The sequence below is a fragment of the Musca autumnalis genome, unplaced genomic scaffold, assembly GCF_047663935.1.
Source record: "Musca autumnalis isolate F117 unplaced genomic scaffold, ASM4766393v1 scaffold_1, whole genome shotgun sequence".
Classification (NCBI taxonomy): Eukaryota; Metazoa; Arthropoda; class Insecta; order Diptera; family Muscidae; genus Musca; species Musca autumnalis.
Window position 1 is genome coordinate 19,350,921 of NW_027411644.1, and position 142,894 is coordinate 19,493,814.

At 35.1% G+C, this 142,894-nt stretch overlaps 15 protein-coding genes across 18 annotated transcripts in view; 9 read left to right on the plus strand and 6 right to left on the minus strand.

Moving 5' to 3' along the window:
• LOC141394506 (thialysine N-epsilon-acetyltransferase) overlaps positions 1–2,896 on the plus strand; it is a 3,538-nt gene extending 642 nt beyond the window's left edge. Inside the window, exons 3-4 of the mRNA XM_073969036.1 lie at positions 391–472; positions 2,476–2,896. Coding sequence (XP_073825137.1) covers positions 391–472; positions 2,476–2,788 — 395 coding nt within the window. The 3' untranslated portion in view covers positions 2,789–2,896. The remainder of the gene's footprint in view (positions 1–390; positions 473–2,475) is intronic.
• Positions 2,897–2,929: 33 nt separating this feature from the next.
• Positions 2,930–7,067, minus strand: SIDL (SIDL trafficking protein particle complex subunit 10). Its single transcript, XM_073969022.1, has 7 exons — positions 6,933–7,067; positions 6,598–6,821; positions 6,259–6,530; positions 4,474–6,199; positions 3,776–4,408; positions 3,347–3,689; positions 2,930–3,282 (listed from the first exon to the last, which is right to left on the minus strand). The coding sequence occupies exons 1-7, from the start codon at positions 6,955–6,957 to the stop codon at positions 3,056–3,058; spliced, it is 3,450 nt and encodes a 1,149-aa protein (XP_073825123.1). The 5' UTR covers positions 6,958–7,067; the 3' UTR covers positions 2,930–3,055.
• A 7,681-nt stretch (positions 7,068–14,748) lies between these two features.
• LOC141390382 (uncharacterized) lies at positions 14,749–16,706 on the plus strand. The gene is made up of 4 exons (XM_073963292.1): positions 14,749–15,345; positions 15,421–15,789; positions 15,931–15,972; positions 16,046–16,706. The coding sequence occupies exons 3-4, from the start codon at positions 15,943–15,945 to the stop codon at positions 16,484–16,486; spliced, it is 471 nt and encodes a 156-aa protein (XP_073819393.1). The 5' UTR covers positions 14,749–15,345; positions 15,421–15,789; positions 15,931–15,942; the 3' UTR covers positions 16,487–16,706.
• Positions 16,707–26,237: 9,531 nt separating this feature from the next.
• On the plus strand, positions 26,238–29,901 carry LOC141394511 (small G protein signaling modulator 3 homolog). The gene is made up of 5 exons (XM_073969049.1): positions 26,238–26,473; positions 26,532–27,180; positions 27,235–27,710; positions 27,853–28,690; positions 28,743–29,901. Exons 1-5 carry the CDS (start codon positions 26,408–26,410, stop codon positions 29,120–29,122), a joined length of 2,409 nt encoding a protein of 802 aa, XP_073825150.1. The 5' UTR covers positions 26,238–26,407; the 3' UTR covers positions 29,123–29,901.
• A 608-nt stretch (positions 29,902–30,509) lies between these two features.
• Positions 30,510–32,403, minus strand: Polr2G (DNA-directed RNA polymerase II subunit Rpb7). The gene is made up of 5 exons (XM_073963293.1): positions 32,242–32,403; positions 31,909–32,178; positions 31,781–31,831; positions 30,755–30,892; positions 30,510–30,687 (listed from the first exon to the last, which is right to left on the minus strand). Exons 1-5 carry the CDS (start codon positions 32,251–32,253, stop codon positions 30,637–30,639), a joined length of 522 nt encoding a protein of 173 aa, XP_073819394.1. The 5' UTR covers positions 32,254–32,403; the 3' UTR covers positions 30,510–30,636.
• Positions 32,404–66,274: 33,871 nt separating this feature from the next.
• LOC141394548 (transmembrane protein 141) lies at positions 66,275–66,758 on the plus strand. Its single transcript, XM_073969115.1, has 2 exons — positions 66,275–66,486; positions 66,562–66,758. The coding sequence occupies exons 1-2, from the start codon at positions 66,372–66,374 to the stop codon at positions 66,756–66,758; spliced, it is 312 nt and encodes a 103-aa protein (XP_073825216.1). The 5' UTR covers positions 66,275–66,371.
• A 30-nt stretch (positions 66,759–66,788) lies between these two features.
• On the plus strand, positions 66,789–70,411 carry LOC141394543 (putative GTP-binding protein 6). The gene is made up of 3 exons (XM_073969101.1): positions 66,789–67,057; positions 68,898–69,515; positions 69,576–70,411. The coding sequence occupies exons 1-3, from the start codon at positions 66,789–66,791 to the stop codon at positions 70,309–70,311; spliced, it is 1,623 nt and encodes a 540-aa protein (XP_073825202.1). The 3' UTR covers positions 70,312–70,411.
• Gnpat (dihydroxyacetone phosphate acyltransferase) lies at positions 70,300–93,505 on the minus strand. Of its 3 annotated transcripts, none has more exons than XM_073969076.1 (6): positions 93,370–93,505; positions 76,065–76,581; positions 75,451–76,001; positions 74,822–75,394; positions 71,795–71,956; positions 70,300–71,733 (listed from the first exon to the last, which is right to left on the minus strand). In XM_073969076.1, exons 2-6 carry the CDS (start codon positions 76,555–76,557, stop codon positions 71,413–71,415), a joined length of 2,100 nt encoding a protein of 699 aa, XP_073825177.1. In that variant the 5' UTR covers positions 76,558–76,581; positions 93,370–93,505; the 3' UTR covers positions 70,300–71,412. The 3 variants fall into 3 exon arrangements, with proteins under 3 accessions (XP_073825177.1, XP_073825183.1, XP_073825191.1); XM_073969082.1 differs by lacking the exon at positions 93,370–93,505 and adding an exon at positions 93,026–93,367; XM_073969090.1 differs by lacking the exon at positions 93,370–93,505 and adding an exon at positions 93,186–93,352.
• A 5,078-nt stretch (positions 93,506–98,583) lies between these two features.
• Positions 98,584–100,962, plus strand: mTerf5 (mitochondrial transcription termination factor 5). Its single transcript, XM_073969183.1, has 5 exons — positions 98,584–98,868; positions 98,930–99,162; positions 99,224–100,202; positions 100,265–100,489; positions 100,550–100,962. Exons 2-5 carry the CDS (start codon positions 99,030–99,032, stop codon positions 100,869–100,871), a joined length of 1,659 nt encoding a protein of 552 aa, XP_073825284.1. The 5' UTR covers positions 98,584–98,868; positions 98,930–99,029; the 3' UTR covers positions 100,872–100,962.
• A 173-nt stretch (positions 100,963–101,135) lies between these two features.
• On the minus strand, positions 101,136–124,843 carry Trm7-32 (tRNA methyltransferase 7-32). The gene is made up of 5 exons (XM_073969219.1): positions 124,229–124,843; positions 102,325–102,593; positions 101,896–102,144; positions 101,423–101,829; positions 101,136–101,359 (listed from the first exon to the last, which is right to left on the minus strand). The coding sequence occupies exons 2-5, from the start codon at positions 102,443–102,445 to the stop codon at positions 101,195–101,197; spliced, it is 942 nt and encodes a 313-aa protein (XP_073825320.1). The 5' UTR covers positions 102,446–102,593; positions 124,229–124,843; the 3' UTR covers positions 101,136–101,194.
• On the plus strand, positions 102,748–104,018 carry Non3 (Ribosome production factor 2-like protein Non3). The gene is made up of 3 exons (XM_073969208.1): positions 102,748–102,873; positions 102,941–103,156; positions 103,232–104,018. Exons 1-3 carry the CDS (start codon positions 102,854–102,856, stop codon positions 103,938–103,940), a joined length of 945 nt encoding a protein of 314 aa, XP_073825309.1. The 5' UTR covers positions 102,748–102,853; the 3' UTR covers positions 103,941–104,018.
• LOC141394592 (COMM domain-containing protein 2) lies at positions 104,029–104,703 on the minus strand. Its single transcript, XM_073969234.1, has one exon. It carries the CDS (start codon positions 104,701–104,703, stop codon positions 104,029–104,031), a length of 675 nt encoding a protein of 224 aa, XP_073825335.1.
• On the plus strand, positions 105,819–109,368 carry Rlip (Ral interacting protein). 2 transcript variants are annotated; one of them, XM_073969148.1, is made up of 5 exons: positions 105,819–106,065; positions 106,133–106,271; positions 106,347–106,919; positions 106,986–107,294; positions 108,257–109,368. In XM_073969148.1, exons 1-5 carry the CDS (start codon positions 105,963–105,965, stop codon positions 109,137–109,139), a joined length of 2,007 nt encoding a protein of 668 aa, XP_073825249.1. In that variant the 5' UTR covers positions 105,819–105,962; the 3' UTR covers positions 109,140–109,368. The 2 variants fall into 2 exon arrangements, with proteins under 2 accessions (XP_073825249.1, XP_073825259.1); XM_073969158.1 differs by having other exon boundaries at positions 105,828–106,065; positions 106,133–106,155.
• LOC141394571 (fatty-acid amide hydrolase 2) lies at positions 119,952–121,978 on the minus strand. Its single transcript, XM_073969195.1, has one exon. The coding sequence runs from the start codon at positions 121,718–121,720 to the stop codon at positions 120,161–120,163; it is 1,560 nt and encodes a 519-aa protein (XP_073825296.1). The 5' UTR covers positions 121,721–121,978; the 3' UTR covers positions 119,952–120,160.
• Positions 124,844–128,261: 3,418 nt separating the features above from the next.
• On the plus strand, positions 128,262–131,756 carry Mdh2 (malate dehydrogenase 2). Its single transcript, XM_073969063.1, has 5 exons — positions 128,262–128,539; positions 128,639–128,802; positions 129,068–129,275; positions 130,773–130,969; positions 131,031–131,756. Exons 2-5 carry the CDS (start codon positions 128,737–128,739, stop codon positions 131,568–131,570), a joined length of 1,011 nt encoding a protein of 336 aa, XP_073825164.1. The 5' UTR covers positions 128,262–128,539; positions 128,639–128,736; the 3' UTR covers positions 131,571–131,756.
• Positions 131,757–142,894: the final 11,138 nt, after the last annotated feature.

The window sequence follows — 142,894 nt, forward strand, 5'->3', positions numbered from 1 at the left end:
TGGGCCTCTGAAGTTCCGACAATTCCCTTGTTTACTTGGAAACAAATTACAATTTATAAGAAAATTTTGTTCCTGTGCCCGAGTGTTCCTGTCCATAGGAGAAAGTATTAAATCCCCGGCCGATGGGCGGTTATTTGCATATGATAGTGTATTCCGCAAGTGGTACCCATATTATAATTGTCCGTTCAAAAATGAAGTTAAAAACAAGGAATTTCCGGAACTTCAAAGGCCCATATCTCGGGAAATATGGACTTCAACCCGAGGAACTTTACATTTTTGCAATTAGGACGAGAGATCTACCTGTGGTAAAAATTTCAGATTTTTCTGCAGCTGTTCGCTTAATAAATTTGTTCCCAATTGTTTAATATACATACATACATTTTTATGTAGATCTTTTGAGAGATTCCGGTTTGGAGGGAGGTCCACAATATTGTCATATTTATGTGCTGGATCTAAAGGAAACCGATAAAGTGTAAGTTGAAGAAAAGAATAAATTGATACAGGTAAAAAAATCATATGACAACTACCGTGGGGGGGCTAGGCTGTACCAGAACATTAACCTATGTTGAAAATATTTGGTGTAGAAGTTTTGCGACCACTGGTAATATCAAATTTCAAATGACCGCTATTTCGGTAAAAAATGTGTACCGAAAATCTCGAGGTACCATTATATGGAGGGTATACCAAAACATGGAACTATGTTGACAATTTTTAGTGAGGAAGTTTTGTTACAACCGGGAATCTCGAATTTCAAAATACAGAAAGTTCGGTCAAAAAATTTATGTATCTAAAATACCTAATATCGGGAGGTACCGTTTTATGGGGCCCATACAAAAACGTGGACCTATGTTGACAATTGCTGTTGGAAATGTTTTGTGACAACTGGGAACAATCTCAAATGTAAAATTACAGGTAGTTACGTCAAAAATGTTGCAAATATCATCAAAAAACTTCAAATCGACAGATATCTTTATTAGCGGGCTATAAATGTTTGGTGGAGAAGTTTTGACTATTGGGAACCTCAAATGTTAAATTTACTTTATGGGATCGCAAATGATTATTTCAATGCGTTTATTTTCATATATTTGACATATAAATCGCATATTTTCCTAAAACATCCGTTTTAGGCCCCAATGTAAATGCCCCACGTGGTCCTTCGAGCTGTGCAAACATTTAAATTACGAGGTTTTGAGAGGCTTGAATGCTGAACATAGGCAAACAACATTTTTATTAGCAAAATACGAAGTGTTTTTGTTGAATGTGAGTGCATCCTTTAGTATCCAAAGACTTTCGTTTAGTCCCCGTCCACACTAGAATGATTTCATTGAAAAATATCATGAAATTATGCGTCCCTAGGTCGAATTCTATAGTAGAGAAATATCACTAAATTTGTTGTAGGGGAACTCGATCTAAGAACGTCAAATTTAATGAAATTTTTCAATGAAATCACGCTTGTGTGGACCGGGACTTGTTTAGTAAAATCATGAAATTGCTGTAGTGGGGAATTCGATCAAAGAACGTTTTAGAAAGGAGTTTCTTCCCTTGGTTTTTTTAAAGAAAGATCTTTCAGAGCACTCTTTCATATCGAAAAGGTGTTTTGACATCCTTCCTAATTGAAACCGTATTCAATATCCGTCTTTCTTGTCGCAGTGGATTCTATATTCTCAAGAGAACATTCAAGAACCCTTTTTACCGAAGGGTTCTTTCTTATCGAAATGATCTTTTGGCGCCATTTCCAATAGTTCTACAAGTCCCATATTTTTATATAATGCTCTTTTAACAACCTTTCTAAGCGAGGATGATTTAATCAGGAGGGAGCATACTTTATTTTCCTAAAATTTCACAAAGGTATTTCTCGTATAACTTCATTTTAGAGCACCATTTCTTATCTAAGGATACTTCCAACGCCCTCTATAGTTTCGAAAAGATATTCTAGAACACCCTTTCTAAACGAAAAGTTAATAAAGAGTATCCGAGGAGTTACTTTTAGCACCCTTTTTATCGAAGTATACATCTAACGTTACCTATACTATCGAAAAGATATTCTAGAGAAAATGTTCCATATAACGCCCTTCTTTGTCGAAAGGTTAATCTAGGAAACCCCTCTGGTAGAAGCGTTCGGGTTTCCCAAGGACATTTTAGGCTTCCCATTTTTGTGCATACCGTCTTTAGAATAGAGTTCAAGTTGCATACCCGCGACCAACATAACCATTAAAACTCTATACAAACTTTGTCGTTGTCGGTGATTGATAAATATATGACATACCAATAAAGTTCGTCCAAGTCCTCTGGACTTCTTGTGCCTTGATGGCATGGCAACATGGCAGACTCTTGCTCATTTTTATGCACCCCGCATGACCTTTTCCATTAGAATGTTAAATACGTCACACGATAGAAACATTTGTCTGAAACATCATCATTATTTGTATTGATGTACATAATCCAAATCCCAATTTCTTTCGTCTTTTATTCCAGATCAACAATTGGCTATGCCATTTGTTTCTTTTCATATTCCACATGGCAAGGTAAATCATATTTCTTGGAAGATATTTATGTAAAGCCCGCTTATCGTGGCATTGGAGCTGGTGGCCGTATGTTTCGTGAAGTAGCTGCCAAGGCCAAAGAGTTTGGCTGTAAACGTGTTGATTTTCACGTTTTATCCTGGAATCCAGCGTCGAAATTCTATCAAAAGATGGGAGCCACAGATTTAACCGAAGCAGAACAATGGCATTTTTATCGTTTACAGGAACAACAATTGGATATTCTTTCAAAGGAGTTGAACAAATAAATAGACATGTCACATTTTATGGGAACATACATATATAATAGTATATTTAATATATTATTATAAATATATTTAATAAAAATTATAATTATTATAATAGTTTTTTTTTTACTTCCTCTTATTTTTTTCTTCTTTCAGTTCTAATTTGTAGATGATTAACAATAATACTTAATTTGTTGTGTTGTTGAGTGTTTCTTTTTCTTGTTTTTGTTTTGTTATTTTAAATAAATTAAGTTCAAGTCAAAAATGTTAGGTATTTGGGGATTAATATTATTGTTCACCAGCTGTGGCTATGACATGGATTTGCATTGATTTTGTTGAATTGTACAATTGGCCCGGAGGGAATGGATGCACTTTAGAATGAGTATCGGCTTTAGTTTTGCTACATGTAATGTATTTGGATAGACGTATGCTAGGCATGGGTAAAAATCCTGTACACAGCGGCATTACATCCAGGGAAATAGAGTGGCTCTCAACATCTTTCATGGAAATTATGCCTAAACACAAAAATTAATGTTTTTTGTTTCTAAAATAATTTTATTTAATGTTATTTGCACTTACCCGATGACCGGCCACACACTGCCCATGAATTTTGATCAGACAACACCTCGTACATTAAATCACTGTACGGATTAGCATGTATTTTGGTGATTTTCAAATTTAAATTGCACACAGACTTCAGGCGACACAACTCATTTGGTTCCAATTGGGCCTGAATTTTAAACAACGTTACATAGTCCACCAAATCGAACGCACAACCGAAATTACGCAGCAAATAAGGTTTTTCCACACTGGAATATTTTGTCATGAAATGCACTTTTATCACAGGAAACTCTGTTTCAGTTCCCAATGGCTCCACTTGTATTTCATAGAGGAAATAAACCGTCAGGGATTTGTAGATTTCCTTAAAAAAGAAACAACAAAATAAGTTAGAAATATATATGAACGCTTCTGAAACGAATTTGCATTAAAATTCACTGGATTACACACAATTTTCTGTTGTGTTGGCGGATTCAAATCGATCAAACGCACACCAGGTACATCACATCGCACCCGTGCCTCTGTCAAATACAGATGCGCCTCTAAACCCCGAACAATCACTTGCAAAAACTTCTGAGTACCACAGGTATGCAAGTGACACGAAGCCTCTATGGCCGGCTGGAATTCAATGGGTATCTGTAATTCATTACGTGACCAGGGGCAACTCAGTGTAATGTGATGTTCAAGGTGTTTGGTCAATTTGCGTCCAGGCATATCCGTCAGAACTTCCAGTGGTATATCACGTTCTTCGAATGATTTGAAATTCATCAGAGGCACATGAAGAACACTTTCAAATGTGGCATCTTCATCGGGATTTTCCTTGTTGGTATCACAATCTTCTTCCTTGACTTGATTTTGCATACGTATCCGCAAGTTTTTTGAACATTTTAGGGTTATTTTGGCATCAGGAGGGAATATAAAACTACCACCGGCAACATGTAGGCGAATGGGTTGTTCTATTCCAGCTATGAGTGTTTTAAAATGTAGTACAGCTGTTGCTGGTTTTGTTGTGATGTCGAATGGTAAAACTTTAATGGGCAAATGTTCAGAGAGGAAATCCAGTTGGGACATTCGCAAACGGAGCTAAAAGAAATATAAAACAAACATTTAAAGAAATTGATATATTAGTAAAAAAATTCTTTACATACCTGTTTAAATTCCCATTGTCCCACTCGTGTTCCCTTAGTTTGTAGCTCAATTTTATTTGCTCCGGGTTGTATAACAATATTCTCCACTGTAACGGCATTACTAAAATCCGATTGTATACTAGGCGAAAGTTTACGTTTAGTACTACTTGTCCTCCTCACCGGCTGTTTGGGTTTTGGTGTATCACATGCCACCGAAGCACAATCTAATTTATTGTCTTGTTTTCGATTCAAAAGTAAGGAGAATTTCATACGATTGTCTTTAACATAGCCAGCAGCCTTTTGGGCCATTGCATTTGGTGTGTTCACTTGATTGGGCAATGGAGCTATATAACGTTCAAAGGACAACTTAATTTCATCTACCAGAATTTCACGTGGATATAAACTCTCAAATTGCACCTCCACCCGTATTATGTCATCCTGAATGATAGGCTTTTCATTTAAAACCGCGATACTATTGATGCGAAAATGATCTTCGAGAACACAAAAATTGGCATTTTCCAAGGATGGTTGGGCGGACAACACTGAGTTGAGGGATTTCAGAGATTTTAAAAACTCATCAAAATAAAAGGAACGCACTAAAGTCTCAAGTTCGGGACAACATGAAATGGCACTGCAGGTTTTTGTGTAGGCCATGGCATCACCCATTTTGCGATAGCAATTTGCCAACTCCAACAAAGTCTGGGAACACAGGGAGGGCCAATTTTCGGCCTTCAATTCTCGCAAAAGATCGGTAAAAAATCCCACAGCCTTGTGAGGCTCATTCAAGGCACAATAGAAATTGCCCAAATCCAAACCAACCAAACGTGCCGAACGCAGACGTGATACATGTTTGTATGTGCTAATTGCCAATTCAGCCAATTCCAAATATAATTTTTGAAAGGCCTGGTTTGAGCCCAGGGCTTCTTTTAGCTGTTCGGGAGCAGATTTGCGTGGCTTACGGGCGGGGGATCGATCCCTTTGCTGTGGTGTGGGATTTAAAAACTGCTGCTGCTGATCTATCGGAGTGTCTCCAATGCCTGCCGACAACTGTACTACAATATGCAATTGGGATGAACTGGGTGTACATCCAGGCAACAGTCCACAGAGTTTACCCAACTCATATAACTTATCCTTGGCCAAATTCCAAATGGGGGCACAATGTTGAAAACATGTTACTTCTTGGGGTTCCATTGACATTTCACACACTTGTAATACCTCGAGGGCACACACAAACTCCCAGCACGCCAAGGCACCTTCTTGATATTCCAATTTAACCAATTCCACCTCCCTTAAAGTTGAAAACAGAAAACCCAAAAGCCTTTTAGCAATGCAAGGTGTATCATTGCTCTGCTGCAACAAGTAGGCTTGTCGTTCAAATAAATAATTACGGAATTCCAACAACGATACACCTTCGTTACGTATTTGTTCTCTCAGTTCAAAGCGATCCTTTCTTCTCAGGCAAATACCATGGAATGATGTTAATGGTTTGCGAAAATATTCCAACCATTTTTGTTTTTCACCAAAACTGGAGTTCGTTATGAATTGGGAAAATATGGCATCCAACTCATCGTACTGTATAAGGGCGTCTGTATGTAACTCCAGCTTTTCAAAGACCAGTGCCAAATCTTCCTGCATAAAGAAATACTGGCGGAAATCCCATCCGTCATGGTTGCGTTTTTCACGTTTCGAGCGTATAAGTTCTTCATATTTGCCAATATTGCGATTATAGCTGGCCAGCATAAGGAACCTGTAAAAGTAAACAAAATGTTAAAGAAATTAGAGCAATTTTAAACTTGATGGTTATACCTAATGCGCTGCACCAAACACCTAAAACTTTCGGTAGATTTTTGTTCAAATTTGGCCGGATTCAATACCGATATACAACGATCTTCATTCTTGGCACCAAAATCCAAACGTATTTTATCCAGTACCGTTGTTCTTTGTAGTAAATTTTTGGTCTTTCGCACATCTATAGTCTCAACCAGAAGTATCATCCAATCACTTATATCATAGCTGGCTAATAATTTTAGCCACTTATCTATTTCTTCATGAGTTGTTTTCTTATAATTATCCACATCCTGGAAAGACAATTGAAACACCCATGATTTGAATAATTGATTAATGGAATTCAATATTTTCTCTTACATTACATTCCGTCACATAAATATGCAGTATAGGATGTTCTACAATACTCCATTCACCTGTTTTGTATTTCTCTAAAAGCTTCTCATTGAATGGCTGAAACTGGGCATCGAGTCTTACATGTTTTGTGGGCCGATGCAGTGTTCGACGCCACTCGCATGTGTCCAAGGGTATAGCATTTGATATTTGTGCCTCCAATGATCGAAACAGCGGAGCTGAACCAGTATCTGCAAAAAAAACAAAAACGTTAGTCAAACAGTCAACAGCAAGAGATTGCTGAGTCTTATCGCAGAAAACATTTTGCTAAGTAGAAATTCACACTCCACGTGCAAACTTACAAGTGATAATAGGTTTAAAATTCATTTTTTTAATATTATTTTTCAATTCTCATTTTATTTTTTATTTACTACTTTACTTGACCACGACACAATTAATAATATTCAGTCACTGCGAAATGGTAGCACGAAAAAATCAGTGATTTTTTATCATGTTTAGAAGGAGGAAGAAGGGGAATATGCAATTGGCGAATAAGGTTGAAGAAGGAACGATGTTCAAATTTCAATTTACACCCATCCATGGCACAATTACCCAGGTAGTGGCATCGTAAAATTTTGGATATGTTATGTCAAAGCTTTCTTTATGTTGTTGGGGAAATTACAACAAAAATAATTTTTTTATAAAGGGATTTGACTTTTCATATTCGATCAGCTGGTGTGATACCACTACCTGGTAGTTCTGCCATGCACCCATCCCAGCAAATAGTTGATAAAAGCTCTGTTCCTTTACGTGCAAGAATCTTCAAGTTTTACAACTTTTTAATCGAGAAGCGTTCCTTTACTTCAGACACCATACAATTCATAGTCCCAATTTACATTAGGCGAGTTTACTTGCGGCAATTGTCAGTTCGGTGGAGAGAGAGGTGAGGTATATGGTAACCCTTTGCCTCTCAACACCCTCTCTCACCCACAAACTGACAATTGCCGCAAGTAAACTCGCCTAATGTAAATTGGGACATATGGGAGCAGTTTACAACTTTTATGTCAAGTTTACACTTACGCTCCAAAATCCACTGGATTTCACGAAATCCTGAAATACACCCCGGTGTTTATACTTATTTTTTTGTTGATTTCAAACATATCACAATTATCAAGGTAGATGCATATGTATGTGCAACTGATCGAACATGAATTTTCAAAACAAACTGTTGTAAATTGAATTAGTCATAAAAAAATACGACAATATACAACTTTAAAGCTTTATTTCTAAAATTATAGTAAAATTATCAATATATCGTATTAATTGTGTATTATACTAACCATGGTGTAAGAAAGAAGGTGATACAATAATAGCAACCTATGTCTTCATTTGCTGTCAAAACATATTTTTAATCAAAAATAAATAACAAATATTTCGTTCTATAAAAAATATCTGTGTACAACATCTTTGTTTAAGCTTCGCGAATAATATTTTAACGTTTTCTTCCTACTTTTGAGGATATTTCGCGCAAAAAAAAATTTGACAGCAAATGAAGACTACAACCTAACGTCAACTATTGGATCACCTTGTTAAATTCGCCTTGATAATAACAAATGAAAAAATAAAAAATGATTTTATCGTTGAGACATCATAATAATAAATTTTTGTATACAAAAGTTGTGTTCAGAACCTGCAAAATATTACTACTTGCTGTAGTTTTCCCGTTTAGTGCAACAAATGCGTTCCCGTACTCTGAAATTTAGCAAGACTTGCACTTCTATTTAAACGAAAATGGCGCTGAATAACAAACACCATCTGCTCCTGTTTTCTGCTGCACAAATTTGGCATAGTAGAAAGTAGCAGCATGTTTATTAGCACCTGAATATGTTAACTGATACGTTGATTTTGACATTTCTGCCAGTTTCCTTTCCCGTATTTTTTAAGAAATTTGTATGGGAAAGCAATTTTTTACAATTCGCTCTTTTTTTCTAACATTACCGTTAAAAAAAGTACTGGAACACAATGGAAAATATCATTGTAACAAAGTAACTTAATATTTTTTCACATTGTTTACACATTTGTATAATAACATTTTTTGTTACAGCAATTGACCATCTACCTTGTTTATTGTGATACGTGAAAAGTGTTGCAACTTTTGGTACTTTTTCAAACAAAGACAGGGTTGTATATCATGAGTACTGTGATTTCGATGTTGATTTCGCTGAAATCACGAAATGAGATGATTTCATTTTTGTATGCGAAATCATGATAAATTTTGCTTGATCCCGCTCGAAATCACGAAACGCCTTCGAAATCACGAAACGACGCCGAATGTAAACCAAACATTATACACCGTTTATATATCACCGGATTTAACAAACCGACTGGGTTTTAAATGTCAATTCCATTGCTTATATTTCAAACAAATCCTTATAAAGAAGGTTATCCCTGCAAAAAGCTCTAATATAAACAGCATATTACTCCTTTTGTCGGTTTTACCATTTTCAAAAGTAAAGGAACATACCATATGTATATTATTTTTGTTATAGTATACTGGGAATATAAGGGAATATAATAGTACGTTTATATATAACCGGATTTAGCAAACCCACTGGGTTTCAAATGTCAATTCCTTTGCGTATACGTCAAATAAATCCTCATTAAGAAGGTTAACCCTGCAAAAGGCTATAATATAAACACGGCCTTATGAATATTGTTAATACTTGCTCTGTTCCAGGGAACCTATTCTGTAACTTTTTAACAACTTTAGTCATTGTTTATTTTACAACAATTTCATTTGTTTGTTTTGTAGTTGTTACAAAAACAAAATAAATTTTAACAGCTTTTCAATCGATAAAATTTACAGAATAGGCCTACAGAACTTGCAAGAAGCTACTATTTTTTACTACGAAAACATTTTTTCCTTTATGTTATCGGAAAAATTAATAATAATTAGTAGATTCTTGCAGTTCTGGAATAGAGCAACTATTTATTGGCCTTGGAGGCTTTAGTATTAAGTCTAATTTACATATGAACATTAAATGATTTCGTTTTACGAAATCCTAGAAACAAATGAAGTGCATTTACATCTGTTTTTGCGACATTTGCTTACGCATACAATCGCACATACACACGGATACAATAAAACATACACACGCACACAATAGGACTGTACGATAACCCAAAAGTTTGTACAAATCTGCACAAACTTTTACAAAATGCTGTTCGATAACAAACTTGTAAAGTAAAAGAGAGCGAATTTGGAGACAATTGTAAGATAATTTGGAGAGTTTTGTTTACAAGTTTTTGCAAGGAAATTTTTTCTTGTAAGAATTTGCAAGTTTGATCAGCTGATTTCAATTCGAATGCTTTGTGGCGGACTTCTTGGCAAAAACATAAACAACCGTTTGGTTATTAAAATAAACAGAAATAAAAAATGGGAAAAAATATTAAATAAATTTTGGAAAACGATAATGTAAGTAAAATAACTTTTTTAACTTTAGTATTAATTCAAAATTAAAAAATATAACTTTTGCAAGTTTTTAAGCATTTATTTACACTTTTGTCATCGTTTGAGTATTTTTGTTTTTCTACAACACACACAAACAAAGACATCATAAAACAGTTGCATTTTTTGTATATGAAGAAAAAGCAGGGTTGCTTATAATAGTATGGTGTTTTCGTGCGCTGTTTAGAATAAATGACGCAGCTATCGTAATTTATTTTTTATGGTAAATGACGCAAAATGTTGCCTGTTTTAGCAAATAAATGACGAAACGGCCCTAAAACCAGGGATGCCAACTGTTCCGAGATAAAAATCGCTACAGCCACATACGCACCATAGTTCTGTAGCGATTTTTACCTTAAAACAGTTGACATTTCTACTCAAACAGTGGTTTTTGCACGTCAAAAATCACCACAAGTAGCGGGAAAACCACCAAGTTGGCACCTGTTTTTCGTGCTAATGTAAAAAGCACATAAGGCTGTTTCTACAGCGTCTGTATTTTAGTCCCGGTCCACACTAGAGTGATTTCATTGTAAAAATTGCATGAAATTATGCGTCTCTAGATCGACTTACATAGAAGAGTAAAATCATAAAATTGCTGTAGTGGGGAATTCGATTTAAGAACACCTAATTTCATGAAATTTTTTAAGGAAATTTACGCTAGTGTAGACTACAGTAATTTCATTGAAATTTTAATATGAAATTATGCGTCTCTAGATCGACGTCCATAGTAGAGTAAAATCATAAAATTGCTGTAGTGAGGAATTCGATTTAAGAACACTTAATTTCATGAAATTTTTTAATGAAATTCACGCTAGTGTGGACACGAACTTACCATTTTCTGCCACTGTTACCATTTTTAAAAGTAAAGGAACAGACAAAAAAAAAAAAAGAAAACGAATAAAATATAAAATTGTGCCGTGCAGAAAGAATTCAGATGGGCGGAAAAAGTGACAGATGTTATGCATAAATATGTAAAAAGCAGACCGTGTAGAAACGGCATAAAAAACAAGTAAAGGTCTGAGTACATGAGCTACCTCCCCTGCTTGCCTTGCCTGATTCTGATAAAAGAATAAATAAGAAAAGGACAACCCAGTTCAATGATGAACAAGAAGAGAGCATTTGTGTTGTGAATCGTACGAAAACGTAAAGGCAAGATGAGCATCTATGACCCAGTTCGAAATTTGCTCGGCCGTCTTTATTCTTTTATTTTTATTATGTCAGAAATGAAGCAGGAAAACCAGGCAATCAGGCGAGGCAGCTTATGTATCCAGGCTTTAACAGCCTGAAGACACAACAAAAACTCTCTCTTGCCTTTAAATTAACTCTCAACGAAAATTCGGCAATTTTATTTGCGAGAGAGAAACGAATGTATGTGCAGATTGCTCGGAACATTTTTTTTTGGCTTTTAACTCCTCCTTCAACCCTTAGATCACACCGCTACCACCATAAAGCCAAATAAAATGGTGCAAAAAAATTGGCAAAGATCCAAATCCAAATGTGTAGTCTGACTACGTTCGTCTGTAATGCTTCTGTTTCTTTTTATCTTATTAAACGGACGACACCTTGGTTAATTCAATTAATTATTCCTCACTGATGTTGTAGACCTTGTCTACATTACTCGATTGATCCGATTGGACTTATTTTATTTACGACTTTTCGTTGTTTAATATGAAAATATAAGGTGTGTCTTTTTACGTGATAATTTGTAATAATTATTACGAAATGTTACTAAATGCTGTCTTTTTACACAAAAGTTCAGTAAAAGAGAGCGAAGTGAGAGAAAAATTTTGACAGTTGTTTACTGAGAAATTGCTAAAAGTTGCTGAAAGTATTTTTCCCAGCAACATTTAGCAAGTTCGATCAGCTGTTTTTAATCATCTGCTGCTGCTCAATGTTTATCTGATTTTTGTGGAAAAATACTATAAATATTACGATTCAGCAATATTTATTGATTATTTTATTAATATATTAATTATTTTTTATATTTATTATTTATTTTGCTTAAAATTACTTTTTCTTTCATGAATTGGCGCCAATGTTTTTGTTTTGGTTATCGACTGTTATCTTGCTAAAGTTGACTAAATGCTGTCTTTTTACTTTTTTCTCTATTTTCGTATCAAAGAGTAAAATCTCTCTTACTCTCTGAAAAGAAGTTACTGAATAATTATTACTAAAAAAGTAAAAAGACACAACTATAGTTAAATTATTTAGAACGCATATATCATGCTAGCTCTGTTCCAGAACTAAAAAGTTTTTACAATTTTTACCACTTTTACACATTTTGCGTTCCCGTACACATAATTTATATGAAAATCGTTTACGACTTTTACAACTTTTACTACTTTTACCACTTTTTAAAGTACGGGAACAGGCCAGATGTTTGCAATTCTTCATCTTGTTCAAGAAACCGTAATACATATGGTCTGTTCCTTTACTTTTAAAAATGGTAACAGTGGCAAAAAATGGTAAAAGTGGTAAACTGGTCTCATATAAATTGTATGCTTTTTAAAGTAAAGGAACACTTTGCAGGTTAAAAATGGTAAGAAATGGTAACCTCAGGCACGTAAAGGAACAGAGCTATAGCGGAATCTATCCTTGTTAACGAAAATGTGGTTTGCTTGACAAATGCTTATACGCCATTTGTAATTTCTACTTTTAAGGTTAGGTTCAATTAATCCGAACGGATGTTATCCATTTATTGTTTGCGTTGGTTAAAACGATAAAATTCAGCAAAATCTTGTTAGGCACCCAGCCAATTGATAAGCACACATCGATTTGGCACACAGCCTTTTGTTAAAAAAATTTAGGAACATATCCTTTGTCATCAGAAATTCACAAAAATCTTGTTAAGCACGCAGCCATTTGATAATTTTATGTTTAATTTTTTCACTTCCTTACCCCGTAGGTTTTTATTACTGTCAGAGGACGTCTGCTCTGGAAGCCGTCCGAATACGAACTTGTCGGAACATTTTTGAAAGCAAGCTCAGGAAAGTGTGCAGAAATTCTTAAAAAAAATCTTGCTGAAAATCAGTTGAATTTCTAAGGGAAATTTTTAGAAATCAGTTAGTTTTCTGATCAAACTTTAGAAAACCTAGTAAAAGAATCTAATATCAGAGCCCTCGGCAAAAATTGTTTAGTGGGTATTGTAATGACCCCCCACTGTCAATAGCTGTGTCTGGTTACCCTAAAATTTGTAACAATTTGTACCAATTGTTGCTGGAAGTCGTCTGTTAACACAAAAAAACCAGCAAAAGAGAACGATTCGACAGAGACATTTTGACAGTTCTTTCACTGAGAGCTTGCAAATTCTTGCTGGACAAATTTCTTCTAGCAAGCACTTGCAAGCTCTTCTTCTTCCTGAAAACAATCAATCAGCCGTTTTTAGTTTTTTGTTGATTTATGTTTGTGAACATTAAAAACTATTTTATTGTGTAAATAACATAGTCTAATTGCATTGTTTTATGGAGAACAAATTTGTAAAGTGATAAAATACTTTTTTGTTTCATTTTCTTTTTTATTTTTAATAAAATACAACGTGTTGCTTCCTTTGTTGGCGGACAAATTGTTCTGTTTTGGCAAGTCAGCAGATTGCTTGCTGGTTTTTGCTGGGAAGGTGTCTGTTTACTTTTTACAATTTTCTAGCAAAAGAGAATAAAAACCCCTTACTCTCTGAGAAAGTTCTTGCTGGACAATTCTTGCTGGGAAAGTAACCAGACAGACTTAATGTTTATCAGCTGTTTCGTAAAACGTCATGTGAAAAAATAGAAACAAACTTGTTTTCTTTATTACTAATAATAAACTTATTTCCTATTAAAGAATTACTACGAACTTAATGTTGTAGGCCTTAACTTGCCTCATTAACTTAATACTATGGAAATGGCAAAAAGTTTATTTGGCAGAGATCATGAAGGCTATTCATCAAAGATCAACATTCCGTATGTTTAATAATGACATCGAAAATTAAATAAAAAACCATCTCTACAATTTTTATTTCCCAGAAAAAGCTGCAAACTCTTAATTCTGAAGATGATATTGGCGAAGAACTACCTACAATGATGGAAGAATTGAGTGTGGTAGATGGTCTGCGGCCGCAGGCAGGGGGTCCATTCTCGGCACTTACTCCCTCTATGTGGCCTCAGGAAATATTGGCAAAACCTGAGTCGGATAATGGTAGTGGACCCAACGATCAGCCGGACTATAGGTTTGATGAATTCGGGTTTCGTGTCGAAGAGGAAGATGCACAACATCGTTTGCAGTGGATTGCTCATTTAGAGTTTTCACACAATAAAGAGGCCAATGAATTGACGTGGGAAAATGTGGGTGTAATGTTGCCACGTACTGAAAAACTGAGGAATATGGTGAGAGAAGGTATACCGCATTCTCTGAGACCACAAATGTGGATGCGCCTATCTGGAGCATTGTCCAAGAAACAGAAAAGTGAAACTAGTTATCAAGAGATAATAAAGGCCTCGGCAAATGATCAGCTAATGACTTCCAAGCATAATGGAATGCGAAATTTTTAATGGTTTATTTTTGGGTCAGGAAGAGTTTTCCCCTGAACAAAAACGTTACTTGATAATTAAAGCACTTGGTGGTAGGGGATCCTACTTAGTGCCATCAGCGATTTTTGGGTTCGGTGATCCCGTCATACGACACCGTCTTAAGTTGGTATCCACAACAAGAAATGGGATTTAGTATAAGTACCGCGAATGCATTAAGAACATTTTTCGCGGGAAAAACTAATAAATAAAAATGTTCGTCCTGAATTTCGACGCGTTGCGTGTAACAACTGTAGTGGGATTCTGTAACTCATTTTTGCTGTTACCGACAAAAATCGGTAAAATTAAATGGCAAAATTATGACTAAAAACATAAAGAAAAGTTGGCATCACTGTTTGTGTCGGTAGAGGCTAGCGACTACTTTTTATTCATCGTTAACTTACCGAAAAATTTCGTTAATTATCGAAATTATAAGCATTTTAATTTTATCGATAATTATCGATAACAGCAAATATGAGTTACAGAATCCCACTACTGGTGACACAAAAATAATGCAATATGCATTTTTATTAACTGGATTATTTTATAATTGGACCATATTGATCGGTACCCAAGGTCATCCGGCAGATAGGATAAGGTATCCAGTTCGCGCCCTCAATCATATGCTTGGCATAATATATAATGCGGAAGGTATTGGCGCGAACATACAATACAATGTGTGCGATTCTGAAAAACGCCACAATCAATTGTATCTTCCTTTAGAAGCAGGTATTGTTATAATTGAATTTGTTTTGAAGTGAACATATGATACCAACTTAATAATAATAATTAAATTCTCAACAGGTAAAAGGGGGGACCTTACCCTGCTAAGAGTAGAGGACAACAGGAGGAGGATGAAACTGTGGGGCTTGGACGTACCACCGTACTTTGGAAAATACCTTGCGACCGAGCAACCAATGATTTTGAAAATAATGTCATTTCATTGTGACAAGAAAAATAATTTTCATTTCACAATCACAGCCGAATTAGATTGGAAGCAGCCTGAAAAATAATTTTCATTTCACAATCACAGCCGAATTGGATTGGAAGCAGTCTGAAAAATAATTTTCATTTCACAATCACAGCCGAATTGGATTGGAAGCAGCCTGAAAAACAGCAGCGGGATTTTAATCAAAGGAAGCAAATCAAAGCGAAGCAAATCAAATCAGCGCAGTAAGTATGTGTTCCAAACTTCATATTAAAGCGATTTATCGATGGGTGTCCGTCCGTCCATCCATTAAAAATTGTAATTGTAAATTTGTAATTTTACACGATTATTTTTCATACATTTCCTAAATTCATTTTCATTTTCAGGAAGAAACCACCATGTACCGAAAACGACAAATGCCGAGAAATGTAAGTATATATTTTATTATTTTTTTTATTTTATTTTTTATTTAAATATATTTGTTTTTTTCTTTTTTTTTAGGGAACCATACAGGAAATAAAAACACTCATAAAAACGTGCATAAATGGCAGCCAGTCCCAGTCGACCACCAGAAACACCACGGAACAAGATTTCGAGTGTGGATGTCGCCTATGTGCTCCAACAGTGAAGGTGGAGCGCCGTATTAAGAGAGAGAGAAGGGAAGAACGAGAGGTGGGGGTGGTGGTGGCTTCCATCGATTTGACAGGGGAGGACGACGTGGAAGAGCTGCTGCCACAGGAAGAGCACCTATGGCAGGTGGAGAAGCAGCTGTTGGAGCAGCAACAGCAAGAGTTTGTGCAACAGATGCAGGAAAAACAGCATCAAATTGAACAATTACAAATGCAACTGCAACAACTGCAACTGCAACAACATCAACAAATGCAACAGCAACAAAATCACGTGGATTTGCCAGCAGAAATGGCAAATGTAAATTTGCAATAGGATTAAAATTAATATTATTATAATTATTCATGCTATTATTACTTTACTTACCATTATTACATGCTATTATTACTTTACTTCCCATTATTACATGCTATTATTACTTTACTTACCTTTCATGCTATTATTATTACTTCATTACTTACTATTATTACTTCATGTTCATGCTATTATTACTTACTTATTAATCAACTATAATAAAAATTTTTGAATAGAAAAATTAAAATATTTTATTTAAAAGGGATAAGGAAGATAAGGAATCTTAATAGAAAAAAAAATTAGCCGCGGCGAATAATAATTGAAAAAAATTCGCCGCTAATGACTTCCATTTTTTCCTTTATGTTATCGGAAAAAATAATAAAAACATAGTAGATTCTTGCTGTTCTGGAATAGAGCAACTATTTATTGTTGTTGTTGTAGCAGCATATTATGCTGGGTTGGCAGCCGCTGGCCGAAACACTTTTGGTTTCGGGTCAATCCGGTACGTAAGAACCCGCTGCCGTGGGATTGCGCAACTATTTATTGGCCTTGGAGGCTTTAGTAATCTAATTTAATTTAGTCTAATTTACATATGAACATTAAATGATTTCGTTTTAAGAAATCCTAGAAACAAATGAAGTGTATTTACATCTGTTTTTTGCGACATTTGCTTACGCACACAATCGCACATACACACGGATACAATCCCTGCAAGCAAAAACTATCGCGGAAGTGACTTAGGCGTGTCGCCCAGGGCGATTAAAACAGTCGCGGCGATAGTCGCAGAAGTCACCCTGAAGTGACCTCCGTTGTGAAGAAATGAACCACGCCGGCGTGTCGCCTTGGAAGTCACTCCAGCGACACTTCTAGAAGATCATTTCCGCGATAGTTCTAGAAATTAAAAAAAAAAACATTTTTTTTTCCATTTATTTTTATTTAATTTTTTTTTTATTTTTATTTATTTTTTTATTTTTATTTATTATTAAATTAATTTTGTCATTTTAAAAATGTGATATTTTGTTGCCTTACTTGGGAAGCGAACCCGGACCTTCAGAGTGCAAAGCGAGTATGCTTACCACTGCACCACCGCCTCATATAATCGTCAGATAGAAAATGTTCTTTATTTGTTCAAATGTGTTGAATCATTAAAAAAAGTAAACAATCGCCTTGGAAGTCACTCCGAAGTGTCGGCATACGCGATAAAACGTGCTCACAATAAGGCTATAGAAATTGTTTGTGTAATTCACCAACGATCTTCCTTGGCGTGTCTCCGGAGTGACTTCCTAGGCGAGGGAGTGCGAAATTCACTTCCAATTGCTAGCAGGGATAAAACATACACACGCACACAATAATTTTAATTCAGAACAAGTAAAAAAGCATTAAGTTCGGCCGGGCCGAACTTTTCATACCCTCCACCATAAAATATTCATTCCTGTCCCCAACTTTAAGTGAGTACGTTAAAATGTCAGATAATGCACATAAAATGCTTCATTCGGGAGGCCCTTTTTTATGGTGCCTATATCTAACTGTTGACAATTTTTGGTGGGCTAGAAATTGGGAGGTACTGTTATATAGGGGTTATAATAAAACATGGGCCTATGTTGACAGTTTTTGAGGAGTTAATGTCAAATTACTCCTAATTCGGTTAAAAAATTTAGCTAGAATCCTCAAAATATCGTAAATAACGTGGGAACTTCAAATGTCATTAACAGCTAGTTCGGAGGTATCTGGGCTATACGAAAATATGAACTTAAATGAACAATTTTTGTTGCAGAATTTTTGTTGACTTTTAAATTTCAAATTACAGAAAGTTCGTCCACAAAAATAAAGCTAAGGTACGGAAAATCGGGAGGTTTGTTTTGGGGCTATACCAAAACATGGACCTACGTTCGGTTAAACATTTTAAGTAAAATGCTTAAAGTACCGAAAATGGGGAGGTATCGTTATTTTGGGGCTATGTTGAAAATTGTTGATGCAGATGTGTGGTGACCACTACAACCTTCAAATGTCAAGTTACAGTTAGTTCGGTTCAAAATTTAGCTAAAATTGCTAAATTACTGAAAATTGGGAGGTACCGTTACATGGGAGCTATATCCGAACATGGACCTATGTTGACAATTTTTGATGGAGAGGTTTTGTGACCACTAAGAACTTCAAATGTCAAATTACTGCTAGTTCGGTTTAATATTGTAGCTAAAATCATCAAATTACTGAAAATCGGGATGTACCGTTATATGGGGGCTTTCTTGACAATTTTTGGTGGAGAGGTGTGGTGACCACTAAGAATTTCAAATGTCAAATGTTCAAATTACAGATAATTCGGTTAAAACTTGTTGGTAAAATTCTCAAAATACCTGAAATCGGGCGGTAACTTTATATGGGGGCTATTCCAAAACATGGACCTATGTCCACTAGTTATATAAGTTTATTGACATTTAAGAACCCTAAATGTCAATTGATAGCTAAATCGGTCTGAAAATGTAGATAAAAACGTCAATATGCCGTAAATCGGGGGTACCGTTATATGGGGGCTATACCAAAACGTGGACCTAGGTCCACAACTTTTGTTATATAAGTTTAGTTACACTAAAGAACCCTAAATGTCAAATTATAGCTATATCGGTCTGAAAACGTGGACCTATGTCCACAAGTTTTGTCACATAAGTTTATTGACATTTAAGAACTTCAAATGTCAAATTATAGCTTCATCGGTCTGAAAATGTAGCTAAAAACGTCAAAATACCGTAAATCGGGGGGTACCGTTATATGGGGGCTATACCAAAACGTGGACTTATGTCCACAACTTTTGTTATATAAGTTTATTGATACTTAAGAACCCTAAATGTCAAATTATAGCAAAATCGGTCTGAAAATGTAGCTAAAACCGTCAAAATACCGTAAATCGGGGGTACAGTTATATGGGGGCTATACCAAAACGTGGACCTATGTGCACAACTTTCGTCATATAAGTTTATTGACATTTAAGAACCCTAAATGTCAAATTATAGCTACATCGGTCTGAAAATGTGGCTAAAAACTTCAAAATACCGTAAATCGGGGCTACCGTTGTATGGGGCTATACCAAAACGTGGACCTATGTCCACAAATTTTGTTATATAAGTTTATTGACACTTAAGAACCCTAAATGTCAAATTATAGCTAATTCGGTCTGTAAATGTAGCTACAAACGTCAAAATACCGCAAATCGGGGGGTACCGTTATATGGGGGCTATACCAAAACGTGGACCTATGTCCACAAGTTTTGTTAAATAAGTTTAATGACATTTAAGAACCCTAAATGTCAAAATATAGCTAAGTCGGTCTGAAAATGTAGCTAAAACCGTCAAAATACCGTAAATCGGGGGGTACCGTTATATGGGGGCTATACCAAAACGTGAAAATTGGGAGGTACCGTTACATGGGAGCTATATCCGAACATGGACCTATGTTGACAATTTTTGATGGAGAGGTTTTGTGACCACTAAGAACTTCAAATGTCAAATTACTGCTAGTTCGGTTTAATATTGTAGCTAAAATCATCAAATTACTGAAAATCGGGATGTACCGTTATATGGGGGCTTTCTTGACAATTTTTGGTGGAGAGGTGTGGTGACCACTAAGAATTTCAAATGTCAAATGTTCAAATTACAGATAATTCGGTTAAAACTTGTTGGTAAAATTCTCAAAATACCTGAAATCGGGCGGTAACTTTATATGGGGGCTATTCCAAAACATGGACCTATGTCCACTAGTTATATAAGTTTATTGACATTTAAGAACCCTAAATGTCAATTGATAGCTAAATCGGTCTGAAAATGTAGATAAAAACGTCAATATGCCGTAAATCGGGGGTACCGTTATATGGGGGCTATACCAAAACGTGGACCTAGGTCCACAACTTTTGTTATATAAGTTTAGTTACACTAAAGAACCCTAAATGTCAAATTATAGCTATATCGGTCTGAAAACGTGGACCTATGTCCACAAGTTTTGTCACATAAGTTTATTGACATTTAAGAACTTCAAATGTCAAATTATAGCTTCATCGGTCTGAAAATGTAGCTAAAAACGTCAAAATACCGTAAATCGGGGGGTACCGTTATATGGGGGCTATACCAAAACGTGGACTTATGTCCACAACTTTTGTTATATAAGTTTATTGATACTTAAGAACCCTAAATGTCAAATTATAGCAAAATCGGTCTGAAAATGTAGCTAAAACCGTCAAAATACCGTAAATCGGGGGTACAGTTATATGGGGGCTATACCAAAACGTGGACCTATGTGCACAACTTTCGTCATATAAGTTTATTGACATTTAAGAACCCTAAATGTCAAATTATAGCTACATCGGTCTGAAAATGTGGCTAAAAACTTCAAAATACCGTAAATCGGGGCTACCGTTGTATGGGGCTATACCAAAACGTGGACCTATGTCCACAAATTTTGTTATATAAGTTTATTGACACTTAAGAACCCTAAATGTCAAATTATAGCTAATTCGGTCTGTAAATGTAGCTACAAACGTCAAAATACCGCAAATCGGGGGGTACCGTTATATGGGGGCTATACCAAAACGTGGACCTATGTCCACAAGTTTTGTTAAATAAGTTTAATGACATTTAAGAACCCTAAATGTCAAAATATAGCTAAGTCGGTCTGAAAATGTAGCTAAAACCGTCAAAATACCGTAAATCGGGGGGTACCGTTATATGGGGGCTATACCAAAACGTGGACCTATGTCCACAACTTCTAATATATAAGTTTATTTACACTTAAGAACCCTAAATGTCAAATTATAGCTACATCGGTCTGATAATGTAGCTAAAAACGTCAAAATACCGTATATCGGGGGGTACCGTTATATGGGGGCTATACCAAAACATGGACCTATGTCCACAACTTTTGTTATATAAGTTTACTGATACTTAAGAACCCTAAATGTCAAATTATAGCTAAATGGGTTAAAAAATGTAGCTAAAAACGTCAAAATACCGCAAATCGGGGGGTACCGTTATATGGGGGCTATACCAAAACGTGGACCTATGTGCACAAGTTTTGTTACATATGTTTATTGACACTGAAGAACCCTAAATGTCAAATTATAGCCAAATCAGTCTGAAAATGTAGCTAAAAACGTCAAAATACCGTAAATCGGGGGGTACCGTTATATGGGGGCTATACCAAAACGTGGACCGATATAGCCCATCATCGAACTTGACCTGCCTGCAAACAAAATACGCATTTTCCCAAAATTTCAGCGTCCTATCTCCATTATTGTGGATGCTAGAGTGATTACCACAGACGGACGGACGGACGGACGTGCTCAGATCGACTTAAAATTTTACCCTGATCAAGAATATATATACTTTATAGGGTCGCAAATGAGTATTTCAATGCGTTACAAACGGAAAAACAAACTTAATATACCCTCCATACTATGGTGGAGGGTATAAAAATAAGAATTTCACAACAGCTGTGTTCCTTTACTTACCTGAGGTTACCATTTTTACCATTTGTTACCATATCTAACCTGCAAAGCGTTCCTTAACCCCGAAAAGCGCAAAACTGGAAGCAATTTTTAAGAGAGTGAGAGTGGAGAGAGAGCGAAAATGGCTTTCTCTTCTACCACAGGCTACCAGCAAAATTTCTGCAGGTAAAAAATGGCAGAACTGATTTTTCGACTTTTTTTTAACGATTATTTCACAATGAAAATAAAAATGGACGCAAAACAGAAGAAAAAGTCGAACGCTGTAAAACTAAATTAAAAACTGTGAAATAAAAGACGAACATTGATTTTTTTATGTTTCTTTTCGACATTAAGTCAGTCTGGTTACTTTCCCAGCAAGAACTTTCTCAGAGAGTAAGGAGTTTTTATTCTCTTTTGCTAGAAAATTATAAAAAGTAGACAGACACCTTCCCAATCAATCAAATTGTTACAAATTTTAGGGTAACCAGACATACCTATTGCTGCCAGACCTACAATTTTTCCGGTCCTTTACTTTTCTGGTAAAAATGTTCATGAGAGAGCAATTTTGAGCAATTTTGACACTTTTCTCTTTTACCACCCTTACCATTAAAAAAGTAAAGGAACAAAGCTAACACTAATGTTTACCAACTAACTTGACTTAATTCAAAATTAAAAAAATATAACTTTTGCAAGTTTTTAACCATTTATTTACACTTTTGTCATCGTTTGAGTAGTTTTGTTTTTCTACAACACACACAAACAAAGACATCATAAAACAGTTGCATTTTTTGGTAGTTTATGACGAAAAAGCAGGGTTGCTTATAATAGTATGGTGTTTTCGTGCGCTGTTTAGAATAAATGACGCAGCTATCGTAATTTATTTTTTATGGTAAATGACGCAAAATGTTGCCTGTTTTAGCAAATAAAAGACGAAACGGCCCTAAAACCTGTTTTTCGTGCTAATAGGTATGTTCGTTTACTCAACAATTTGTACAAATTTGTAAAAGTCCAGTAACTTCTTGTAATCGACTAAGGTCTTTTGCATTGTACTGTAGAGTAAACGAACAACATCCAGTAAAAATTCGTACAAATTTTGAGTAAACGAACACACATAATGTAAAAAGCACATAAGGCTGTTTCTACACCGTCTGTATTTTACATAGCGACTGTCACTTTTTACAGATCATAAGTTTGTACACATGGTATGAAACATATGGTCTGTTCCTTTACTTTTAAAAATGGTAACAGTGGCAGAAAATGGTAAAAGTGGTAAACTGCTCTCATATAAATTGTATGTTATTAAAGTCCAATTTACATATGCACATTAAATGATTTCGTTTTACGAAATCCTAGAATCAAATGAAGTGTATTTACATCTGTTTTTTTGCGTCATTTGCTTACGCACACAATCGCACATACACACTTATACAATAACACAAACACACGCACACAATATATTTATTCAGAGAAATAGGAATTTTACAACACAAATGTGTATCAAATAACTTAAATTAATTCTAAAAACAAAAAAACATAATTTTTACAAGTTTTCTAAACATTTATTTTCACTTTTGTCATCGTTTGAGTATTTTTGTTTTTCTACAACACACACGAACAAACAAAGACATCATAAAACAGTTGCATTTTTTGGTAGTTTCCCTGCCAGCAATTGGAAGTGAGTTTCGCACTCCCTCGCCTAAGAGGGCACTCCGGAGACACGCCTAGGAAGATAGTTGGTGAATTACACAAACAATTTCTTTAGCTTTATTGCGATTACGTTATATCGCGTATGACGACACTTCGGAGTAACTTCTGAGTGACTTCCAAGGCGATTGTTTACATTTATTTAATAATTCCACACATTTGAACAAATATAGAACATTTTTTATCTGATGATTATATGAGGCGGTGGTGCAGTGGTAAGCATACTCGCCTTGCACTCTGAAGGTCCGGGTTCGCTTCCCAAGTCAGGCAACAAAACATCACATTTTTAAAATGACAAAATTAATGTAGGCGAAAATTGCAAAGAATAATTTCTCTAACAGAGAAGAAAAATAAATAAAAATAAAAAAATTAAAAAAATAAATAAATTAAAGTAAAAAAAAAATAAAAATAAATAGAAAAAAAATATTTTTTTTTAATTTCTAGAACTATCGCGGAAATGATCTTCCAGAAGTGTCGCTGGAGTGACTTCCAAGACGACACGCCGGCGTGGTTCATTTCTTCACAACGGAGGTCACTTCAGGGTGACTTCTGCGACAATCGCCGCGACTGTTTTCATCGCTTTGGGCGACACGCCTAATGTCCAATTTACATTAGCAACTTTTTCGTCATTTAGAGCTGTTTCGTCATTTATTTGCTAAAACAGGCAACATTTTGCGTCATTTACCATACAAAAATAAATGACGATAGCTGCGTCATTTATTCTAAACAACGCACGAAAACACCATACTATTATATGCAACCCAGCTTTTTCGCCATAAACTACCAAAAAATGCAACTGTTTTACGATGTCTTTGTTTGTTTGTGTGTGTTGTAGAAAAACAAAAATACTCAAACGATGACAAAAGTGAAAATAAATGTTTAAAAAACTTGCGAAAATTATGTTTTTTTGTTTTTAGAATGAATTTAAGTTATTTGATACACATTTGTGTTGTGAAATTCCTATTTCTCTGAATAAATATATTGTGTGCGTGTGTTTGTGTTATTGTATAAGTGTGTATGTGCGTTTGTGTGCGTAAGCAAATGACGCAAAAAGCAGATGTAAATACACTTCATTTGATTCTAGGATTTCGTAAAACGAAATCATTTAATGTGCATATGTAAATTGGACTTAAGTCACTTCCGCGATAGTTTTTGCTTGCAGGGTTATGGCGAAAAAGCTGGGTTGCATATAATAGTATTGTGTTTTCGTGCGTTGTTTAGAATAAATGACGCAGCTATCGTCATTTATTTTTGTATGGTAAATGACGCAAAATGTTGCCTGTTTTAGCAAATAAATGACGAAACAGCTCCAAATGACGAAAACGTTGCTAATGTAAATTGGACATAAAAGTAAGGGAACACTTTACAGGTTAAAAATGGTAAGAAATGGTAATCTCAGGCACGTAAAGGAACAGAGCAATAGAGAAGTTTCAATGCATCAAAGTAATATGGCAATACACATGTACATTTTATGAATAGAACGCGCTCTATTCTCGGCTGTACAACAAAAAGGAAAACAGCTGTTTGGTTTGTACGCAATATAAATAACGAAAAAAAGAAAACGAATAAAAAATAAAATTGTGCCGTGCAGAAAGAATTACATATGGGCGAAAAAAGTGACAGATGTTATGCATAAATATGTAAAAAGCAGTCCGTGTAGAAACGGCGTAAAAAACAAGTAAAGCTGGAAACACATACAAAGTTTGGGTAAAGTTTTGTGTCGTTTTGGCCTTTTTTACACTGTTGGGCATGATGCCGAAAAATTCAAATTCATTTGAAATATATGCCGACAAACAGATAAACGCTGGACTTTGGTGTCGTTGTCGCCCTGTTTTTGTTGTTTTTTTCTCGATGCCCAACGCAAAACTTTAATCAAACGTTGTATCTGTTTTCAGCTTAAAGGTCTGAGTACATGAGCTACCTCCCCTGCTTTCCTTGCTTGATTCTGATAAAAGAATAAAAAAGAAAAGGACAACCCAGTTCAATGATGAACAAGAAGAGAGCATTTGTATGTCGAAGGTCACACTAGAGTGGTTTCATTGAAAGTTTTAGGGATTCTTAAATCGAGTTCCCCACTACAGCAACTTCATGATTTTACTCTAGTATGGACATCGACCTAGGAACCCTGGATTTCATGAAATTGTTTCAAAGAAACCATCTAGTGTGACCAAGGACTTTGGTGAATCGTACGAAAACGTAAAGGCAAGATGAGCATCTATGACCCAGTTCGAAATTCTTTATGTCAGAAATGAAGCAGGAACGGAAGGCAATCAGGCGAGGCAGCTTACATATGTACCCAGGCCTTAACAGCGTGAAGACACAACAAAAACTCTCTCTTGCCTTTAAATCAACTCTCAACGAAAATTCGGCAATTTTATTACTCGGAAAATTTTTGAAAGCAAGCTCAGGAAAGTGTGCAGAAATTCTTAAAATAAAATCTTGCTGAAAATCAATTTTCTGACCAAACTTTAGAAAACCTAGTAAAAGAATCTAATATCAGAGCCCTCGGCAAAAATTGTTTAGTGGGTATTGTAATGACCCCCCACTGTCAATGTTTATCAGCTGTTTCGTAAAACGTCATGTGTGTGTTTACTAGTTCACATAGCTCTTTTCAGTGAAATTAAGTTAATTGTGATTGTCCCGTTGTCATGTTGAAAAAATAGAAACAAACTTGTTTTCTTTATTACTAATAATTAACTTATTTCCTATTAAAGAATTACTACAAACTTAATGTTGTAGGCCTTAACTTGCCTCATTAACTTAATACTATGGAAATGGCAAAAAGTTTATTTGGCAGAGATCATGAAGGCTATTCATCAAAAGATCAACATTCCGTATGTTTAATAATGACATCGAAAATTAAATAAAAAACCTCTAACATTTTTTTCCCAGAAAAAGCTGCAAACTCTTAATTCTGAGGATGATATTGGCGAAGAACTGCCTTCAATGATGGAAGAACTGAGTGTGGTTGATGGTCTGCGGCCGCAGGCAGGGGGTCCATTCTCGGCTCTTACTCCCTCTATGTGGCCTCAAGAGATATTGGCAAAACCTGAGTCGGATAATGGTAGTGGGCCCAACGATCAGCCGGACTATAGGTTTGATGAATTCGGGTTTCGTGTCGAAGAGGAAGATGGACCAGAACAAAACTCCAACAAATTATTGAGCATACCATTTGTGGAAGATGCACAACATCGTTTGCAGTGGATTGCTCATTTAGAGTTTTCACACAATAAAGAGGCCAATGAATTGACGTGGGAAAATGTGGGTGTAATGTTGCCACGTACTGAAAAACTGAGGAATATGGTGAGAGAAGGTATACCGCATTCTCTGAGACCACAAATGTGGATGCGCCTTTCTGGAGCATTGTCCAAGAAACAGAAAAGTGAAACTAGTTATCAAGAGATAATAAAGGCCTCGGCAAATGATCAGCTAATGACTTCCAAACAGATCGAGAAAGATTTGCTGCGTATATTGCCCACAAATGCATGCTTTAGCAATCCCAATAGTACGGGAATTCCACGGCTAAGGCGTATACTGAGAGGTATGATTATAATACATTGTTATGGTATCGTATTTATTGGTTATTTCTCACTAGGCATTGCATGGCTTTATCCCGATATTGGTTACTGCCAAGGTACAGGTGTTATTGTCGCTTGTCTGCTTCTCTTTATGGAGGAGGAAAATGCTTTTTGGATGATGGCCACTATTGTTGAAGACCTCTTGCCAGCCTCCTACTATTCATCTACATTGTTGGGTATACAGGCAGATCAAAGGGTTATGCAAACACTAATTGCCAACTATTTGTCGGCAGTAGATGATAGTCTTAAAAAGCATGACATTGAGCTTTCTTTGATTACGCTGCATTGGTTTCTTACGCTATTTGCAAATGTTGTCCATATGAAAATATTGGTACGCATTTGGGATTGGTTTTTCTATGAGGGCAGTATTGTGCTTTTCCAGCTTACACTGGGTATGCTAAAGATGAAGGAAAATGATTTACATAATTTGGAAAATTCAGCTCAAATATTTAACTCGCTTTCGGATATACCAGGCATGATTGATGATGTTGAAGTAAGTAGAAAAAATAAAGAGATTTAAAAAAACTGGTGGAGGTGATATTGTGCGATAGTGATTATTTTATACTAAATACAGGGATGTTAACGTTTCATTGATTTTGTTAGGAAATGCTAATGTATTTGCTTTTCATTTCCAGGTATTATTTAAACTTGCCCTGGAAGTTGGTGGTTCCTTGAGCCAAACAGTAATTGATACACATCGACGTCGTCACCTGGCTTATTTAATGGCAGACCAGGGTGGCCTTGTGGGCAATCCCAATCTTGTGCCCAACTTACCAAAGCAGCATTTAGCACGACGACAAGTGCGCAAATCAAAATCCATACTCGAGACCTTGCTATTCCGCGCTGAAAACGGTACCGAAGAAGTGAAAAATAAAAATATTAGACAAACTGAAATATTGGTGGATTTGCGAGAGGCAATACTTAAAGTTGCCCGTCACTTTATAGCCATCGAACCCAAATTAGCAAATCACATCCAGTTAACAGCTGATTATAGCACCCAGTCGCATGCTAAAGATCACGAAAACTTCATTAACGTGGCCAGAACCCGTAAACGTAGAGCCAAAGCCTTGCATGATTTCGAAAGACATGATGATGATGAATTGGGTTTTCGGAAAAATGATATCATAACAATTATAAGTCAGAAAGATGAACACTGTTGGGTTGGCGAGTTGAATGGCTTACGTGGTTGGTTTCCGGCGAAATTTGTTGAACTTTTGGATGAACGTAGCAAACAATATACATCGGCGGGAGATGATGCCATATCAGAGACTGTTACCGATTTGGTGAGGGGTACTTTGGCACCGGCTGTTAAGGCCTTTCTGGAACATGGCATGAAAAGGCCAACGTTCCTGGGCGGCCCCATACATCCATGGCTTTTTATTGAAGAGGCTGCATCGAGGGAGGTGGAAAAAGACTTTGAATCGGTATACAGCCGTTTGGTGTTGTGTAAAACATATCGATTGGATGAGGATGGTAAGGAATAATTCGAAATATTAGAATTGAAGCTAAACATATTTTCTCTTAGGCAAAGTCTTAACACCCGAAGAACTTCTCTATCGCTGTGTCCAATCTATCAACCAGTCCCACGATGAGGCCCATGCCCAAATGGATGTGAAACTACGTTCGTTAATATGTTTGGGTCTCAATGAACAAGTATTGCACTTGTGGTTAGAAGTTCTTTGTTCTTGCCAAGATATTGTACAAAAATGGTATCACACTTGGTCTTTTATCTACTCACCCGGCTGGGTACAAATCAAATGTGAACTACGTATATTGGCACAATTTGCTTTCAATTTAAATCCCGATTGGGAATTACCACCAAAGAGAGGTAAAGAATCACAACCCTTAAAGGATGGTGTACGGGATATGTTGGTAAAGCATCATTTATTCTCCTGGGATTTGTGAGAGTTTGCTGGGCATTTTTATGTGCTCGTTAAGTAAACGTTTCTCTTGTGTAAGAAATAATTTTAATTTATTTTAAAAAGTTTTCAAATAATCTATATATCTCGAACGAAAGAATGACATTCCCGAATTTGTTGTAACCTTTTTTTTCTTAATTGTTTATTATATTGTTTTAATTAGTTTAAACGGTATTTTACGATTTAAGAATCACAGATCTTGCTTTCAATAGTCGTAACATTTTTTATTTTTTTTTTTCGTATAATTTTTTATATATTGCATATATCTAAATATATAAACATTATCTTACATATTATGTGATAAATATATTTATACGTTTAGTCATGTGCAATATTTTTTAAATTAAATTTGTTTTGTTGAATTTGATTTTAATTTGTTAAAATTACATAACAATTGTGCATTTATGTTAAATTATATATTTTTAATTATAAAACTATACTTAAATAAATATAAATAATAGCATTGTAATCCATGTTGCAGCTTATATACCTACAACGTAACAAAATATTTAGGTAACCTTATATATGAAAATCTTCAAATATGTTTGTAATTTACTCTTAATATAAATATGTATGCAGATTTTGAAATCTTCACTTAAGTGCTTCAAACATACTTATATACTTACATACATATATCTTTCTATTTTCCAACATTTATTATTTATTTTTAATACTATATAAATGTATGTATATGACCTTTAACAAAAAATATATATACTTCAGAAATTATGTTTAAAAAATATATATACCATATAAGCATTAAAATTAAAACATGGTTTATGGGGAAAACAGTTATTCGTAGATATATTGGTATAAGAACTCAAGCTAACTAGGGCTTGAATTCGAAGAAAGCTTTTTCAGTAATTGGGGGAATTTATATTAATGGTATTTGGGATCTTTAATATCTGATGAACACGTTGGAGCTCCTAAGTTCTTGAATGAATATATATATTGAAACTGCGAAAAAACCGAACTAAGTCGGCTATGACATCAGTGAATATTCTCAATAAGGAAGCCAATATTTTACCCTTATAATATAGAAGAATCTTATGTACGCAGTGCTATCGTCAGAAGCATACCTGCATGGAGACTCTCCCATGGTTTTTAATGTTCTTTAGAACAGGGCCCAAAAGTAGAATGCCAACCTGTTGAGCATTCACCGATTTAGACAGTAGACCAAAACAGAGTAATGCCTTCTCAGACAAAAGAACTACAGAAAACCAGAAAAAATAACAGTGACTTTGCCTAGCTAAGATCATGGCGTACCGAATTATTTTCTATCAATAAATCGTAGCATACGGAATGCGTGAATTTGGCATCGGAAAATAATACCTAACACATCCCACAATGACCACGGAATAAAAACTGCACACTTTTAAATAGAAATCATTTTTTATTAAAACTATTATACATTTTCTAAAATATGTATGAAATATCCATTCCAAATATATGTATGTAAATATGTGTCGACGTATTTTCTTATAAATATGCAGCATAAAATTAACTGCCCACCAGACCCAAATAGTCATCCATTAATGTACCAATTGCAAACTAGAAAGAAGATATTAAAGTGATTTATAGTTAAATTGTTTTTGGGAATATTTGATTTTGAACTTACAATACCAGTGGCATCGACACGAGTACCGACAATTTTTAAACGAATTTTATCTTCACCCGATATGACAACATCTTCATCTTTCGATTTGTAACATGGAGGATTGCCATTGGGACAAAATTGCATATCGGCAGGTATGGACTGGAAAGAGAAAGGAGGGCACGATTAAACAATTATTTAAAAAAAAATAATGCTTAAATTGAGAGCTGTGATATACTAAACACGGATATTAAAAATTACAACTCAGCTAAATTGGCAGAAGCGTTAAATACTTGGAACTGCTTTTCCTTTAAGAGCTGGCTCCTGACGGAAAAATGTCCGTAAACTAAAGTCTTCAATAAGTAGATGGCCTTCGGCCTATGGACTGAGACCAAATTTGCTACCAAATACTATTTCTTTTGCCTAAGATTAAACTCGAACTAGAATCTTATTTGGGGTTTAAGGCTTTCTTCTGAGAAATTTCGAGGGACATAAGTTATATATTATGTGTGTTCGTTTACTCAAAATTTTTACAAATTGTTACTGGATGTTGTTCGTTTACTCTACAGTATAATGCAAAAGAGCTTAGTCTATTGCAAGAAGTTACTAGACTTGTACGAGTTTGTACAAATTAGTGAGTAAACGAACACACCTATTGTTGAAATCATAATAAAATGTCTACCTTTGCAAAAATAAGGCTATATAAGTTTGATACAATTATTACATACGGGACTATGAAATTCCAAATCTCAAACACTCAAGTAACTACTGAACTTAGCATAAATTGAATACTTTCCCATCTGGCGGAAAAATCCAAAATGTTTGCCAGTCTTAAAAATACAATTAAAAAAATCCGATTTTTGCGCCAACTGGGAGGTATTCAATTTGTTCCTAAACTTGTTCTTACATTTCAATCGTTACTTAAACATTGGACACCAAAACATTACCTGTTAATCACAACGTTTATATAAATAAATAGTAGGTATATTTCTCATGGACTACCAAGAATCCCTAAACATGTAAATCAAAAATCCCAAATGAAAAACTTACATGATGCGATATAAAACACGACAATGGTCCAATTTCGGCAAACATTCCAACCTGTTATGGAAAAGAAAATACACAAAATTATTCATTGCTTCTGCGACATCAACCGGCTTTACAACTTATTCCCTTACCTTATTGATTTGCTTAACAACAGCATCAAGCACCTCTCCCTTAAATGGCCGGAAAACAATTGCCTTATATTTCACCGGATATACGACAAAACCCTGCCCGGGTAATATAACACCAGAACCAATTTGATCAATTGTTGTTACAGCTATAACAAACCCATATTTTCCAGTACATGTTCCCTCAACTTCTGTGTACAGTTTTTGCTTGACAGTTTCTAAGAGTTGCGGACCAAAGTAACGAGGATGTAGCAGAATTTCATGCTCTAGAGAAATCTACAAAGGTAATATTCAATATGATTATTGCCTGAGATTGAGTGGATGAACCGCTCTACTTACATGATAAAACATTGTGCCAAACTTTATATTTAATTGCCGATTTCCAACAGCGTTTTTATAAACAAAATTGGTCCTCCGTGGCCCTCACTGGCGGAATTAGTTCAACAAAGCAATTTCATAAAATGAACTGTCGGAACTTTGCTTAACTCGATAATGTGGTTCCTATAGTTCATCTAGAGTTCAATAAAAATACGACAATAAAGGCTTGGTGGGAAAAACAAAAACAAAATACATTGCTCTGTTCCAGAACCTGCAAGAAGCTACTATTTTTTACTACGATAACATTTTTTCCTTTATGTTATCGAAATAAATAGTAAAAATTAGTAGATTCTTGCAGTACTGGAACAGACCACATGTATTTCAAATTGAAAACATAGTCCCAATTTACATTAGGCGAGTTTACTTGCGGCAATTGTCAGTTTGTAGGTGAGAGAGGGTGCTGAGAGGCAAAGGGTTACCATATGCCTCGCCTCTCTCTCCTACAAAATGACAATTGCCGCAAGAAAACTCGCCCAATGTAAATTGGGACAAAACAAGCATGGTATAAGTAAAGAGGTAGATTTAAATGAAAAAAATCTATAGAACCCTTGTTTTTCTTGAATTCCTAAAACTTCAAAATAACAAGTGGGTTTGTTTACAATGCATTTGTTGAGCATTTTATAAAAAACGCGAAAAATGTATGAAGTGTTAAGTTTTCTCCACATAATCGAGTTGTGAATATGATAAACTGATTGCTTCAATGCAAATCTCACCAATTTCTTCCATACAAATGGTCTAAAAACAATTTTAAAAATCATTGAATTCATGGTATAAGTAAAGAGGTAGATTTAAATGAAAAAAATCTATAGAACCCTTGTTTTTCCTGAATTCCTAAAACTTCAAAATTAAGCAACAAGTGGGTTTGTTTACAATGCATTTGTTGAGCATTTTATAAAAAAACGAAAAATGAATGAAGTGTTAAGTTTTCTCCACATAATCCAGTTGTGAATGTGATAAAATGATTGTTTCAATGCAAATCTGACGAATTTCTTCCACATAAATGGTCTAAAAACAATATTAAAAATCATTGAATTCGATTGTTTTTAAAATAGTTTGGCATATTATTCAAACACCACACACACATACACAGTTTGTTTATATTGTTTTGAAGTTTCAGGCATACTCGAATGAAAAAATTTAAATTGACGTAAAGCTTTGGCTAACCTTTCGTATTAAACCATGAAAACAAGTACATGTATTTTGTTTTTGGTTTTTTTTTGAACGCACACGCAATTAATTAGGTAAAGCCATGATGGTCCCGGCACATACGGTAGAGCTGGCAAAAAATCGATGGCACTATCAATAATATCGATTATTTTTTAAAAATACAATATCGATAGAAAGTTTTGTCAATCGATGTTATCGGATTAAAAACCCCTAACCTAAAATTCATTTAAATTAATAGAAATTCGCGGCTTTTCGGTTTTGTTGATGTAAGAAAGTACGTTGGTTTAATCCGATGTACACATTTTTCGAAAAAGTAAAATTTTTTTTATTATATAAAATCAATTGTTTTTTTACTTTTTGATTTCTGCGAACTATTTGTGCAAAATATCAACAAAAGCGTAGACATTTCCGAAATTTTCATTTACAAATTAATGGTGGTGGCATATTAACGATAATATCGATTTTTTTAAACTATTATATCGAAAATATCTAATGTTGGGAATATCGATGGTTTGCCAGCTCTAACATACGGTCTAGCGTTGTATAGTTCATGAACGAACTAGTTCAATTGAACGATTCATTGAAAAGAGCGTGTGAACTAGGTGAGTCGATATAGTTCATTATAGTTCAATAGCTCACTGAGCGCAGACCGAATAATCCACAAAGAACGATCAACGAACGAACTATTCACAATTTATTTTATTTATTTATTTCAATTTTCATATGCCCAGTCTTTCGACCTTAAGGCTGTATACTACAGTATATTGTTCAATTTCATATTATATAAAATAGCTTAAATATAACAAGGGTGGAATATTAAAACTACTCAAAAAAAATAATTACTATGTATAAAAAAGGGACAGTAATTATAAAATAAAAACTTGAAATAAAAAAACATTTTGATTAATTGAATTTTGATACTCCAAGAATGGAAAGGATTTTAAACTACGCCAAAAGAAATACAGCAATATACATAAATATGTATAAATAATATTACAATTATTTTGATTAATGAGAATTTCAAAAACAAATATTCTATGAAAAGATCATTAAACAACAGCTTCTTCCAGAACTAAAAAGTTTTTACACATTTTGAACATTTTCCCCCGAAATGCGTTCCCGTACACCAAAAAATTTGCAAAATGTTCACTTCTCCTTGAACAAAAATGGCGCTGAATGGCGGACATTACAGAAATGTGTTGTTCCATGGGATTAGCACGATCAAAGTACTGAAAGTACAAACATAAATACAAATTTAGCAATGATCGAAATGTAACAAATTTCAATTATACACCTATTTTTTACTCGCCCAAATTTGTCGTGTAGAAAGTTTTTAAAGAGAGCGTCATTCAGCGCCATTTCTGTTTAAAGAGAAGTGAACATTTTACAACTTTTTTGTGTACGGGAACGGTTTTTGGAGTAAAATGTGTGAAAGTCGTAAAAATTGTAAAAACTTTTTAGTTCTGGAACACAGCTATTGATGACATATTAATTTCAAAGTTCATTTGATAGATTAATTGTCAAATTGCCTGTCTGACAATTATTTTCTTTCAGTTCAAATTACCAAGCATAATGAAGAGTTTTCCCCTGAACAAAAACGTTACTTGATAATTAAAGCACTTGGTGGTAGGGGATCCTACTTAGTGCATCAGCGGTTTTTGGGTTCGGTGATCCCGTCATACGACACCGTCTTAAGTTGGTATCCACAACAAGAAATGGGGTTTAGTATAAGTACCGCAAATGCATTAAGAACATTTTTCGCGGGAAAAACTAATAAATAAAAAATGTGCGTCCTGAATTTTATTTTATAACTGGACCATATTGATCGGTACCCAAGGTCCTCCGGTGGATATGATAAGGTATTCAGTTCGCGTCCTCAATCATATGCTTGGCATAATATATAATGCGGAAGGTATTGGCGCGATCATACAATACAATGTGTGCGATTCTGAAAAACGCCACAAACAATTGTATCGTCCTTTAGAAGCAGGTATTTTTATAATTGAATTTGTTTTGAAGTGAACATATTGATACCAAGTTACACTTCTGTTACACATGCCAGTGAATTGGTGCCAATTGAGTACATGTATTATACTCGAAAATGCCGAAAAAGTGGCACGAAGTTTTCTTGTGTGTTTACACATGCCAGTGCAAGTTCAATTTCAAAATTATTTTAAGCCGCATTAACACACAAAAGTGCATTATATTTCAGATTTAAAACACAATTCACAACATATTTTATTACTTTTTATTTTATTTCGTTTTAAACAGATTGTTTTCAATCATAAACATAATGAATCTGGTATTGCCGCCTTTTCAATATTGTATAATCCCAGAGGGGAAATTATTTATCACTAATATATTGCAGCTACCAAGACGTACCAAGACGTAAAGTGAACGAGCTTGTTCTTCTAGCCAAAGATGTTGGCCTCGAAATTAATACAAATAAGAAGCATGCAATGCGCATAAATTATTCAAATGACAACCACATACAAATTAACAACGCAACAATACAATATGTGAAATCGTTTTGCTATTTAGGATGCTTCATGGATATTGACGGAGGAGTGGAAGAAGATGTCAACAGTAAGCTAAATAAAGCCAGATCTGCGTTTGGTCGCCTTAGCAAAACATGGAGGTCACAACATCTCTCGCTCCAAACAAAACTGCGAAACCTGGCTCTTTTCAAACGGAATAATTCAAAAACTACAAGCCTTCATAAATAGTGTTGGGCAATCTCGTTCATTGAGCGGATCGATCTTTTTCATTCCGTTCACCAAAAAGATCCGGGTCGTTTACTTCGTTCGTTGGCTCTTTTTCGTTCAACAATACATTTGACTGTGTTATTTTCTTTTGAAGTCGTTCGTTCTCTGTTGCATATGACTCCGTCGCTCTTTTCACCGAATCGTTCTTTTGAAAATGTTCGTTCACGAATGACACAACTGTTGTGTTACTTGCTTGTTTGTGTGCTAATGGGGGTGGTTTTGTTTCTGAACGTAGTGGTGGTGGTTTTGATATGAAAGAACCAGATGAACGAATGATGCAAAAGAAAGATATGACCGATATGTGCTACTGAATGAGGTGAGTTACTGAGCGAGAGTAGCTCTCTGAATCATTGTTTGTTTTGTGTGGAAATTTGTGCTGCTTGCGCTAACGCAGCGTTTGTTTAGAGTTTGACTGCAAAACCAATGCTGTTAATTTTGTAAGCAGCAATGACTCGTCCATCGGGGATCTAATGAACGATATAAAAGAATGAGCTGGATACGAATCCGTTCGTTCTTTTCACGGAATCGTTCCTTTGAGCCGGTTCGTTCATGAACGACACAACTCTATTCATAAACAGATGCTTAAGAAGAATTTGCGGCATCTTTTGGCCAAACAGAATATCTAATCTTGAATTGTGGAACAAAACCAATGAAGAACCAATAAAACGCCAGATTACAAGAAGAAAATGGAAGTGGATAGGCCACACACTTCGAAAAGATGCTGGTAGCATCTCCAGATGTGCCCTAGATTGGAACCCCCAAGGCACTAGACGTCCAGGAAGGCCCAGAAACACGTGGCGCAGAACAGTTTCTATGGCATGAAAAATCTAGTGCCAGTGGAGTCGACAATTCAAAAAATGTAATTGTGGTAGTAAAAAATTGTGTATGTATTGAATTTTTCGAACTGTCACTGGCATGTGTAAAGGTTGAGTTAATAATAATAATTAAATTCTCAACAGGTATAAGGGGGCACCTTACCCTGCCAAGAGTAGGGGACAACAGGAGGAGGATGAAACTGTGGGGCTTGGACGTACCACATCTAATATGCACAATATCCAAAAGATCTTGTCTATGGAAATGATAGAAATGTTAACTTTCGCAGCATTAGAATGACACTACCGCGTCGAATCCCACTAAAATCCTTTATTCGTGATTACGCTTATGAATCATTTAATGTTAGCACTTACAAGGCCATTTATAATGTGAGACTTGCGAGAACATTAAGAAATACTGTGGCTGAAGGTGCTGAAGGAGGAGAGTTAACTATTGAATTCATAGAGGCCATGATTAAATTAATTAGGTTGCAATCCAATGACAACCTTAGTTTACGTCAAAAAAGGCATCACATGATATTATTTGGACATTTGGTCAGCTTGATTGTATTAAAAAACACGAAACTATTAATACGTTAAGATCGTGGGAGAATTTGTTAGATGCCCAAATGCATGATGACATATGTACGCATGATGACAATCCGCAACAATATCCGCATTTTAACAGTTTTGTTTAACAATATCTATAATGCGGGCGTATATCCCAATGACTGGCTTTTGTCAACATTTATCGCCATACCGAAAAAAATATTGCACGAAGATGTAACGATTTCAGGTCAAAAAGCCGAATGTCTCATGCACTTAAAATGTTCCTTTGAATCATACATACAAAGATCTATCCGAAATGCGACAAATATATGGGAGCAACACAATTTGGGTTTAAAGAAGGAATGGGTACAAGAGAAGCACTCTTAAGTATACAAGTATTACTTCAAAAATGCAGGGATATGCAAAAAGACGTATTTTTATGTTTTGTGGACTACGAAAAAGCTTTTGACACAGTCCAACATGACATGACAGCTTATCGAAATTCTTAAATCAATAGGAATTGATGGAAAGGACTTAAGATGTATACAAAACTTATATTGGCATCAGGTTGCAAATTTAAAAACTGATGGAGAGACGACAGATAAAATTCCCATATCAAAAGGAGTAAGACAAGGCTGCATTTTATCACCACTATTATTTAACATCTACATCACCACTATTATTTAACATCTCGGTCAATAAAGAAAAAAGTGGTGTCAGAATTAACGGAGAACTAATTAACAACATACGCTATGCCGACGATACCACACTAATATCAAACAGTATGTCTGGCTTACAAAAGTTAATAGATAAGCTAACTCAATGTAGTGAAGAATATGGCTTGAGAATAAACACGAAAAAGACCAAATATATGATTGTCAGCAGGAAAAACTCACACATAACCAACACATCATTGTTGATAAACAACGCTGAAATTGAACGCGTAAACAAATTTAAATATCTTGGAGCATTGCTTAATGAAGAACATCAACTAAAATGCTGCATAGAACAGGCCAGAAGTGCTTTCTTCAAATACAATAAAGTCCTAACAAGCCATGATATAGCCCTTCCTACAAAACTGCGCTTTATTAAATGCTACGTTTGGTCCGTGTTGCTGTACGCTACTGAAACATGGACAATAAAATCTGTGGATGAGAAAAAACTAGAGGTTTTTGAAATATGGTTATATCGAAGAACACTCAAGATTCCATGGACTGATCGTACAACAAACGAAGATAATTTAAGAAGAATGAATGCTGATAGACAACTTCTGAAAATTATCCGAAGAAGAAAAACAGGGTACCTTGGCCACCTAATGAGGAACAACAAATACAAAATTCCACAAGTGATTCTCAAAGGAACTGTTGAGGGTAATCGAACCAGAGGGAGACGAGAAACTACATGGTTACGGAATATAAAAGACTGGACACATATCTCTGATGAAAGAAATCTATTACGAGTAAATGCTGCAAAATGTAGACTACTCACCATTACAGAATGAATATTAAAAATTATGTATTGTAATGAATAAACAAAAAAAATGTATGATCGCTAATATCCGAACACGGATTTGCAAATAAAGAAGTGCTACACAGCCTTCAACACCTTCACCAGATACTATGACTTGGGTGAAAGCTCGTTTTGATGCGTGTTTGGATGTGACAAAAACGAATGAGGATGCCAATCACCTATTCTGGGTGGAAAGGAGGTTCCCAATATAAGTAATGGGTACTTTACACGAAATGTTTTTTGCATATAAATTTTTTATGAGAGAAGTGACAACTCATATGTAAAAAACATATCGTGTAAAGTACCTATTACTTATATTGGGAACCTCCTTTCCACCCAGAATAGGTAATTGGCATCCTCATTCGTGTTTGTCACTTCTTAGTTCTCCGTTAATTCTGACACCAGTTTTTTCTTTATTGACCGACTCTCTGAATATCCTTTCTGCGTAGATGTTAAATAATAGTGGTGATAAAATGCAGCCTTGTCTTACTCCTTTTGATACGGGAATTTTATCTGTCGTTTCTCCATCAATTTTTAAATTTGCAACCTGGTGCCAATATAAGGTTAGTCAACTTAATTATTGCAAAACCAAAATTATTAAAAAAATTTAAATAAAACATCATTTTATTGATATAAATAAATATAATTTTTGATATTTTTGTTAACAGTATAATTCTTGCAGATGTTTATTAATATAATTAAATAAAAAACAGCTAAATTTCACTAAACATTTTCTTAAAATTTACAAAAATGAAAACAACTCATTATTTACACTGTCAACTAAAGAATTGCAAAATTCACAACATTTCAGTCTTTTACGGTATTTTTCGAAAAGTTGGTTATAATATTTCGTATGCCCACATTTGGCATCAAAAACAGCTTGTAAACGTATCTGAATTTAATAAATAAGTTTCGTAATGTCATATTCCAATGGTATTTTTTGCCATTCTTCTTTATTGCATTTTATTTAGTCCCCCATGTTAGTGGGCGGCCTATTCCCGAGTTTTTCCTTCAGGTGTACCCATGAATTGTCGGTGAGGCTAATATCTAGACATTGGAACGGGGTGTAAATGACTTTTGTACAGTTGTATAACAACCAAGTCCTACATAAATTAGATTTATGCTTAGGGGCGTTGTCTTGGTAGTACTTATATTGCAATTTGTTTGAATTTTCAGGGCCAACAGACCTAAATATCTTGACGCTTTTGCTTATATCATATTTAAAACATCTAAATAAACTTCCTCTATCAATGTTTCCTCCAAAGTCTGGATGTTATCAACGTCACTGCTTGGTATACAACCCCATACCATAAATAACAGTTTTCAGAACTTTACGGTATGTATTAGATTTTTGTTTTCCATGGCTGTAAAGGGGTTTTCGCAATACTTTTTGAGACCCATCGTGATAGTACAGCATAATTTTAGTCTCATCAGAAAATATAACGACATGCCGATACAAAAGATGGTGTGAAAAGTTGTCTGTAACAAGTCTGAATAGTTTCTATATATTGTACTGGGAGGGCTATGGTTTTTACCTAGTCACTCGTGATGAGTGCTTGTTATTATGTAGCACTTTTCTGACTTTTCCATGTGACACACTCCAAAATCACTTTTAATTAAAAAAAAAATCAAATTTCTCGTGCTGCTTTGGGCTCTTTTGTCAATTTCTTTAATCATTCTCCTGGCAATTCGCGTGGTTACTATTTTGAGTCTGCCTTGTAACGCCTTCAGTTTGAGCCTGGCTTCTTTCTCGGTGCGGTATATAATGCTGTATACACTTCTCAGCTTACGAGAGGTGATTTTAGGGGTTTCTCTTTCGGATTTACCATTATTATAATTGGAATAGACCAAATGTAGCATATTTTCTGAAACCGTTTACCTGACTTTCTCTTTTTCCTGAATATACCGTCTATGTTACACACACAAACATTAATTTATGATCAAAAAGTATGGATCTACATATCCACATACCATAAAAGTCTTAAAAATCCTTAAATGCAAAAAATCGCGGGGAAACCCCACGATTTTATTGCACATTAATTCATTTTGCAATTATTTAGTTGACACCACAAAAACCAGGTGCCTATCCTTTTTGCCCGTTGTTTTTGTTATTTCCAAACAATTTCTGGATTTATTGGCTTGATGTTGTCATTAACAGGCAAATCAACAGATATTTACAAAAAGCCCAACATTATTGAAAGAATTTCTTGTAGTAATTCCTAATTAAACATCTAAATTTTTAAAAATTCATCGTTTGCAATAATATAGTTGACTAACTGTAAGTTTTGTATACATATATCTTAACTCCTTTCCATCAATTTCTATTGATTTAAGAATTTCGATAAGCTTGTCATATTGGACTGTGTCAAAAGCTTTTTCGTAGTCCACAAAATATAAAAATACGTCTTTTTGCATATCCCTGCATTTTTGAATTAATACTTGTATACTTAAGAGTGCTTCTCTTGTACCCATTCATTCTTTAAACCCAAATTGTGTTGCTCCCATATATTTCTCGCATTTCGGATAGATTCTTGTATGTATGATTCGAAGGAAAATTTTAAGTGCATGAGACATTCGGCTTATTAACCTGAAATCGTTACATCTTCGTGCATTATTTTTTTCGGTATGGCGATAAATGTTGACAAAAACCAGTCATTGGGATATACGCCTGCATTATAGATATTATTAAAGAAAACTGTTAAAATGCGGATATTGTTGCGGATTGTGTAGCACACATTCTTCTTATTCTTTCGAAGAATTGTTCAATATTAAATGCGTTGTAAGCTTTTCCAAGTATATGTCATCATGCGTTTGGGCATCTAATAAATTCTCCCACGATCGTAACGTATTAATAGTTTCGTGTTTTTTAATATAACCAAGCCGATTAAATGTCCAAATAATATCTGTAATGTGATGCCTTTTTTGACGTAAACTAAGGTTGTCATTGGATTGCAACCTAATTAATTTAATCATGTCCTCTATGAATTCAATAGTTAACTCTCCTCCTTCAGCACCTTCAGCCACAGTATTTCTTAATGTTCTCGCAAGTCTCACATTATAAATGGCCTTGTAAGTGCTAACATTAAATGATTCATAAGCGTAATAAATAAAGGATTTTAGTGGGATTCGACGCGGTACTGTCATTCTAATGCTGCGAAAGTTAACATTTCCATAGACAAGATCTTTTGGATATTGTGCATATTAGATGTGGTACGTCCAAGCCCCACAGTTTCATCCTCCTCCTGTTGTCCCCTACTCTTGGCAGGGTAAGGTGCCCCCTTATACCTGTTGAGAATTTAATTATTATTATTAACTTGGTATCAATATGTTCACTTCAAAACAAATTCAATTATAACAATACCTGCTTCTAAAGGACGATACAATTGTTTGTGGCGTTTTTCAGAATCGCACACATTGTATTGTATGTTCGCGCCAATACCTTCCGCATTATATATTATGCCATGCATATGATTGAGGGCGCGAACTGGATACCTTAGCCTATCTTCCGGAGGACCTTGGGTACCGATCAATATGGTCCAATTATCAAATAATCCACTTAATAAAAATACATATTGCATTTTTTTGTGTCACCAGTTGTTACACGCAACGCGTCGAAATTCAGGACGCACATTTTTTGTTTATTACTTTTTCCCGCGAAAAATGTTCTTAATGCATTTGCGGTACTTATACTAAACCCCATTTCTTGTTGTGGATACCAACTTAAGACGGTGTCGTATGACGGGATCACCGAACCCAAAAACCGCTGATACACTAAGTAGGATCCCCTACCACCAAGTGCTTTAATTATCAAGTAACGTTTTTGTTCAGGGGAAAACTCTTCCTGACCCAATAATAAACCATTTAAAATTTCGCGTTCCATTATGCTTGGTAATTTGAACTAAAAGAAAATAATTGTCATGCAGGTCATTTGCTAACATTAAATGATTCATAAGCGTAATCACGAATAAAGGATTTTAGTGGAATTCGACGCGGTACTGTCATTCTAATGCTGCGAAAGTTAACATTTCTAACATTTCCATAGACAAGATCTTTTGGATATTGTGCATATTAGATGTGGTACGTCCAAGCCCCACAGTTTCATCCTCCTCCTGTTGTCCCCTACTCTTGGCAGGGTAAGGTGCCCCCTTATACCTGTTGAGAATTTAATTATTATTATTAACTTGGTATCAATATGTTCACTTCAAAACAAATTCAATTATAACAATACCTGCTTCTAAAGGACGATACAATTGTTTGTGGCGTTTTTCAGAATCGCACACATTGTATTGTATGTTCGCGCCAATACCTTCCGCATTATATATTATGCCAAGCATATGATTGAGGACGCGAACTGGATACCTTATCCTATCCGCCGGAGTACCTTGGGTACCGATCAATATGGTCCAATTATAAAATAATCCACTTAATAAAAATGCATATTGCATTATTTTTGTGTCACCAGTTGTTACACGCAACGCGTCGAAATTCAGGACGCACATTTTTTGTTTAATACTTTTTCCCGCGAAAAATGTTCTTAATGCATTTGCGGTACTTATACTAAACCCCATTTCTTGTTGTGGATACCAACTTAAGACGGTGTCGTATGACGGGATCACCGAACCCAAAAACCGCTGATGCACTAAGTAGGATCCCCTACCACCAAGTGCTTTAATTATCAAGTAACGTTTTTGTTCAGGGGAAAACTCTTCCTGACCCAATAATAAACCATTTAAAATTTCGCGTTCCATTATGCTTGGTAATTTGAACTAAAAGAAAATAATTGTCATGCAGGTCATTTGACAATTAATCTATCAAATGAACTTTGAAATAAATATGTCATCAATGTCATCATAATAAACTCAAAAACAACCGTATACAGAGGAGGACTTTAAAACTGCATTGTATTTGTGCAATAATATCCTGGTAGCACCTACCGTACAGAACTTTAATGCGGGATCTGTATTTATGTAAAGGAGGGCCCTTTGAAAAGCAGCATATGATTCAACAACTTACTAAAAAAAAGTACAAAAAAGTTTTGATAGGTTAAACTTTAATTATGACGAAAATAAAGAAAAAGTTGAAGAAATATGACAGAAAATAAAAAAAAGCTGAAAGTAAAAATAAAAACAACAAATTAATTTATGACTCATTTACAGCTAATAATAGACTTGAAAATTTATAATTGTATGTATTATATTATTTTAAAATCCATGCTTATATATTCATATCAGTATTTTCAGTTCCAGTATTTCAGTTCTTGTCATAAAAGAATTCTAGTCGAAAAATATGAATTTGTAATTGGTTTTTGTGTTTTTATTTTTATATCATTTTATTCATTGGTTTTGTTGTTATTTGTATGCTTTTGTTGGATTTTATTATAAATTGTCACTGCATTTTTATGATTTTTATGTTTTGTTTGTTTTTGTACATAATAAATTCTAAATTCAATCACACCAATCACATTAATCGTATTTCATTTCTTACAAAACGCGAGTGACGGAGCAAAAACATAACTTAAAATTATACATACATAAGCTGTGTTCCTTTACTTACCTGAGGTTACAATTTTTCCCATTTGTTACCATTTTTAACCTGTAAAGCGTTCCTTAACCCCGAAAAGTGGCAAAACTGGAAGCAATTTTTAAGAGAGTAAGAGTGGAGAGAGAGCGAAAATGGATTTCTCTTCTACCACAGGCTACCAGCAAAATTTCTGCAGGTAAAAAATGGGCGAACTGATTTTTCGACTTTTGTTTGACGATTATTTCACAAATAGACGATAAACAGAAGAAAAAGTCGAAAGCTGACAAAACTAAATTAAAAACCATGGCCCAATTATAGGTCCTCCAGCAAAATCAGATGTTTTCGATTTGAGCTGTCAAAATTCGTATTTGTCATTTGAATTCGCTGTGAGGTACAGAAATGTAAACTGTACAGAAACAGGTAGATGTATCTCGAAAACAGAAAACAAATAAACCTAATGTTATACGGCTCTGCGAAAAATGGCCCCAGGAAGTATGGCCCCAAAAGGCATTGTGAAAAATGGCCCCAAATTTGGGGTGAAACTGTATAATGAATTTTGACCCCAATATACGTCGAACAATTTCCCCCCAAAATAATGCAATATTGCCCCAACAATAAAATGAAAAATTGCCCCAAGTTTGGGGTAATTTTGCCTAATGAAGTTTTACCCCAAAATAAAAAATGCACTTTCGCCCCAAAAATTTTATAATTTTTATTGGTAATATAAAAACAAACAATCATAGTATCGTTTACATTTTCTATGCAGTAAGGACAAATAAAATGTTTCGATTTACCCAATGTTGAACAACACTTTAACTGTTTGCAAGGAAGCATCACAAAAATTTAAAAATTGTCCTTCCATAATACATATTCACACAATTTCTTCTAACTTTCTGATAAAAATCTAAATATATCGACAAAATTAAAACAGACACAATTGAAGTAACTTGTATGATATTGCAAACTATAATCTATTTTAATATATAATAATTAAGCGGGGGAAAGATTGTATGATTAATAAATCGGAGAAGCCACTAGAGAAAATTAAAAAACCGCGCGATTTTTTAAGTTTCTCTAGTGGCTTCTTCAGTTTATTAATCATAAAATCATTCCCCCGCATAGTTATTTCACATAAAAACAGATTTTATAAACTCTGTGAAATCGATTTTTATTTGTAATACTTGTGAAGGAGCATAGGTGAAATTGTTTTAAAAATCGCGCGATTTTTAAAACAATCTCACCAATGCTCATTCACAAATTTGAAATCAATTTTTAAAACAAAAAACAGATATTATGAACTGTTTGAAATCGATTTTTATTTGTGATACTTGTGAAGGAGTATTGGTGAGATTGTTTTAAAAATCGCGCGATTTTTAAAGCAATCGCACCAATACTCCTTCACAAGTATCACAAATAAAAATCGATTTCAAACAGTTCATAATATCTGTTTTTTATTATAATATTTTAGTTATCTTATAAACATACTAACATCATATAATAATTAAGCGGGGGAAAGATTGTATGATTAATAAATCGGAGAAGCCACTAGAGAAACTTAAAAAATCGCGCGATTTTTTAATTTTCTCTAGTGGCTTCTCCGATTTATTAATCATACAATCTTTCCCCCGCATAGTTATTTCACATAAAAACAGATTTTATAAACTGTGTGAAATCGATTTTTATTTGTAATACTTGTGAAGGAGCATAGGTGAAATTGTTTTAAAAATCGCGCGATTTTTTAAACAATCTCACCAATGCTCGTTCACAAATTTGAAATCAATTTTTAAAACAAAAACAGATATTATGAACTGTTTGAAATCTATTTTTATCTGTAATACTTGTGAAGGAGTATTGGTGAGATTGTTTTAAAAATCGCGATGCTCCTTCACAAGTATTACAAATAAAAATCGATTTCAAACCGCTCATAATATCTGTTCTTTATTATAATATTTCAGTTATCTTATAAACATACTAACATCAAATGCTCTCCAATACGCACACTTCTTACGACTTCCACAGAATATCTAAGAATAAATGGTTTGCAAAGTTGATATATTTTACAAGGGAGTAAAACGTAAATTGCTATTGTATAATTATAAATATAAAACAAATTTTTGTAAAATTTAAATTTCATTTTTGAAAAATATCTCAGAAACGCAAAAGGCCCCAAACATCGACAGAAAATAATTTTGGGGCCATTTTGCATTTTTTATGTTTGGGGTCATATTTCATTTTTATTGAAATGCAATTATGCCCCAATTTTTTGGTGCAAAAATACCCCAAAAATTTGTGAAAAACTGCCCCAAATTGCGTGTTGTTGTAATGTACACAATTTTTTGGGGTCATTTTGCACTTTTGCTTTGGGGCAGTTTTGCATTGGGGCCATTTTTCGCGGAGCCATGTTATACATGTAAAAAGTCAGCATTTGTTGTGTTTTGTATGAGAATTTAATTTACAATAACTTATTTTAGCATTTCAAGTTCGATCAGCTGATATTTTCTATTTCGTCAAACAAAAATAACTACGGGAACAACTTTTTCTCGGAAATGTTTTGTATGTATCTACCTGAATTGATAGAAAAGAAATTCGCCTCAAAAATTTTTTCGCCTCTGTTTATAAATTTTGACATTTAAAATCTTTGTTTTTCTTTGAATTCGCTTGATGGAGGACCTATAATTGGGCCATGTTAAAAACTGTGAAATAAAAGACGAAAATTGATTTTTTTATGTTTCTTTTTGACATTGCTGCCAGATCAATGGTGGGCTTTCATACACGCCAGCGTTGATTGTCAACACTCACTCATTCTTACGCTCTTCGAATCAGTTGCTGCTGAGAAGCCGAAGAATGAACACACGTATGGGGTGCGCGCGTGATTTTCTTGTGTACACACAACGAAATCTACAATTATTTTTCAGGGAATTAATTATGTTGTTAAAAATGTATACAGTCAGGGACAAAAGTTTACATACACCCCCTAAATCCCGGGTATTAGGGTTAGTAGTGATTTTTATGAAATTCCTAGTATGCAGTTTTATTTCGTCTCACTAATAAACAATATTTAATAGAACAAAAGTATATTCCATAATACAAATAACGGTAAATTTTACAAAAACCTAAAAATGATGGGGACAAAAGTTTACATACACCCCAAGGAAATATGTGTATTGCCGTGCTATTTATGGAATTAACAGCAAAATTTATACATTTTATTGTTTTGGCGAATGCCTCTGGGTGTTTGAGATATATTTTAGAGAAAATAAAATAATTTTTGGGGGTCAAATGCCGTTATTTAAGGTCAAACTTCTTGTATAGCTTGTTAAAACCGATCCTTGCTTAATTATTTGCGTTTTTAGGTAATGCACTTTAAAAAACCACAAAATTAGTGTCAGATTACAAATTTTGAGACCCTAGAAAGCTTTGGAGTTGTTCTTGTGCAAAATATTGCTTCTTGGACGTCGATAAATGCCCGCTTTTCATCAGATTTCTCAGGAAGTTAATAGATTCCGCGGAATTCTTGGTGCAAATTACATATAGAAGGCCTTGAATTGCCTTGTAATATGGTCTGATAGAATCCTCTGGCATCAATTGAATCCGAAATGTGAAATATTCTGTTACAAACCTGTTCCCGAAGCTTCCAAAGAATCAAAATGTAAGCACTACTAAAAAAGCATGAAATTTGTACTGTGAACAACGTCGTTTTCGTTCTATGATCATTACCGTCACTATAGGGGCGAAAAGTTTCGTATAGTTGTACATTTCTGAGTTAATTGATGCCAGAGGATTGTATCAGACCATATTACAAGGCAATTCAAGGCCTTCTATATGAAATTTGCACTAAGAATTCCGCGGAATTTATTAACTTCCTGAGAAATCTGATGAAAAGCGGGCATTTATCGACGTCCAAGAAGTAATATTTTGCACAAGAACAACTCCAACGCTTTCTAGGGTCTCAAAATTTGTAATCTGACACTAATTTTGTGTTTTTTTTTTTAAAGTGCATTACCTAAAAACGCAAAGAATTAAGCAAGGTTCAGCTTTAACAAGCTATACAAGAAGTTTGACCTTAAATAACGGCATTTGACCCCCAAAAATTATTTTCTTTTCTCTAAAATATATCTCAGACACCCAGAGGCGTTCGCCAAAATAATAAAATGTATAAATTTTGCTGTGAATTCCATAAATTGCACGGTAATACCCATACTCCCTTGGGGTGTATGTAAACTTTTGTCCCCATCATTTTTAGGTTTTTGTAAAATTTACCGTTATCTGTATTATGGAATATACTTTTGTTCTATTAAATATTGTTTATTAGTGAGAAGAAATGAAACTGCATACTTGCAATTTCATAAAAATCACTACTAACCCTAATACCCGAGATTTAGGGGGTGTATGTAAACTTTTGTCCCTGACTGTATAACAACATAAAAAAATTTTTGTTATTTTACAAAAAGTATAACACGTTTTAAGAAAACATTTTTGCGCATATTATCATGAATTAAATACGTATAATGTTATGGAAAAAATGATATTATGATGACAAAAATATAATAGTTTAAATATTTTTTTTTATTTTTTTTCCTAAACAATATAAACATGTGTTTAAAACAATAATATTATTTTCTTATTTAATTTTTTAAATGTTTACAGATGATTAAGACAGCGACCACAAAATGCTTGCACTTAATTTCTTTCAGCGCATTTTCATTCTCTCTCGTACTCATACTCTCAATTTCATTTTGCCCATCTATGTGCCAGATATACCATTTTTCCGTTCCTTTACTTTTCTGGTAAAAATGTTCATGAGAGAGCAATTTTGAGCAACTTTGACACTTTTCTCTTTTACCACCCTTACCATTAAAAAAGTAAAGGAACAAAGCTATACTTTCTTCTTCGTTAACTTTTCAGCTTTCAAAGTCAACGGCACTCAAAGGAAGCGATAAAAACAAAATGAACATGCCAGCATTGCAACTAAAAGCTTACCTACGGCTCCGTCAAACACAGTGAATCACAGTCAAAAGTATCCACTTCAGTTTCTTTCATTAAAACCGCGATTGCTAAGAATTGGTTAATGATAGCGATTTCATTCCTTTTTTATTTTTATATTAGTGTCTTAACTTAAATATAATAAAATAAAATTAACGAAATTCCGATAATTTAGATAAAAAATAAAAATGGTTAAACAACATCGATTTCTACCTCACAGTGAAAAGTATGCATTCAAAAATTTCATGAAACAAAAAGGATTTTTTAGGGTTTCAGCCCTTGGTATGGCATCCTTCGTTATCCTTTACAGCTTTTAGCCTTCTTGGCAAAATTTAACTAAATTTTCGGTGCACGATATCTGAATTTTCCCCATCCCTCCTGCAAGGCATTTTTCAGGGTTCCTATACTTTAGATGTTACGATTTTTTTATATGTATTTGTCTCCAAAATACTACATAAATTATCTTTAGGATTCAAATCCGGGGAACGGGGAGGAGTTTGAATCACTTTTGGACAGTTACATAGCATCCATTTTGGAAAAATATGTGATTTGTGTTTGGGCTCATATATTGATAAAATTGGAATGTTGTCCCAAGTCCCATTTTTTCAACGCCTAAATTTCAATATATCCTTTCAGAATGTTTAAATAATACATCTTATCCTTAATTCCTTCGATAAAGACACGATTTCCTACACCGGAAGCACTCATACAACGGCATACCACAACAGAGTCTCATCAGTGCTTTACTGTTGAAATTGTGTCTTTAGGTTCCAAGGCGGTATTTGCCTTATGACATACCTTTATTGGTCCACAAACAAACGTACAAACAAATTTCAATTTTATATTAGATAACAATCTAGACAATAAATTATGATTATAATTAATAGTAAGTAATTCATATAAAACAACAATTTTAAAGTACAATGTGCAATACAATAAATACAATACTAGGATACTGGGGTCTCCAATCTGAAATGAAATATCAAACAATAGTTTAATGGCATTTCTTTGCAAATCCCACTTTCCATACTTACCCAGCCAAATTGGATAGGTTTATTATAAGCAGCCATCCAAACAACCACCATCCCAACAACCACCATCCAGACGAAGAAGAGAAGAAAACTATAAAATAATTTCTTGATCTGGTGGTCTTAATGGCGACTTCGGAGCTTATTTATATGTATTAAAGTTAGATGTGGTATTTTCATCAGAGCGCATGGGCATGGGCAGCCTGGCGCAATACTGGGCGTACCTTTTTCTCATCAACCAATAAGGTATGTCAAACGAAAGTGATGCCTTTCTTTTACTAAAATTATTTTTGTGAATTAATTCACATGCCTTTACAATGTTTTCATCCATTTCAATAATTTCTTGTTTAGTTCTTCTTCTTCGTCTTTTTGGTGGATTTGATGATTTTGAGCACACTTCAATGGCAGCACCATCACCTTCCATGTCGGGTGATGGTTCATCAAAATAAGATGATGATGACGGTGCAACAATACTGTCCCACATTTCCATGGTAGGTGTTGTTGGTGCTGCTGAGTTTGGTGGTGGTGATAACGCTGGTGAGGTTATTGTTGTTGGGCTGCTGAGTTTGGTGGTGGTGATAACGCTGGTGAGGTTATTGTTGTTGTTGGTGGTGGTGATAACGCTGGTGAGGTTGTTGTTGTTGGTGCTGCTGAGTTTGGTGGTGGTGATGACGCTGTTGAGGTTATTGTTGTTGTTGGTGGTGATGACGCTGGTGAGGTTATTATTGGTGTTGGTGGTGGGATACTGGGGTCTCCAATCTGAAATGAAATATCAAACAATAGTTTAATGGTATTTCTTTGCAAATCCCAGTTTCCATACTTACCCAGCCAAATTGGATAGGTTTATTATAAGCAGCCATCCAAACAACCACCATCCCAACAACCACCATCCAGACGAAGAAGAGAAGAAAACTATAAAATAATTTCTTGATCGGTTGGTCTTAATGCGACTTCGGAGCATATTTATATGTATTAAAGTTAGACGTGGTATTTTCATCAGAGCGCATGGGCATGGGCAGCCTGGCGCAATACTGGGCGTACCTCTTTCTCATCAACCAATAAGGTATGTACAGTATGCAAAGTTCATATTCGTACACACCTAAAAAATTAATAAAATCGTTATTAATTCCATACTTTATGTGCAAATATGAAATAATTGATAGGAATTACCATAACGAAGAAAGATTTAAGAATAACAAAACAAATTTTTAATTTATTTCTTCATTTAGGTGTAGATGGCGCCTATGTGGGCGGCAAAGTTCGTATTCGTACACCTATAAGCACTATATATTTGGAGTTTTCAAGGATTTTCAAAGCGAAATACCGCATATTTTTGTTATTTTCTTCTTTTGGAATGCCTCTGCTATAGAAATATGTAAAAATAACGGTAATTTTATTAAAATTTTTGCATGAAAAAATGTCGGACGAATATTTGAAATACTTAAGAAAAATGTGCTAGATATGATTAACTATTGCAATTTATTCCCGAATTTTGGACGAAAATAGCTAATTGCGGTCCTTCTGTAACAATATTCGAGGTCTAATATGAAAATAAATTTGGTCGGCGTTTGGGAATGCAAAGGAACGTAATCCGGGCTTAGGTAAAGTAAACACATTTTTGGTATATACTTGGTGAAAATCGCAAGTTTCATTTTATATTTGACATTAAATGTATTGAAGTTTTAGAATACGGTTTCTAAAATCATTTTATGTCAAGACATATGGGAAATTACGAGGAATAATAAATTTTTCAGGAAGAACATTTCCCCAGAAATAATGAATTTCTTCAAAAGGTTACCCCACGTTCTTTCCTGGAAAATTTACTTCATTCTTTTGACATTTCTGTACTCATTTTGGATCCTTCGGTAAAGAAATATAATTTTCAAGATGTAAAAACCATTATTTTCGCAATTTTGGAAGCTATAACCCTCGTTCAAAGTAAGCGTAGAATTTCAGTCGTACGCAGACCGTATGAAAACTTGTACAGTTTCATTTTTCTTCATAATTTCTCACAGTTTTCGACATAAAATGATTTTCGAAACAGTATTCTGAAACTTCAATACATTTTATGTCAAATATAAAACCAAACTTGCGATTTTTACCAAGTAAAATCCAAAAATGGGTTTACTTTACCTAGGCCCGGATTACGTTTCTTCGCATTTCAAAACGCTGACAACATTTTTTTTCATATTAGACCTCGAATATTGTTACAGAAGGACTGCTATTAGCTATTTTCGTCAAAAATTCGGGAATAAATTGCAATAGTTAATCATATCTAGCACATTTTTCTTAAGTATTTCAAATAATCTTCCGATTTATCATTCATACAAAATTTTTAATAAAATTACCGTTATTTTTACATATTTCTATACCAGAGCCATTCCAAAAGAAGAAAAGAACAAAAATTTGCGGTATTTTGCTTTGAAATTCCTTAAAAACTCCAAATATATAGTGCTTATAGGTGTACGAATACGAACTTTGCCACCCACACAGGCGCCATCTACACCTAAATGACGGAATAAATTAAAAATTTGTTTTTTTATTCTTAAATCTTTCTTCGTTATGGTAATTCCTATCAATTATTTCATATTTGCACATAAAATATGGTATTAATAACGATTTTGTTCATTTTTTAGGGGTGTACGAATATGAACTTTGCATACTGTATGTCAAACGAAAGTGCTGCCTTTCTTTTACTAAAATTATTTTTGTGAATTAATTCACATGCCTTTACAATGTTTTCATCCATTTCAATCATTTCTTGTTTAGTTCTTCTTCTTCGTCTTTTTGGTGGATTTGATGGATTTGAGCATACTTCAATGGCAGCACCATCACCTTCCATGTTGGGTGATGGTTCATCAATATAAGAATTTGAGCACACTTCAATGGCAGCACCATCACCTTCCATGTTGGGTAATGGTTCATCAAAATAAGATGATGATGACAGTACAACAATACTGTCCCACATTTCCATGGTAGGTGATGGTGCTGCTGCTGAGTTTGGTGGTGATGACGCTGGTGAGGTTATTGTTGTTGGTGATAACGCTGGTGAGGTTATTGTTGTTGGTGATAACGCTGGTGAGGTTATTGTTGTTGGTGGTGGTGATGACGCTGGTAAGGTTATAGTTGTTGGTGCTGCTGCTGCTGAGATTTGTGGTGGTGATGACGCTGGTGAGTGCGGTCTATACGTTGGACCGAGAATTGCTAAAGACCAAAACACCGCATATTACCACTGTTGAAGCTTGGTATCCAAATAGCCCTATGGGATTTGCCGATTCCACCAGGAAGAAATTGCAGGCATTTTGTGAAGGTGTCCATGAAAAACATAGGAAATGCGTCTTAAGCTTTGACGCGACGATGTGAACAGCGCACCAATCACTTCACAGTACGGGTTTGTCTTAACTGGGTTAAATAGTAAGTGGAGTATCTTTATTGGGACAGAGGCCCATGAAACTTACAACCGATGGTATTTAGAGCAAATGCTATCACAGATCTATAAAGTAAGTAAGTAAGTACCGTATGTGATGCCGATTCTGTTCATCAAAGTGTAGTGCCACTTTACTCAAATGCAAACATGCATTACGATCACCGGTTGTGGATGTTTGACATTATACATCTGCTCTTAAATTTAGTCTCACGTTTTACATTGGGACAAATTACCTATGATGGATATCCGCTTAGATTCCATGATTATGTGGCGAGCTACACCACGCCTACGAATATATGTAGCTTATTTGGAAAACAACTACTACTTCTATGAGACCTTTAATATTGCAAATTATCAAGAAATTTTTAATAATAACGTTGTACGAGATCTGGACCGAATTGTGAGCGAGGACGTACGCAACAATGACTTGAAGAATATTGGAAAGTTTGTGTCTCTAACGACACAATTTATAAGAATTCTAACAGGAGGTACAGATCTGCCGTATAAACAAGAGACAAAAAAGGAATACAAAATCCTTATACTCAAACTAAGGTATCATAATTCAAATTTGTTGTATGGAACGTTAACAGCATGGGAAAAATTGTTGGCAAATCATAGAAATTTTAATGTAGATCATTTAAATACCCACTCAACGATAGAAACATTTTTCGCGGATATTAGGCAGCGGACAAAAGGTACGCCAAACAACGCGTACGATGTTCTATGCTAAGAGAAGGTTCGATGCTGCTTTGGAGGTTACACATACAAATCAACACGCTAATGATTTATTTCTAAATGAAATTGAATTTCTGCAATAACAATTCTTTCTTCAATAAATAAAAAGACAATATATAAAGACATTTTAAAAATATTTTTATTTTCAAAATTGTTTGCTTTCCTTTCCCAGACAATGAAGGGTGAGGGGGGATAACACTATGCAACACTGAAAATACAAACAACTTCTAGTATGCATTGCATTTTTTGTGCCCGTAATTTCTAGCCCTAGGTAACCGGGTAGGTAGCTACCTATTAGTTATCTTTACCTACGAGTTTGGTAATTTCTACGTGCCATTTACCGAGGCGTGTAAATTTTGAAAATATGTGGTAACATTGGTGATTTTCATTCATGATTTCGTAAAAACATTGACACATATAAGTGTTTTACACTTTTTAACACATTGGCAACATTCAACCAGGCAAAATCCTTGGTGTAAGTAACACGGCAGTTTTCGGCCCGGTAACGTTACCTATGGATTGTAATTATGAAATTTTGCTTACACGGGGGATATCTATGAACTCATAGATAACTACGCGTAGAAATTACGGGCATTGAAAGTACATATTTAGGCTACAAAAACCCTAGTAGGGTTTTGTCCTGTCAGATCCAGTTCGGATTTTATGGCCTCATCTAAACCGGGCTAAATCTACTCTTTTTTGCATTTATCAAGCCTTTATCTCAGAAACGTAGGTTAAACGTCAAATGAAATCCAGATGAGATTTCATTTGACGTTTGAGCTATGGAATTGACAGTTAAAATCGAGTGGATTTCGTAAATGTAAACCAAGCATAAGACTGTTGATTGCTTAAAGTCGATTTTTTTCAGCAGATTATAACAGTGTGGAGTAGGGTATAAAAATATGGTATCGTGCTACCATGTTTTATTATTAAGCATAGTACACACGGTCCAACAAAACTGACAGTCATCGAGGTCTATTTCGTTAATATCAAAGTCTAGCTGAATAATTACTTTCCTAATCACTAAATTATACCTTAAATGTTGTATTTCAATCATTTTTAGCTAACAAAAAGTTTTTATTTGCCAGAAAATTGCCGTAATATGCTGTTTATATTTGAGCTTTTTGCAGGGTTAACCTTCATTATCAGGATTTGTTTGCCTAATCTCATTAAATTTATGAAGATTTACCATACAAAGTTAAATCTTTTCATGACCGGATTTGTTTGAGATCCTGCACGAAATCCGGGTACTAATATAATACAACACTGTTTTTGTACTGAAAAATGCAACTCATTTTCCATTATACGAAAAGTTGCAAGCGTTTGTTTTCATTTGTTTTGTTTACATTTTATTTGTCAAAAAATGCGCAGCAATAATAATAAGAAAATTTCTAAAAAGAGGAAATTTTGAAATGAATTCCAAGAGATGTAAGTAAATAAATATTTATGTATTTGCATAACAAAATAAATAAGCACTTCTATTTTTTTCGCAGGAAAATTACAATACAAGAAAGGAACGATCGTAAATCGTTGCTGAAGAATTCTTAAATTGATGTCTGACCAATAACAACCCCTAAATATAGACACCGTCCCGATCTAGTGGAAGGTTTCCCCACCCAGGCTCGTCAGAAATAGGAGCCCGAACATACTGGACGATGGTCCCTGATTGTGATTAATAACTCCTTCAAGATATTGGGTGTAACGTTTGGCAGAATTTTTAAGTCCTTCGCGCAAGCAACACCTGTTTGCGAATTAGGAGGATGGTTCTTAAGTCGCTGGCGGGCAACATTGATGGGCAGACAAACAAACCTTGTTGACCTCTTACAAAGCAATAGGCCAAATCAATGTGGTAAGCTATGCGGCGCCAGCGTAGTAAGCAAATGTTCGCGCTACGCAGTGGAAGAATATTCAAACCTGCCAGAATGTCAATCTGAGGACTGCAAGAGGGTGCTTTCTAATGACACAAGTGGAAAACTTCATGTGAAGACGAAGATTTTACAGAACAAGATATTATCACGATCTAGTCAGGCTTCCCGTACCCAGACACGTCAGGAGATATCTTCAGAATCTTGAAAAAGAGATCCAAAGGTACAAGCGAGAACGTCAAGGCAAGCACGTGTGGTTTTAGCACATTTATAATTCGAACGATGCCGTCATTTCATATTGGACCCAAATTGATGGTACGGCACACTGCATTTGCAGCTAAACCTACTGACGTGTCTCCTGATTCTTTATGGCGGCAGCCACTCCAGGTTGAATCTGTATACATACAGAGGCACAAGGACTAGATAACTGAATAAAATAAGAATGTTCTGTAATGTAATAATAAACAAACGAACATATTTGCGTTGCTACATCAACAACTATTGAAAACATTTCAGATACCACGATGTTGAGCCCCATGTATGTTTGGACGAAATCATTTTCAGACTATTTGGAGTTGATTTAGCCATGTCCGTCTAGTTGGTGCGCACGATTTTGTTCAAATTTTCGGTATCGTAATATTTTGGGCAAATTTACTCGGGAAACTTCCACACAAAAAATGGTGCGTACGATTACTCGAAGGGAGTAACCGAATTGGTCATAAACAGACATAGATCAGATTTGAATATGGACTAAATCGGTATACATCGTGTACTTCTCACACAAAATTTGGAAAAAGTTCGTCTCAGATCGTTTTGAACAACAAGTTCTTCACGTGGGCAATTTTTTCGAGTCCAAGTCCATACTTCCAGAAGTAATGGCCCAAAAGCTCCAAAAAGCCACTACCAATTAAAATGAGTAGTGAGTAAGGTAACCCTCGAAGGCACAAACCGATTTGGTCCAAACATTGTACATCGTATTACACGGTGTGCCTTAACTAATTTTAAATGAAAGGTGCTTACACCTGTGATGATCTTGCGGATTCTGAAACTACAAGGCTCATAGATGAGAAAAATTCCAAAAACAAGTAAGAACGGCGTAAAATTTGGCATGGCCAAACTTGTTATACCCCCCACCACGATTTGTATTGAAGTAAAATGGAATAATAGTACGTTTATATATAACCGGATTTAACAAACCGGCTGGATTTCAAATGTCAATTCCATTGCTTATATTTCAAAAGGCTATAATATAAACATGGCCTAATTTAATTTCGGTAAAACCGTTCTACCGGGCTACATGAAGGCGTGGACCTATACCGAAAAATTTAGAGGGTTAAAGTTTAATACCCCCAACGAACACTAAGTAACAAATTTCAGCCATATCGATGTGATAATGAAGCTAAATCATTCAAAATACCGAAAATCGGGTGGCACCGTTCTATGGGGGCTATACATAACGTGGACTGATATAGCCCATTTGCAATACCAAACATCCTAGGAGTAACACAAACTTCTATACCAAATTACAAAGCTCTGTCTTAAAAATTACGAGCTGTATGGCTGACTTCCGTATCGTCAGTTGCTTTACAAATGACTGAAAATCTGCGAAGTATTATGTTTCTTAACTCCGTTGAACTTAGCAACTGCGAAGCTACGTGTTTCAAAACGTCAAAAATACACATATTTATCGCAAGCAAAAAGCAAACATGTATCATTTTTATTTCTTTTACATTTAGTTGCATTTTCGCATATGAATGTGCAACTGAAATATTTGACGAAATTTAAACAACACAAAGCAACTGACGACACGGAAGTCAGCCAATCTTGATTTCAACAGACGGATAGACGGACATTGTTATATCGACTTAGAATTTTACCCTGATGAAGTATATATGTATGTATATACATTATAGGGTCTTCGATGACTATTTCGATGTGTTACAAGCGGAAAATCGCTGGAGGGATTTTGAAATAAATCGCGGTCAAAGGTCACATTTTTAGGTTTATTTTAGGTTTTCAGGATTTTGCTTGTTTTTGCATTTTTCTTATCTATTAACATTGTATTTTCAGAATCTACAAAAACATCACAAAAACGAAAATTGACAAATTCGGATTCCTTTTTCGGGTACCTCCCACACAATATTTGTAAAGAGTGCAGTTTAAGGACTCGCAACATGTGCGGCCCTAATTACGACGGTACAATTTTTTCGGGGGCAAGTCCATACTTCCTGAGAAACTGGTACAAACTCAATAAACACCTAGAAGTATTGTGTTTACTGTGGGCATATCTCTGTCCGTACAGCTGTCTGATACTTTCTTAATTGTTCTCTATCTCTAGTACTTGACCACTTTAAGTAACACAATCGGGACCAATTTAAAGCCCAGAAAGTTTCTGGCCACTTTTGTTGAAATGTTCTCATCCCAAGCTAGAATATTCGTCATTGCATTTAAAATCCAAAACATGGTAAAATGCGAACAATTATTGCGAGATCTCCGTTATTTGACCACGTAGTATGCCCACCCACTTTGCATCATTGTCAGGCTTTTGTTTGAAATATCCCCTACTAAAGATAGGGATATTCGCTTTAGAATAAAAACTTGACTATTTCCTGACAGAAGTTTTTGCCTATTCCGACTCCTAAGTATTATATAAACCATCACAAAATATATAGGCTTCTTCATCTATGGGACCCCATCTCCACCCAAAAAATTGCTACCTGATCTGTAGCGTAATTAAAAGGTTTAGCTGGACAGACCTGCCAGAATGCCGCTGTGTGGTCTCTATCAGGGTGCCTCCTCAACCAGTGGATCATATTTATGAGGAAACAAAGGTTTTAGCGTTTGTCGATGCATTACCTGCATGGGTGTTAACACAAGTGATGTTAGCCAGTTAAGATCCGGACGATTATAATTATAAATTTTATTATGAATAAAAACACGTACATTTGCACTAAAATCGTTGGACAACTTTGCGCTTTTAAATTACAATTTGAATCACACACAACATAACATAAAGGAAAATATGCTATCGTAGTAAAAAATGGTAGCTTCTTGCAGGTTCTGGAACAGAGCAAATATAGGCATTGTTAAGGACACACCAGCGATTTCCAATTCCATGTAACACTATAAGGAAGGTGGACATATTTTCCGCCATTATATCCAAAGTTTCAATAGTCATCACCAGGACATAGTGTGATGTCGGGGTTTTGGTATAGCTACATACATATGCCGAAATCTGTATTTACATGTTCTGAGCGGGATTCTTTACAATATTTATCACATGACACATTTATCACATTCATGAACATTATCCAATCCACCACCATGAGCATCCAAAAACAAATGACCAGCACGACCAACCTCCTGCACATAATTTTCAAAATTCCAGTTAACACGTTTTCGCTTGTTTTTCTTTTCCAGCTCATCCGCTATACGATCTTGCATACAAGTGCGCAGGAAACTGGCAATAGGCTCACATCCAAAAGCCGACGCATTTCCGACAAATATATATTTATTTTCCAGTTTTTTAATTTAAATAAATAATTAAAGTTATGAATGTTGATTTGATGCTTTGAATGTATACACAAACAAAAATCAGCTGTCATTCATTTATATCCTCATAAAGGCATATATAAACGGTTAAGATTTACCCACTGGATCTTTAAATCCCACAGGGTTAACCTTTAATAGTATAAACGCCCTATTAAAGTACGTTGACTGTCAGTTTTGTTGGACCGTGTGTACTATGCTTTAAACTACTATGGAAAAATATAAAATTTGATAAAATATATCATGAATGAAAATCACCAATGTTACCACATGTTTCCAAAATTTACACGCCTCGGTAAATGGCACGTAAAAATTACCAAGCGCGTAGGTAAAGATAACTAATGCCCGTAATTTCTACGCGTAGTTATCTATGAGTTCATAGATATCCCCCGTGTAAGCAAAGTTTCATGATTTCAATCCATAGGTAACGTTACCGGGTCGAAAACGGCCGTGTTACTTACACTAAGGATTTTACTGGTTGATCGTTGCCAATGTGTTAAAAATTGTAAAACACTTATACATATGTGGCAATGTTTTTACGAAATCATGAATGAAAATCACCAATGTTACCACATGTTTTCAAAATTTACACGCCTCGGTAAATGGCACGTAGAAATTAGGCAAAGATAACTAATAGGTAGCTACCTACCCGGTTACCTAGGGCTAGAAATTACGGGCATAATAGGTAGCTACCTACACGGTTACCTAAGGCTAGAAATTACGGGCATAAGAACTATTTGACGTATACGCTATGAAATTTACATGTGAAATCGAGTGGATTTATAAACTAATGCCAAGTTTACACTTGTGCTCTAAAATCCACTGGATTTCACGAAATCATGAAATACACCCCGGAGTTTACACTTATTTTTTGTTGATTTCAAACATATCACAATAATCAAGGTAGATGCATATGCGCAGCTGTTTGAACATGAATTTTCAAAACAAGTTGTTGTAAATTGAATTGAATTAAACACAGCTGACTGTGTTCAGAACATGCAAAATATTACTACTTGCATTAGTTTTGAGTTAAAAATGCTTTCCCGTACTCCCAAATCTAGCAAGACTTGCACTTCTCTTTAAATAAAAATAGCGCCGAATAACACCGACTTCTCATGTTTTCTGCCATAAAATGTTGGCCTAGTAGAAACTAGCAGCATGTTCATTATCATCTAAATACGATAGCTGATACGTTGATTTTGACATTTCTGCTGCAGTTTTCGCAATTTCCGCCATTTTTCCCTTCCCGTAATTTTTAAGGGGAAACAATTTTTGAAAATTCGCTCTTTTTCTAACATAATCACTAAAATGTACGGGAACATAATGAAAAATAGCATTGTAACAAAGTAATTTAATTTTAGCTCTGTTCCAGAACTAAAAAGTTTTTGAAATTTTTACCACTTCTACACATTTTGCGTTCCCGTACACAAAATTTATATGAAAATCGTTTACGACTTTTACAACTTTTACCACTTTATAAAGTACGGGAACGGGCTAATTATTTTCACATTGTTTACAAATTTTTATGGTGCAATAATAAAGGTAGATGTATAGGCATAGTTAGCCCGTTTTACAAAAACATATGGAATTTAGAATTTAACTGTTTATGTTAAAAGTTCTAAATAGAGTAAAGTATAAAATTCACTTCAGCTCTTGCTCCACAATATTATTGCTAGAAAGGTGTTCCAAAAATAGCAAAAGTTGTACACAAACTTAGGACAGTGAAAACAAAAATGCCATTCTCTCATCTTCTACTAGAGAAGCTTGGCTGATCTAACATCGAGATTGCTGGCATCCGATTTGGAGATACGTTGACATTCCAGCTAAAACTTTTATAATATTTGTAATTTTTCCGCACCCGTATTTTAGAACAAATTTTAATTAATATTTGACTAATCGTTCTTTCGCAAGTATTACTATTAAAAAATCAACAAACAAAGACGACATAAAACAGTGGTGGATATGAAATTCTTTAGTTCGACTCAAATTGTAGGGTAATTAGCTTTATGAACATATGCTTGGTTTACATTTACGAAATCCACCCGATTTCAACTGTCAATTCCATAGCTCAAACCATGGTACAATAAAAGTAGAGGTAGTAGTACGTTTATATATAACCGGATGTAACAAACCCACTGGGTTTCAAATGTCAATTCCTTTGCGTTTACGTCAAATAAATCCTCATTAAGAAGGTTAACCTTTCAAAAGGCTATAATATAAACATGGCCTAGGCCAGGTATGAAAATCACTGAGAAATGCCACCCTGCAACCATGGCTTAAAACGTCAAATGGCATGGTACAATAATAATGGTAGATGTACCTGCATAGTCGATGGTCAGACTAGCAAGGTTTCTTGAAACCAATTTCGTTAAAGTTTCTTTTCAAGTTTCGTTAGTGTCCACACACGTTAACGTGAAATTTAAGATTTTTGCGTGTCCTCTTTATTTTACCATTTGCGTTTGTTGTGTTTCTCATGCCAATAAAAACAAAAAAATACACAAATAAACCAAAAAACAACACAAAATAATTAACATTAATAATTAAATTAATATTAATAGTTAAATTTTCACTATTTCATTAATTAACTGTTTTTATTAAATCTTTTTATGTTTGTTTTGTTGTTAGCGTTTGCTTGAGAAAATAAAAATGAAAGAAAGTGGAAGAAAAACTCTTGCAACGAAAAACAAGAAGAGGCAACATAACAAACACAGAAAACCATGTACATGGGTTTCACTACTTCATACCCCTCGCCTATAAACTTGACGTCGCCATGTTGAAATCGTGCTAGTCTGACCATCGACATAGCTATCCCGTATTACAAAAACATATGGAACTTAAAGCTTCACTTTTTATATGTTAAAAGTGCCATATAGTGTAAAAACATTTCTTTAGCTAGGCTCCAGAATATTCTTGTTGGAAAAGTGTTCCAAAAATAGCAAAAGTTCTTCCCAAACTTATGACAGTGAAAAAATGTCATTCACTTATTTTCTACTTGACAAGTTTGGCTAATCTGACATCGTGATTGCTGGTACCCGATTTGCAGATAAATGTCAGCAGAATTTTTACAAAAATTGTAATTTTTACATTCCCATACTTTTGGAACAAATTTAAATTAATATCAATATTTGATAAATTGTTCATTCGTAAGTTTTGCTAAAAAAATCAACAATTTTATTTTGCCGCGCGAATACATATTTTTTGTCCTTGTTTTCAATTTTAAGATATAGTGTTACAGCAGAAGTTTTTTGTTGGAACAATTCAGCGATACATCTACCTTTATGATTGCATAATGTCAAAAACAGTGCAAAATGTCAACCCTGCTTTTGACAGATTAGGCCATAAAAAGAAAAAACTTGTAATCAGCTGTTAGCTGTGGCCTACCTTTACATTATTCTACCATGGCTCAAACGTCAAATGAAATCTCATCTGGATTTCATTTGACGTTTAACCTATGGATTTGACATTTGAAATCGAGTGGATTTCGTAAATGTAAAGCAATACTTTACTTTTATTACTTTTACTTCATGTCAACAACAGTAAGAAATGTCAACCCTGCTTTTGACAGAATAGGCCATAAGAAAAAATGTAAACAGCTGCTAGCTGTAGTCTACCTTGTATATTATTGTACAATGCATAAAACCTTTGGTCTCATGGTAGAACAAATACAAGGTAAAGTTAATACTACAACAAATACAACTCGAACAACAACCACAAAGGAATTTGTTTTTGTTTGTAACGTTACTGCCAGTTGTATTTGTAAACAAAACAAGGAAATGTCTATAAATTATTAGAATTTAAAAAACTAATAATTTTTCACATTTGGTTAAATATTTTGGAAAGCATGAATGAAAATTCGTTACATTTCCAATTTTTATGGTTCCACATCATTCCACTAAATGCATAAATTCTCGCAGAAAGTAGAATTCTTGCAGAAAAGTTTGGGGTCGCTGGAAATTCATAGAAAAAGGAGAAGCTGTTTCAATGTTTTGTTTTAGAAATCAAAGAAGCACATGTTTATTAGGGCTTTATTTTTTTAAATTTTAACAAAATACCTCACATATTAACAAACGTTGTATCGCCTCTACAAGCGGTGATTTACTGCGCGGCTTATCGTTCGAACTTGGAGGAGGTTACATATCATTGATATGAAGAAGTCTTTCTGGGAAATGGTTTTTTCCGAATGATATATTTTTTTTCTCAAAAAATATATGTCCCTAATGTACATCGAAATAGAAATGAATGTATAAAACGTCATATGAAATTTGACACTAACACTACAACCCAGTTCAGTCAGCTGGGTATTGCTGCTACCTTTTCTTGTTCTACCATGCTTTGGTCTGTTCCTTTACTTTTGAATTGTATGGTGTCTGAAGTAAAGGAACGCTTTTCGAGTAAAAAGTGTAAAACTTGAAGATTCTTGCACGTAAAGGAACAGGGCTCTTAATGGCCCCGGCACATACGGTCCGTTGCGAGTCGCGTCACGCGTTGAAAACAACAACCACATGAAAAATGTGTAAGTGATGCCAAGTTTGTCTTTTCTGTGTTTGTTGTAACGCCTTAAGTGCGACCGCTCATAAATACAACAATGGCATCGTGCGTTAAAACGTCAACCACACAAGAAAGTGTAAGTGATGCCAAGTTTTCTTTCGAAGTTTTCGTGTGGTTGTTGTTTCAACGCGTAGAGTGCCTCTCAACGGACCGATTATGGTTGTTCCAGATTCACTGAGTGAACTGGATTACTGGGGCTGGATTCTTGTTCTATGAAAATTTGAAATCAAAAATATTTCCTTTATAATTTTTTTCATTTGACAGTTGTCTCCTTTATAAAAGTTTTCATGGTTTAATTATAAAGGTTAGCTAAAGCTTCCTGTCAATTTTTTTTTTCTTTCGACTGTTCCTAAAACGTCAAAACAATATACAAAATGTATGTGTGTGTGATGTTTGAATAATATGCCAACAATTTTAAAAACAATCGAATTCAATGATTTTCAAAATTGTTTTTAGAGCATTTGTATGGAAGAAATCCATCAGCTTATTATTGAAACAAACATTTTATCATATCCACAACTCGATTATATGAAGAAACCTTGGCCCTTCATACATTTTTCGCGTTTTTTATAAAATGCTCAAAATTGGTATTTTGTAAACAAACCCACTTGTTGCCCTTTTGTTTACTAATTCTAAGTTTACATTTACGAAATCCACTCGATTTCAACTGTCAATTCCATTGCTCAAACGTCAAATGAAATCCAATCGATTTCAGATGAGTTTTCATTTGACGTATACGCAAAGGAATTGACAGCTGAAATCGAGTGGATTTCGTAAATGTAAACATAGTATAATTTTGAAGTTTTATGACTTCAGGAAAAACTAGAGCTTCGTTCCAGAACTAAAAAGTTTTTACACATTTTGAACATTTTTCCCCGAAATGCGTTCCCGTACACCAAAACAGTTGCAAAATGTTCACATCTCTTTGAACAAAAATGGCGCTGAATGGCTTTCTCTTTAGAAACTTTTTACACGACAAATTTGAGCGAGCAAAAATGTGCAACCTGTTTGCCGGCTTCCGATTGGCTGACAAGCCGACTTTGACATTTGTTCCAGATTTTTTGACGTTTCTGCCATTTTTCCGTTCCCGTACAGTTTGGAAAAATGTGTGCGTTGAACTCATTTTTGGCAGTTTTCTCTTTTGAACATTTTACCATTAAAAAAGTACTGGAACGAAGCTTAGGGTTCTAAAGATTTTTTTCATTTAAATCTACCTCTTTACTTATACCATGAAAGTTTTCATTTCATATTTTCATAGAAACAGAATTGAGTCCCTGGATTGTGAACTAGCAATTTGTTTCAATTGAACAAAAGCTCTGTTCCAGAACTAAAAAGTTTTTACAATTTTTACTACTTTTACACATTTTGCGTTCCCGTACACAAAATTTATATGAAAATCGTTTACGACTTTTACAACTTTTACGACTTTTACCACTTTATAAAGTACGGGAACAGGCCAAAAATAATACTTTACGTTTACGTACGTCTAACAGATCGTAACAGCTGTCAAAATAACAAAATAGGAACAGCTGTTTAATAACCCAACATACATTGCATTGAAACAAGTGATTTATACTTAATTAAATGCATTTTTAATTAATTTCGCCAACAATTTGCATTTTTACAGACACAGCATGAATGACATTAGACGCTTGAAGGATCAACAGCGTGATAAACATCCTGGGTTTGATGCATATATGGAATGTATGACTAGATCGCTGTTTACCGGTCTTGCTTCGTTTTGTCTCGGTGAGTATTGTTTGTTGTGAAATTACAAAACGAGAGAAAGTGAAATAAAATTGCATAATTTTCTTGTTTTTAAAGGATTTTCGGGTTTCTATTTTGCACAAAAGATCATACAGAAGAAAATACGTTATCCACAACAATACAATATTCTAGCCTCCACTTTGGCAGCTACTGTGATCGCGTACGAGGTGACAAGTACAAGGACCAAGTCGTGTCAGGCGGCGTGGATGGCGGCTGAAGATAAACATACCATACTTAAGGAAAAAGAATTTTAATAAAATAATATTTTTAAATTAAATAATAAGATGTTACTTAAACAATTGGCCAGCAGGCTATTGTTCTTGAGAGCGATTCCACTGCATCGTCGTGTTGTGTTGAAACAACGTGTTATAAGTTATATACCACAGCATGCTTGTTCCTTACAATATGTCCGTTTCAAATATACCCAAAATAAAGGTGTAAAAGGTCTACGTAATCGTAAAAGCCAATTCGAGTCCAATGCAAATCTACAAGATGTGGAAAATGAAGAGCAAGCCAATGAAGAATTTGGCCAATCGCTGAATTTGGACGATAGGTAATCATGTTGTAATAATTACTTTAATATTTCTTTAACACCTAAGGTCGTAGAGTTTCTAAGTCGAGTTTGCAGATACTTTTGGAAATAGAGACATTCACTGTTCCAAAAAGTACTTAATATAATGTTGATTAATTGTATCACACAATAGAATAGGGTCCTACGAAGCACCCTTTCTTTTAGAAAGGGTTCTACGAAGTACCCTTTCTATTAGAAAGGGTCCTACGAAGCACCCTTTCTATTAGAAAGGGTCCTACGAAGCACCCTTTCTTTTGCAAAGTGTCTTACGAAGCACCCTTTCTTTTGTAAAGGGTCTTACGAAGAACCCTTTCTTTTGTAAAGGGTCTTACGAAGCACCCTTTCTTTTGTAAAGGGTCTTACGAAGCACCCTTTCTTTTGTAAAGGGTCTTACGAAGCACCCTATCTTTTGTAAAGGGTCTTACGAAGCACCCTTTCTTTTGTAAAGGGTTCTACGAAGTACCCTTTCTATTAGAAAGGGTTCTACGAAGTACCCTTTCTATTAGAAAGGGTCCTACGAAGCACCCTTTCTATTAGAAAGGGTCCTACGAAGCACCCTTTCTATTAGAAAGGGTCCTACGAAGCACCCTTTCTATTAGAAAGGGTTTTACGAAAGGGTAGGACGGATAGAAGGGTCCTACGAAGCACCCTTTATTTTAGAAGGGCCGTACGAAGCACCGTTTGGTTTAAAAAGAGTCTTACGAAGAACCCTTTCTTTTAGAAAGGGTCCTACGAAGCAATCTTTTTTTAATTAAGGGTCCTACGAAGCAATCTTTTTTTAATTAAGGGTCCTACGAAGCAATCTTTTTTTAATTAAGGGTCCTACGAAGCAATCTTTTTTTAATTAAGGGTCCTACGAAGCAATCTTTTTTTAATTAAAGGTCCTACGAAGCAATCTTTTTTTAATTAAGGGTCCTACGAAGCAATCTTTTTTTAATTAAGGGTCCTACGAAGCAATCTTTCTTTAATTAAGGGTCCTACGAAGCAATCTTTTTTAATTAAGGGTCTTACGAAGCACCCTTTCTTTAATTAAGGGTCTTACGAAGCACCCTTTCTTTTGTAAAGGGTCTTACGAATCACCCTTTCTTTTGTAAAGGGTCTTACGAAGCACCCTTTCTTTTGTAAAGGGTCTTACGAAGCACCCCTTCTTTTGTAAAGGGTCTTACGAAGCACCCTTTCTTTTGTAAAGGGTCTTACGAAGCACCCTTTCTTTTGTAAAGGGTCTTACGAAGCACCCTTTCTTTTGTAAAGGGTCTTACGAAGCACCCTATCTTTTGTAAAGGGTCTTACGAAGCACCCTTTCTTTTGTAAAGGGTCTTACGAAGCACCCTTTCTTTTGTAAAGGGTCTTACGAAGCACCCTTTCTTTTGTAAAGGGTCTTACGAAGCACCCTTTCTTTTGCAAAGTGTCTTACGAAGCACCCTTTCTTTTGTAAAGGGTCTTACGAAGAACCCTTTCTTTTGTAAAGGGTCTTACGAAGCACCCTTTCTTTTGTAAAGGGTCTTACGAAGCACCCGAATAGTCAGTTGCTTTGTATTCGTGCATGAAACTATGGGTTATTAGATCGAGTTGCCCACTAATGAATCTCGTAAAATTACTCTTGTATGGAACTCGATTTAAGAACGCCTAGTTTCATGCACGAATAAAAAGCAACTGACAATTCGGAACCAGCCCTTTCTTTTAGAAAGGATCTTATGAAGCACACTTTTTTAGAGAGGGTCTTACGAAGCAAAAAGGTATAAAAACCTCTTTGGAATAAGTTCTTGAAAAATTACTTCGATGGAGAATATCCACAAAATTATTAATTTTCCTACATTTTCAGTGAATATGACTTGGTTGCCAATGGTGCCATGCGTGTAACACGAAAATCCACCCAGCCTCAAAATGTTCTAGTCATACAACCATATGTTAAGTGGTCCGTTAAACGTACCACGACTATTACACCAGAAGATCAAATACAAGAAGCTGAAGCTTTAATTCACTCAATTACCAATTGGCGTGTTGCCATGTCCATAAAGGTGCCTTTAGAATCTTTAGAACGAAAAACTTTATTTGGCAAAGGAAAAATGGAAGAACTAAAGGCAATTGTAAATGAATTGCGTTATAATCGAAGTCACAATCAACAACCACTTACGTGTATTTTTGTAAGTAAAGGAACCTTAAGTTTTGCCCAAAAATCTCTGTTGGAGTCTACATTTCAATTGCCTGTAATGGATCGTTATTCAGTGGTAATACAAATTTTACGTTTACATGCAACAAGTGCTGAGGCCCGACTGCAAGTGGCAATGGCCGAGATACCCTATATATGGGGTCAAGCTAAGGATTACAATACATCAAAGTCTACAAAATTGGGATATTCTTTGACAGATACACAGCGGGATATCTTGAAAAGCAGAGAGAAAAAATTGAAAGCTGAATTGGAAAGAATAAGAACGCATAGGTATGAAATCAGTACATTGTGTTTCCTTTTATACATATAAAATGAAAAAGTTTTTTCTAGGAAACTTTTGCGCAATAAACGCAAACAAAACAACTATCCCATAATAGCTGTTGTGGGTTACACCAATGCAGGCAAAACATCGTTGATTAAGGCTTTGACCCAAGAACAAAACATAGAGCCCAGAGATCAATTATTTGCTACCTTGGATGTTACTGCCCATGCAGGCAAGTTGCCATGTAATTTGGAAGTTATTTATATGGATACGGTTGGCTTTATGTCAGATCTTCCCACCGGCCTTATTGAGTGTTTTGTGGCCACATTGGAAGATGCCATGTTGGCAGATGTTATTTTGCACATACACGATGTATCGCACAATTGTTATGACTCTCAAAAACAACATGTGGAACAGACATTGAAGACCTTGACAGATAACCTAATTGCCGCTGGTATGGAGGAACCTGCCACCCTACCAACGATCATCAATGTGGGAAATAAAATTGATTTACTAGGAAGAGATAAGAAAATTGAAAATTTTAAAGGATTTTTAGTCTCTGCTAAAAATCAAAACGGCCTTTTACCATTACTGGAAGAAATCGAAGAGCAAATACTCAAAACGACACAACGTAAAAAGATCACAATACGTGTTCCCAATGGGGGGCCAGAAATGTCTTGGCTTTATAAAAATGCTGCAGTTGTTAATATCAATGCCGATGAAAAAGATGCCCAAAATTTACTAATGCATATAATAATAAAAGAAAGTGTTTTACAACAGTTTAAAAAACAATTTTGCAAATAAATACACTTTATTATTTATATTTAAGTTTGTTAGTCTATCTCTAAGAGAAAAGAATGCAATAAATAAATTTTAAAATTACATTACATTTAAAAACTATAAACAATGTGAATATTAATAAATATAAAAACACCCTAGGGGAAAACTTTCATTGTTTCTTATTTTTATTGTAATTAAAACATACGGGTATGTTCTGAGACACACTTCACACCTCAAGCATTTTGTTCACCGCATTTACTCCTATTTTTTGGAAATTTCTTGGGGCTAATATTCATTGGTGAATTTAAAAAGAAGAGTATATCCTAGTCTGTCCATAAAATAACCGAAAAATAAGCGTTAATGGGGTGAACAAAATGCTTGAGGCGTGAAGTGAGAGGTGAAGTGTGTCTCAGAACATACCCGATTAATTGAAGATAAACACATTTTAAAGCTAAACGATGACTATGGCTTTTTGTACATTAGTTTAAAATAACTTAAAAATATGGTAAATATCATTTTAAATGTATTAAATGAAATTAAATTGTGTCTTTTATGAAGATTTTTTTTATAATGCATAGCCAAGGAATGTATTTGAATATTGTGCCTTCTTAACGAAATTTTAAACTTAATAATTTATAAATCCACTAGGTATTATCTATCATACACCACATTAATTATTAATTGCAGATTTGAAACAAATCATATGTCCTGCTAGCCTAATTATGTAGAGTAAACCTTAATTTAAACAAATATTAGAACCCAAAACCCTCTAGTCGAATGAGTTCCATGACCTTTAGGAGGCAAGGTATAAAGATACCGAGAATATGGCAAGATACCCCCTTAAGAGTTGTAACACGTATGACATTTGCGGTGTAGGTTAAAAATAGTTGTTGTTGCACCATAAAAATATAAATAACCAAAACATAACAAAAATAACAAGTTCACCATTTAACTTAAATTTAAATGTTGGCATATGAAATGAAACAATGGCATTACCAATATTATGAAAACCAATGTACCTAAAATGCGGGTATATGTGAGCAATGAATGAATTGACTTACAAACTTTTTGCAGAAATGAGGTGATTTTGTTGGTGGTGGTCTGCGTCAAGTCTGCGGCTAAAAGTTATAACTTTGAGGTTATGCCACATTGCCAATACTGTTTAAATGGCATTAAATTACAAAATTCTAAAAGGAAAGCTTCCAAGGAATGCAACGATTTGCTTGGGGATATTTTAAAATGACCCGTTTCACGATTGCGCAATAAATATGAACTTTGTACTAGAGAATGTAAGGCAATGTTTAGATTATCCAATGCCAAACAATAGGGATGGACGTGTAGGGGACTGCTGTTGCTCAACAGCAATGATTCAATGTGTTTTTGTACACTTTTAAGTATAGTTTTTGAGGAAAATCCTTCATCATGGTAACTATTTTCTTGGGAGAGCTGTAAGAGGAAGCAAATTCTATAATAAAAAAACAGAATTTCAAAATTGTTGAAGACCTACCGTATTCAAGGTAACTACCAGTTGATAATAGAGGCAAAGGAATGGCGCCAAAGCCGAAAGAATACTGCGACTGCACTCATTGTGCTGGACTTCCACTGCACCCGTTTGGGAAATGTGCAATACACCATGGTCTTTTAAGAACTTCAAATTAAGCTCAAATTCCTGAAAAAAAGAAAATGTTTTTTAAAAAAAATATTTTATCAAAATTTTCAGTAATTATCTTCTTACAATGAAATTTGAACAGATTATGAAAGGAGGAAACATCTTTCTATTTCCAGCTTTTCAAAGAATTTGTGGATTTTTTACAACTATTTTTAAAGAATTCATGGATTTTTTTAAATATTTTATTTAAAAATTCTTTTAGATTTTTTAAAAAAAATTTAACGAATACGTGGATTTTTTAAAGAATTTGTAGATTTTTTCAACATATTTAAGAATTTGTGGATTTCTAAAAATATTTTAAATAATTTGTGGTTTTTTAAAAATATTTTTTAACAGATCGTTATTTTTTAAAAATATTTATAGTATTCGTGAATTTTTTAAAAATATTTTTAAAGAATTCGTGGATTTTTTAAAAACATTTTTAAAGAATTCGTGAATTTTTTAAAAATATTTTTAAAGAATTCGTGGATTTTTTAAAAATATTTTTTAAGAATTCGTGAATTTTTTAAAAATATTTTTTAAGAATTCGTGAATTTTTTAAAAATATTTTTAAAGAATTCGTGGATTTTTTAAAAATATTTTTTAAGAATTCGTGGATTTTTTAAACATAATTTAAAGATTCGTGGAGTTTTTAAAAATATTTTTAAAGAATTCGTGTATTTTTTAAAAATGTTTTTAAAGAATTCGTGTTCTTTTTGGAAATATTTTTAAAGGATTCGTGGATTTTTTAAAAATATTTTTAAAGAATTCGTGGATTTTTTAAAAATATTTTTAAAGAATTCGTGGATTTTTTAAAATTATTTTTAAAGAATTCGTGGATTTTTTAAAAATATTTTTAAAGAATTCGTGGATTTTTTAAAAATATTTTTAAAGAATTCGTGGATTTTTTAAAAATATTTTTAAAGAATTCGTGGATTTTTTAAAAATATTTTTAAAGAATTCGTGGATTTTTAAAAATATTTTTAAAGAATTCGTGGATTTTTTAAAAATATTTTTAAATAATTCGTGGATTTTTTAAAAATATTTTTAAAGAATTCGTGGATTTTTTAAAAATATTTTTAAAGAATTCGTGGATTTTTTAAAATTATTTTTAAAGAATTCGTGGATTTTTAAAAATATTTTTAAAGAATTCGTGGATTTTTTAAAAATATTTGTAAATAATTCGTGGATTTTTTAAAAATATTTTTAAAGAATTCGTGGATTTTTTAAAAATATTTTTAAAGAATTCGTGGATTTTTTAAAAATATTTTTAAAGAATTCGTGGATTTTTTAAAAATATTTTTAAAGAATTCGTGGATTTTTTAAACATAATTTAAAGATTCGTGGATTTTTTAAAAATATTTTTAAAGAATTCGTGGATTTTTTAAAAATATTTTTAAAGAATTCGTGGATTTTTTAAAAATATTTTTAAAGAATTCGTGGATTTTTTAAAAATATTTTTAAAGAATTCGTGGATTTTTTAAAAATATTTTTAAAGAATTCGTGGATTTTTTAAAAATATTTTTAAAGAATTCGTGGATTTTTTAAAAATATTTTTAAAGAATTCGTGGATTTTTAAAAAATATTTTTAAAGAATTCGTGGATTTTTTAAAAATATTTTTAAAGAATTCGTGGATTTTTTAAAAATATTTTTAAAGAATTCGTGGATTTTTTAAAAATATTTTTAAAGAATTCGTGGATTTTTTAAAAATATTTTCAAAGAATTTGTGGATTTTTTAAAAATATTTTAAAGAATTTGTGGATTTTTTAAAAATATTTTTTAAGAATTCGTGGATTTTTTAAAAATATTTTTAAAGAATTCGTGGATTTTTTAAAAATATTTTTAAAGAATTCGTGGATTTTTTAAAAATATTTTTAAAGAATTTGTGGATTTTTTAAAAATATTTTTAAAGAATTCGTGGATTTTTTAAAAATATTTTTAAAGAATTCGTGGATTTTTTAAAAATATTTTTAAAGAATTCGTGGATTTTTTAAAAATATTTTTAAAGAATTCGTGGATTTTTAAAAATATTTTTAAAGAAATCGTGGATTTTTTAAAAATATTTTTAAAGAATTCGTGGATTTTTTAAAAATATTTTTGAAGAATTCGTGGATTTTTTAAAAATATTTAAAAAAGTCGTGAATTTAAAAAAAAATTAAAGAATTTGTAGATTTTTTAAAAGTTTTTTAAAGAATTCGTAAATTTTTTTTAAAAATTGTTAAAGAATTCTTTGAAACACTTCATATGTTTTATAGGCTTGAAGATCTAGTGGCTTCCCATTCTAGAACTCTAAGATCATTCCTCAGAGGTCTAGGTCGGAGGTCTTTTCCATTATACGTTGTTGTTGTAACAGCATGAAACCTACACAGAAGCATAGGTTTGATGCTTGGTTGGCAGCCACTGGCCGATACACTATGGTTGGGTCAATCCGGTACGAAAGAACCCGCTGCCGTCGGATTTAAGATCATTCCTCAGAGGTCTAGATCAGAAATCTTGTCCATTATAATATGAATCCCATTGTTGTACTGGCGAATGGGAATAAACTTAATCTACTTATATAGATGGTACCGTCACATTTCTCAGGCTGTTTGACTGTAACTAGGGGCTTAAGGACATTGGTCAGACTTCTTGGTGGTCAAAGATAGACTCAGAATATCTTGGGTTATTATGTGATCCGTAGGCTGTTAAAAAATGAGTTTCATAATTTCTCTTTTGATAAATCTAATTCAGATTTCCAATCTGACTCAGAGGATCATGGGGTAGTAAATGTCGCCAGTTTTCCTACTTATGTAGTCTGTTCGAACCTAAATTTCTTAGTTTCCCTTTCAAAATCTATTCAACATTCATTTCGCAAAGTCATAGAGTAACAAGCTCAGTATACATACCTCTGACTCTCGATTCGATTCAACAATGAACTCATGTTTAAATACTTCATCCAGTGCATCAACTTGTTGTGATAATCTCAAAATCGATTTCTCATATGAACCCAAGTTCTGCTTTTTTGATTTTTGTTGTTGTTCTTCCAATTGTAAGGCAGCCATTATCAAATAGCCTGGTCGCGCAAGCCAAAACAAACATGGATTCATATATAGCTGTAATGCCATACTGGGTACAGCTACAGCCATGGTACGTGGTGATAAGGCATGAGCTTTTAAACGACTCACATCAATTTCCTGAGCCAACATTTCAACTGGCACCTGGCTAAACTCAAGACGACCCTGTTTAAAGTGTACTATATTTGAGTGGATCTCTACGGTTTCAATAATATCCGGTTTTATGCTATTAACATTGGTTGCAACATGGGCTCCAAGTTTTTCAAACATATTCTTAAGCAAGATAATGCCGCTGAAGATTTCTTCCATATTCAATGATTTATCCATGTAATATTGACTGGCATAATAGAGACTTATCATGTTAAATGTGTTTATGACAATACGTCGTTGTTGTTGGTATATAATCTGCAAAAAGTATAATTATTATAGGTTCTTGAGAATTATTGACATATCTTTATTACCTCTGTGGCTAATTTCTTAACTAATTCAATTTCTCTTTTATTTAGCTTTTGTAAATGGGCTCCCAATGTGGCCCTCTTCATTTTATCCAAACTGCAAGCATCTCCAATAAAATCTTTTACCGAAATTGGTTCACCGAAATCCAAATACATTTTACCGAAATTTTCATCAATTATTTTCAAGGCCTTAAAGAAACCTTTTGTGGATTCCTTGGGTTTTGGGACACCCAGTAACTCATATACAAATAACTGTTCCTCCAATACACGTTCATATGAAACACTAACCGGCACTATTGTTATATCAGAAACTTCACCCGTGAAAAAAGGTTGTAAGGCCATTGAAAGTAAACCAACTTTGGGGACCAAAGCTTTAAAATTACGACTTCTTGTACCCTCAATAAAGAATTCAACACCTATATGATAGGAACCAACCAAAGCATACATATATTCGCGGAATATATCCCAATACAGCTCATCATTTGAAAAGGAACGGCGCATAAAGAAGGCACCAGTTTTTCGGAGCATTGTTCCCATTGCGAACATTGAGTGAAAATCTACAAAATATTAAAACATAGGATTAAAGGATTTTCATTATTTTTTTCTACCAAACAACATACCCATTCCAGCAGCAATTCCCGGTATTTCAATGTCGTAGTGAAAACAAATATACGACATCAATATAAAATCCATATAACTTCGATGACTGGGTAGGTATAGGACAGGATTTTTACCCAAACCCTTTTTCAAATTATCCATACTCGCTTTATTCACATAGATACCTTTGCAAATACGTTTACCAATTGCAGTTATGGCAATACCACACCAACGAATTATGGCCAAATTACGATCCAAACCAATCTCATCGAGAATTTCACGTACCTGCTGATCCACCTGCTTGGTTGGACAATTTTGTTTGCCGGCATAGTAGTCTATAAGCTGGCGTATCCTTTCACTTTGCAAAACATGTTTTTTCAGTTTAGCTGGATCTAAATTCTTTTCCAATTTAAATGCCACAAGAGGATTGTATTCTTTGGTCATAACAGGTTCTTTACCAGGTTCGAGGATATTTTCAAAATTCATCATGTAATTTCCATTGTCGTTACCGGCCATTGTGTCTGTGGGTGTTGTGTTTAACTAGAATTTTAAATTAAGTATTGAAAGGTTAAGTTTTTCGAATTGTTGCCGAGTAAGACAGTCAGGAAACTTATCACTATCACTAATGAGTATGTAACGACTATTCATATCTGCTAATGGTGGCTATCTTATCAGAGTGCCAATTTTTTCTGCAAACAGGCGTTGTTTAGTGTTTTGAAAATTCTCCCGCATATGGGTCAAATTGGTATTTTATTGAAGTTGATTATCGAGATTAGGAAACAATTAAAACGGCGATAAGTTAAAATTCTATACCCCCAATGATGCTGACCAAAATCGTTACCCAGCTGCGATAAGGTAAATTGGAATCTAGTTGGACCAAAACGAACCGAGTATACTCTACAAAATTAAAAAAACTCAAGCATTAAATTTCGAAACAGAACCAATCGTATGCGAATTATTATGAAATAGTCAAAGTTAATTTCGAAATTCAAATTGTTATGTTAACCTAGCATAATGCGGTTTACATTTATGAAATCCACTCAATTTCGTAAATGTAAACCTGCCATAACACTTCATATATGCCGAGCGTCGGCGTACGAACGCTTTCGCATTGTGGGCATTCGCCTGCCACGTAGGCAATTTTTGACATTTCGTTTTTGTGTTTTTATCGATGTGGCAACATCATTTGCAAATGGCGTAAATTTGCAGCCATCAAAAATTCTGACATGCATTTCCAGCGTCATTGCAAAAAAATTAGCAAAGCGAAAACATCTCCTCATAATCGTGAAGTAAAATTGTGCCGGGCAAAGAAAAATTGAAATATATTTTGCTGGAATAAACCAGCAAAGTAGCAAATCACCAGAAACGTGCCCCTGTGATATCTTATTGGAATTTTCTTGAAACCCTAGTGGATTCTTGTTGGATTTTATCAACAAAAGAATGGTGTTTTTGGTAGCGGATAGCACATGCTAACCGCATGTTGCTTGTGCGGCTGTACCTACATTTCATTCAACCATAGCCCGGGTACAATACCACAGCAGCTTCAGGCATTGAGGTTATGCGGCTTAAACAAATTAATTAAAAGCGAACAATAACACCGTTTGCTACCTCTTGATGTTTGCAAAAAACCGACATGCCTTGAAGTACAGTAAACTCCACAATACTGTACTTTACCAATAGCCACATAACAACATCCACAGTAACCATACAAGATAGCCCAGTTATACCAACCAATAGTCACTCCATCATCACCATTTTTCATACTCAACCATCATAAATCAATCTCATCAAATCCAGCCGAGATAACCTAAAAGCCATATCATCAATTCATTCCACCAGACCCAACAATAAACTTTTGCACCCCAATCAGCCATAACGCTGAGGCGTCATTCATATAAACATTTCGAGCTTTCATGCCGGCCCCTTTATGGCGCAAAACACCTCAAGTTTTCCAAAAGGATTTGAATTTTGATGCCCGCAATATCGGAGGCAGATGTTCAGAACAATTAGTGACCGTTTTTCCAGAAAATTTAACCACCACGTGGACCATACACTGCAGTGCACAATTGAATCTAGATGAGAATCCAATTCATATCAACTTTAGTCGCAGCCATCATTCATCACCTCATGCCAAAAGCCCATTTAACAGCAATAGCACAGATCATCATCACCCATAGACTGGACATTAAGTATTTTTCATCATCATACCCATCATTATCACAATCATAGTTCATCATCACCATCATAACATAGCCTAAATTCTCTGGATGTACTGTAAGTAGAACCGTGATTGAATTGAAGACCTAAGTGAAGCCGCAGTGCAGCAATCGAATTATTGAATGTTTTATGTGATTTTTTTTAGTTTGGTTATAATTTTCTTCACGGAATTATAATCAAACACATTTATACATAAACAGTTTGGCTTTGATTGAGCATATTGAATCTTTCATGTGATTTTACTAAGAACTGAGATAAGCTTGGTTATAATTTGGTTCACGGAATTATAATCAAACGCATTTACGTATAACAAATTTTGTATGTTTAAATTAAACACGTATGGATTTTAAAGTGTGTTATATTAGAATCAACATTCAATAATTGCGGTCACATACTATCCATCTGTATGAATATAATTATCTGGTATTTTATATTGGATCTCATCGTAATTATTAAGTACAATTATTGCCCAATATCATAACCTATAGATCAGTCACACCTTCTTTCTGAATATATGTATATATATTTATATATATGTATATCGATCGAGTAACAGATTTGAATATAGAGAAAAGTTAATGAATAATTTCATTTATACACCCGAGTGTAATTATTAACATACTTATAATTGTGCATGTGTTTAATTATACCGTTAATTGTTGATTATACCCTCGTGGATGCATTTATATACGGATTTTTTTTATATATGTTCAGAAAGGTGTTAATTGTTGATCAGATATATTGTTAATTTTTTTTTATTGTTGATAATACCAAAATATTGAATCTTTCCATCGATACGAAATTATAATTTTTTTTAATCTTGTACGATGCACCTCAGCGATACCCCTATTTAATTGATTTTTCCAAATTCATATATAAATCCATGGCTTCCCATGGACAAACCCCAATACCCATTCGAGCTCGATAGGTTGAGGTATTTATTTTGGCTTTAAAGTAAATTCTATATTGTGCGTGGAGACGTACAATAATAGGGAGATCACCAGAGAGTGTATCCTTAACCTTTTTAGAACCTCATAGTTTATCATTTTTTACATTGGTAATATTATTTCATAATATTACTTCTTCAATCCACTTAAACAGAAAAAAATGGAATTAAAGTATTACTAGACTTAAGCATAATAGCCTTAAGTAATCATAAGCCTTAACCTGAATTATTTTATACGTACATGAATAAATGTAGTGATGAATCTTGTATATAAGGAAAACGATCAAAATATGAATTAATTTGGAGAAAATAATAATAAGGTAATGTAAAGGTAACTGGGCAGTCATAATCTACGTTTGGGGGTCTTCATAGTCATGAGGCCCATTAGGGGGTTCATGTTAGGAACCCATAGGGAGGGCAGAGGGTACCCAAATTCCACCTAGGGGTACCAGCAACAACAACAACAACCAAATTCGATACAACAACAAGTCTTTTCCTGGTTTTCTTATAAATTGATATATATTTTTTTTGTATGTGCCCAAGTGCACCTCCTCGCCGCTAGAGCTTAAGCCGGAGCCAAAATAGTCAAATGCCATTGTCACCTTGGTAACCAATAGAGGTCATACTTCCCGGGTACATTACAAAATGGCGCCCAACGTACAAGCCAATGTCTTAGGTTCAACTCCCATCAATGGGAATTGTTCCTGAACATTAGGTGTATGAATTTTTGTTTGATTGGTTTTCAGTATGTCTTGAGTTGTTGTTATATTACAACATACCAATTGCGACTTAAGGTCAATTAAATTTTAACATCATTTCTTGAATGTCAACTTAAAGGAAAAGAGTTTTAGTCGTCTTGCAAGCCTGAGTTTATGTCAAGCTGCAATTTTGCGACAAAACTTCTACATTATTGAATTCATACTTCGACTTTCTTTAAAGCTTTGTAGTATATTGTCATCTGCAGTTGATTATTTATGATCTTTTGTATGATTTGCTATATTATAGCTGCTTTAATATATTGATTTATTAGAATTGAAATTTTTGGGGAAAATTTTTGACTGCGCTTTTCAAAGATAATGAAGATTGTTTGTTGTTGTTGTTTATAATTAATTATGACTGACCCAAACCTCTTTACATTAGCCTTCTTATTATATATGAACGATAAACATTTAAAGATTTGTTTTCCGAACATTATCTGATGTAATTTTCTGAAGAAGAAAATTGGAATAATACTTCTTGATATTTTAAATCCTATATTCTTGATTCTGTGCGATTTGCTGTTGATGATTTGAGACTTCATGTTGATTGATTTTGGAAATTTGGTTAAAGCGAATATTTTGACGAAATTGCACTCAATGTTCGTCAGTGTAGTAAACATTGAATTTGGATTCAAAGCTTATTTTTGAAAAGAGTAATTTTTTTTGTTGAATACAGTTATTGACGTTAATTGTCGCACACTTTAAGACTTTGTATTTCGTTTTCTTTACTTTCTGGCACCTACACTAGAGGGAATTTTTGGCACAATTTTATTTCCTGTCTGGTTTGGAAATCGAATGTGAAGCATCGTCGTGGAACCTGGTGAAACTTTTTTTTTGAGATTTCTGTGGGTGATCTGCAGTGCATTAGTCTTGTTAGATTTCTTCATTTTCTACTGTTACCATTCTTTTCCGATTGCGTGAGGCAAAGGGTCGTCGCCCTCAAGACATTTGTTTTTCTCTTTTTGATTAAAAGACTGCAGGAGGGGTTTGATAGGCTCAAACTACTGATTGCTAGTTCTTACTTTTTAAAATATACAGGCTTTAAGTAGTAGTATATTTTTGTTTGTTTTCACGTACACACAGGGTGTACACAGAACTGGACTAACTGTTTCCGAAGACTGGTCTTCAGTTCGACTCGAGGTCAGCTGAAGTACCTTAAGGTTGTAGGGGCGGTTAGTCTGGAGAGCCTTCGGACGGCAGCGCTCAACCTTGAGTTGGAGCATTTTCCGTAGGGCTGATTGCTGTCTGGTTGTCGATTTCCCAGTGTATCTTTAGAAAGCCGTTCTATGCTTAACTAAAGATACACTGAAGAGACCTCGAGAAACTCTTTGAGGAAATTCTAACCGGCAACAATCACTCCTACGTTTTGAACAGTTTACCTCATAGAACAATAGGGGTAGGCGAAGAGGACTGAAGAGCCTATCGAAGTCCTATATATATATATATATTTTTTTTTCCTTCACCAGCTAAGACCTTTCTTTTTCTGATTCGGATATTATTCGAATTAATTTTACCCGGACTTACAAACTTTTACCCTGATCTACCACAGCCTAGATAATCTACTGTCTCAATTTATTCTGTTTTCAGGATTTTTGAGTTTTTTTTTTCTGCTTATGAGAAACTTTGCAAGATTTATTGTTTTTTTTGGTTCGATCCTTTTTCGAAATACCTGACCTGTTGGAACCATTTAAATTTTCATATTGAGTTTTGTTGCGTATGAGATTTTCTATATTGGACTTTTCGGAACCTTAAGGCAGTAACCGTGATTGGCTGTTTCATCTATATATCTTTGGTATTTTTGTTGAATTTATGGTATCATACCTACCTTTTTTTGAAAACCTGTCGGTCATTAGAGAAGACGTTTTTGGATTTTGAGCTTTTTATTGAAATTTCTTGTTGGACTGAGTAGTACAAGGACATTTTTTTTTTTTGTAACTTTTGTTGATTTGGGGGACATCATGCAGCCTGCTACAGGTGCTAAGCCAAAAACTTACAGCATTATTACCAGGTCGACAAGTCAAGCAGTGGGAGAAGCTGCTGGAACAGAACCAGGTACCGGATCAGGTATCCCAGCTAGCGCTGATGGCAATGATCCGCCTACACCAAACGAATTTGCAAGCCCACCTACTCTTTCGCAAGTAAATGAGCAACCAAGCACAATTCCTAGACCTTCTTTTAGCCCTTTGACTATTCGTGGCAATGATGAAGATCAGGTTGATAGGCTTAGTAGCACAGGAGTTCTTGAGGTAGTTCAGTCCGCATTAGAGGCCACCCAAGCCTCAATGGTTGAAACCATGAAAAAGGAAATGCAGAAAGCGGTTGCTGCTGCAGTTCAAGCTGCTTTTTCTCAATCTTCCGTTCCTCCAGCTAATCCTATTAACAGACAAGAACCACATTCTCAAAGCATTGATTGGCCTCATGATTTGCCACCACTACAAACCGATACCAGACATGCAGGATCGGGTAGTAGAAACCAGGAAGTTCCAAATCGTTATAGGGAAGATTTTAGTAGGCCCAGGTATCCATATCTCAGTAAGTGGGGCATTAAGTTTGATGCCACCCCAAAGACACCAAATGTCGAAGATTTCATCTTTCGAGTAGAAAGGCTTCGAAATAGTTATGGCTGCCCAGAACAAGAATTGGTTGATGAATTTCATCATTTACTGGAAGGCCGTCCTTGTCAGTGGTACTGGGGTCTGATCCGTCAATATCCAAATTTGAACTGGGAGATGTTAAAGCTGTGTATAGTTAGGGAATTCCAGCGTTTTCAATCAAATCTTGATGTAATGAGGCAGATTATGGACAGGAAGCAGGGGAGAGATGAGTCTGCTACACAATATATAGACGCTATAAATAATCTGCGTACTCAATTAAGGGAACCTTTGAAAGATTTTGAAGTTATAGACATCCTCAAAGCTGGATTGAAACCCAAACTTGCCCATTTAACATTTAGTGGCACTTTTTATTCGGTGGAACAATTCCGAAATGAAGTTAGGAAAGCTGAGGAATTTCTGGAAAGGGAATCATCACTGAGATTTAGGACCAACCAACCCCCTCGAATGATAAATGAAATTAACGATTCTGATTTTGATGATTTAGTCCATGATGTTGAGGAGTTGCGTTTACGGCAGAAGCCAACTGGTGTTTCCAAAAATGAGCCTTCACGGTGTTGGAATTGCGGCAGCAATGGCCACATTTTTAAGAATTGCTCCAGTTCTCATCGTTCAGTATTTTGTTTCCGCTGTGGATCACCAGGTGTTACCACCCCACAATGCAATAACTGCAAACAAATTAGTCGTTCTAATGTTTCTAAGTCCGAATCCATAGCTACTCAGACAGTGGATTGACTAGCCTCTACTGATGTTTCCACTCATACAGATCCAATTTTTCCTGATCCATGTAGAGTATTACCCAGACTTTCCAATAACTTAGCCAAAACCAAACCTGATTTGACATTACCTTTTCACGTCCGCATGGCCAATTATATGAAGACTCGTGAAAAAATTTTCAATTCCGAAATAACTGCCGATACTACTGTTTTTGTTTCCAAACGTATTATGAAGACTCGTGAGCGATATAAACGTAGGCGACTTAAAAGGTTATCAGTATCGTCTGCTCAATTTTCTGATTTTAGACCCAATGATCCTCGACCATTTAGAGAAGTTCTTGTTAATGGAGTATCAGTTTTAGCTCTTTTTGATAGTGGAGCCAGTGTCACCTGCTTAGGTAAAAATTGTTTTTCTTTGGTTGATAAATTAAATCTGAAGGTTAATCCTGTATATAAATGTAGCGTCGGTACAGCTAGTGGCCAGCGAGTTTCTTGTTCTGGTAAAGTTAGTGTTGAGCTCTCGTACGACGGTAAGACGAAGACCATGGATGTTTATCTTATTCCTGGTCTCGAGAATTCCATGTACTGCGGGGTAGACTTTTGGAAAGAGTTCAGTGTAGCACCAAAACTTATTAGCAGCTTAGAGATCCATTCCGATAAAGTAGATTCCGATATGCATATCTTGTCCGATGACCAATTAGCCATGCTTGAGAAAGCTAAGGAAAGTTTTAGAGATTTTGAGAAGCATGGTCTCGGCAAGACAGATCTGGAGGAACATGTCATCGACACTGGGGATGCTGTCCCAATAAAACAGCGACATTATCCAGTATCGCCAGCTGTCGAGTCTCTTATATATCAGGAATTGGATCGCATGTTGAGTCTAGGTGTTATAGAACCGAGTACAAGTCCATGGAATTCGCCAGTCACACTTGTACGTAGAGGCGAAAAGAACAGGCTTTGCTTGGATGCACGCAAGCTAAACGAAGTTACCGTAAAAGATGCTTATCCGCTACCATTTATAGACGCACTCTTAGGCAGGCTCCAAGACACTTATTTTATATCAAGCATCGACTTGAAGGATGCATTTTGGCAAGTGCCTCTGGCAACAGAAAGCCGTCCGAAGACTGCGTTCACAGTTCCGGGGAGACCACACTATCAATTTACTGTCATGCCGTTTGGGTTGTGCAATGCAGCCCAACGGTTATGTCGGTTAATGGATAGAGTGATCTCACCGGAACTGAAGAACAAGGTTTTCGTATACCTCGACGATTTACTTGTAGTTTCTCCGGATTTTGACTCACATGTCGAACTACTTCGTCAGGTAGGTGAAATGTTGACCAGGGCAAACTTGACCATCAATCTCAAGAAATCCAAATTTTGTCGTCGAGAGCTTAAATACCTCGGGTATATTGTCGGGGCAGGAAAATTAAAGCCTGATCCATCAAAGATTAACTCAATCACTGATATTCCAATTCCAAAGTCCGCTAGAGATGTTCGTAGGTTCCTAGGGATGGCTTCTTGGTTTAGGCGCTTCATCAAAGATTATGCCGAAATAACCGCTCCTATGACTAGCACCTTGAAGAAGGGCAGAACTTTTTCATTCGGTGATTCCGCAATCGAGGCTTTCAATAAATTAAAAGTAGCTCTGACTACAAGTCCTGTTTTGAACCATCCTGTATTCGATAAAAGATTTTACGTCCAATGCGACGCCTCCAATCTTGGGTTAGGCGCAGTGCTGTTCCAGCTAGACGCTGAAGGTCTGGAACGCCCCATCGCCTTTCATTCCGCTCAGTTGACGAATGCTGAACGGAATTATAGTGTCACTGAGCGAGAGTGCTTAGCCGTGATCAGTGCAATAAAGAAATTTCGTCCTTTCATTGAGATGATGCCGTTCACGGTTATCACTGATCACAGCGCTTTGAAATGGTTGATGGGGCAGAAAGATCTCAGTGGTCGGTTGGCGAGGTGGAGCTTGAAGCTTCAGGCTTTTAACTTCGATATACAGCACAGAAAGGGATCGCAAAATGTAGTCGCGGACACTTTATCTCGTTTACACATGGATGAAGTCAACATGTTCATTGATGAAAAGCCTTTGATTGATTTAGATTCGCCCGATTTCAAGAATGAAGAGTACACTCAGTTGTTAGAAATGGTACGCGAGAACCAAGACAGTCTTCCGGATTTAAAAATTGTTGATTCATTTGTATATAAAAAGACGATTCCGTCTGATGGCACTCCCGTACACGAGAATTTCGTATGGAAACTATGGGTTCCCACTGTTTTAACCGAAAGTTTGATTGAAAACGCTCACAAGTCTATAGTAAAGAGTCACTGTGGTATTGGCAGGACAATAGCCGCACTTCGACAATATTTTTACTGGCCGAAGATGGCAAAGCAAGTTCGCGATTATATTAACTGTTGTGTTTTGTGTAAGGAGACCAAAGCTCCAAACAAGGTGTTACGACCGAAAATGGGAAACGAAACCGTCACTGATAGACCATGGCAGAAAATTTTTATCGATTTTATAGGACCTTTTCCACGGTCTAAGTTAGGCAACGCGTATGTTTTCATTGTGTTAGATCACATGACGAAATTTGTTCTTTTGAAGCCTTTAGCGAAGGCCAACTCGCGAAATGTTATCCGATTTTTAGAAAGTGAAGTGTTTCACAAATTTGGTGTTCCGCAAACCGTTCACTCGGACAACGGGAAACAGTTTATTTCGTCCGAATTCACTTCCTTTCTAGATCGCTATGGTTGCACTCAAATCCGAAACGCGTTATATTCTCCACAGGCGAATGCATCGGAGAGAGTCAACCGAACAATTATCGCGGCGATTAGAACGTATGTGTCCGAAGATCAGAAAGATTGGGACCGATATTTATCAGCTATTGAATGTTCACTTCGGTCCACAATCCATACATCCATAGGATGTTCTCCATATTTTTCACTCTTCGGAACACACATGATCACACACGGTAGCGCGTATGCTTTAGCAAAAAAACTAGGCACTTTGGAAGATGGATCGGTCGAAATTCTACCGAAACACAACGTTCACGATTTAATTAAAACTTCGATTAAGGAAAAACTTCACGATTCGTACGAGAAGTCAGCGGCTCGTTATAATACACGGACACGCGAGGTTAACTTTCAGCCAGGACAGGAAATACTTAGACGGAACTTCATTTTGAGTGACGCATCGCGCCATCTTAATTCAAAGCTCTGTCATAAGTTTGTCAAGTGTAGGGTTGCCAGAAAGGTAGGAAACTCACTTTACGAAATAGAAGATCTACAAGGACGGAAGATAGGGGTCTATCACTCGAAAGACCTTCAACATATGGTGCCAACTAAATGATTGCCCGGCTTTTATCATGTTTTTTTTTTATTGTTGTCTCAGGGTCGTAGTTCTTCCCCACTTCTACACACTTCGGTTAACTTCCCGAATCAGTATGGCTTCGGCTGGCCTATGCCAACATGTTCGGGTTTGTTATGTTAACCTAGCATAATGCGGTTTACATTTATGAAATCCACTCAATTTCGTAAATGTAAACCTGCCATAACACTTCATATATGCCGAGCGTCGGCGTACGAACGCTTTCGCATTGTGGGCATTCGCCTGCCACGTAGGCAATTTTTGACATTTCGTTTTTGTGTTTTTATCGATGTGGCAACATCATTTGCAAATGGCGTAAATTTGCAGCCATCAAAAATTCTGACATGCATTTCCAGCGTCATTGCAAAAAAATTAGCAAAGCGAAAACATCTCCTCATAATCGTGAAGTAAAATTGTGCCGGGCAAAGAAAAATTGAAATATATTTTGCTGGAATAAACCAGCAAAGTAGCAAATCACCAGAAACGTGCCCCTGTGATATCTTATTGGAATTTTCTTGAAACCCTAGTGGATTCTTGTTGGATTTTATCAACAAAAGAATGGTGTTTTTGGTAGCGGATAGCACATGCTAACCGCATGTTGCTTGTGCGGCTGTACCTACATTTCATTCAACCATAGCCCGGGTACAATACCACAGCAGCTTCAGGCATTGAGGTTATGCGGCTTAAACAAATTAATTAAAAGCGAACAATAACACCGTTTGCTACCTCTTGATGTTTGCAAAAAACCGACATGCCTTGAAGTACAGTAAACTCCACAATACTGTACTTTACCAATAGCCACATAACAACATCCACAGTAACCATACAAGATAGCCCAGTTATACCAACCAATAGTCACTCCATCATCACCATTTTTCATACTCAACCATCATAAATCAATCTCATCAAATCCAGCCGAGATAACCTAAAAGCCATATCATCAATTCATTCCACCAGACCCAACAATAAACTTTTGCACCCCAATCAGCCATAACGCTGAGGCGTCATTCATATAAACATTTCGAGCTTTCATGCCGGCCCCTTTATGGCGCAAAACACCTCAAGTTTTCCAAAAGGATTTGAATTTTGATGCCCGCAATATCGGAGGCAGATGTTCAGAACAATTAGTGACCGTTTTTCCAGAAAATTTAACCACCACGTGGACCATACACTGCAGTGCACAATTGAATCTAGATGAGAATCCAATTCATATCAACTTTAGTCGCAGCCATCATTCATCACCTCATGCCAAAAGCCCATTTAACAGCAATAGCACAGATCATCATCACCCATAGACTGGACATTAAGTATTTTTCATCATCATACCCATCATTATCACAATCATAGTTCATCATCACCATCATAACATAGCCTAAATTCTCTGGATGTACTGTAAGTAGAACCGTGATTGAATTGAAGACCTAAGTGAAGCCGCAGTGCAGCAATCGAATTATTGAATGTTTTATGTGATTTTTTTTAGTTTGGTTATAATTTTCTTCACGGAATTATAATCAAACACATTTATACATAAACAGTTTGGCTTTGATTGAGCATATTGAATCTTTCATGTGATTTTACTAAGAACTGAGATAAGCTTGGTTATAATTTGGTTCACGGAATTATAATCAAACGCATTTACGTATAACAAATTTTGTATGTTTAAATTAAACACGTATGGATTTTAAAGTGTGTTATATTAGAATCAACATTCAATAATTGCGGTCACATACTATCCATCTGTATGAATATAATTATCTGGTATTTTATATTGGATCTCATCGTAATTATTAAGTACAATTATTGCCCAATATCATAACCTATAGATCAGTCACACCTTCTTTCTGAATATATGTATATATATTTATATATATGTATATCGATCGAGTAACAGATTTGAATATAGAGAAAAGTTAATGAATAATTTCATTTATACACCCGAGTGTAATTATTAACATACTTATAATTGTGCATGTGTTTAATTATACCGTTAATTGTTGATTATACCCTCGTGGATGCATTTATATACGGATTTTTTTTATATATGTTCAGAAAGGTGTTAATTGTTGATCAGATATATTGTTAATTTTTTTTTATTGTTGATAATACCAAAATATTGAATCTTTCCATCGATACGAAATTATAATTTTTTTTAATCTTGTACGATGCACCTCAGCGATACCCCTATTTAATTGATTTTTCCAAATTCATATATAAATCCATGGCTTCCCATGGACAAACCCCAATACCCATTCGAGCTCGATAGGTTGAGGTATTTATTTTGGCTTTAAAGTAAATTCTATATTGTGCGTGGAGACGTACAATAATAGGGAGATCACCAGAGAGTGTATCCTTAACCTTTTTAGAACCTCATAGTTTATCATTTTTTACATTGGTAATATTATTTCATAATATTACTTCTTCAATCCACTTAAACAGAAAAAAATGGAATTAAAGTATTACTAGACTTAAGCATAATAGCCTTAAGTAATCATAAGCCTTAACCTGAATTATTTTATACGTACATGAATAAATGTAGTGATGAATCTTGTATATAAGGAAAACGATCAAAATATGAATTAATTTGGAGAAAATAATAATAAGGTAATGTAAAGGTAACTGGGCAGTCATAATCTACGTTTGGGGGTCTTCATAGTCATGAGGCCCATTAGGGGGTTCATGTTAGGAACCCATAGGGAGGGCAGAGGGTACCCAAATTCCACCTAGGGGTACCAGCAACAACAACAACAACCAAATTCGATACAACAACAAGTCTTTTCCTGGTTTTCTTATAAATTGATATATATTTTTTTTGTATGTGCCCAAGTGCACCTCCTCGCCGCTAGAGCTTAAGCCGGAGCCAAAATAGTCAAATGCCATTGTCACCTTGGTAACCAATAGAGGTCATACTTCCCGGGTACATTACAAAATATGCTGGTATAAAAACAAAACGTGAAATGCAAATGGGTGAAATATTCAAGCGCAGTGGAATAAACTAATATAGTATTCAAAGCAAATGTATTTGAATCGTAATGGATTCGATGCGTTTATCTACTTAAAACAAAGAAATAGGTATTTAACAAACAACTTTGTTTAATTCTGACTTTTGTAAATATTTACAAAATGTGCACTCATCGGAATATAAAAATCAATCCGGTTTGGAAAAGTAATTCTTAATTTGGATAGGAAAGAAACGTCAATCACTTTTTTGCAACAACAAATACTAGTGATTTAAAAAATCTGCCAGTAATTAACAAGAGGAAAAAAGAAAGTTTAAGAGAATATTTAGCAAGCATAAACAAACATTGAAGAGAATTGTTTTATTCACTAAAGAGGTGTTTACACTATCTATCAATGTCATATGAGCTGTCACTTCTTTTATCCATTCGACATTCTCTTTCGATTTGTGCGTTCACACCTGCATATCGTCACCATAAATGCCGGAAGACGTAACCGACATGGAAATGGAAATTCGTTTTTTGATGGAATCTGATATATTAAGCTAAAATACATGCTCTGGCAAAATTTCAAGCTTCTACGTTTAAAAATAACGATCCTATTCAAGAAATGCCAATAGACGTAACAGCATACTGTAATTTTCATAGAACACAAAAGGCGTAACCCACATTATATCAAAACTAAACAGCAGTACCAACAATGTATTCTTTGATATTGGCAGCAATTATAATGCCAGAGGGAGGGCTTATTGAGTTCATGTATAATTTCTAGTGTTGGGCAATCTCGTTCATTGAGCGGATCGATCTTTTTCATTCCGTTCACCAAAAAGATCCGGGTCGTTTAGTTCGTTCGTTGGCTCTTTTTCGTTCCACAATACATTTAACTGTGTTATTTTCTTTTGAAGTCGTTCGTTCTCTGCTGCATATGACTCCGTCGTTCCTTTTACCGGATCGTTCTTTTGAAAATGTTCGTTCACGAATGACACATTGTGTGCTAATGGGGGTGGTTGAACGTAGTGGTGGTGGTTTTGATATGAAAGAACCAGATGAACGAATGATGCAAAAGAAAGATATGACCGAGATGTGCTGTTACTGAATCATTGTTTGTTTTGTGTGGAAATTTGTGCTGCTTGTGCTAACGCAGCGTTTGTTTATAGTTTGACTGCAAAACCAATGCATTTGTTGTTTTTTTGCTTGCTTGTGTGTATGCAAAGCTAATGGTGGTGGTTTTGTTTTGACAGCAATGACTCGTCCATCGGGGATCTAAATGAACGATATAAAAGAATGAGCTGGATACGGATCCGTTCGTTCTTTTCACGGAATCGTTCCTTTGAACCGGTTCGTTCATGAACGACACAACTCTAATAATTTCCACGGGTGCGGATTCGGTTAACCGGTTATTTGACCCGAAAGTCCAGGTTCAAAACCGGGTTAGACCCAGTTCTACTGAACCGATTACTACAAAATGGGTAAGGTATGAAAGCTTATGGAAATACCTATCACATGGTGTAGTTACTTTAACAGTTTTGTCATTTACTCGGCTTATTTCTCCATATGTGTAATTTGACTCTTAGGTTACCATATCTCAAGAATGGTAGCTTTTTTCAAAAATCACATTCTTTTAGTTAATTTTTACAGAAATAACTTTGACTTTATACGGTTTTTACTGGTTTTACAGAAAAAATCCATAATTGAAATAATTGAAGATGATGACAGAAGACCTATGCCCGGATTTAAATAAACATCTAAAACACACATATGGAAAACAATTTGTTAACCGGACAAAAGGAAGTGGTTATTCGGAAGGCAATGCTTGTCCCGATATTGTTCATTTTACAAGAGAAAGAACGAACGGAAATGTTCAAAATTTGAGACGTTGATACGAAAACGTGTATGTGGTCAAAATTCACGTCGTTCTAGTACAAAGATGTATTCTTTAAAGACGGATACGATTAGGCTGTAAGTTTTCAAAAGATGGTCTGGTCAACCAACCCATGGTTTAATATAGATCAACTGATTGTAATAATCGAATAGGTCCAGACAAAAACGCAAATTTTCTGTATTGGTTTGGATTATACAAAAAGACAGGAAATCCTGCAGTCACTGCGAGCATTGTTTTTTGATCCTAGCAGTATAATCTTTTTTAAAACTGATATCAAAGACGAGTACCAGATTCTACCATAGAGAAGTTCCAGAAATTTTGAGGCAGTGGATCCTCCTCAGATGTACACACAAAGGCTAAAAGTTACAAAAAAGAAATTTCGACACCTGCAAGACTTAAAACGCTTAATTCCAAGTGATTGTCATTACTTTTATGACAACATTCCTTATGACAATTAAAAGTTACATTTAAACTGTTACAGATCACTTAATTTATATGAACTATATTTTTTCCATAAATTGACTTAAATACAACAATAAGTATAATATTCCAGATTTAATATCGTCTAATACAATTGAAAGTATAAGTAATTATAGTGATGGTTGGAATAAACAGTTCACCTAATTGTGGTCCATTGAAATATCAACGTCAAGTCTGGGAATTGAACGCAACACCGTCAGATGGCTAGTTTAAAGTTCGCTTAACCGCGTAGGCCAATAAACCAGTCCTAATTTGTTTATAATTTTTCATTTATACTAGTTTCTTCAAATGTATACTCTATAAATTGTAGGTTACGTCTTTTAGTATTTCAGAAAAATACAATACCAAAAGACGTAACCCACACAGCTTCTAACATTCTGGAAAAAAATTTAATTTTTTTCAAAAAATATATTTCTTCTCTGTCTTAAAACACGATACTAAAATTTTTCGATATTTTATAACACCGTTTTCATTTTATAACGTTTTTTGCTTCTCCTGTAAAGTTTTATTTTTGTGGGTTACGTCTTCCGGCATTTATGGTGACGATATGTTATTTTCATATGACATAACCTAAAAATATAAATAACAGCTGTTTTTGTCATTTGGCCTGTTCCCGTACTTTATAAAGTGGTAAAAGTTGTAAATGTCGTAAACGATTTTCATATAAATTTTGTGTACGGGAGCGCAAAATGTGTAAAAGAGGTAAAAATTGTAAAAACTTTTTAGTTCTGTAAATGAAAAATTTACATATAAGTTGCCACCTCATTTTGATAGATTAAAATTTTCATAGTGGTCACACTATGTGTACAACATTCACAGGAAGCAAATTTTACATCTCATATGACATTGATAGATAGTGTAAACACCCCTTAACCAACCCATTGGTGTTCAAAATAAGTGAGAAAGAATTGATGGGAGAGTGCCCCTTTGTTAAACTCATTTGAATTCGTTATTCTCTGTTGTTACGACAACGTGCAGGCGTTGACATCAATGAACCAACCCAACCACCACCCCACCAACCCCTTTCATTATTTCACATGTTTACATACCGACTTAATGTTGGTGGGTAGATGGAAAAATTATTACAATTTAACTAATATTTAAGGTTTTAATAACAATAAAATATTAATTCGGCTTGCTTTAATTTAATAAATTTCACTTTTCATAGTTCTGTGCACAATTTTCACTTAAAAACACGTAAATTAATACCGTTTTAGAAATCAAATTTTGCTATTCATTCATCGATTTTTTCAATCGTGTTAATCATGAAATTATTACATTTTTCTTGAATGGTAATTTTAAGAATATCAATTATTTATAGTCCACTTCACTTCTTTCTACGCACTTGATGAATTATGTATGTATTTTCTTTATTTACTTTTATTTTTATTACCTTGTCAAAGGCTTGTAAAATTTCTTCCCAAAAATTTTCTTGCGTTCAACGTCAGTTAATGGTGTGCGTTTTGCAAAAATACAAATACTAATATTTCTACCACCGCTCTCAATCTTGCCCGACTAAATTGAGGAGTGAGAAAATGATGCCACATGTATAAGAAATGCCTTTAATTTTCTGGGGAAATGAAAAAACACAGGGTTGAAAAGCCAGCATCTAAAGCAGGGCTGAGCAAAATGGAGAGAGAGGGAAATTTAAGGGAGAATCAATATTTAATTTTTCTTGATGTTTTATTACGTATTTCAACATTAATGCTGTCTAAATTCGTCCACAATGCAAATTATTAAAAAATATAAATAAAAAATTGCATTAATGTTTAATTATTCATGGTTCACAAAAATTAAGAGTACGTTTTCACAATTTGCCTGTGTGTGCTAGCACACATGCGAGCTCACTCCTGATCTAAAGGTAGAATTATCAATTTCTAGTGTACGTCCTCTTAGCAGTGGAGTTCAATGATGTCAATGACTCTATTGATAGTTACGGAATTAGGGTTTGAACTTAATCCCGTGTAGACGTTGTTTTATTTCCCGATACGATTTGTACCAAATAAAACAGGGTTCGTTTTAGATTACGATTCTACAATGCTTTATTGACTTTATTCACTTCAGCTATTCACACAAGACTTCACTTTAGTTGGTTTCCACTTTACTCCTTTACTTACACTTACGGTTTAAATATCGCGTTCAGATCATAACTCCCAGCTTTTCCTCTTCCGTATTTATATGTGCCCCCTGCTACATAGACTGTTCTAGTCTCCTTGATCTAGGAGCTTCTACAATGTTTAGGCGAAATGCAAACCAATTGACAAATACACACATGTACGCACATACAAACAGACCGGTGAGTGTTTACAACTAGTAATGGGGCTGTTCAAGTAAATAAGGGAGAGGAGAAGGGGTTACAATGCAGAAGCATAATCGAATAGTTAAAGTAAATAGAAAGAAAGGGTACAACAACAATAAATAAGTAAACAATGTAAATCAAGACTAAGCGATAATTTCATAATTGCAGTAATATTTGTTGTTGCAGAAATTAATGAGAGAGAGAACTGAATGCGTACAACAATAACAAGATCAAATCCACAAAGAGAAGTAGTGATTGCAATTCTTGTAGAGCAGCCAAGATCATCCATATACGTTAGCCATGTACGCGTCTTTACGAAAACGTTAACTACAACTCTCTTTCCCATACAAAAACCCAAAATCAGGGGTGCCAACTGTTCCGAGGTAAAAATCGCTACAGCCACATACGCACCATAGGTCTGTAGCGATTTTTACCTTAAAACTGTTGACATTCCTGCTTAAACAGTGGTTTTTGTACGTCAAAAATCACCACAAGTAGCGGAAAAACCACCAACTTGGCACCCCTGCCCAAAATGGCATTCTCTTCTTGTGCACCATTGATATACGTTAACGTATGTGAGAATAACAATCAGTCGTCGTTGAGCAGCCGACAAGTAAACATGTGCATGGATATACGCATAATTTTAGTGGGGACACTGAACAAAACCGCATACACCCGCCACATGTTTACTGGTCACAGGTCTAGCAACCACTGAATGCTGATACAAACTTTCTTGTGATGCTCTCACTACTTTACTCTGTTTTTTATTTTGAGCATCAATGCAAACTTTCTTGTGATTCTCTCACTACTTTACTCTCTTTTTTATTTTGAGCATCAATGTTGTAGAGTAATTGTTGTTGTAAATTCGATTTAAATGAACTAAAGGCTTAATGAAATTTACGTTACAATTCAAATTCTTAAATTAACAGAAATTAGTCTAAATTAACTTAAATCTACAAGTTACATTCGTAACATTGCCTCCCGCTTAAGCCTGTTCGTCCCGAATAGGCACAGTTCCCGTTCCATAGGGGGCCAACCGCTCTAGGTGTACCACTTTCATCTTTGACCTGGGACTGCCGTTTCGCTGGATTCGATATATTACGTCGTTTATCCTTGTAATTGCCTTGTAGGGCCCTTCCCAGTGCGTCTGTAGTTTGGGACACAGTTTTTTTTCCGTTGTGGGTTGAACAATAGAACCAGTTCTCCTTCTTCGAATCCTTGGGTATTCGCCGCTCGGTCGTATCTTTCCTTCATTCGGTTGCTGACCATTTTTATTCGATGACGTTCGGCTGTAGTATCGGATTACCTTTTCTTGGCCGTCGATTTTCTGGGACAGTACGCCACCAATGCCAAATGCACTAGCATCTGTGTCCAGAATAAATTTACCGCCAGGTATAGGGTACGCCAAAAGCGGGGCTGTGCATAGCAGGTCTTTTAGTTAGTGAAATGCTTCTTCCTGATCTTCGCTCCAACGAAACTTTTGCCCTTTCTGTGTTAATCGGTGGAGGTTGGAACGAACCGACGGTAGTAAGTGCAAAGACCCAAGAAGCTCCGCAACTCATGTAGGTTCTGAGGCCTCGGCCTGTCTTTGACGGCTTGAATTTTGTCGTTATCCGTCCATATGCCCTCGGCTGTAACACGATGCCCCAGGAACTTTACTTCTCGTTGGAAGCGAGCACACTTTTTCGGGTTCAATTTTAGGCCTGCGGACGATAGTGCTTGGAGAACATCCTTTAAGTTCTTCAGGTGTTGATCGAACGTTTTTCCCATGACAATGATGTCGTCCAGATATATTAGGCAAGACTTCCAGTTTAGCCCCTTTAACACCCGATCCATTAGCCATTCAAAAGTAGCCGGGGCGTTGCAGAGTCCGAATGGCATGACATTGAATTGCCATAGACCGCCATTGACACCAAACGCCTTTTTCTCTTTATCCTTTTCGGCGATCTCGACTTGCCAATAGCCACTCTGCAAGTCGAGAGTAGAGAACCATGACGTCCCGGCTAGCGTATCCAATGTGTCGTCAATTATCGGGAGCGGGTAGCTGTCTTTCTTGACATCATTTAATTTCCTATAGTCCACGCAGAATCGGGTGCCTCCATCTTTCTTTTTAACCAACACCACTGGGGAGCACCATGGGCTCGACGATGGTTCTATCACGCCGCTCTCCTCCATTTCGGCTACAAGCTTCTGGACCTCGCCTCTTTTTGCCAGTGGCACACTTCTTGGAGCCTGCTTTATTGGTCTAGGTTCTGCAGCATTTATAACATGTTTAACCACTGATGTTCTCCCTTGTTGAGTTTTTGTGAAAGCAAAATCGGGTACATGCTTCCAGAGGAGCTGTTTGGCCTTATTCTCTTCGGAGGGTGATAAGTTACGTGTCCAATCTTTGATATAAGCATCAATGTGCTTCTTCTCCAGGGCTGACTTTCCAGCGTTACTCTCCAAATTAATTACGGCTTCAGAGGGAGTACATTGTCCAACGTCGGAAAATTTGTTAATTTGCTCTTCATTGTTCGACAGGTTCAAAACTCGAACTGGAATTAAGCCCTCATCGTTGCTTCTTACCAAGGCATGTGTTATTAAGATGTTGCCGTTTCAGATTTTTGCTGGTTCGACCACCCACAAATTGTCCGCTCCACAATCTCCATCCATTGGCACCCATATTATTGCTACGGCATTTGGTGGTATTGTTTCTGGATGCTCCGTAGCCAGACGTCTAATGCGCGAACTCTTATCATACCTCACATTTAACGGAATTTTCACGTTAGACCAGGTCATCACATGAATTTTCATGTCCAGATTGATATCAAAAGAGATCATAAAATCTGCACCAATTATGACCTCGTCTACTATATCGGCTACTGCAAACTCATAGGTTGCTGATTTATTAGCAATAGTTTGCTTCACGGTGATCTTTCCATGCACTCCTGCGGGTTCTCCCGTTGCCGTAAGCAGTCTGACTCCATTTAACGGCGTTATTTTCCCCTTCGCCAGATCTGCTCTAATGATGGATTTTGATGCGCCAGTATCTAAGGTGATGTAACCAGGTTGTGACTAGGTTGTGACTTTTCTGCTGAATTATCGCTAAGGAGATTGTGGGGCCATCGTCGATGGGAGCCAGTTCATGCCCCGCTGGACTAGCTCGATTTAGTTTAACGGTGATTCATTAGAAGAATGTGGGGTATCCCTTTTACTGGGATTTGATGGAGGTGGCGAAGATGATCTGGCCGTTTGCGTTTTGCTCTACATTCTCGTGCAACATGTCCCGTTTTATTACAGTTATAACATTTAACTTTGGGTTTATTCCAGACCAATCTCATTTCCTCCATTACTTCCTTCATGGCTTCCTTGATTTCAGATTTGGGTTCACATTCGACCTCTAGGTTACGTACCCTGGGGATCTGCGGCTTAGCTAGTATCCTTGCTGTCTCTTGCGCCAGAGCAAACGATATTGTTTCTGCGAATGAGGCTTTTGGTGTCGCATATGCTGCACATTTTATTTCAGAATCCCGTATACCATTTACAAAAGACTCAATTTTCATACGGTTCACCAATGGCTGGTTCTCTCCCGGATATGTCAGCTGCGCCAACCGTTCAACTTCGGTAGCAAAATCTTGTAGGGTTTCATTTGGTTTCTGCACTCTTCCCCTTAATTTCATCCTGTAGATCTCTTGCTTATGTTCGCCTCCATACTTACGTTCAAGTGCGGCAATAATATCAGCATAGGTGTTTCGAGATGAGTCTGGAATACTCTGTAATATATCTGCAGCCCCGCCTTTCAAAACAAGAAGGAGATATACAGCCTTGTCGTTCAATGAACTTCTGGAAGCCAGATGATTTAGATTTGAGCTATCAAAATTCATATTTGTAATTTGAATTCGCTGTGAGGTATAGAAGTGTCAAACTGTACAAAAAAAAATTTTCGAAAAAAGAAAACAAATAAACTTAGGGCCATTATTACATGTGTTTTTTTACTATCTGATGGATTTGAAAACGCAAAATATACCAATTTGGAGGCATTAAAAATATAATTTTTACATAGAAAGTTAATACCTCCTCATTGGAATTCACATCCCTTTTAACTTGAAGTTAACCAGAACGCTATAAATTTGTTCGGTAAATCCAAACTATAACAAAAGAATACTTATAATAATGGGGGTTAATGTTGTACACGTAAAATGAGAATTTGTATGAGAATTTAATTCACAATATTTTATTTTAGCAGTTCAAGATCGATCATTTCCTTTATAATATTTTTCATTTGACAGTATTTTCCTTTATAAAAGTTTTCATTTCACATTTTCATAGAAACAGAATTGAGCCCCTGGTCTGTATATTAGCATACCCAAAGTGACTACCTACCTGTGAAAAAGCATATGGTGTAATATAGCCATAAGTAATTGTATCATGCTGCTAACAATTTGGCATCACCGTTATATCAGGTAGTCATCAGCTGATTGTCAAATTTTAAAACGCACAGATGTTATTTATTGGGGGAAACATCGAAATATCTTCGATGCTAGGGTTTATTAAATAATAAAAAATTATTAACAAAGGCATTATTTAAAACACTCGATTTAACAATAAAAGGTAAAGTAAATTCATTAATCAGAGAAAGCAAATGATTTTATACTAATTTCTCTAATTGCAGGTTTCTTGCCACATCTGTCCTTTCCCATCATTTCCAGGAATTGAATGCCGGTAACTGGACAAATTTTTAATTTATTAGTGAAATATCTAATGACCTAAATATGATGTATATGCGCAACAAATTCTTTCGTCAATGCATGGTTGTACTTCCGAGAAATTATGCTACTAAAAGATCACAGACATCATTGGATGTCAATGATGAAGTGGGAGCAAGTTTCTTTGCCAAACATATTGGTAAGTTAATTATGAAGTTTAGTTGTAATATTTTCAATCTATTTTTAATATATTCGCATAGGTTCGAATTATTGGAAATGGCATTCGGTCTTAAACAAACATCCCGAATTGAAAAACCTCAAAAGTAAAGATATTTTAAACTCAGCAAAGGCCCTGAACAAACTCGAGTTCACTGTGGATGATATACTTACTAGGCCAATGATTTTGTATACGAATGAATTGACCTTGGAGAATCGTTATGTTGTCCTTAACGAATGTGGGTTTGAGGCTATAACAATTCCTCTGTTGGCAAAATTTGTATCTGCCATGAATCGTAGTGTTGTATCGTTGAAAGCATTTCGTTATATACCATACGATACAAATGTCATTGATCGTTTACGTACAACATTTAGCGATATTGAAGTTGAATTATCCAAAGATTATGAATGTAGTGAAAGTATGGAATTGAAATTCTTACGCCAGCATATTCTAAATTGTTATCTCAAACAGAAATTGGGTGCAACGGCAAGTGATATTGAAAAGATTTGGAAGACATATGGACGTATACGTCATAAGAGTTTTTCTTCTGTACAAAACATCATTGATGTTCTAACAAGAGATTTAAATTTTTCTTATGAACGCATAATAAAAAATGCCTTTCTTTTGTATGCTGATGCGGAAAATGTCAAGCGTATACTAAATGAAGTGCCAACAATAGATGGCCAGGATATAAAAGAGTTGTTGTTTAAAAGGCCAAAAATAATGATGACTTCCTGTGATGCTTTACTAACCACTATGCAGCATATTAAAGAATTTGGTATTGGAGAAGGTGCCATATTAAGATGTTTAGAAATATTGACTCTGGGGCCCGATACGGTGCTGGAGCGTTTGAAGGACTTAAATGAAGTTGAAGAATTCAAGGTTCTGAGCTCGAATCCTAGAGTTTTGCGTTTGGTACATTATCAAAACAAGGCACGACTGAGATTGGATTATTTGAACCAATTAAAGGTTCGTTGTGCTTCATTGCATATATTGTCATGTAGTTCGGAAGCATTTGCAAGGTATTTTTTTATGATTTAGTTTATTAAAATGAAATGATTATTGTATGTCTGTATTATTTCAGATTTGCCCGTGATGGTTCGGACAAAACTAAAGGCCGCGATGTTGTGGTTTATCTGTCCAACGTAATGAATAAATCAGAAAACAATTTACGCAGCTTACTATCCAGACATCCCAATTGGTGTCATATACCTGCCATACAAGTGAAGCAATGCTACGAGTTTTTACTGGAGAAACAATTTAGTACTGAAGATATTTACAATAACATACACATTATGCTATATCCAATGTATGTTTTGGTTAGATAGTATGTTAATCATCTTTTATATTATCATCTTGTTTTTTTTAGAAAGCGAATAGAGGAAAAGTTAATACATCTTAAAACTTCGGATTTCATAAATGAACTCAAATCCAATGAAAACTCTGAAGAGCTGACAACAAATGAAATGCTTACCCTGGTTTTGTATTTAATTGAAAGTGAATTTCATTTCACTGGAGATGGAATTTGGACGGAACAGCATACCCAACATGTGGAAAACTTTAATAATCTACTACCTGATTTTCCAGAAAGTCTGAATAAAATGTATAAATATGGCTTGAAAACTACACCAACGTCTATAACATCTAAAAAAGAATCATCAGATTCATTTAAAGAATATGTCTTTAATTAAAAAACAATTGTAAATATAAATGTAGTTTAATATTAGCTAAGTATTTAAAAAAATAATGTTGAATTAAAAATTGTTATACAATCAAATGAAACTTAAAAATTTCATTTTAATGAAATATGGAATGGAATGTCTACTGACATTTTTAAGAGGTTTATGACAGATATATTGAATTAACGAGGGATAGACTGACCCCTTCTTGGGACCCCATTCTTTTCTCACACACCTCTAACAGACTTGATTTTCCTAGAAATTTAAACCAAATACTTTTCTTACCATTTTGGAGTTAAATTTATTGTTAAAAATATGTTCTAAAATATCTTCCATTAATTCTCCTTGGTTTCATTTGAATCTGTTTCATTTTCATGTCTCACTGTTATGGCTTTGTGTTTAATGGAACAATTCTTGAGTTTATCCAGGATTTCCTTATATGCAGGAGATATTGGTTTCTGTACAACTTCACGATACGTATACTCTGAATCATCATCCAACTTTTAAACAGAAAAAATGTTTATTAAAAGTATGAAGTGATATAAAATTCTAGTTCAACTTACATTTAAACTATATGACATATCCGAATCAAACCCTCTTAAATCTCCACATACAACAAATGGTATCAGCTGTCGATTCACCTCAGAATCTGTAGCATTTTGTATGACTTGAACATCATCTATCATGGGATTTATCATTTGTGGTATATATCCCGAGGGACAGCGATAGTTTTGACAAACCACAAATGCTTCTATACTTGAATTTCGGGAACTTGCCGGTTTAGCTATGGAGACCTTTTCAAAAAATATTCTCAATTGGGAATACAACAAACTTGTGTCTTTTCCCCTAAATATTTTGGCAACAAAATTGCCACCCGGCATTAAGACGTGTGTTGTTATACTCAGCGCTGCCAAAAGCAATTGACTTTGTATATACTCATCGATATCGTGGAGACCAGTAACATCGGGAGCTGTAATTTTATAAAAAAATCATACATATTTGTATGGGTAAATTCTAACTATTCCAGGTTTCTTACCTCCATCACATATAACCAGCTGGGCTTTTTGGTCTTCTCCTCCAAAATGATCTATTATAGCTTTGGCAGTTTGAATTTTAGTAATATCACCCTGGATTTGTATGATACCGTTCAAGGGAGCCATTGCCTGCAAATCAACAGCAATAATTTTCACTTTCTCCTTGTCCTCGCTGTTTTCATACAAACGCTTGGAAAGGACTTGGGACCAGCTGCCAGGAGCGGCACACAAGTCAACAGCTCTTGTGACACCTTGGAGGAAAACAGACTTATGTTTTAGATGATACGTTTAAAAGACAAACAAAAAACATAAATATTTTTGGAACTACAGCGATCCTAATTTCAGGAGTAGGCTCTCCTACAATAATGTACATACATACATATCAATACAAGCTCCAAATGAGATGTAAACCTAAAATCAAACCTACTTACCATCTAATATATGAAACTGTTCATCGATTTGCAACAACTTAAAAGCACTCCTTGCACGCCAACCCTCCTCCTTGGCAAGACGGTAGTATATATCGCGCTTGTCCTTTGAAGTTTTGCCCATTTTTTTCAATGTTATTTCCAAAAAATCTTCCAAAGAATCTGTTGTTTCCAAATGTCAATTCAAAAGAGAGTGGTGTGATGTTGCTCTCTTTGTGCTGCGCAGAGATGCCACTGTATACAAAAATGATGCCGGACCCGAATTTATATCTCTGAAGAAAATATTATTAATAATAACTTGTTTAATACTAAAATATGTTTTTGTATTGTATTCGTCGAAATTTCTTCTTTTTTATTGCAAGAAGTACTAGCAACAAAGAAATTTGCCTCTTCCACTTTCCCCTTGTTATAATGTAATTTGAAAGAGTGGCAACCTTCGGCAAGTAAACAATTGTTTCTTTCACTCTCTTGCTGTCAAATACACGTGTTTTATTTTCTTTTTTATAAACATCGGGAACGGAAAACAGAAGTGATGTCTCTGCTAAGAATAAGGTATTTTAAATAAAATAATTAAAAATATTGCAAAATAAATTAAAAAAATCAATTCCTTACTTTTTAGGAAGCCAAAAACCCGCAAGGGTAAAAAGGTATTAATGGCCCGAGAGCCACAACTGATTGAAGGTCCTCGTAACATGCTCTTCTTGGATGGACGAAAATGTGGAGGAGATGTTAAATCTTGCATGAAAGACATGCAACAGCTTAAGAAACCTTTGGTGAAGGTTTTGAATAGAAATAATGATATTACACCCTTTGAAGATCCCACATCATTGGAATTGTGAGTATAATAAACAAAATACAACCGTGAAAATTATGAATGATTATGATTTACTTCGTATTCCTCCTTTTCCAGTTTGACTCAGAAAAATGACTGTGCCATGTTCACATTTGGTTCAACATCAAAGAAAAGGCCAAATAACTTAATATTGGGACGCATTTATGAAAACGAAATCCTTGATATGGTAGAATTGGGCATTAAGCGGTATCAGGCAATGTCCGAATTCAAAACAGAAAAGATTGGCACATGTGTTAAACCTTGTTTGGTTTTCAATGGACCCAAATGGTCACAATCGGAGGAGCTGCGACGTTTAAAGAATCTTTTAATCGATGCCTTCCAAAAGGATAAGGTAGAGGCCATTCGTTTACAAGGCATTGAACATGTTATGAGCTTTACATGCACAGAGGATCATAATATTCTACTACGTTCCTATAAAATTCTACTCAAAAAATCCGGCCAGAGGACGCCACGTATTGAGTTAGTTGAAATTGGACCCTCTGCCGATTTCTCTATTAGACGCACAAAAATTGCCTCCGAAGATCTGTTCAAACAGGCACGCAAACAACCCAAGCAACTTAAGGTTAGCAAAAAGAAGAACATTACTCATGATGAACTGGGCAATACCCATGGACGCATACATTTGGGTAAACAAGAAATTGGCAAGATTCAAACACGTCGAGTTAAGGGTCTTAAGAAATCCCCAGAAGAGAAAAAGGCCGATCGTCAAAAGAAAAAGGAACTGATGAAGGCAGCCGCCCAAGAACTGCTAACAAATAATGAATAGATTGTTTTAAGCTATATTAGAGAGACTTTATGTGTAAGTTTTAATAAAATATACATACATTTTTATTTACATGTCAAATACTAGTTGCTTAATGTATCGCTGCCACAATATTGCGTATACGTCGTGATCTCGATTCCATAAGAGCCTCCTCCAATGATTGTATCATATGCACCAGACTATTTACATCAGTTTGTATTAATAAATCTTTGCGATTTCTTTTCTCATCTTCATGTATCTCTTCCCTTCGATTTGGTGAATCATCTAACAAATCGCGATTTTCATTCTTTGGTTCTGTGTGTAAATACAATTTCATTGTAACAAACACCTGACTTTGCTTCATGAGAGCCCTGGATGCTAGTCGAACTTCAAGTCTCCACTCAAGATTGACTAGTCGATACGCCCTTATATTTGCCGATTTTATGGAACCCTCTATGAATTTCTTTTTGCTGGTTACAAATTGTGCCAGAATATCGGTCACTTCATCCTTAAAACCTTCCAACTGCATTAATGGAGCCTTAACACTATCTATGTCTGCATTACATTTTGTTGCTTCAATGAGTATTGAAATCAGTGCTTCCACAGCTTGTTGTACTTCAATGGGTGTTATGTTGTATTTCTTAGCTATGGCCTCGTAAATTTGCTCCTGTGGACCATTTGAGAGATAATCAAAAGCTATTTTACACAATGCTATAATATCATGCAGATCGCATAGTCTCAGTGGTTCCAAGTGTGATTTTTGTAATGTTTTTATTACAAATGGCATTTTTGGAAGAAAAAACTGAAATACTTTGTAAAATAGTGGCGAGATGTAAAGAAATGGCTTGTATTAGTTCTGGCAAACAATCGATTGTTTCTGATTTGTGGGCAATAACAAACTATCATCGACGGAAAAGTAGTACTCGCTTGGCTTCGTTGTCCAATATCAGCTGATTATCATTTTTACCATGTCTGCTTCGTAACAATCTCATTTTGCTTCACACCTCATTCTCATCTGACAGCTTTGTTTTGTTCACTCATTTTTATTGGTTAATCTCTTTCGTGTTCCTATCCGTGTCCTCTTATTCACCAAAGTGAACCAATGTGCAATCTAGTTCACTAACCTCGATCTTTTCTTTCGCAAACCAATCGTACCGAAATCGGAACAAAATTCGGACGATATGTCCGATATCTGATCCGAAATCGTAACGATATCTTAAAGAAAGTTGTATGAAGTGGTTGACATAATTTCGGAACGAAATGTCGAAGCGACATCGAATCGATTTCGGTCCGATTTCGTAACGAAATCTGAAGAAAATCCTTGGGAAATTCGGAAAGGAAATTTCTTTCCGAAATTGGAACGAAATCGGTACAAAATCTGAACTATTTCCTCTCCGAAAATCGTTTAGAAATCGGAACAAAATCTGAACGAGTTTGCTTCCGAAAATTTTCAGACGTGTCGGACATCCGTCATTTGGTTTGCTGGGTACCTTTTCGGCTCATTCTACTACGTTTACATATGGTCTGTTCCTTTACTTTTGAAAATGGTAAAACCGGCAAAAGTGGTAAAAGTTGTAAACTGCTCCCATATAAACTGTATGGTGTCTGAAGTAAAGGAACGCTTTTCGAGTAAAAAGTGGTAAAACTTGAAGATTCTTGCACGTAAAGGAACAGAGCTATATATAACTGGATTTAGTAAATCTATGGTCTGTTCCTTTACTTTTGAAAATGGTAAGACCGGCAAAAGTGGTAAAAGTTGCAAACTGCTCCCATATGAATTGTATGGTGTCTGAAGAAAAGGAACGCTTTTCGAGTAAAAAGTGGTAAAACTCGAAGATTCTTGCACGTAAAGGAACAGAGCTCTAGTGTGTTTATAACGCCATATATTGCATGTATTTCAATGAGCCGGAAGTAGTTCCAAATGTTCTACCGTGGGAATAGTTAATTTGAACTAGTTCGTCCGGAACTACAAAACTCTAAAATTTGCATAAAATTTTCAGGAAAAAAACAACAAAAAATTAATTAACAGAATAAAACAACAAAACAATGGACCTTGACAGCCCAGATGTGGAAAAAGAATTTCCTGGCCTATATGCGTCTGAGGGAACAGAAGGAGGCAAGTCAAGGAAAATTAAAGACGAAAGTGACTGTAAGTTGTTGTGGCCATTTTATTGTGGTCATGAAATTCTTAGAATAATGTTTCTATGTTGGAATAGACAGTGAAGGTGACCACGACAAGGTAAGTAAGAAGGACCTCCTTATTGGTCGGCGCAAGGATAAAAAGGATAAAAGCAAAGATAGAGGATATGCAGCTCTAGAGGGAGAGAGTTCACCCGAAGAGGAATTAGATGCAAAGTAAACGTCTAGAATATGATTTTTAAAAGCATCGACAATTTATACACTGGTTCTATAATTGTATTTCAATTTCAGAAGTCCATCTAAATCGAAAAAATCCAAAACCTTCAAATTTACCACTTCAAAAAGCAAAGATAAGAGAGAAAAGTCTCGGGATAAGGAAAAACTTGATAAGGATCACAAAGATGATGACAAGCAAAAGGATAAATTAGATAAGGACAAACATGGGGATAAGGACAAGGAAAAGGAGCACAAGAAAAAGGACAAAGATAAGAAAGATAAAAAGGAGAAGTCCAAAGATAAGGAAAAGGACAAGGAACGTAAGGATAAAAAGGAAAAGGTGAAGCATCAGTCTAGCATAAATTCTGAAGAGGTATTGGAGTTGTGTTCTCCCGTGTTTGGAGTCTCCGTTAGTTTGGCCACCGAACGCAGTCGATGTCATGATGGTCTGGACTTACCGCTGGTGGTGCGTGACTGCATTGATTATTTGCAGGAACATGGATTGAAAAATGATCAAATATACCGGGTTGAGCCCACCAAAACACGTCTGCAGCATTTCAAAAGGCTGTATAACAATCGAGAACGCCTAACGGAATCGGATGAGTTGGATGTGCCCACAGCATGTGGTCTGCTGAAGTTGTTTTTAAAGTAATAACCATATTAAGCGAGTGTTTGTAATTGTATTTTAAATTAAAAATGGATTGATTTTTTTAGGGAGCTGCCGGAACCGGTTTTAACAACAGATCTCATAACACGATTTGAAGAGGTGGCCTCTCATCCCAAGGTCACAAAACAGCAAGAAGAGATTACATCGCTTTTAGAGCAATTGCCAAAGTGCAACAAAATCTTATTGTCATGGTTACTTTTGCATTTCGATTCAGTTATCCAGCATGAAAAGAATAACAAATTAAATGCCCAATCTTTGGCAATGTTGCTGAGTCCACCGCTACAAATGTCACATCGTCTTTTAGTAACATTGCTTTGCTATTGCCCCACCCTGTTTCCAGATGTTAAACTTGTCAAGTAAGTTGTATATCTATCTTCTTTTAATTAGCATAAACAATAGTTATGAATGAATTTTGTTTAGTGGGTAGTAGCATGGCATAACTATGTGCCTTTGTTAGCTTTCGTTGTATTGCTATAAAAATATTGTTTATAAAAAAGCTATTTACCATAAACATGCCAGAAGCTTTCAATGAGTGCAGGCCTGTAGTGGGATTCTGTAATCTTTTTTCTGCTACCAACAAATATCAGTAAAATTAGAAATCAAAATTATAAATTCAAAGGAAAGGAAATATAAACCATTGATGTCAACGCCTGCACGTTGTCGTAACAACATAGAATAACGAATTCAAATGAGAGCTATGTCAGGGACAATTCAACAATCTCTCTCATTTATTTTGGACACCAATGACATAAACCAATATTACGTTGAGGGGTTTTAATTTTGTCTTGCCGGAGTCTTGAAGTCAACTTTATTTTTGCTTGTCAACAAATGCTAGCTCCATGGTGGCACCCGATGTGTGGAAGTTTGCGCTCATTGCTCATTTTGCATTTATAACGCTCAATATCAACTGAAATTTAATATCTTATTTTCAAGCGAAGTCATTCCAATAACAAAAATAGGTAAACTATGTACTTTGTTAGCTATTGAATGTAGAATCTAAAATGAACAAAGGTGAAATGATGGAATGTGAGACTAATAAAAGCAGGCATTACTCAAACCTACATACTTACTCTCGCATCTCCCCTAATCAGCTACATGTGTACATAGTTGCAATGATAAATATGATGTTTTTGTAAGATAAACTCACTCATGAGTAGATAAGGAAAATGATGCTGCTAATGCCAGTTATTAATTGTATTCCAAATGAAGAAAATCGAAAAACAATTGCGTTTTGCAGGCCTTGTTAATTTTCTAATAAAGTAGAATTATTTTCCTGCACCTTTACCCATAAATAAAATTATTTTTTTTTACTTCCTAGATACGTTCCACCTATAACATCATCTAGCCCCAAATTACCAGACACTCCGGAAGAGATTCAAAAAGAGCTATGCAAACAAGAAAGTTTATTAAATCAAATACATTCCGAAATGAATGCTGGCTATGTTACCAAGAAACGGGAGGAGCAATTGTGGGAAGTCCAACGTATTATAACCCAGTTAAAGAGAAAATTGAAAACCTTTGAAAGGGGTAAAAGTGAGAAATCTATAGATGAGGTAGAGGCCAATGACAATGATACTGTAGATTCCTCCAGCAAACAATCTAGCACAACAACAAATAAATCATCTTTGCCTAAGGTAATCGATGTGGAACAAACAACCAAACTGCAAAAAGCGGTGACATTGGAAACAACTGACAACAGTATATCCCCCAAAAGTAACAAAGATTTCATAAGCGATGCCAACAAAAAGAGCGAAGAGTATGTTTCAGTGGCTCCTCCACCTGTCATTCACACAAATAACTCAGACGGCATGTATGTGGATGAAGAAACAGGTTTATTGATGGTATCAAAATCTCATCCGGATTATGCCACCCTCCTTCGGCTGCAATTGGGAAATCAAGAACTCTTAGCATGGAAATCACAATTGCAGGCACGCATAAGTGCCGAAAGGTCGGAAATTTTACAACTGAAGCAATTACTGCAACAACAAATGAAAAACAAAGTTGCCCCCAATACAAGCCAAGAAAATGTTATTTCACCTTTACCCGGTACGGAGGACTATGAACGCATCGTTGAACATTTTATGCGTGAAAATGCTCTGCTGGAGAACAAAAAACGTATGCTGGCCAAAGAAATATTTGAAGAAAATAAGCAATGTATTGCCTTGCAAGTTGAACTAGCAATGCAAAAGATTTCCATATAAATAATAATTTGTAACAACGTCATCATCATCTTTATACCCATTCATCTAAAATACTCAAACATGACACAATTAATATTTATTATATTATATACTGATCTATAAACATAACATGGTTATAAGTGTCTACATTATTTTCAATGAACAAATAGTAAGCTAATCCATACGTAAATATTTGTCTAAATGTCGATCAAATGCTAAAAGCTGAATAAAAACAAATACACATGTTAAACGTCTTTGGTTTCACCTTGAGATATGTTTAATTGCAAATGGAATTGTAAAATTGCAGAAATAAAATGCAGCAAGAAAAATGCATTTGGCAACAAAAGGTACGTATGTACCTTAAAGCCGATTCTTTATGGAAGTCAGAAGGGTCTATAGAAACATGCTTTCTTTCAGGAAGGGTCTATAACAGCATACGATCTTTCAAAAGCAATCTTTCAAAAGGGTTCTATTTCCTGCAGAAAGGGTCTACAGAAGCACGCTTTCATTTAGAAAGGGCCTATAGAATCACGCTTTCTTTCAGAAAGGCTCTACAGAAGCACGCTTTCTTTCAGAAAGGGTCTATAGAAACGCCCTTTCTTTCCGAAAGGGTCTATAGAAACGCCCTTTCTTTCCGAAAGGGTTTATAAAAGCATCCTTTCTTTCCGAGAGGGTTTATAAAAGCATCCTTTCTTTCAGAAAAGGTCTAGAGAAGCAACCTTTCATTTAGAAAGGGCCTGTAGAAGCACGCTTTCTTTCAGAAAGGCTATATAGAAGCACGCTTTCTTTCCGAATGGGTCTATAGAAGCACCCTTTCTTTCCGAAAGGGTTTATAGAAGCACTCTTTTTTCCGAAAGGGTCTATAGAAGCACCCTTTCTTTCTTAAAGGGTCTATATAGACATCCTTTCTTTCCGAAAGGGGCTATAGAAGCACATTTCTTTTAGAAAGGGGCTATAGAAGCACATTTCTTTTAGAAAGGGGCTATAGAAGCACATTTCTTTTAGAAAGGGGCTATAGAAGCACATTTCTTTCCGAAAGGGTCTATAGAAGCACCCTTTCTTTCCGAAAGGGTCTATAGAAGCACCCTTTCTTTCCGAAAGGGTCTATAGAAGCACCCTTTCTTTCCGAAAGGGTCTATAGAAGCGCCCCTTCTTTCCGAAAGGGTCTATAGAAGAACCCTTTCTTTCCGAGAGGGTCTATAGAAGCACCCTTTCTTTCCGAGAGGGTCTATAGAAGCACCCTTTCTTTCCGAAAGGGTCTATAGAAACACCATTTCTTTCAGAAAGTGTCTATAGAAGCAGCCTTTCTTTCAGAAATTGTCTATAGAAGCACCCTTTCTTTCAGAAATTGTCTATAGAAGCACCCTTTCTTTCAGAAATTGTATATAGAAGCACCATTTCTTTCAGAAATTGTCTTTAGAAAGGTTTCATAGAAGCAGGCTTTCTTTTAGAAAGGGTCTATAGCAGCGTCGCCCATAATATTTCCATCAATACTACAGCATATGTGTATGCATGGGTGAAAAAAACAACAACCACATGATATTCATCGTTTGTTTATTTACACGTACACTGTACGTGAGAAAGAGAAGCAAATGCAAAAACAACTCAGTGGGCGCCTCACAATACATCTTTGCAAAGACAGCACGACCCTGGTCTATAGAAGCAGCCTTTCTTTTAGAAAGGTTTCATAGAAGCACCCTTTCTTTCAGAAATTGTCTATAGAAGCACCCTTTCTTTCAGAAATTGTCTATAGAAGCACCCTTTCTTTCAGAAATTGTCTATAGAAGCACCCTTTCTTTCAGAAATTGTCTATAGAAGCACCCTTTCTTTCAGAAATTGTCTATAGAAGCACCCTTTCTTTCAGAAATTGTCTATAGAAGCACCCTTTGTTTCAGAAATTGTCTATAGAAGCACCCTTTCTTTCAGAAATTGCCTATAGAAGCACCCTTTCTTTCAGAAATTGTCTCTAGAAGCACCCTTTCTTTCAGAAATTGTCTATAGAAGCACCCTTTCTTTCAGAAATTGTCTATAGAAGCACCCTTTCTTTCAGAAATTGTCTATAGAAGCACCCTTTCTTTAAGAAAGGATCTATAGAAGCACCCTTTCTTTAAGAAAGGATCTATAGAAGCACCCTTTCTTTAAGAAATTATCTATAGAAGCACCCTTTCTTTAAGAAAGGGTCTATAGAAGCACACTTTCTTTAAGAAAGCGTCTATAGAAGCACCCTTTCTTTAAGAAAGGGTCTATAGAAGCACCCTTTCTTTAAGAAAGGGTCTATAGAAGCACCCTTTCTTTAAGAAAGAGTCTATAGAAGCACCCTTTCTTTAAGAAAGGGTCTATAGAAGCACCCTTTCTTTAAGAAAGGGTCTATAGAAGCACCCTTTCTTTAAGAAAGGGTCTATAGAAGCACCCTTTCTTTAAGAAAGGGTCTATAGAAGCACAGTTTCTTTAAGAAAGGGTCTATAGAAGCACCCTTTCTTTAAGAAAGGGTCTATAGAAGCACAGTTTCTTTAAGAAAGGGTCTATAGAAGCACCCTTTCTTTAAGAAAGGGTCTATAGAAGGACAGTTTCTTTAAGAAAGGGTCTATAGAAGCACCCTTTCTTTAAGAAAGGGTCTATAGAAGCACCCTTTCTTTAAGAAAGGGTCTATAGAAGCACCCTTTCTTTAAGCAAGGGTCTATAGAAGCACAGTTTCTTTAAGAAAGGGTCTATAGAAGCACCCTTTCTTTAAGAAAGGGTCTATAGAAGCACCGTTTCTTTAAGAAAGGGTCTATAGAAGCACCGTTTCTTTAAGAAAGGGTCTATAGAAGCACAGTTTCTTTATGAAAGGGTCTATAGAAGCACCGTTTCTTTAAGAAAGGGTCTATAGAAGCACCCTTTCTTTAAGAAAGGGTCTATAGAAGCACCCTTTCTTTAAGAAAGGGTCTATAGAAGCACCCTTTCTTTAAGAAAGGGTCTATAGAAGCACCCTTTCTTTAAGAAAGGGTCTATAGAAGCACCCTTTCTTTAAGAAAGGGTCTATAGAAGCACCATTTCTTTAAGAAAGGGTCTATAGAACAGGGACGAGCTTTTTTGCTTAGATCGTATAGTGAGGGCGCCCACTGAGTTGTTTTTGCATTTGCTTCTCTCTCTCACGTACAGTGTAAATTAATGAAAACAAACAAAAACATAATGTGGTTGTTGCTTTTTTCACTCATACGTTCATACATGTCTTCGCTTTGGTTGTATTTCTGTGGTCGTCGCTGCTATAGAAGCACCCTTTCTTTAAGAAAGGGTCTATAGAAGCACCCTTTCTTTAAGAAAGGGTCTATAGAAGCACCCTTTCTTTAAGAAAGGGTCTGTAGAAGCACCCTTTCTTTAAGAAAGGGTCTATAGAAGCACCCTTTCTTTAAGAAAGGGTCTATAGAAGCACCCTTTCTTTAAGAAAGGGTCTATAGAAGCACCCTTTCTTTAAGAAAGGGTCTATAGAAGCACCCTTTCTTTAAGAAAGGGTCTATAGAAGCACCCTTTCTTTAAGAAAGGGTCTATAGAAGCACCCTTTCTTTAAGAAAGGGTCTATAGAAGCACCCTTTCTTTAAGAAAGGGTCTATAGAAGCACCCTTTCTTTAAGAAAGGGTCTATAGAAGCACCCTTTCTTTAAGAAAGGGTCTATAGAAGCACCCTTTCTTTAAGAAAGGGTCTATAGAAGCACCCTTTCTTTAAGAAAGGGTCTATAGAAGCACCCTTTCTTTAAGAAAGGGTCTATAGAAGCACCCTTTCTTTAAGAAAGGGTCTATAGAAGCACCCTTTCTTTAAGAAAGGGTCTATAGAAGCACCCTTTCTTTAAGAAAGGGTCTATAGAAGCACCCTTTCTTTAAGAAAGGGTCTATAGAAGCACCCTTTCTTTAAGAAAGGGTCTATAGAAGCACCCTTTCTTTAAGAAAGGGTCTATAGAAGCACCCTTTCTTTAAGAAAGGGTCTATAGAAGCACCCTTTCTTTAAGAAAGGGTCTATAGAAGCACCCTTTCTTTAAGAAAGGGTGCTTCTATAGACCCTTTCTTAAAGAAAGGGTGCTTCTATAGACCCTTTCTTAAAGAAAGGGTGCTTCTATAGACCCTTTCTTAAAGAAAGGGTGCTTCTATAGACCCTTTCTTAAAGAAAGGGTGCTTCTATAGACCCTTTCTTAAAGAAAGGGTGCTTCTATAGACCCTTTCTTAAAGAAAGGGTGCTTCTATAGACCCTTTCTTAAAGAAAGGGTGCTTCTATAGACCCTTTCTTAAAGAAAGGGTGCTTCTATAGACCCTTTCTTAAAGAAAGGGTGCTTCTATAGACCCTTTCTTAAAGAAAGGGTGCTTCTATAGACCCTTTCTTAAAGAAAGGGTGCTTCTATAGACCCTTTCTTAAAGAAAGGGTGCTTCTATAGACCCTTTCTTAAAGAAAGGGTGCTTCTATAGACCCTTTCTTAAAGAAAGGGTGCTTCTATAGACCCTTTCTTAAAGAAAGGGTGCTTCTACAGACCCTTTCTTAAAGAAAGGGTGCTTCTATAGACCCTTTCTTAAAGAAAGGGTGCTTCTATAGACCCTTTCTTAAAGAAAGGGTGCTTCTATAGCAGCGACGACCACAGAAATACAACCAAAGCGAAGACATGTATGAACGTATGAGTGAAAAAAGCAACAACCACATTATGTTTTTGTTTGTTTTCATTAATTTACACTGTACGTGAGAGAGAGAAGCAAATGCAAAAACAACTCAGTGGGCGCCCTCACTATACGATCTAAGCAAAAAAGCTCGTCCCTGTTCTATAGACCCTTTCTTAAAGAAATGGTGCTTCTATAGACCCTTTCTTAAAGAAAGGGTGCTTCTATAGACCCTTTCTTAAAGAAAGGGTGCTTCTATAGACCCTTTCTTAAAGAAAGGGTGCTTCTATAGACCCTTTCTTAAAGAAAGGGTGCTTCTATAGACCCTTTCTTAAAGAAAGGGTGCTTCTATAGACCCTTTCTTAAAGAAACGGTGCTTCTATAGACCCTTTCATAAAGAAACTGTGCTTCTATAGACCCTTTCTTAAAGAAACGGTGCTTCTATAGACCCTTTCTTAAAGAAACGGTGCTTCTATAGACCCTTTCTTAAAGAAAGGGTGCTTCTATAGACCCTTTCTTAAAGAAACTGTGCTTCTATAGACCCTTGCTTAAAGAAAGGGTGCTTCTATAGACCCTTTCTTAAAGAAAGGGTGCTTCTATAGACCCTTTCTTAAAGAAAGGGTGCTTCTATAGACCCTTTCTTAAAGAAAGGGTGCTTCTATAGACCCTTTCTTAAAGAAACTGTCCTTCTATAGACCCTTTCTTAAAGAAAGGGTGCTTCTATAGACCCTTTCTTAAAGAAACTGTCCTTCTATAGACCCTTTCTTAAAGAAAGGGTGCTTCTATAGACCCTTTCTTAAAGAAACTGTGCTTCTATAGACCCTTTCTTAAAGAAAGGGTGCTTCTATAGACCCTTTCTTAAAGAAAGGGTGCTTCTATAGACCCTTTCTTAAAGAAAGGGTGCTTCTATAGACCCTTTCTTAAAGAAAGGGTGCTTCTATAGACTCTTTCTTAAAGAAAGGGTGCTTCTATAGACCCTTTCTTAAAGAAAGGGTGCTTCTATAGACCCTTTCTTAAAGAAAGGGTGCTTCTATAGACGCTTTCTTAAAGAAAGTGTGCTTCTATAGACCCTTTCTTAAAGAAAGGGTGCTTCTATAGATAATTTCTTAAAGAAAGGGTGCTTCTATAGATCCTTTCTTAAAGAAAGGGTGCTTCTATAGATCCTTTCTTAAAGAAAGGGTGCTTCTATAGACAATTTCTGAAAGAAAGGGTGCTTCTATAGACAATTTCTGAAAGAAAGGGTGCTTCTATAGACAATTTCTGAAAGAAAGGGTGCTTCTATAGACAATTTCTGAAAGAAAGGGTGCTTCTATAGGCAATTTCTGAAAGAAAGGGTGCTTCTATAGACAATTTCTGAAACAAAGGGTGCTTCTATAGACAATTTCTGAAAGAAAGGGTGCTTCTATAGACAATTTCTGAAAGAAAGGGTGCTTCTATAGACAATTTCTGAAAGAAAGGGTGCTTCTATAGACAATTTCTGAAAGAAAGGGTGCTTCTATAGACAATTTCTGAAAGAAAGGGTGCTTCTATAGACAATTTCTGAAAGAAAGGGTGCTTCTATGAAACCTTTCTAAAAGAAAGGCTGCTTCTATAGACCAGGGTCGTGCTGTCTTTGCAAAGATGTATTGTGAGGCGCCCACTGAGTTGTTTTTGCATTTGCTTCTCTTTCTCACGTACAGTGTACGTGTAAATAAACAAACGATGAATATCATGTGGTTGTTGTTTTTTTCACCCATGCATACACATATGCTGTAGTATTGATGGAAATATTATGGGCGACGCTGCTATAGACCCTTTCTAAAAGAAAGCCTGCTTCTATGAAACCTTTCTAAAGACAATTTCTGAAAGAAATGGTGCTTCTATATACAATTTCTGAAAGAAAGGGTGCTTCTATAGACAATTTCTGAAAGAAAGGGTGCTTCTATAGACAATTTCTGAAAGAAAGGCTGCTTCTATAGACACTTTCTGAAAGAAATGGTGTTTCTATAGACCCTTTCGGAAAGAAAGGGTGCTTCTATAGACCCTCTCGGAAAGAAAGGGTGCTTCTATAGACCCTCTCGGAAAGAAAGGGTTCTTCTATAGACCCTTTCGGAAAGAAGGGGCGCTTCTATAGACCCTTTCGGAAAGAAAGGGTGCTTCTATAGACCCTTTCGGAAAGAAAGGGTGCTTCTATAGACCCTTTCGGAAAGAAAGGGTGCTTCTATAGACCCTTTCGGAAAGAAATGTGCTTCTATAGCCCCTTTCTAAAAGAAATGTGCTTCTATAGCCCCTTTCTAAAAGAAATGTGCTTCTATAGCCCCTTTCTAAAAGAAATGTGCTTCTATAGCCCCTTTCGGAAAGAAAGGATGTCTATATAGACCCTTTAAGAAAGAAAGGGTGCTTCTATAGACCCTTTCGGAAAAAAGAGTGCTTCTATAAACCCTTTCGGAAAGAAAGGGTGCTTCTATAGACCCATTCGGAAAGAAAGCGTGCTTCTATATAGCCTTTCTGAAAGAAAGCGTGCTTCTACAGGCCCTTTCTAAATGAAAGGTTGCTTCTCTAGACCTTTTCTGAAAGAAAGGATGCTTTTATAAACCCTCTCGGAAAGAAAGGATGCTTTTATAAACCCTTTCGGAAAGAAAGGGCGTTTCTATAGACCCTTTCGGAAAGAAAGGGCGTTTCTATAGACCCTTTCTGAAAGAAAGCGTGCTTCTGTAGAGCCTTTCTGAAAGAAAGCGTGATTCTATAGGCCCTTTCTAAATGAAAGCGTGCTTCTGTAGACCCTTTCTGCAGGAAATAGAACCCTTTTGAAAGATTGCTTTTGAAAGATCGTATGCTGTTATAGACCCTTCCTGAAAGAAAGCATGTTTCTATAGACCCTTCTGACTTCCATAAAGAATCGGCTTTAAGGTACATACGTACCTTTTGTTGCCAAATGCATTTTTCTTGCTGCATTTTATTTCTGCAATTTTACAATTCCATTTGCAATTAAACATATCTCAAGGTGAAACCAAAGACGTTTAACATGTGTATTTGTTTTTATTCAGCTTTTAGCATTTGATCGACATTTAGACAAATATTTACGTATGGATTAGCTTACTATTTGTTCATTGAAAATAATGTAGACACTTATAACCATGTTATGTTTATAGATCAGTATATAATATAATAAATATTAATTGTGTCATGTTTGAGTATTTTAGATGAATATAGGTATAAAGATGATGATGACGTTGTTACAAATTATTATTTATATGGAAATCTTTTGCATTGCTAGTTCAACTTGCAAGGCAATACATTGCTTATTTTCTTCAAATATTTCTTTGGCCAGCATACGTTTTTTGTTCTCCAGCAGAACATTTTCACGCATAAAATGTTCAACGATGCGTTCATAGTCCTCCGTACCGGGTAAAGGTGAAATAACATTTTCTTGGCTTGTATTGGGGGCAACTTTGTTTTTCATTTGTTGTTGCAGTAATTGCTTCAGTTGTAAAATTTCCGACCTTTCGGCACTTATGCGGTCTATAGAAGCACAGTTTCTTTAAGAAAGGGTCTATAGAAGCACCCTTTCTTTAAGAAAGGGTCTATAGAAGGACAGTTTCTTTAAGAAAGGGTCTATAGAAGCACCCTTTCTTTAAGAAAGGGTCTATAGAAGCACCCTTTCTTTAAGAAAGGGTCTATAGAAGCACCCTTTCTTTAAGCAAGGGTCTATAGAAGCACAGTTTCTTTAAGAAAGGGTCTATAGAAGCACCCTTTCTTTAAGAAAGGGTCTATAGAAGCACCGTTTCTTTAAGAAAGGGTCTATAGAAGCACCGTTTCTTTAAGAAAGGGTCTATAGAAGCACAGTTTCTTTATGAAAGGGTCTATAGAAGCACCGTTTCTTTAAGAAAGGGTCTATAGAAGCACCCTTTCTTTAAGAAAGGGTCTATAGAAGCACCCTTTCTTTAAGAAAGGGTCTATAGAAGCACCCTTTCTTTAAGAAAGGGTCTATAGAAGCACCCTTTCTTTAAGAAAGGGTCTATAGAAGCACCCTTTCTTTAAGAAAGGGTCTATAGAAGCACCATTTCTTTAAGAAAGGGTCTATAGAACAGGGACGAGCTTTTTTGCTTAGATCGTATAGTGAGGGCGCCCACTGAGTTGTTTTTGCATTTGCTTCTCTCTCTCACGTACAGTGTAAATTAATGAAAACAAACAAAAACATAATGTGGTTGTTGCTTTTTTCACTCATACGTTCATACATGTCTTCGCTTTGGTTGTATTTCTGTGGTCGTCGCTGCTATAGAAGCACCCTTTCTTTAAGAAAGGGTCTATAGAAGCACCCTTTCTTTAAGAAAGGGTCTATAGAAGCACCCTTTCTTTAAGAAAGGGTCTATAGAAGCACCCTTTCTTTAAGAAAGGGTCTGTAGAAGCACCCTTTCTTTAAGAAAGGGTCTATAGAAGCACCCTTTCTTTAAGAAAGGGTCTATAGAAGCACCCTTTCTTTAAGAAAGGGTCTATAGAAGCACCCTTTCTTTAAGAAAGGGTCTATAGAAGCACCCTTTCTTTAAGAAAGGGTCTATAGAAGCACCCTTTCTTTAAGAAAGGGTCTATAGAAGCACCCTTTCTTTAAGAAAGGGTCTATAGAAGCACCCTTTCTTTAAGAAAGGGTCTATAGAAGCACCCTTTCTTTAAGAAAGGGTCTATAGAAGCACCCTTTCTTTAAGAAAGGGTCTATAGAAGCACCCTTTCTTTAAGAAAGGGTCTATAGAAGCACCCTTTCTTTAAGAAAGGGTCTATAGAAGCACCCTTTCTTTAAGAAAGGGTCTATAGAAGCACCCTTTCTTTAAGAAAGGGTCTATAGAAGCACCCTTTCTTTAAGAAAGGGTCTATAGAAGCACCCTTTCTTTAAGAAAGGGTCTATAGAAGCACCCTTTCTTTAAGAAAGGGTCTATAGAAGCACCCTTTCTTTAAGAAAGGGTCTATAGAAGCACCCTTTCTTTAAGAAAGGGTCTATAGAAGCACCCTTTCTTTAAGAAAGGGTCTATAGAAGCACCCTTTCTTTAAGAAAGGGTCTATAGAAGCACCCTTTCTTTAAGAAAGGGTCTATAGAAGCACCCTTTCTTTAAGAAAGGGTCTATAGAAGCACCCTTTCTTTAAGAAAGGGTCTGTAGAAGCACCCTTTCTTTAAGAAAGGGTCTGTAGAAGCACCCTTTCTTTAAGAAAGGGTCTATAGAAGCACCCTTTCTTTAAGAAAGGGTCTATAGAAGCACCCTTTCTTTAAGAAAGGGTCTTTAGAAGCACCCTTTCTTTAAGAAAGGGTCTATAGAGGCACCCTTTATTTAAGAAAGGTCTACAAAAGCACCCTTTCTTTAAGAAAGGTCTACAAAAGCACCCTTTCTTTAAGAAAGGGTCTACAAAAGCACCCTTTCTTTAAGAAAGGGTCTATAGAAGCACCCTTTCTTTCAGAAAGGGTCTAAAGAAGCACCCTTTCTTTCGGAAAGGGTCTATAGAAGCACCCTTTCTTTGGGAAGGGGTTTAGAGAAGCACCCTTTCTTTCGGAAGGGGTTTAGAGAAGTACCCTTTCTTTCAGAAAGGGTCTAAGGAAGCACCCTTTCTTTCGGAAAGGGTCCATAGAAGCACCCTTTCTTTCGGAAAGGGTCTATAGAAGCACCCTTTCTTTCGGAAGGGGTTTAGAGAAGCACCCTTTCTTTCCGAAAGGGTCTATAGAAGCCCATTTCTTTCTGAAAGGTTCTATAGAAGCAACCTTTCTCTCAGAAAGAGTCTATAGAAGCAGCCTTTCTTTCAGAAAGTGTCTATAACAGCAGCCTTTCTTTCAGAAAGTGTCTATTGAAACGCCCTTTCTTTAAGAAAGTGTCTATTGAAACACCCTTTCTTTAAGAATGGTCTATAGAAGCACCCTTTCCTTAAGAAAGTGTCTATAGAAGCACCCTTTGTTTAAGAAAGGGTCTATAGGAGCACCCTTTCTTTAAGAAAGGATCTAATGAAACACCCTTTCTTTCAGAAAGTATCTATAGAAGCATCCTTTCTTTTAGAAATTGTCTATGGAAAACCCCTTTCTTTAAGAAAGAGTCAATTCCTTTCTTTAGATCGAGTTCCATACTAGAGTAATTGCTGTAGTGGGGAACTCGATCTATAAACCCCCAGTTTCATGCACGAATACGAAGGAGCTGATTTTTTGGAAGTAATCCTTTTTTTTGGAAAATGTTTAATAAGGTCTATGTAAAACAACAATTGTATATTTGTATAAAATATATGTTTATTGATTGCATTAAATACAATACATACATCTAAGAAACAGTCGTTTCTTTAATACCCCTACCAATACTTATGTACATAATATGTGTCATTAAAATACACATAAAGCTTTTACGTACTTGCCGTTCGTACCTCTACCAACAATTTTTGCAATAGGAATGCTTTTCGAAATTCTTCCTTGAACGCCAAAACTTAAGGTTGAATCCAGCCACCAAATTGACGTTCAAGTTCTTCGGCAACAGCTATACACAAACGATCATTCATATAATTAGCTACCACTTGGATACCCAATGGCATTCCGCGGGAATCTAATCCCATAGGCACTTGTGTAACAGGTGTTTGCAGCACGTTGAAAATGGAGAAATAACCAAAGTCCTGGAACTTAACCAATGGATAATAATGGAAGGGAGCTGTACGTGGAGAGCTGTGATAAAATAGAACACCATCATCACCCAATAGATCTTGTAAAGCCTTCTTCAGTTGTTCAGTGGCCGAACGCATTAAGTCCTCTTTCTCTTTAGGCAAAATGCTATCGATTAATGCAAAGATTGCTGCCATTGTAAATTCACTTTGACCAAGTAATTTCTTAAATAGCTCAACGAATGGATTGAGTTCCCTGCCGTTACCCAACATGTTGTTGAAAGGACCAGCCGGTTCTTGGGTCATCCAATATCTCCACATTTTACCAGTTATTTCCAAATTTGGTAATACGGCCAATTTTACCTCAGCACCGGTAATATTATGGAAATGTTTACGTATTTTATACATAACCATTTCGGTTTCGCGGTTAATGGGATTACATTGTTTCATATTATTGGTGGGAATGTAGAAAAAGCGCAGCTTCTTGAGATTAACGGGTTGTGACAATTTCAATTTCTCAGCCATAACAGGTCCTACAAGCACTTTAAATATGGGCATTAAGTCTTTGGCATAACGTGTCATGGGACCGGCAGCAACCATGGTATGTTCCTCTTTGCCAGTACGGAAGGTACATCCGCGCATATTTACCATGTTTCGGGTAGGTTTGTGACCAAATACACCACAATTGAATGAAGGAATGCGTATAGATCCTCCAATATCAGTACCAAGACCAAATGCTGTTGAACAGGATGCAATGAGAGCAGCTTCACCACCACTTGAACCGCCAACAGAACGTCTGAAGTCATAGGGATTCTTCGTCTGGCCAATAACATTGTTTCTGGTTTCAATCCATCTATTCACTTCGGGAACACTGCTTGTTGCAATAATTATCGCACCACTTTCCTTCATTAATTTCACACATTCAGCATCTTCCGGGGCACGTTCATTTTTACGCGACACCAAACCTAATGTATGGAGTTTTCCACCCACAGCTGTACTATCCTTGGTCGTAAATGGAACACCCAAAAATGGTTTAGACTTTAGCTCATCTTCCGTGTATTCACCATTATCTAATTTACGATCAATTTTCTCTGCCTCTTTTAAGGCCTCTGCAGTAAATGGTCCATCAACAACTGCATTCAATTCTGATATTCCCACTGTTTTCATGCGTTCGCAATAGACTTTCACAACATCGTATGCTTTAAGTTTACGCTGACGAATTAAGGTCGCCAACTCGACAGCACTTTTTGAAACAACAGGTTTCTCCTTCTCGCTGGGTGGACTACATTCTTTCTTGGGTCCCCAATACCAGCCCAAGACGAACTCCAATATGAAATCTATAACAATGTGAATAATCTTGATTATAGTTGGAACAGCTTTATTTTCAGCCATTTTTTCGTTTATGGGACGGGTTATGTTACGTTGGACGAACTTTGCTCTTGACCGATTGAAGGCAAAGCGCAATGATAAGAAGATAAACCAAATGAATGAATAAACAATAAACGACACGAAAAGTTGATTAGCAAATAAAAACTACAAGAAACTGACGTTTATGGCCGTTCGTTTCATCTCTCACGCCGGTAATTAATGCATTTTCTCTCTTTTATTATACCATTTATTTAATATACCATATTCCACCAGTGTTCGAAAACTAACAAAACGTTAAGGTGTGTCATTGCACTTTCTTTACTTTATTCTTTTCAGCGAGTAGCAGACTTCATTGAGTGAGCTATTCCAAAAAGGAAAAGCAATAGTTAATATACATGGATAAATATGGAAGACCCATATCGGACTTGGGAAAGTGTTCGTATTTTAAACCAGAATTATATTATTAGAATCCCGATATGGGTCTTCTATATTTTTTCATTTATGTATATTCACTATGAATATAGCAAAAATTGTTCAGACCGAGCACACGACATCTGCTAAACAAAATCATGGTTAAAACGAATATCTGAAAAATAATCGTAAAATTAGGCCCTGAGCTTTGTCTCGAAAATAAGAACTGATGGAGAAAAACTGCTTCCAGATTTAAAAATCACTTGCCAATTTGAGTTAAAAATGGATAAAATAAAATTCGCCTTGACCAGTGCTAATCGTAGTGATGACAGCCATGATTGGTTGGAAAGTTTTCGTTCATTTTACATAAAATATATCGATAATGCACGACTTCATCATATAAGAGTATATTTATATTTAAGAAATGCAGTGGGGATTTTTACTGTCAATTCCCTTGTTTTTCAGACGAGGTTTTTTGACACATAAGCGATGGAATAGACAGTTTGAAGCCACTGGATTTCATAAATTGAAATCTGACGTCAAAAACAAGAGACCCACATTGCGGTACCTTTTGATGTAACTATACACAGAAATGTAGTAGTACCCAGTGTGACGTTAAACCCCGATGGGAACCGACGGAGGCGAGTAAATTGATAAAACTTTTTACAAAAACAGTGGGTAAAAACCGAGTTGTGCAAGATCGAAGCCGACACCATGACAAAGTGTTTGAGTCAGCTAGTTAGCATCCGCTTGCAAGAGGAACGCATACAATGTAAAGGTACAAGCAAAGATTCCGGCATGTTAAAGCGTCATTAGGACCAGCAAGTTCACCAACGACCTATTCTTCGGCTTGATATATGGTGAATATTTTGGAGAAAACCCGTTCGACACTTACTACATTTTTCTTGACTACAAGACAACTTTCGAAAGCTCTATATGGGCAAAAGTAATCTTAGTCGGACATGATGTCTTTCCCTAGACGTATAAGCTTTTGAAGATGACTTTAACTACTCCACGGTTGACAATAAAAATAGTAAGGAGCCCTCCTTTCGAACAATAAGTTTTGAAAAGATATCAATATTGCTACCTATAATAAAAATTTCAAATCGATCTGGAGATGACCTAAACTAGCGTTATATAAATCTAGTTCATAGTTCACTGTACGAATTCAAAAGTATGAGTAACGTCACATAAACTAAAGTGTGATGTTACGTACACGCAATTTCTTCATACAAACGATCAGAGTTCATTGAACTAGAAAAAGAACAAACTAGATTTTTTTCCTGTGGACAGGAGCATTTCTAGGGCACTGGAGCAAAATATCTTTTAAATTGAAAAATTTTCTCTAAGTTACCGGCATTCAACAAGGGAATTTTCGGAAATTCACATGACCATATCTCGGGAACTATGCATTTCATAAAAAATATATATGTCGTAGAAATCAGTATAAAAAGTACGGAACAACTCTAGCTTAGTAAAAACTCCACGATTTTTTTTAAATTAGTAAATTTAGATGTAGATATTGTTTATCATTGGTCCTATCATTGTAAAGCTTATAGAAATACCTATCCAACAAGTGGTCATATGTTGGCGTTATTTTCAAGTGGTCAGGCGATATAACCCAAAAACTGATTTTTGGACCCGGATTTTCCATAAAACCCTCAAAAAGTCAAAAATGAGCCCATTGTAGGTGCCCGCTTAAAGTGTGTCAGATTGTAAGGGACATAGGTATTTCTGGATCCAGAGAACGCATTACAGCAATATGCAACATTTTGGAAAGGTTAAAGTGTGAGCTACAATCTGGCTTACATTAAATGGCCAAATTTTCGCCTTCTTGAGGATTCTATGGAAAAAGGATAGGTATATCCATAAGCTTTCCAATGATACCAATTTTGTAGCAATCGGCTCAGTAGAGCCGGGTTTTGTACCCGGACTTTCGGGTCCAATAACCGGATCCGTCCCCAAGAAAATTTTACGTTCCCGTGATCAGCGCAACAATATCTACATCTGAAAAAGTTTCAAAAAAAATCGGAAAGTTTTTACTAAACTAGAGTTAAGCCAAAAGTACTACCTATGATAAAGTTTCCAATTTTCCAATTAATCAATTTAATATGTACTTACCAATTTCAAGTTCCAAAGTTGAATTGATCTCGTTGTGTGTGTTTAATATGTTCATCTAAGCCATTTAATGTATTTGTATAAATCGACAAACACAATTATTGATATGTATCCAACTCCTTGAAGAACTAAAGAGGTCTTCAATCAATCCTCGATGTGATAAAACGTTGAACGGCAAATTAAATATTTAAAAAGTTTGTTTGGGAACAAATTTCTTTACTAGTTCGGAAAAAAATCAAAAAATGTTCTTTTAAATCGTAAGTTTTTTCAATAGCTTAAGACTTTATTAAAAAAAATCCCTCTCTTATTAACAGGTCTTCGTGGCATTTCGAGGCATATATCTCCCGAAGTATACAATTCCGCAATATAATTTATACATTTGTACAATTTTTTTATTAGAAACATACTAGCTCTGTTCCAGAACTAAAAAGTTTTTACAATTTTTACCACTTTTACACATTTTGCGTTCCCGTACACAAAATTTATATGAAAATCGCTTACGACTTTTACAAGTTTTACGACTTTTACCACTTTATAAAGTACGGGAACAGGCCAACTATTTGTGATTCGTTTTTTCATATTTTTCCGTTGAACTCTTTTTAAAGATTAAACAAATATGGCGCTGAATAGCATTAAAAAAATTTACGCGACGAATTTGAACGAACAAAAAGTTGCAATATGCCGGCTTCTAATTGGCAGGTATGCCGACTTTGACATTTGTTCCATGGCACAATAATACAGGTACTACACCAAAAAAAGCTGATAATCGTTCTTGTTGTAGAGCTGGCAAACCATCGATATTCCCAACATTAGATATTTTCGATATAATAGTTTAAAAAATCGATTGATATCGATATTATCGTTAATTTGTCACCACCATTAAGTTGGAAATGAAAATGGCGGAAATGTCTACGCTTTTGTTGAAATTTTGCACAAATAGTTCACAGAAATCAAAAAGGAAAAAAAAAAACAATTGCTTTTATTTAAGAAAAATACATTTTACTTTTTTGAAAAATTTGTACGTGTAACTACCAGCTTACTTTCTTACATCCACAAAACCGAAAAGCATCGAATTTCTATTAATTTCAGTGAATTTTAGGTTAGGGGTTTTTAATCCGATAATATCGATAGACAAAACCATCTATCGATATTGTTTTTTAAAAAAATAATCCATGTTATCGATAGTGCCATCGATTTTTTGCCAGCTCTATCTTGTTGTCCAAATCCAATATTAGCTTCGTACTTTATAATAGTAAAACTCGTAAAAGAGAGAACTGTAAAAATATTTGCTTTGTTCCAGAACTAAAAAAAATTTTACAATTTTTACCACTTTTACACGAAAACGCGTAAAAAAAATAGTAACATGGATGCCGGCGTCTGATTGGCTGATACGCTGACTTTGACATTTGTTCCAGTTTTTTTTACGTATTTTCCATTTTTCCGTTCCCGAACTATTTTAAAAAAACTTGTGTGTGAGAACAAATTGTTTGCAGTTCTCTCTTTTACGAGTATTACAATTAAAAAGTACAGGAACGAAGCTATTGTTCTCAGACAAAAGTTGTTTGAAATAGTTTGGGAACGAAAAAATGGAAAATAAGTAAAAAATGTCAAAGTCGGCGTACCAGCCAATCAGACGCCGGCAACCATGTTACTATTTTTTACACGCTCAATTTTGTCGATTAAAAATTTTTTAGCCCTGTTCCAGAACTAAAAAGTTTTTACAATTTTTACCACTTTTACACATTTTGCGTTCCCGTACACAAAATTTATATGAAAATCGTTTACGACTTTTACAAATTTTACGACTTTTACCACTTTATAAAGTACGGGAACAGGCCATTTAAGTGCTGTTTTACATTTAAACGATTTCTCTTACTCTTATGTTACACGCTAAAACTTTCATACAAAACTTTCCCATTATTTTGGCGTTCATAGATCGAGTTCCATACAAAAGTAATTTTATGAAATTACTGTAATGGGGAACTCGACCTAAGAAAGCCAAAATAATGGGAAAGTTTCGTATGAAAGTTTCAGCGTGTAACATAAGAGTTACGATTTTTTGTCTCCTCTTTGTGGTGGTTATTCTTGTTAAGCAGAGTTGCAAAACATAGTAAGAGAAATTGAAACAGAATTTAAGTTTTGCAATGAATTTGTGCATAAAAAATTATTTAACGTATAAAATGATTATTTTTTATGAGTTTTTTTTTTAACATTTTTATGAAATATTTTTTAAAAAAATACCTTCTTTTGACATAAACAATTTTTAACAAAATGTACACTTGGTACAATGTTACAAAAAAATGCAACCCTGTGTGTGAAATTTACGAAGATGAGCAAAGAGGAGACAAAAAATCGTAAGACAAATCGTTTAAATGTAAAATAGCACTAAGCTGAAAACACATCCAACGTTTGGGTAAAGTTTTGTGTCGTTTTGGCCGATTCTACACTGCTGGACATGATGCCGAAAAATTCAAATAATTTATATACTTCTTAGTCGATGGTCAGACTAGCACGATTTCAACATGGCGACGTCAAGTTTATAGGCGAGGGGTATGAAGTAGTGAAACCCATGTACATGGTTTTCTGTGTTTGTTGTGTTGCCTCTTCTTGTTCTTCGTTGCAAGATTTGTTCTTCAATTTTCTTTCATTTTTATTTTCTCAAGCAAACGTTAACAGCAAAACAAACATATGGCCTGTTCCCGTACTTTATAAAGTGATAAAAGTCGTAAAAGTTGTAAAAGTCGTAAGTGATTTTCATATAAATTTTGTGTACGGGAACGCAAAATGTGTAAAAGTGGTAAAAATTGTAAAAACTTTTTAGTTCTGGAACAGAGCTATAAATATATTTAATAAAAACATTTAATTACTGAAATAGTGAAAATTTAACTATTAATATTAATTTAATTATTAATGTTAATTATTTTGTGTTGTTTTTTGGTTTATTTATGTCTTTTTTGTTTTCATTGGTATGAGAAACACAACAAACGCGAATGGTAAAATAAAGAGGACACGCAAAGATCTTAAATTTCACGTTAACGTGTGTGGACATTAACGAAATTTGAAAAGAAACTTTAACGAAATTGGTTTCATGAAACCTTGCTAGTCTGACCAACGACTTATAAGCTTTCCATTTTGAAATGACGTGTATCTTCTTTAAAATTCCGTCATTCTACTGATATTCGTCGCTAATGCTAAGTTTACATTTACGAAATATACTCGATTTCAACTGCAATTCCATAGCTCAAACGTCAAATGAAATCTCATATGGATTTCATTTGACGTTTAATCTATGGATTTGACAGTTAAAATCGAGTGGATTTCGTAAATGTAAACCAAGCATAACATTTTTGTATCGATAACATCGTTACAGAATAGCACTTTCGGTATTTCAACAGAACATTTTTCGTTAATTAACGATATCGGTTCGGTAGAAAAAAAGTTACAGAATCCCACTACAGAGGTGCACACGAAGAGAATGCTATTCTGGGTGATTGCATGGGAAAGAGAAACCAATTTTTCTAAGAGTAATAAAAATATATTAAGTAATGATTTTTCGTTATTAAATCAATACGGAAAAGTTCAAAAAGGTAATTTAAATAAAGAACTTTGTGTTAAAATTTGTAATTTTAATTAAAACAACAATTTTAACAAATTTAAATGCAAATAATATATACATCCGCACGCTACGACTAAACAACTGAGCGTAAACCTGCGTTTACAAATGACAGGACAGTTGAGTTCATGTATTGAATATCAAAAACCCAAAACTTGCCTGTGTGACGTAGGCATCTAGACAACTGCAAAAACAGTTGTATAATTATGAATGAAAATCATCGATTTCTTTTCGTTATCCGTCCATTTATTTTGTTTTTGTACATATTCTTTTGTTTTCAGCACATTTGAATTATCATCACACTTCTTTTTCACAAAAATGTCAAAAATTAAATTGTTAACCCGACTGTCTTTGAAAAAATGATGGACAGCTGGGAGACAAACGACAAATGTATGTATGTTGAACCGTTTACTTTCCATTCATGCTTTGCAGTTTTTTATTCTAAAAAACATTTACTACATTTTTAAATTTTGTATTTTGTCTGTCATAATTAATTTATTTCGATAAATGCTCTCATGTGTTAGAGATGGGACATATTTTATGGTTGTTCGGAGAGTATTTCTACTTGAACAACGTAGAAAAATCGTCGTTCGTTTTCAGAATTTTGTACGGGGAATCAAGTAATTTATTCGTATTTGAGGGTTGAACAACGAATAGAGAACGAAAGACGTACCGCAAAAACGGGCTATTGCTTGATATAAGTGAGTACTAATTTCTGTACGATTTCACAAAACATACCATCTCTATTGCCAACATTTTAACGCCGTTCGTTAACAATTTTATTTTTTGCAAATATCAAGACATTGGGAAGTGTAGAACGGGCAGTCAAGTTCAGGCAGACGTTGGAATTTATTTGCAGCACAGCAGCGGGAGTTTCATTCTAATAGAAAAAATCAAAATGTTGAAGCAAGCTACCAAACAATTGGCTATCCAATCCATGAGGAGTTTCTCCACCTCCAGACAGGTGAGAAAAAATAATTGCAAATAAAAACAAAATAGCAATACAAATGCGTGTGTTTTCTGGCGGATTCACATGTCGGGAGTGATAAGGGGGGATTATTTGATATTAAGATGACATTGCGGGCGTCCGTTCAGCTGCTATATTGTAATACAATGTGATGCATGTTTACGTAATGTTAATGAATGCAAAAACGAAATCTGGAAAAAATTTGTTTCATTGTAATTTTATGCTAAATGGAAAGTAATGTGTAATTTTTCTTTATCCGCAGAACAACTACAAGGTTACTGTCTGTGGTGCCTCTGGTGGTATTGGTCAACCTTTGTCATTGCTTTTGAAGCAAAATCCCTTGGTTACATCCTTGGCCTTGTACGATATTGTACACACTCCCGGTGTTGCTGCTGATTTGTCCCACATCGATACCAAGAGCAGCACTCATGGCTATATGGGAGCTGAACAATTGGGTGATGCCTTGAAGGGTAAGTGAAATTTCTTTTAGATTTTGCCATATGTGCTTCTGTGCGTTTTACAACTAAATAATAGTTTCTGTTTATTTTTGCATAGAAATAGAACAATGTATAGTTGTTTCATTGGTGGTAGCAGGTTGTGAGATGTTTGAGGTTATGGCTTAGTAAAATATTCTGTTTAAAATTTATAAAAATGTTATTACGTGTGGCCTAAACGCGATAGTAACCATTGATGACGTTGTTTTGTATAAAGAAAATAAGCAATTGTTATTGTAGCAATATTCTGCAGATAGATTTGCTGTAAATTTTACAAAAAAAAACTTGACCTATTGGTTTAGTTGTTAGCACTTTTTATTAGTGAGGGCAGAACGGTGATGTGACGTATTGTTTGTGCATATAATGATTGGGCTATCTTATCTTAAAATCAAATAACTTTTGCCCTACTCCTAATCCAAAAGATTGTTATAAGACTTACTAATTTTGCAAATTCCATATGGAACCTTGAACCTTCTAGAACAGTAGGTGTACAATCTTTGGTTTTGAATTCTAATAACAATTCATAATCCGCTAATTAAGATAAATAATGTCGAATTTGTTTGCTCTTATATGACACCCGCCTGAGTTTAATTGGGTGATCATGAAAATCTGATTATGATATTGATAAATTATGGAAATCACGTGGATATTTGAAATATAAAAACAGACTTACCAAATAATCATAGTTATAATAAAAATAATCTAAACATTATCTATTGTTGTCATAGGGTCATAAGGTATGAAAATCCTGGATGGCACAAAAGAGAGATTTCCTACATATCAAATATTGTTGATGATTTTGTTAGTTTAATGATAGGGGCTTTTATATAGTCCAAGTCCGAATATACCATGACACCGATTGTATATAATAGTTTTAGGTGACAAAATGATTCTGAAATACATCCATTGAGCTGTGGCATAAAAGGTTATTTAAGAATTTAATTATTTCTGAATGAGTCAGGCATCAAAGTTATGAACTAAAATATTTATCTCTAATTTGCAAATTATTTGTTATTTAATAACTAAAATCAATAATAAATATTTAAATGAACGTTTTCGCATTGAATTTCATTCACCTCATAATCTCAACAATCAAGTTGTTTACGACGTTTTTTTTTTTAATTTTGCATCGTAACATGAGGCCAAACTCCTGTTAATGTTAATTATAATCTCAATGCATTGTTGAATTGAGATTTGTGTTGTTTTTCACAATTGAAAAAGTTTAAAGATTATCAATAGATGAACAAGCATAACAATCTTCATGCATGCATGAGTAAAAGTGAGATAAATTGAAATGTTGTAGAGTGAATGGCCAGTTCTAAAGTTGCTTTTGTTGTAGCAGATAAGATAAATATGGCACATGGATAGGAGATATCATACAGAAGCAGTTTCCTTATCAAAAAATCGTTTTTATGTAATAAATGTTAGCATATCCAGTTTCACTAAACATTTGTTGCTATATTTTATATTTAGGTGCTGATGTTGTTGTCATTCCTGCCGGTGTTCCACGTAAACCTGGCATGACCCGTGATGATCTTTTCAACGTTAATGCTGGTATTATTAAGGATATTGCTTCCAAAATTGCCACACAATGCCCAAAGGCCATGGTTGCCATCATCACCAATCCCGTCAACACTTGCGTGCCAATTGCTGCCGAAGTCTTGAAGAAGGTAAGAAAACTTCTATATACTATATAAACTATATTTTATAAATTGATTTCTTTAATCTTAGGCTGGTGTCTACGATCCCAAACGCTTGTTCGGTGTCTCCACTTTGGATGTTGTTCGCGCCCGTGCCTTCATTGGTGAAGCCTTGGGTGTTGATCCCCAAAATGTCAACATCCCCGTCATTGGTGGTCACTCCGGTGTCACCATCATGCCCATTTTGTCTCAGTGCCAACCCGCCTTCAAGGGCAGCCAAGACACCATCGACAAATTGACCAAACGTATCCAAGAAGCCGGTACTGAGGTAGTCAAGGCTAAGGCTGGCGCTGGTTCTGCCACTTTGTCCATGGCCTATGCTGGTGCCCGTTTCGCTGGTTCCTTGCTCAAGGGTTTGGATGGTCAAAAGAATGTTGTTGAATGCTCCTATGTCCAATCCACTGTCACAGAAGCCACCTTCTTTGCCACTCCCTTGGTTTTGGGCAAGAATGGTATTCAAGAAAACTTGGGCTTGCCCAAATTGAACGATTACGAAAAGAAACTTTTGGAAGCTGCCATTCCTGAACTTAAGAAGAACATCCAAAAGGGCGTTGATTTTGCTAATGCCTAAATTTAGACATGCCTAGCATTTTGCATTAACAAAACGCGTTTATCTATCACCACCTCCCTCATCATACACATGTGTCTATTGGCAGGAAAAGTGTTTGTAGACATTAGAATAATTTATATAAATTTCTATTATAGACAAAATACAACAACAACAACAACAATGGCATAATAATACATACATTAAAAATGAAAATGTTTCCAAAGATATTATCTCAATAATAGAATAATATTCGAAATAAAAAAACAAAATCATACAAACAAACCTAGAGAAATTGATCATCTGGTATAAAAAAAATTAAATGGAATTGTGTTGTTTTATTTTTAAACAATATTTTTGGGGTTGGCATCATCGTCATATTATACATATACTGTCTTTTTTGGATGATTCCAAAAATCATAGAAAATCAGCGTTATTCTTCTCTTCGGACGATCATTCAATCCACGTTATTTTCCTCTTTGGATATTTCTATAAAATTAGCATTTTTAGGTCCTCTTTGGATATTTCCACAAATCTTTGAAAAATCTAAATTTTTGTTCCTGTTCCAAAAATCTATGAAGAATCCACGTGTTTGTCCTCTTCCGAGTCTCCTAAAAAAAACCTCTTAAAATCCAACATTTTGGCCTTATTTGATGCTCCTAGAAAACATACGTTTATTGTCTCTTGGGAACCTCCAAAATATCTTTTCAAAATCTTCGTTTTAATTAATCACATTTTACAGAAATGTTTGGTTGTTTCTGATGATTTCTTCCATTTAGTTGAAGCTTTTTAAACATACGAGAAGTAGATGAGCTTTTAGTGAGTGCAACCACCACACAGAAATATTTGTCATACAGTTACAGCTGATGTCGCTAGATGTCGTTTATGGTACGTTTATATAGGTATAACCGGATTTAGCAAACCCACTGGGTTTCAAATCTCAATTCCATTGCTTATACGTCATATAAATACTCGTAAAGAAGGTTAACCCGGCAGAAAGCTATAATATAAATAGGCCATTACTTACGGAAGATGTGATGCGAAAGAAATGTATAATTAGGTCTGTCTGGTTACCCTAAAATTTGTAACAATTTGTACCAATTGTTGCTGGAAGTCGTCTGTTAACACAAAAAACCAGCAAAAGAGACCGATTCGAGAGAGACATTTTGACAGTTCTTTCACTGAGAGTTTGCAAATTCTTGCTGGACAAATTTCTTCTAGCAAACATTTGCAACTCTTCTTCTTCCTGAAAACAATCAATCATCTGTTTTTAATTTTTTGTTGATTTATAGCTTCGTTCCAGTACTTTTTTAATGGTAAAATGTTCAAAAGAGAAAACTGTCAAAAATGAGTTCAACGCACACATTTTTCCAAAATGTACGGGAACGTAAAAATGGCAAAAACGTCAAAAAATCTGGAACAAATGTCAAAGTCGGCGTGTCAGCGAATCGGAAGTCGGCAAACATGTTGCACATTTTTGCTCGCTCAAATTTGTCGTGTAAAAAGTTTCTAAAGCAATGGTGAGCAAAATAGGAAAAGAGAATATTTAAGGTAGAATTTTTATTCAATTTTTCTTGTTGTTTCATTACATATTTCAACATTTTTAAGCACTAATGTTGTCTAAAATCGTTGTACAAATGAATTATTAAAGAAAAATTAAAAAAAAAAAATACTTAAACGCCCAAGAGTTGTAGAATTAATTAAATTAAGAGTATTTTAGAGCATCCACCAGTGGATGGCCGTGCACACGGCTGTTCTAAAGAGAAAGCCATTCAGCGCCATTTTTGTTCAAAGAGAAGTGAACATTTTGCAACTTTTTTAGTGTATGGGAACGCATTTCGGGGAAAAATGTTCAAAATGTGTAAAAACTTTTTAGTTCTGGAACGAAGCTTATGTTTGTGAAAATGAAAAACAATTTTATTGTGGAATTAGCAAAGCCTAATTGTATTGTGTTTTAAAGAACAAATTTGCAAAGTGGAAAAATCATTTTGCAGTTCATTTTCTTTTTTATTTTTAATAAAATACAACATGTTTGCTTCCTTTGGTTTCTTTATTGGCGGTAAAATTGTTCTGTTTTGGCAAGTCAGCTGATTGCTTGCTGGTTTTTGCTGGGAAGGTGTCTGTTTACTTTTTACAATTTTCTAGCAAAAGAGAATTAAAACCCTTTATGGCCCCGGCACATACGGTACGTTGTGCGTTGCGTCACGCGTTAAAAACAACAACCACATGAAAAAATGTAAGTGGTGCCAAGTTTGTTCTTGAAGTTTTCATGTGGTTGTTGTAACGCGACGCACAACGTACCGTATGTGCCGGGGCCATTACTCTCTGAGAAAGTTCTTGCTGGGAAAGTAACCAGACAGACTTATTGATCTTTATTTTACTGTTCTGAATGGTAAAAGTTTCGTAGTAATGCATTGAACGACTCACTGTCATTTGGTGTACCGTGGCGTTTACAGACAATTTTGTATTTTTACTATTGTCTGCCCAAAACTGTCCTTTGTAAACGCCATTTTAGGAAAAGCTTTTCCAGTAGAAAGTAGCAGAATTTGAAGATTCTTGCACGTAAAGGAAGTTAATAAAAAAAATTCTTGGATCAAATTTTTGAATTTAAAAATTCGGCCAAAATATAGCCATTTCATTCGTTATTTTTGCCAACACACACACACACATTTTTTAGCCATTCTTTTACTGCCTTTTTTTCCTAATTAATAATTTCACGAATTGGATTTTTCTCTGATTGACAAATGTAAACAATAAAATTAAATTGTGAAAAATGCCGGCCGGCTTTTTTAAATTTGTTTTAATGAATGTAAATTTAATTTTTTTGATGCAAACAATTTATTCTCTAGACAGAATCATCATTGTTCGTGGTGGTTCCGCGGTGACTTAAAGTGAGTAATGAATGGTGTAGTATTCAATATAATCAACATATCATAATCAACTTCAATAATCATAAACTAACCAAACAACTACTCTGGCTCTGACCGACCAACCGATGAAGCATTCCATTCACTCATTCATTAATGATGGTCAGTCAGTCGGACAAATAACACAACAGACTTTAGTCCAGACCAATGTCTGTCGTAAACCAATCGCGGGCAGATCATACCAAACGGCCTTGCACAATTTCATTTAATTACCGGCAATTGAAATCGAAAGAAAGCAAAACAAATCAAAAGTAAATTTCTTAATTGCTTGTTTATAATTCGTCTCCCTTGCTCGCAGAACGAAATTTAATTATTGAAAGGCGATTTGATTTAACAATATAATATAATAATGATAATAAATGATTTGTTGGGGGTGTTTGTCTCAACAATTATTTTTTTTTTATCATTGATAAGATATATTGGATTGATATAAACATGGGTGACATAGGGAATAATAGATACCAAGGAACAGTTCTGATTGGTGTTAACATGGAAAGCTCCATGATTTATATTGACTCGTCTTTCATCACATCGCAGAAAAGCTCGTCATCACTTTTCATATCAAATTGTAAGTTAAAACAAATATAGTATCATGGTTATCATATACCATCGAGAACATTAAATCTCTGTTCCTTTACGTGCAAGAATCGTCAAATTTTACCACTTTTTAGTCGAAAAGTGTGAGAAGTTTGAAAAATTTTTTTCGGCCCAAAATTGACCTAAAAACGGCCCAAAACGACCTAAAACGGCCCAACATTAAAAATTAAAACAAAAATATATATTTCTCATACATAGATACCTTTCATTAGTCCCAATTTACATTGGGCGAGTTTACTTGCGGCAATTGTCATTTTGTAGGAGAGAGAGGTGAGGCATATGGTAACCCTTTGCCTCTCAGCACCCTCTCTCACCTACAAACTGACAATTGCCGCAAGTAAACTCGCCCAATGTAAATTGGGACTTACTTTTAGAAAAATTGAAAAAAATATTGTCTATTTTTACGTAAAGGCAGTTGGCCTGTTCCCGTACTTTATAAAGTGGTAAAAGTCGTAAAAGTTGTAAAAGTCGTAAACGATTTTCATATAAATTTTGTGTACGGGAACGCAAAATGTGTAAAAGTGGTAAAAATTGTAAAAACTTTTTAGTTCTGGAACAGAGCTAGTATGTCGCAAAAAAATGTCTGAGATATAATAGCTCTGTTCCTTTACGTTCAAGAATCTTAAAGTTTTACCACTTTTTACTAGAAAAGCGTTCATTTACTTCAGACACCATACAATTCATATGGGAGCAGTTTGCAACTTTTGCTACTTTTGCCGGTTTTACCATTTACCAAAGTAAAGGAACAGACCAAATATGTGTGTTCGTTTACTCAAAATTTGTACGAATTGTTACTGGATGTTGTTCGTTTACTCTACAGTACAATGCAAATGACTTTAGGCGATTACAAGAAGTTACTGGACTTGTACAAATTTGTACAAATTATTGAGTAAACGAACACACCTAATGATTGGAAGGCAACAATTTATTGTGATTTGAATGTAGCATGTAAACTTTAAGTGCGTGCTTCTCGAAACGCCGTTTTTGAAGTCGGTGCCATCGATAGCTCTAAAACGAATTGACCAATCTTCATATGACCTTATTATATTATTCATGTGAGCTTATTAAATACATAAAACGCTTGTCTTTAAGCGAGACAGATTAAAAAAATTATTTTGCCCAATTTTTTGACAAAAAAAGTCAATTTTTTCGTTAAAATCGAAATTTTGACTCAAAATTTTTTTAAAAATATTTTTGTAATTCTGCAAAGACGTAGAACTGTGAAGACTGGAAAAGATGCATAATGCACAAATGTTTATAAAACAAAGTATATAAACATTGTACCAACAACAGGGGTATGTTAATGATAAAAACCTCATTAAAGCGAAATTCGGCTTATACAAATTGTAGGAAAGCAAAAAGTTGTACTCAGGATTGTATTCCATAGCAGTTTCCAGTTCATAGAATATGAACTTGGCTGTTTAAAACGCCTGAAATGGTTAACTACTTAACATAATGTTGTTATTATATCGTAACAACAGAGCTTAAATCCATCTATTGACAAATGTTAACAATTGAGTTTTCCAATTGTTATGTATTTAAATCTTTGAATTCTGTTTTATTAGGTTCCTAAAACGCTTACAAAAATATACTATGATCGGCCCATCCGTTTTCGAGCTATCGTTGGCACCGCAAAACGCTTTTACAAAAAGATGGTTTCGCAGATAGCCATTTACCTCAAGAATATGCACTATTTTTCAACAACAAAAATTCCAAAGGTATTATAAGATGTGCTCTTTGAGATGAAAGAAAGTACAGTTTCATCGAGTCTTAGCAAATTCCAATATGTTACTATTAATTCGGGGTCACATTCTACAAGTCTGGGAAAATGTAATACCTGGTTCATAATAAGCAAAACTTCGTTTGAGGTTAGCTTATATGGAGTTATTGTATTAAGTAGTTTAAGGGTAATGACCTCCTTTCTTTTAATATTGGATGGATTTGAAAACGCAAAAAAAAAAACAATTTGGATGCATTAAAAGTGTAATTTTCACACTAAACGTTAATACAAAGAAGGTCCTCCTTAAATTTTAATCATTACTTTCAACTTTATACTATGTTTACATTTACGAAATCCACTCGATTTCATCTGTCAATTCCATTGTGTATACGTCAAATGAAAACTCATCTGAAATCGACTGGATTTCATTTGACGTTTGAGCAATGGAATTGACAGTTGAAATCAACTGGATTTCGTAAATGTAAACATAGTATTAAGTTAACTGAAACGCTATAAATCTGTACGCAAATCCAAAAAGTAAGAGTGCATAATTGTAATTGTCCGCTTTTGTGCCTACAAATATTTATGAACTTTCGAGCTGGTACGATTTATTTTTGTAGTCAATGTCAATATATTGATGCTCTTTTTTAATTTTTTATTTGTTTTCTTTTATAAAAAAAAGACAATTTGAGTTGACACTCGGATATAAATAAGATAAACCTGAACTATCTGCTTGAAATTCATTCTTAAGGTTGTTAATTATAGGTAAAATATATGCCACAAATAGAAAAAAAACTTCTTGCTTGGCATGATTCCGTTGCCACCAAATTATTATGATCTTTTTTATTTATGATACAATGCATGAATCTTTACCAAATACCTAAGTATCATGAAAAATATATTTCAAAACCCGAGTAACTAAAAGTTAAAAGTGGCCATTAAACTACTAGGTCTCCCTAGTTAAGTTTTAATGTGAAAATTATATTTTTAATGCCACCAAATTGCTTTTTTTACGTTTTCAAATCCATCCAATAGTAAAAGTCAGAGATCATCAATGAGTTACTTGCCCTCGTAAGCCAATTGAGCACGCACAAGTTTGTTGGGCCTTTTGCTTTTTTAACGCATGTGTTTTCTTGCACTCGGTATTTTTTCCACCATTTGAGCCAATCGCGTGCAAACAACTTCTGTCCAGAATTTTATGAAAGTAGAGGACCAATAGGCCAAAACCGTATTTGGGTTTTGTTTTCTTAGATCGGATTCGGTTTTTATGGCTTCATCTAAGCATGGTTAAAGATCGAATTTTTAAAACAAATCGGGGCTGTATCTCTGAAACCAATACGAATCTTGTTTTGACATATGCAGCAAACTTGTAGATAAGAGCAAGAACAAAATATTTTGAGGAATAGTGAACTCGAAAAACTGCATTTATTGCCTCAAATTTTATAATATATCTAAAAATTCTATAATTTGTGTATATTTCGCAGCGTATCTCCAAAATGTTAAATTCTTCTTAATGTTACCTTTGGGAAAATATTCTCTGGAATGTAATACGCAACTCTTCAGAACATTATATTGTTGTAAAATGCCTCTATCGCCTTGTTTATAGCAAATTTTTTAACAACAATTTGGTAAATATTTCAATAATTCATTGAAATCCCCAACATGAGAATAAACAGCCTGTGTGAACATTGTTTGAAATAAGTTTTGTAAAAGGTATGTTATGAAATACCCCTTAAACAATGCGAAATAACCATTTTAGAGTTTCAGAATGTTCTGAAGAATTGATGGTCACATTATTTGGAAAATTTTTAGAATGGTTACTTGTTTCAACTTCCAACAGTTTAGTTGTTACTGACCAGAATTTCAGAAATTATGTAAACTTTTCTATATTTTAACGAATTTGATGCGCTTCATGCAGCTTTTCCTGGTTCATATGTTTGGCACATAAGTTCTACTACTTTGGGGCCACAATATTGCTGAAGACTGCAAAGCAAAATTCTAATTACTTTCGGAGATAAAGGTCCGATCACAGGAAAAAAGGCTCATTTTAGGTCGGTTTAGATGAGGCCATAAAATCTAAACCCGATCTAAGAACACAAATCCCAACTATGGTTTTTGTAGTCTCAATATGTACTTTCAGAAAATGCCCATTAGAAGTTGTTTGCATTTCCAGTGTTGCACAGTGTATTGTTTAAAAGTATTATCATGAAAACGGCCCAAAATGGATTTGGGCCGCCCATCGGCCCAAAATTAAAAATTATTTTTTATTCGGCCCAAATTTGGGCCGAAATGCCCAAAACGGCAACACTGTGCAGTACTGGAACAGAGCAATTAAGGCCTGCGTACATAAGCTGCCTCGCCTGCTTACCTTGCTTGCTTCTGATAAAAGAATAAAAAAGAAAAGGGCAACCCAGTCCGAAATTTGCTCGGCCTTCTTTATTCTTTTATTTTTATTATGTCAGAAATGAAGCAGGAAAGCAAGGCAATCAGGCAAGGCAGCTTATGTACGCAGGCCTTTAAGTAACTTCTCTTCAGAGAGTAACAGGAATTTTACTCTTTGATACGAAAATAGAGAAAAAAAGTAGAAAGACAGCACTTTAGTAAGATAACAGTTGATATCCAAAACAAAAACATTAACATGAAAGAACATGTGAGCAAAGGCTATAGTCGGGAAGGGGCCGATCATTACGACCTGTAGCGTGATTGCAAAAAATTGATGAATTAGATGCATTACCGACTATTGTGGTATCTTCCTTGTTTGACCACATTCGCCAAGCTACTTTACACCAATGTAAAGGTAATATTTTTTCATCCATTGACAGGCTTTGCCGTTGGAATACCCCTTCTTGAAGCCGATATATTCACAAAGAATAAAACTTTGAATTTGTCTCCACATGAGTTTTCCCCATTCCGACCCCTAAATATTATCCGACTATCACCAAAATCAATAGGCTTCTTCCTCTGTGGGGCCCCCATCTAACCCCAAAATTTCGTACCTATCCGATCAAAATTCCAACCTGTAGCGTGATTACAAAAAATGGTCAAATTGAATATGTTACTGACTTTTGCGATATCCGACTATCACCAAAATCAATAAACTTCTTCCTCCGAGGGAACCGCATCAACTTCCAAAAGATTCGTGACGGTCCGATCAAAATCGCGACCTCTAGAGTGATTACAAAAAAATCGGAAAATAGAATGCATTACCGACTATTGCGATATCTCTGTTGTTTGACCACCCACGACAACCTACTTTACATTGTCGTAAAGGTGATATTTTCTGCTTTCCTTGCCAGGTTTTACTTTTGATATACCTCTTAAATAAAAAGAGATATTGGCATTGAAATAAAACGTTGTTCCTTTCTCCAAATAAGTTTTTGCTCATTCCGTCCCCCGAATATTATCTGGTCATCATCAAAATCAATAGGCTTCTTCCTCTGTGGGATCCCCATTAACTTCCAAAATTTCGTGACGATCCGATCAAAATTGCGACCTGTAGCGCGATTTCGAAAAAATAGAAAAATGGGATGTATTACCGACTATTGCTACATATATCTCCGTTATTTGGCCACCTACACCAACATACTTTGCATCATTGTAAAGAAGGGATATTCTACTTTCATAGTCAGGCTTTGCTTTTGGAAGCTCCCCATCCAAAGCTGTGATATTCGTCATTGTAATTAAAATCGCAAAAATGAAAAGTTGGGTTGTATTAGCGACTATTGCGATATCATCGTTGTTTGACCACATACGACAACCTACTATACATCGTTGTAAAGGTGATATTTTCTACTTTTGCTTTTGATATAATTCTTATAGATGCGGAGATATGCGCTTTGAAATAAAACCTTGACTTTTTCCCCAAATAAGTTTTTTGCCCATTCCAACCCCTAAATATTATCCGATCATCGCCAAAATCAATAGGCTTCCCCTCCGGGACCCACATCAACACCCAAAATTTGGTGACGATCCGATCAAAATTGCGACCTGTAGCGTGATTACAAGGTTTAGATGGACAGACGGACGGACTGACGGACGGACACACATAGCCAGATCGACTCAGCTCGTCGAGACATTAATTTTGGTATATATAAGTATGGGTCTACGACCATTATTTTGAGGCGTTACAAACTTTTTGGCCAAAACCAACTTATAATGCCCTCCCCACATAGTGGTGTAGGGTATAAAAACTAACTCCAAAGCAGTGAAAAAGTTCTTCAATTTTAAGCAAAATAAATAAAAAATAATTAATATATTACTAAAATAATCAATAAATATAGCTGAATTGTAATATTTATAGTATTTTTCCACAGCGCAGCTGACCATTAGCAGATGATTAAAAAACAGCTGATCAAACTTGCAAAATATTGCTGGGAAAAATTCTTTCAGCAACTTTTAGCAATTTCTCAGAAAACAACTGTCAAAATTGTTCTCTCACTTCGCTCTCTTTTACTGAACTTTTGTGTAAAAAGACAGCATTTAGCAACATTTTGTAATAATTATTACAAATTATCACGCAAAAAGGTGGCCCTATGTTCCTCCTAGGAACCTGGATATTAATAATAATAATCACGCAAAAAGATTTATGATTGAAAACAATCTTTTTAAAACGAAATAAACTAAAAATAATAAAATATGTTGTGAATTGTGTTTTAAATCTGAAATATAATGCAATTGTGTGTGTTATATGCAGCTTAAAATAATTTTAAAATTGAACTTGCATTGGCGTGCACACTTTTTCAACACTTTTTCGGCATTTCGATTATATTACATGTAATCCAGGGGTGCTCAGAATAGTTGGTGTATTAGTAGTGGTAAGACACTCTCCCCATTGCTAAGCAATGGCAAATCTGAAATAAAGAGAGAATACGTGTGGTTTGTTTTTACGCTACCGTAAGGAAACGAGCACCAATGATGTAATCAACTGGCACCAATTTACTGGAATGTGTAACTGCAGGGTAAGCTTATAAATAAGGGTTCCGTTTCGATTATTCTATAATTATGACATACGCTTTTAACAACAATTTCTCAAGACTTTTATAAGCTTAAGGCTTATGTTGGTAAGCTTATTATAACATAATTCTCAAGCTTCTTTGTTATGTTGGGATAGCATACAATTCATATGAAAGTATTTCACAACTGTTGTTACTTTTACCAGTTTAGAAAGTAAAGTGACAGTTTATTGCGTTTCTTTCACATTTAAATACACACTCATTAGGTATGTTCAATAACTGTTCGATATCGAACAAATTTTTGGGTTATCGGCAGACCAATTGTGTTCCCATAATTTTTTTAGCCCAAAACCCCAATTAGTGCTTGTTGCGTGTGCGTTATCCTGCAAGAACCTGCAAGAAGCTACTATTTTTTATGTTTTTACAGAAAATTCCAATAAATATCCCCTAAAGAAGTCGGAAATAAACTGACGAAACGTTGGGAAAACAATGAATTTGCATTAGTTTTATTCATTAATGAATCTGAACAAAAAAGCCCATTAAAAATAAATAAACAATGGATTTTATTTTACGCATTAATTGGCAAAAGTTATGAATAAACTACAGGAAATCATTTTTGAGAAAAAATGTCAAAAAGTCATAACTAGACATCGGATTTTGCATATTTGCATATTTTTTAATAATAGAGATACGAAGATTCTGATTGGACCAAAATTCGTTTCAAAGAAATCTAAATTCAATGGCAGGGTCATATTTTGTATTTATTTTGCATATTTGCATATTTTGCATATGCACAAAATATGCAATAAATATGCAAAATATGCAAAAAATATGCAAAATATGCAAAAAATATGCAAAATATGCAAAAAATATGCAAAATATGCAAAAAATATGCAGAATATGCAAAAAATATGCAAAATATGCAAACAGTTTTTGGCCGAAAATCGTCATAAAAGTCGTAAAATTGACAATTAAAGTTAGAAAAAATCACCAAAGTGTCCTAAATTAAAATTGTTGGCCGTTTAACGTCGCTTTTTTAGCAGATTTTTATGCTATTGAGACCCCTTACCACAGTGTGGATATAAAAATATGGTTGTATGTATATTGTAATACCATTTTTTATTATTAACCTATTAAAAAATATAAAATTTG

Coding starts and splice junctions, on each gene's coding strand:
- LOC141394543 (XM_073969101.1), top strand. CDS start 66,789: ATGTTACTTAAACAATTGGCCAGCAGGCTATTGTTCTTGAGAGCGATT. Junction 67,058..68,897: donor TCGCTGAATTTGGACGATAG/GTAATCATGTTG, acceptor CTACATTTTCAG/TGAATATGACTTGGTTGCCA. Junction 69,516..69,575: donor GAAAGAATAAGAACGCATAG/GTATGAAATCAG, acceptor AGTTTTTTCTAG/GAAACTTTTGCGCAATAAAC.
- SIDL (XM_073969022.1), bottom strand. CDS start 6,957: ATGAATTTTAAACCTATTATCACTT. Junction 6,822..6,932: donor TTTTAAACCTATTATCACTT/GTAAGTTTGCAC, acceptor TTTTTTTTGCAG/ATACTGGTTCAGCTCCGCTG. Junction 3,690..3,775: donor CGCCAACACAACAGAAAATT/GTGTGTAATCCA, acceptor TTCTTTTTTAAG/GAAATCTACAAATCCCTGAC.
- Gnpat (XM_073969076.1), bottom strand. CDS start 76,557: ATGGCCGGTAACGACAATGGAAATTACATGATGAATTTTGAAAATATC. Junction 75,395..75,450: donor TTAAGAAATTAGCCACAGAG/GTAATAAAGATA, acceptor TACTTTTTGCAG/ATTATATACCAACAACAACG. Junction 71,734..71,794: donor TGGTAGTTACCTTGAATACG/GTAGGTCTTCAA, acceptor TTCCTCTTACAG/CTCTCCCAAGAAAATAGTTA.
- Trm7-32 (XM_073969219.1), bottom strand. CDS start 102,445: ATGGGCAAAACTTCAAAGGACAAGCGCGATATATACTACCGTCTTGCC. Junction 101,830..101,895: donor GCTGGTTATATGTGATGGAG/GTAAGAAACCTG, acceptor ATAAAATTACAG/CTCCCGATGTTACTGGTCTC. Junction 101,360..101,422: donor ATATGTCATATAGTTTAAAT/GTAAGTTGAACT, acceptor TCTGTTTAAAAG/TTGGATGATGATTCAGAGTA.
- LOC141394511 (XM_073969049.1), top strand. CDS start 26,408: ATGGAAATGGCAAAAAGTTTATTTGGCAGAGATCATGAAGGCTATTCA. Junction 26,474..26,531: donor CATCAAAAGATCAACATTCC/GTATGTTTAATA, acceptor TTTTTTTCCCAG/AAAAAGCTGCAAACTCTTAA. Junction 28,691..28,742: donor ATATCGATTGGATGAGGATG/GTAAGGAATAAT, acceptor ATTTTCTCTTAG/GCAAAGTCTTAACACCCGAA.
- LOC141394548 (XM_073969115.1), top strand. CDS start 66,372: ATGAATGACATTAGACGCTTGAAGGATCAACAGCGTGATAAACATCCT. Junction 66,487..66,561: donor TCTTGCTTCGTTTTGTCTCG/GTGAGTATTGTT, acceptor TTGTTTTTAAAG/GATTTTCGGGTTTCTATTTT.
- Mdh2 (XM_073969063.1), top strand. CDS start 128,737: ATGTTGAAGCAAGCTACCAAACAATTGGCTATCCAATCCATGAGGAGT. Junction 128,803..129,067: donor GTTTCTCCACCTCCAGACAG/GTGAGAAAAAAT, acceptor CTTTATCCGCAG/AACAACTACAAGGTTACTGT. Junction 129,276..130,772: donor ATTGGGTGATGCCTTGAAGG/GTAAGTGAAATT, acceptor TTTTATATTTAG/GTGCTGATGTTGTTGTCATT.
- mTerf5 (XM_073969183.1), top strand. CDS start 99,030: ATGATGTATATGCGCAACAAATTCTTTCGTCAATGCATGGTTGTACTT. Junction 99,163..99,223: donor TTTCTTTGCCAAACATATTG/GTAAGTTAATTA, acceptor ATATTCGCATAG/GTTCGAATTATTGGAAATGG. Junction 100,490..100,549: donor CACATTATGCTATATCCAAT/GTATGTTTTGGT, acceptor TGTTTTTTTTAG/AAAGCGAATAGAGGAAAAGT.
- Rlip (XM_073969148.1), top strand. CDS start 105,963: ATGGACCTTGACAGCCCAGATGTGGAAAAAGAATTTCCTGGCCTATAT. Junction 106,272..106,346: donor GAAGAGGAATTAGATGCAAA/GTAAACGTCTAG, acceptor TTTCAATTTCAG/AAGTCCATCTAAATCGAAAA. Junction 107,295..108,256: donor CCAGATGTTAAACTTGTCAA/GTAAGTTGTATA, acceptor TTTACTTCCTAG/ATACGTTCCACCTATAACAT.
- LOC141390382 (XM_073963292.1), top strand. CDS start 15,943: ATGTACCGAAAACGACAAATGCCGAGAAAT. Junction 15,973..16,045: donor AACGACAAATGCCGAGAAAT/GTAAGTATATAT, acceptor CTTTTTTTTTAG/GGAACCATACAGGAAATAAA.
- Polr2G (XM_073963293.1), bottom strand. Junction 31,832..31,908: donor TTGTTAAGCAAATCAATAAG/GTAAGGGAATAA, acceptor TTTCCATAACAG/GTTGGAATGTTTGCCGAAAT. Junction 30,688..30,754: donor GTGTCGATGCCACTGGTATT/GTAAGTTCAAAA, acceptor TCTTCTTTCTAG/TTTGCAATTGGTACATTAAT.
- Non3 (XM_073969208.1), top strand. CDS start 102,854: ATGTCTCTGCTAAGAATAAG. Junction 102,874..102,940: donor ATGTCTCTGCTAAGAATAAG/GTATTTTAAATA, acceptor CTTACTTTTTAG/GAAGCCAAAAACCCGCAAGG. Junction 103,157..103,231: donor GATCCCACATCATTGGAATT/GTGAGTATAATA, acceptor CTCCTTTTCCAG/TTTGACTCAGAAAAATGACT.
- LOC141394592 (XM_073969234.1), bottom strand. CDS start 104,703: ATGCCATTTGTAATAAAAACATTACAAAAATCACACTTGGAACCACTG.
- LOC141394571 (XM_073969195.1), bottom strand. CDS start 121,720: ATGGCTGAAAATAAAGCTGTTCCAACTATAATCAAGATTATTCACATT.